Source organism: Phascolarctos cinereus, unplaced genomic scaffold (genome assembly GCF_003287225.1).
Source record: "Phascolarctos cinereus isolate Bilbo 61053 unplaced genomic scaffold, phaCin_HiC Scaffold_5;HRSCAF=322, whole genome shotgun sequence".
NCBI classification, from domain to species: domain Eukaryota; kingdom Metazoa; phylum Chordata; class Mammalia; order Diprotodontia; family Phascolarctidae; genus Phascolarctos; species Phascolarctos cinereus.
In genome coordinates, this window is record NW_027555958.1 from 121,943,877 (window position 1) to 122,088,055 (window position 144,179).

General features: G+C 37.4%; 2 protein-coding genes across 3 annotated transcripts; one reads left to right on the plus strand and one right to left on the minus strand.

Moving 5' to 3' along the window:
• The first annotated feature begins 15,570 nt into the window (after positions 1-15,570).
• SLC2A12 (solute carrier family 2 member 12) lies at positions 15,571-82,805 on the plus strand. Its single transcript, XM_020987102.1, is given in 6 exon segments — positions 15,571-15,839; positions 41,545-42,489; positions 42,492-42,890; positions 70,497-70,619; positions 74,174-74,306; positions 80,684-82,805. Coding segments are annotated over 6 exon segments (1,878 nt in total). The 5' UTR covers positions 15,571-15,715; the 3' UTR covers positions 80,838-82,805.
• A 1,879-nt stretch (positions 82,806-84,684) lies between these two features.
• On the minus strand, positions 84,685-117,959 carry TBPL1 (TATA-box binding protein like 1). Of its 2 annotated transcripts, none has more exons than XM_020987100.2 (7): positions 117,802-117,959; positions 91,435-91,624; positions 90,603-90,685; positions 90,131-90,194; positions 87,823-87,926; positions 87,629-87,723; positions 84,685-85,233 (listed from the first exon to the last, which is right to left on the minus strand). In XM_020987100.2, the coding sequence occupies exons 2-7, from the start codon at positions 91,567-91,569 to the stop codon at positions 85,154-85,156; spliced, it is 561 nt and encodes a 186-aa protein (XP_020842759.1). In that variant the 5' UTR covers positions 91,570-91,624; positions 117,802-117,959; the 3' UTR covers positions 84,685-85,153. The 2 variants fall into 2 exon arrangements, with proteins under 2 accessions (XP_020842759.1, XP_020842758.1); XM_020987099.2 differs by lacking the exon at positions 117,802-117,959 and adding an exon at positions 117,208-117,537.
• Between the last annotated feature and the right edge of the window lie 26,220 nt (positions 117,960-144,179).

The following is a 144,179-nucleotide window of genomic DNA, read 5'->3' on the forward strand; positions in this document are numbered from 1 at the left end:
TTAGGATATTTTTGTTGATATTAAACCTACATCTTTGCAGCTTCTAACTATTGCTCCTGGTTCTATATAACCCCTCTTCTTTCTAACTATAGATCTAAGAATAGTAATCTAATCTTTCTAAAAAAGACATTTTAATCATTAACTCTATGGCTCCATTCACCATTCTCTTTGACTTAGCTCTTCGAAACACTCTTCCTGAGCCACCATTCCCCTTTATGTATTTTGTCTTCTATTATTCATGGGTTTCATGAAGACAAAGACCATTGGACTGTGAGCTCCTCAAGGGCAGGGACTGTCTTTTGTCTTTTTTTTTAAAATCCCAGATGCTTAACACAATGCCTAATTTGTTGATCTATTCTTTCTCTCTTTATTGATGAAGGTATTTAGAGATATAAAATTTCTCCTAAGGACTGCTTTGGCTATAATCTCAAAAATATTGGTGTGTGATCTTATTGTTGTTATCTTTAATGAAATTGTCAATTGTTTCTATCATTTGTTCTTTAGGCTTAAACTATTTAGTCTTTAATCAATTTTAAATAGTTTTTGCCAGTGGCCATTTATTGAATATTATTAGTATTGTTATTATTTTGATGAGGCAATCAGGGTTACGTGACTTGCCCAGGGTCACACAGCTAATAAGTGTCAAGTGTCCGAGGCCAGATTTGAACTCAGGTCCTCCTGATTCCAAGGCTGGAGCTCTATCTACTTCACCACCTAGCTGCTCATGAATATTATTTTATTGCATTTTAGTCTGTAAAATGTTTAATGTTAATGCTTTTTTTTGCATTTTTTGTGAGGTTTTAATGACCTAATATGCCTCTTTTTGTGAAGTTTCCATTTATAGCTGAGGAACATGTAATAGTCTTTTCTATTCCAAATAATCTCTAAAGGTGTTTCATGTCTAGCTTTTCTAAAATTCTGTTGAGATCCTTAGTTTTTTTTTTCTTCTGTTTTTATGGTTACATTTTGCTAGGTCTGAAAGATATATGTTGAGATCACCACTATTACAGTTTTTCTCTTTATTTCTCCCTGTAACTCATTAAATTTTCCTTTATCTAGATGGATACAATTTGGTGCACATATATTTAGTGTTTATATTAATTCATCATCCGTAGTACCCTTCAGCAAAATGTAGTTTTTTTCTTTATCTCTTTACATTAAGTTTCTGTTTACTCTTGCCTTATCTAAGCTTGTGATTGCTACCCCTACCTTTTCCTTTCCAGCTAAAGGCTAATCGATTTTGCCCCTACCCCTTATTTTAACCCTGTGTTCATCTTTATGTTTCAAAGAGTTTCTTGTAAACAATGTATTATTGGAATATACTTTCTAATTTAAATATTTTCCTCTGTTTTATGAATGTTTATCCCATTTACAGTAATGATAGTTACCTGTGTATTTCCCTACATCCTATTCTTATAATATTTTTCTTTTTCCTTCACCCAGACCACACGATAAGTTCTCATTTTTTCTTTTTCCTTTTAAACCCCTCTTCATAACCCACCCTCCCTAATTTTATTTTGCTTATGAATAATCTCTCCCTTAACCTACAACCCTCGTATTTCCTCCTCTTTTTCCTCCCTTTCTCCCCTGTTCCACTGTTAAGTATTTCTGCATCCAACTGTGTGTGTGTGTACATATTTTTTCCCCTTTTTTTGGTCATATTAGCCAATCTGATAGGTGTGAGGTGGTATTTCAGAGTTGTTTTAATTTGTATTTCTCTAATCAAAAGTGATTTAGAGCACTTCTTCATATGCCTATAGATACCTTTGATTTCTTCATCTGAAAACTGCCTATTCATATCCTTTGACCATTTATCAATTGGGGAATGACTTGTGTTCTTCCACAGAGACCTTGCTGTAAAGATTGTTTCCCAGCGTTTTGCTTTCCTTCTAATTTTGGTTGCATTGGTTTTGTTTGTACAGAAGCTTTTCAATTTAATATGATCAAAATTATTTATTCTACATTCCATAATGCTCTCTATCTCTTCTTTGGCCATGATACTTCCCCTTCCCATAGATCTGGCAGGTAGATTGTTGATTCCTTCATTGTCTATGGTACCCTTTAGCAAGATGTAATGTGCTACTTATCTCTATTTTAATTAGGTCTATTTTTCCTTTTACTTTGTCTAAGATCAGGATTGCTACCTCTCTTTTTTTTTTTTACTTGAGCTGAGGCATAATAGATTCTGCTTCAGCCCCTTACCTTTTGTCTGTGCTTCAAGTGTGTTTCTTATAAGGAATATATTGTAGGATTCTGGGTTTTTTTTTTTATCCACTCTGCTATCAGTTTCCATTTCTATGAGAGAGTTCATCCCATTCACATTCTCAGTTATGATTACTACATGTGCATTTCTCTCCATCCTATCCTTCCTACTGTTTATCTTCTCTTTCCTTTCACCCTTTCCCACCTCTCTGGGGTTTTGCTTTTGTCTACTGCTTCCCCTGATTTGTCCTCCTTTATGTCAGTCCCCACCTTTCCCTCTGTACTTAATCTCCTCTCCTCCTACTTCCCTCCCGAGTAAGACAGATTTTTATATTCAATTGATCATGTATATTACTCCCTCTTTGAGCCAATACTGATGAGAATAAGGTTCAAGCAATGTGCATCACTCACTCTCCCATCTTCCCCTCCATTGTAATAGGTCTTTCTTGCCTCTTCATATGAGATAACTTACCCCGTTTTACTCTCCCTTCTTTCTGCACCCGTTGTATTCCTCTTTATCATTCCTTAATTTTTTTATGTCATTGCTTCAAAATCACTTTATACTCATACCTCTATCTATATTCCTTCTACCTGTACTGTTAGTGTTTTTAAGAGTTACAGGTATCATTTTCCCATGTAGGGAAGTAAACAATTTAGTTCTATTGAATCCCTTAATTTTTTTTTCCATTTTTACCTGTTCATACTTCTCTTGGGTCTTGATACCGGAGGTCAAATTTTTGGTTTAGTTCTGTTCATCTCTTTATGAAGACTTAGAGTCCTATTTCACTGAATGACCATTTTTTCCCCTTGATGTATTATGCTTAATTGATTCTTGGTTGTAGTCCTAGCTCCTTTGCCCTCCAGAATATCATGTTCCATGACTTCCAGTCCTTTAATGTTGCAGCTGCTAGGTCCTGTGTGAACCTTGATTGTGACTCCTTGATATTTGAATTGTTTCTTTCTAGCCACTTGTAGTATTTTTATCTTGACCTGATAGTTCTGAAATTTGGCTATAACATTCCTTGGAGTTTTTATTTTGGGATCTCTTTCCTTAGGTGATTGGTGGATTCTTTCAATGACTCTTTTGCCCTCTGGTTCCAGGACATCAAGGCAGTTTTCTTTGATAATTTCTTGAAAGATGCTGTCCAGGTCCTCCTTTTGAACATGGCTTTCAGGTAGCCCAATGATTCTGATATTGTCTCTCCTGGATCTATTTTCCAGGTCAATTGTTTTTCCCGTGAGGTATTTTACATTTTCTTCCATCTTTTTCATTCTTTTGGATTTGTTTGATTGATTCATGTCTCATAGAGTCATTAGCTTCCACTTGACCAATTCTAACTTTTAAGGTACTGTTTTCCTTAATTAGCTTTTGTACTTTCTTTTTCATTTGGCTAATTATATTCTTTAAGGATTTTTGTATCTCCTTTTCCATTTGGCCAATTCTACTTTTTAAGCAGTTTTCCAAGATATTGAGCCTTTTCCCATAATTCTCTTGCATTGCTATCATTTCTTTTCCCAATTTTTCTTCTATCTTTCTTATATGATTTTAAGGTCCTTTTTGAGCTCTTCCACAAAATCTTTCTGGGCTTGAGACCACTTCCCATTTTTCTTTGGAGTTTTGTCCGTAGGTGTTTTGACATTGTTGTCCTCTTCTGAGTTGGTCTTCCCTCTCATCATAACTTTCTACGGTCAGAATTGTTTTTGTTATTTTTCTGCTCATTCTTTCTTTTTTCTTTTTCCTTTCTTTTAAATTTGATCTCTGCTCACAGGGTGGAAGGGGCGCTATCTTCAGATTCTTATGCTTGTGGCCCTGGCTATTTACCTGATGGTGCACTGATGTTACCCTGAGGACCATGGCGGGGGTGAGGGTGCGGGGTCCTTGTGTCTGGTGCTGTGCTGAGGTGGTGAGTTGGGGCTGGCTGGTACTATTAGAGGCCATAGGGATCTGGCAGCTTACCTGGCACTGAGCTAGGATCCTAGTGGTGGTGTCTGGCATATGCTGAGGGCTGGTGAGGTGTTTCTGCATTTCCTTGTGGCTACACTGAAGCACATGGCAGTCAGGCCTCTAGAGGCTCCCTGTTTGCCCAGGACTATACAGTGATGGGTGGTGCTGGCTGGCAGCTGCTTGTTAGCTTAGGCACCCATAGGATAGACGTTTCTACCTGTTTGCCCAGGGTTACACTGAAACATGTGGTGATTCTCGGAGTTGGAGTCTGCCAGGTCCCCTGACTATGCTAAGGCCTGTGGGGGTCCTGGTATTAGTGTTTGCCTGCTCCACAACAGTGGGGCTCAGGATCTCCTACTGATTTACTGAGGTGGAGATTGATGCCATTTTGCTGGGATGCTCCCCATCCTGAACTACACTCCCCTTTCACTCAAGTGAGATAGAACTTCCTTGCTCATCCTCCAACTTTCTTGGGTTAAAAGATTGCTTCATTCCATCTTTTTTGTTGATCCTGCTGTTCCTGGATTTGTTTTGGGGCTCTATTTTATGGTTATTTGGAGGTGAGTATAGGAAAGTTGTAGCAGTTTACTGCTTAATCCAACATCTTGACTCCCTGAAGTCCACAAGCCTGGTTTTTTAAAGATTATTTTTCTAAACTTTTGTATTTGTTGATTTTTGGAATATTTAGAGGCTGTTAAGTTGCTATATTGATAATAATATGAGAAATATGGAATTTGCTTCATTAAAATGTGGGTGTCTAGTTGAAAAATATTCACATTTCTTTTTTCCATAGATGACTGCTTGCCTTATTTTGAGATTCTTATGTACTATAAGACCAGAGGTTAAAGTTTGCTTATGTATCTAGAAATCCCAGGTAATGAACACTTAATGCTTAATTAATTTTTTTTGAAACTTTGCCCTTTTAAGTGGCTTAATCAACCTTGTTTGCTACTTTCTAACTAACTAAGCCTATCTCTCTTGTTATTGGGTGAGTTTAGACTTCCATTTGAATTTCCCCACTACAAGAATTCATTAGAAGAAACTTAGGGTGCCCTTTAGAATGAAGACTCAAAAGAAATTTTCCTGAACATCTAAGGGAATTGTATATGGCACAGGGATGCCTAGAAATTTTGGCTCACTCTTTGTTGAAAGGGACACTTAGAAAATTTTGTCCAGACTCCACTTGGATGGAAACAGAGTCCAAACATCATTTCTGCCAAAATGAATTAGAGTTTTCCCAGCAGTTCTTATTAGGGAGTTCTTCCTTGAATAATTTATATCTTCACATTTATCAAACATTGAGTTATTGAGTTCGATTATTTCTGATTCTTCCTTATCTAGCTGGTTACATTAAACTGCTTTTTTTTATTTTTAAGTAGTAACAAATACTTTTGATTATTTGATTATTAGATCTCTAAGTGCCATTCCTCACTTCATCCTGTTTTTTTTTCATTATTTCCCTTGATGTTCTAGACCTTTTGTTCCTCCAAACAAGTTTTGCTATCATTTTGTCTAGCTCCACTGGTATAGCAGGAAATCTGTAGATTGATTGAAATAATAAGAGCATCAAGTAGCTCTCTAGTTATTTAAATTGTTCTTTATTTATTTAAAGGTAGTTTTGTAATTATATATATAAAAAATTTGAAAATAGAAGGGGTCCTAGGTCAGAATTTTGGGATATATCCATAGTTAAATGTGTGAGGTAGAGAACAGGCCAAATGTACTGTTCCCTTCTATCTTTTGGCTCGGAATCCTGCAGCACAGTGAATTTTTAGCTCAATCTGATTCCTTTGTTTCCTCTCCATTTCATCATGTGGTTTGGCAGAATTAGTGTCAATTTTTGCAAGGTTTGGAGTATTCATTCCCATAGTGGATCCTTGTGGCCAGGGCCCAGTCACAATGAAAGAAGGAAAGTAGAAAGGAAAAAAAGGACAGAAGGAAGGAAGGAAGGAAGGAAGGAAGGAAGGAAGGAAGGAAGGAAGGAAGGAAGGAAGGAAGAAGGAAGGAAGGAAAGAAGGAAGGAAGGAAAGAAAAAGAAAAGGAAAAGGATATTTATTACTCACGTACAATGTGTAATGCAATAAGAGAATGTCAGACAAAGAAATTCCTGCTCTCAAGGAATCTACATTCTAGTAGAAGGAAACAATACATATAGAAAGTTTCACCTGCAAAATAGGGTCAAATTCTTCTTCTCTCACTTAATACCTGTGTGAAACTGAGTAAGTACATTTAACTTCTTTGTGCCCAGGAAACTGCCTGGAACTTATTTTCTAAGTTAGGGAAGCAACCTAGTACATTAAAAATTGTGATGAACTTGGAATTCCAAGGACCCTCATTTCAAATTCCAGATCTATTTGCTTTATGTGTGATCGTGGGAAAGTCACTTAAGCTCTTTGGGTCTCAAGTTCCTCATCTGTAAAATAAGGGGTTGGGGGTTGGACTAGATCTATGATCCTAAATCATGGTTGTACATCTGTGATCCTAAATCATAGGATCATAATCTAATCTGGACATGACATGATAATGGATGGGAGCTATGCTGGTGGAGTTGCATACCATGACTTCTTTACACTGAGAAAAGAAATCCAAGAGCCTTTGTGTTCAAATTATAACCATTTTTTCACTCTTTTGTTTCATTGGAGTGTTTAATGCAATTGCATTTTAAACTTGTAATTGTTGGGGGGAGTTACTTCTTTTGTACTGATTTTTATTTAAAATTTCTCCTCTTTTAAATAGTACATAGTATTTACATAGCACTTTAAGTTTTGCAACATGCTTTACATCTATTATACCATCCTTCTCAACAACCCCATGAAGTTGGTATCTTTATTTCCTCTGTTACACTGATGAAGAAATTAAGGCTAGAAGATGTTGTGACTTTACCAAGGTCACGGCTACCAAGTATTTGAGGCAGAATTCAAATTCAGATCTTTATAACTTCAAATCTAACCTTTAACCACTCTACTATCTAGAAATCTCTGTTAACTGTTAGCATAGATTACAGATATCCCCTGCTTCTTCCATTTCTCCTATCCTACCCTAGTCCAAAATCCTTGAGTAAGATTGGATTGATATCTTTTTTCTTTCTTTTTTTTTCCCAGATCAGGTAAGAGTATTGTTGACTTTCTTCAGCTTCCTTCATATAATACTCTTTCCCTGATTTCTTCTTACCACGCAAACAAGATTTAACACCAAACCCTGCCCAAAACAAACAAAAAAATCCAAACCCCCAAAACATAGGACTACATGAGAACAACAAAAGATGCCATTCCACAATACACATTTTTGTAGGAATGCAGGTTTTAATCCCAAAGGCATTGATTCAATTCTTTTTTCCCTCCTAACTTTTTCAATCTTCTTGGCTATCTCATCATTATATTATTTTGCCCCTAGATGGTCTCTTTGTTCTCTGGTTGACCCTCAACAAACATGAGTTTGTTTTTTTTTAGAACAATAACATTGTCTAATCCTAGAAGCTTGAGTTCGTTGATTTCATTTCTTTATGGTTTTCTAATAACTATTTACCTTTCCCCCCTCTTCTTGGAAATGATTACACACTGAATATTCTGCTTACCTCCATTTTTCACTGAAGAAATAATACAAATTTCTTCTTTCTACTGAAGATCTCTCTATTTTCATTGATTGTTAGGTTCAGCTTTGCAGGATGTATTTTTGGGGGTGCAAACCAAGCTAATTTGCTTTTGGGGAATATAGATTCCAATTTCATCTTTGTTTTTAATAGATAGGGAGTAGTCTTGAGTATTTTGAAGCATTTTTCCTTGGTAGATGAAGGGCTTTCTTTTAACAATCCCCAGCAATTTTTTTTGACACTGAAATTCTGAATTTAGGATACAATATTTATTGATGAATTAATTAGGATTTATCTCCCCTGTCCTATGGATTCCTCTTTTTTTCAATATTTCTGGGAAGTTTTCTTATCTTATTTCCTAAAGCACCATACTTTTACCAGAGTTTTTAATTCATCATGGCTTTCCAGATTTCTATGACACTTATTATGTTATTGCATTCTATTTTCAAGGAGAGCCATTTTAGATTTTATTAGATCTGTGTGTTCTTCCAATGTTGTTATTTGGTTCTATTCTGTCAAATTATTTTTAGCATCTATAATTTTGAGTTCATTTTATTTTTCAGAATCCCTATTGTTTTGGAGAGTTTCTCTGTCCCGTCTCTGATGCTTATTACCTGTGTGACAATAGGTGGTACATTTCCTGGGCCTCAGTTTCCTTATGTAAAATGGGTAAGTTGGACTAAATGGCCTCTTTGGTGCCTTCAAGCTTTATATCTATGTTCCTATGTGCTAAATTGTCTATTCTTTGTTTTTTGGACTTTTTTCTTTGTGATCTCTGATTTCTACTCTAATTCTCATCTTTATTTCTTCATCTAATAATTTTATTTTTCTTCTGAAATATTTTGCAATTTCTTGCTAACGATTCACTATATTTTCTGGAGAGCCCATCAAATTTATTTCCTCACTTTCTTTTTTTCATCAGGGATCTTTGAGTCACTTAACTCTATTATATCATAAGATCATAGATTTATAGCTCAAACCCAACTCTCCCTGTTTCCCCTCCTCTGCTGCCTTTTTCTAGATTGGCTGCTCACTCAGTTTTAATCAATCTTAATGCTATTTTATCTAAATAAGGGATGGACCTACTCTTTTTTTCTTGATATTTCTACTAGCGATGCCTTTCTCTTCCAATTAATTTCCCTGCTCACTGCCTAATTCTTTCTCCTGACCAAACAGACAATTCATAATTTTAATGACCTCTTCATATTAAGGAATTTGAAGGTCTAGTTTAATCACTGATACATATCATCTCCAAGAAGAGGCAACCAATGCTTCCTTTTGTCTTCCTATGGAAGTCCTTATTCTTCTCTGCAAGTTCATATCCCTCATCTATAGTTGCCTGCCTTTTTATTGTTGGGGCTGAATGAGTTCACTTTTTTCCCCACTTAAAGAGTTTGAGGAATCAAAATTATTCCAAATCAATTGGGATCACTGATATGGGAGAGCTTTGATGGGTCAGTTTGGTCAGTCCACCAACTAATATTCATTCAATGCCCTCTATCTTCCAGGCACTGTGCTAAGTGCCATGGGATACAATGAAAGGTAAAACAGTTTCATTAGTCCAAAGGCTAATGAGGGAGACAATGTGCAAATAAGCATGCACAGATAAGATATGCACAGGATACATCTGTGGTTAATCTCAAAGGGAAGATACTAAGATTAAGGAGGAATGGAAAAGGATTTTTGTAGAAGGTGGGACTTGAAGCTGAAGCTTGAAGGAAGCCAAGAAAGGTGGAGGTAGAGATAATGAGGGAGAGAGACCATGAGAATACCTAATCAAGAGATAAGAGTATTATAGCAAGAAGGCCAGTGTCACTGGATAGAAGCTTTTAGGGAGGAGAGAAGTATAGAGAGAAGGCTGGAAAGAAGATATAAAGGGCTTTAAAAGCCAAACAGAGGATTTTATTTTTTGTCTTGGAGGCAATAGGAAGCCACTGGAGTTTATTGAATGGGGGTGGGGTGAGATAATCAGACCTGTGCTTTGGAGAGAGACAGGTTTGTCAGCTGCCTGGAGGATGAACTGGAATAGGGACAGAATTGAGGAAGACCAGCCAGCATGTTATTGCAATAAACCAAGAGTGAAAAAATGAGAGCCTACACAAGGGTGGTGTCAGTCTGAGAGGAGAGAAGGGGGCATATTTGAGAATGTTACAAGAGGTGGGAGTTTGGGATGAATAATGAAGTTGGTTTTGGACATGTGGAATTTAAGGTGTCTAAGGAAGATCCAGTTCAAGATGTCTAATAGAGAAAGGGGCTCAAGACTAGATAGATCAGGAATGAGGTTAAGGCTAGATAGGTAAATCTGAGAATCATTTGCACAGAGATAATTAAAACCATGGGAGCTGATGAAATCACCAGGTGAAATAGTAGAGAAGGAGAAAGAAAGTGGGCCTAGGACAGAACTTTAGGGGATCCCCAATGGTTAGTGAGCATGGTAAAAATAAAGGCCCAGAAAAGCAGACAGAGAAGGAGCAATCAGACTGGTAGGAGGTTAATCAGGAGAGAGAAGTGTCAAAAAACTTAGAGAGAAGAGAGTATCAAGGTGAAAAGGGTTATTGACACTGTCAAAGGCTGCAGAGAAGTCAAGAAGGATGAAGATTAAGAAAAGACCGTTAGATTTAAAAATTTAAGAGATCATTAGCAACTTTGGACAGACACCTTTGAAGCCACAGCTCAAAACATAGGTCTAACAGGACACACTGGGGAAGGTTTCAGGAATTAGGGTAGATGCTGCCAGTCAAGGCTCAGAAGTGAGTCTGGATTGGCATTAGGGAGAACTATCTAGTAATTAAGGTAGGAATTATGTAGTCATGACTCAAAATGTGGGGTTTTTTTTCCCAGTGGTAATTACCTATATTGGGATGGAGGAGGAGTATCCTTTTGCATCTTCATCTTGTTATTTTAATTCTTTTAACTGGTACATTTTTTTCATTGCTCTAAAATTGGGGGGGGGTGTTAGGAGTTAGTCTGAGATGCAACCTATAACTCTGCCATTTTGTTGAAAGATAAACCAACCCTCCCATTTTCTGGATGAATAATCTGAAGTCTAGCGAGGTTCACAGATTTTTCCAAAGTTACAAAACTAGGAAGTAACACAGACAGAATTAAAATCTAGGTTTCTTGACTCCATCAAACATTTTTTCCATGACACCTGAGTAACCTTCAGATTACATGCAACTTATTTATAAAGTCCTATAATGCAATACAATTCCCTGAAAGTCACAGAGTTAGCTATAATCCAACTGGCTGCTATCTTTTTATTTTAATACCCTGCAGCTGCATTTAGGCTGAATATTCTTTCACTGTACTTTGAAATTTAGACATGAATCCAGGATTCTAGGATTGTTCCTGGGGACCAAACGATATTTAGGATCCAATCTATTGGGTCTCCTCTGATCCACAGACACTCTTTACCTGGAAAGTATTTGTGTATCTGGGACAATTCAAGGAAATGCAAAGAATTTTATATTTGGACCAAATAGAAACCAAACCACTGCTCCATATCCAGCTCTCCTCAACTTGTCCTTTCCTGCTCACCCATTACTTGCAGTTTTCCCGTCCTGTGCCTGAAATGCATTCTTTTATTATCTCTGCCATTTAGAATCCCTTGTTTCTTTCATAACTCAGCTCAAGCTCCTTCCCACCCCTTTTTCTTTTGCTTTTCCTGATCCTCTAAGCTATTTATTTCCACTCCCCAAGTTACCTTGTATTCATCATGTATATAGTTTACATATATTTATATATGTACAGGTTGTCTCTTCTCCAATAGAATATGTATCCTCAATACCTTGTTCCAATGCCTGATACATGATAGGCATTTAATAAATGCTTATTAATTGACTCTCTGGCTGAGTTCAAAGAATTTATACAATGATTATGTTTCCAACCTGCTCCCATAGTTTAGGATCCAGGATGGTAGGCCCTACAGAGGTGATAAGCTATGGATACAGCAAATTTCTCCAAGATAAATAAAATTATATGTCCATGTTTAGTACTCTTGAGGGATAATTCTTGTATGCCTACATAGGGAACTGATTTTAAAAGTTTCTTGATCAATTTGACTAGCTTATTGAAAACTTTTTTGGGGAGCAGGAGGAGAGGGATGATTTGTGATTATAAGAGGTGATTTGTGAAATTACCCAGTTTGGTGATGGACCTTTGTTTGGATTGCACCTGCCTAAAGAACAGAAATACATGGATAGATTTGGGTGGCAGGATGCAGTCCATGAATTTGGATGGGAAAAAATTATATATTTTCCCTAATCCTTAACTGAAACTTAACATTTCCTTTAATTATGAATGTAGGCAACAACCAGTATTCTGAGAAGGGATCCCACAGGCTTTACTAGACTTTCAAAGGTGCTCATGACACACAGAAAAGTTAAGAATCTCTGCTATAGAGAGTATGGAAGTGCCCCTTGCTGCCTTCTGGAGAGTGTGGTTCACTGATTGGAACTACCACCAAGGTGAATTGGTTAGATTGGATTCTCAGAAGAATAAATTCTTGTCAGAGGAGCTGTCCCTTTGTGATAGCCTATAAAAGGTGTCTTCATTGAGACAAATGTTTTCCTTTTTGATTTTTTTTTTCTGGAGAGATCCTGAAGGTGTGATGCAGAATGACTGCCCATCCCCCTTCCATCCCTATAAAAAACTATTAAGGTGTTAAGGGAGAGACTTGTGGCAGAGGTAGCCATATTTTCATCCATATGGCCCAAAAGGGGATTTCATTCCTGAATACTTGCCTCCTAGCTAAAAAAGGGAATTTCCTAGGACTTATGATCTTAGAAACTAGATTCCTAGATATAGGTGGGGATTTCCTGGCAGTGCTAGCTTTGTGGGTTGCCTCACTGGTAACTGCAGGTTCAAGAGTCATGGAATTTGGATTTCTGTCTAAAGAAGGGAGAATTTTCTGAGGGGTGCCAGACTTAGAGATTGCTTTAAGGGTAACCTCAGATTGGGGAGTGAGGGCATCCAGCCTTCTCTCCAGATGAGGGGACTTTCCTGAACAGCATGCCTCAAGGAGAGAGAAGAGGATTACATATATGGCTCCTGATGCAAAATACTGCAGCTGCAAGGGACTAAAGCAAGGGAATAAATGAGCATGGAACCTGGGGCCTTATAACCTGCTATTACAGTGAGTAATTTGTATAGTGAAGGTCTGATGAAAAGGGGATTGGTTATCTATCATCCCCAAGCATGTTTCCCTTTCAGGGGCCTGTCCAAACCATAGTTTGGCATTACAAGTCAGGGTGGGAGGAATTTGCAAGGTTATGTGAGAAAAAGAGTGAGGAAAAGTGTATTGATTACTTACGAACAATTGTGTGTCCCTTTACGTATTTTCTGCACTTGTTGATAGACAAGACATTCTTTTGCATGCTTTTTCATACTATGTGAGGTAAATAAAAGCCGTCCTATACTCAATGTGCATTTCATAATAAAAAAAAAATCAACAAAAGCTATGCTATACCCAATACAAATTTTATAAGGTCATAGGTCTGGAGCTGCCAGGAACCTCAAAGGCTGTCTAGTTTAACGTCCTCATTTTGCATTTTTAGTTTTGCCTCCAAGTCGCCCAGAGAGTAAGCATCAGAAACAGGATTTGAGCCCAACAATTCTGACTTCAGAGCTAGGGCTTTTTTCATGGTACTACATGTCTGTTACCTTGAGTTATTGTATGGGAACTTATACCTGTGGAGACTTCTTAGTGTTATTGTTCAGTTGTGTTTGACACTTTGGGAACCCATTTGGGGTTTTCTTGGCAGAGGTACTAGAGTGGTTTGTCATGTCTTTCTCTAGCTCATTTTACAGATGAGGAAACTGAGGCAAACTGGGTTAAATGACTTGCCCAGGGTCACACAACTGGTCTGTGTCTGAAGCCGGAGACCTAATTGGGAAAGAACAATATTTTGAAATTTCCTAGGGTAAGCTTTGGCTGGGGATGGATTATAACCATGAAAGATATAAAGGGTGCTTGTTTCCTGTGAGTAGAAGAGGTATCCTTCTGACTATATATATATATATATATATATATATATATATATATATATATATATATATATATATATATATATACACATACATATACATACACACACACACACATACATACATATCAAAGCATGGCTGAAACAGAGTAGGCAATATTTCATTCTTGGTAATTTTACACCCAACTATGACTATTACCTCCTAGCCCTCTCTTGCCGATAAATTTTGACCTCCTGCTATTGGTTGTACTAGGTAGGGGCAATGTGATGTAATAGAAAGAACATTGAATTAGGACTTGCGAGATCTGACTCCAAGTCATGAATCTTCCTCTTACTGTGTGAACTTCTTTAAGCCTCAGAGTCATCTTCTAAAAAGTGGAGATAATAATGTTCGTACAACTTAACCTCATGAGATTGTTGTGAGAATCAAATGAGACCGCGAAGTGCTTTGTAAACAATTAATTGCTTTATACATGTCAACCATTTCTTGTTCTGTAAGAAGAAAAATAGATCATGGAATCATAGCTGTAGAACTGGAAGAGATCTTAGAGGTCACAGTCCAACCTCCTCATTTTATAAACAAGGAGAATGAGGCTCAGGGTGATCAAATGACTTGTCAATGATCACACAGACATTAAGTGCAGAGTCAAGGTTCAAACCTGGGTCCTCTCCTAAATACAGTATTTTTGTTCCACAGCACCATGCTGCCTCCAGAGAGTACTTTCATGGAACATATTTCATAACAATTTATCTCAGAAGAATTTGGAGCTACTCAGGAGATTCAAATATCTAGAAACAAATCTCACGAAAATGATTACAGATTTTTCTATACCCTTATTTTCTGCTTTTTTCATCATCATACCACACATGTCAAGGCTAATTGGGTTCACGGCACTGAACTGTGTGTTTTCATTTTGACTTAAAGTGAATTTACTTTTTCCTTCATTCTCCATTCCACCCCATCTTCCACCCACTACCCCAGGGGCATTACCAATAGTTCTCTAAAATGTCATTTTTGACCTTTCCATCTTGATTTCCCTCTAAATAAGCTGGATGTAACTGGATACAAATGGATTGTTATTACTTGGATTTAATCTGACATCAAGATATTATCAGGATTTTTTTTTAATCCTCTAGAATCCTTGTGCTTTCTGAGTTCCAATACTCTTACTACTGGGTTTTAACTTGCTTGATGAGAAGCTAGGGAAAAGAGAGAGAGAGATGTGGAAAGAAATTAATCAACCAACAAGCAATTATTAAACATCTACAATGTACCAGGCACTGTACTAAATGAAGAGCGTGCAAATACAGTAAAGGAGTTATTATTCTGGAACATGGCTTCTCTGTCACCACGAGGAAAAAAAAACTAGGCATGGATTCGGGACTGGGATGTAGGTTTTTGTGTTCTATTTAAGGTGCTCAGTGTCTCAGGACTAACAGTCCTGGTGAAAATCCGACACTCCTTTCCTCCCTGGTCTGTCTTAGCATAACTAGTTCCTTCTTCTGCAAGATCTGATACCATCTGCCTTGCTTTAGGCATGGCATTTAAATCCTCCCTGTGTCTGCTCTCTGTCTCTTCCAAAGGTGCAGGGATACAAGAGGCATTCAGAGCCAAGGTCCAAGGAATGTGTCCGAGCTCCTCCGTGCAGAAGTGTATTAACCCCTACCTCCAAGTCTTTGCTTAAGGGCCAGAGCAACACTTCCGAAGGATGGCCCACCCCTGGCCGGTGATAGGCTGCTGAGAATAGCAACAGCCTGTGTCACTGGAAAGGGCAAAGCTTTCTGAAATAGAAACAAAAGTTGTTCACGAATCACTCCGGCTTGGCCTGAAGTTCCCCAGCCCCCCTCCCCCTAAGTTGTCCCCCACCCCCATTCTTCTGCTGTCACAGCCTCCTATGCCACGCTGCCATGGGGAAAGTAATTGCTCCAGTTTCTGTCGGCAGGGCAGGTTCTGGTCTCGCACACCCCGAGGAAAGACTGTAACTTGGAGATGACATGATAATGGTACCTGTTCAAAACGCTGAGGAGCCTAGCCGGCTGTGCCAGAAAATGAGAGCAGCCGAGAGTGACGGCAACGACAGCCCGGGCGGCGCTCGGCGGCAGCTTCCCGCTCCAAGAGGTAAAAAGGCACCCCCACCCCCTTCCCAGTCCCCCAAGCCGGGCCATGGACCCCGGGGTCTAGCGTAGCAAGCTCGGGGAACGCTGCTGCCCTAGGATGGCGCACCAGGATGGGACAGGGAGAGGTGTTCGGGAGCTGGGCGATTGGCGCTAAGACTCCTCCGAGGTACTGACCTTGTTTAAAGACAAAAGGTGAGCGGCGAGCAAAATCCCGGGGCTGCCCTTGGCCCTTTAGAGACTTGTCCCAGAAGCAATCAATCCCTTGGGTTGCGGGTTCTCTCATTCCTTAGAGTCGTGCAGTGGCATGCATACATTCTTCTCATGGTGGAAAAGTTTACCAGAAAAGTCAGAAAGACCTGTTCGCATTCATCTATCCATCCATTCCCATCCACCCCAGCGATCCATCCATTCCCCGGGCGGGGGTGGGGAGGGGGAACATTTCTCAGGGATTTCCATTTACTCTGTGGCACAATCACACTCTCCTAGAAAAGCGGATTGTTGGACGACAGTGTACTAGAGAGCGATGAGGCTTGGTTAAGTTTAATGGAAAATATACAGCGAAGTCATGTAGGAACATTCTTCCTCCACACACCCCCTTTTTCAAATTTCACACTTGCGCCTATTAGCAATGACTTTAAGCCTCCTTTTAAAGTCTGGACTGTCTTCTTGGAAGGAAACTTTTCCATTACTTTTGCTCATAAAGTTTCAGCTAATTCATTTCAGTTGTCTCCGTGAAAGAAAATTAACTTTCTTTGGCTCTAAAGTTACTTTGTTTTTAGTTTACATGCAGAAATTTCCAATGCCACACAGCAGGTTTCTGGCTCCCTCTCTTCGATCACTGCGTGCTCAAGAAATGAAAACTAATTTTGATATTAACCAAAGTCTAACATAATTGGATAAATCTGCTACTGAAAATAAAAATCATATTTCACATTCCAAAGACAAATCTGTGGGGGTCTTTTGTAACTAAGGGTGTGTATGTGTCAGAATATAATACACTCATTTGAGGATGTCATAATTTAAGTGTTCTGTAGCTAAACCTACATAATAATGAGTTCTTATAATGGGATTCTAGCATATTCCTGGATTTTTTAAAAAAAACGTTATTTAGGGTTTTAAAACAATCTTCAATGACTGAATGTTTCTTTGCTGAATGCTGTCTTCTACTAATAGATCATTCAGATTTGATTGTAATCCAGTTTGATCATTAGGACATCAACATTTCATTTCTCTTTATAAAATTCCAGAATATTTACATAGCTTCACATAAGAAAAATAACAGGTGATAGAGTAAGACATTTTAAAATATTATGCAGTAATTCATTATTATACTGCCTACTGTGTGCAGTATACTATTAGGTACTGGGAGAGATAGATTTATGAGACATGGTGTCTGCCCCATGGAAGTTCTTGATATACCAAGAGAGATAAGATATGGATATAATTAATTATAATATGAAATAGCATATGATTGATCTTATGAAAAAGTGAATGATATAGTAACTCTTGATTATCATAAGAATAATAATCGCTTAAGAGAATGTAAGGTCCTTGAGAGTCCCTTGCATATAGTAGGCACTTAAGCTTGTTAAACTGAATAATAAGTAGCACTTTAAGATGCACAAATAATGTTCTAAATAAACTTTATGAATTAGGTAATGCAAATACACTAGAGAAATTGAGACTCAGAGGTTAAGAGAATTATATGGGTATAACATCACCGATTATGTGCGTGGACAAAGGGTTTAGTTTACACTGTTGTGGAAAAATCAAATTGGTGATTAATGGAAAAAAATACATTTGGCCTTGGAATTCTTTTTTGTACTTATATTTGGTTTTTGAGTGTCTTATCTGTGAATTCAAAACTCTACTAGAGTAATGAAGTTCTACTGTTAAGACTAGGCTCAATGAATGGGAAAGCTCCCCAGATTTCCTATTCTCTACCTCTCCTTGCTTATTCTCTGATACTCACTTTAAATGGGAGTAAACAGTGTCACCTCTCATCAAGTTCCACCCCAAAGTAGAGCTGCCATTTCACTTTAAGTATATGCCCTTACTGTCTGGCTCACATCTTTCCTAAGGGTACCAATTTGGGATAAGAGTAAGTAGAAATAGTAGTAAATCAATAAAAGGGAGAAGGTGATAGTGTCACAAGAAAAAAGATTTGCCAGGAATGTGAATAAATTAACTGAATAATTGAAAACTGGTTACATAATTTTGGTGGTTTTGATAAAATGGTATATTTTTGATAGGCTCTAAAGCTGTACAACTTCATAAGCCTCTCAAAGAAATGCAAAATATAATTTATAAATGATGACATTTATATGGCTGATAGTATATTTACATTATCTATGCACTTTACTTATATCAAAATGTACCCCAAAATGTATTGAAATTGAATCCTTTGAGTATTAAAAATGGTAAGTGACTAGAGTGCTATGGATATTCCATTTATATTTTAAATACATTAATAATTTTTTTCTTATTAGGATTTTTAAATTTTCAGTCATTTCTAAAAGAAAAAAAACACCCTTCCATTCCCTTATAGACTGACTCCTCCTAGTAAACAAAGGAAAGCAGCAAAAACACCTGATACAATGACTACATCTAACAATGTAAACAATATTCCGCCCTCTAGTCCTTTGCCCATCTTCCGGGAGGAGGGACCTATGCTTAAATGAAACTATTATTATGTAGAAAAAGAGTAAAACTATTCCTTTCAAAAATCTTAACAACTGAATATCGCCTTGTTTTGCCTGCAAATGGGTTGGACTATAGCTGAATAGATGAACTAAATTATTAATAGGAACTTTTCTACACTGCCCAAGGCATGTGTGCGTAGCAAAGGCAATGATATATATGTTGCATGGTATGGTTACAGACATGTATGCTCTATATTAAAGAAAGATATTCTGTAAGACGGACAATTCATTCAATCTTTTTGGTCTTTAAAATTAAGAATGATAGTTCTACTTAATGAGAGGAGTCAGGAGGCTTGGATTCTTGGCTCAGCTGTAACATTAACTAGTTGTGTGACTTTGGACAAGTTAACCCAACCTCTCTCAATTTCCTCAGCTATAAAAAGGAAGGAATTAGATGAGATCTCTAAGGTCCCATCGAGCCCTAATATTATTTCAGATAATGTTTGCCTACCACTTTGAGCTTCCACTTGAAGGATCGACTCCTTTCTACTTCTCTATAGCATCTGTGACTTCTTGCATCAAAGTAATTTAGAACATTAATGATTATGAAGTGCCTAATGGAGGAAGGTTTCTCTATGTCTCTAGAGACAAAAACTGAGGCATGAAAAACGGTGAATTACACCATGAGGGCAGAGAGGTCATAGAATCATAGACTTAAGTCTGGAAGGGACCTCGTGGATACTTAGTCCAACCCTTTTGGTTTACAGATAAGGAATCTGAGATCTTGAGAAGGTAAGTGACTTGCCCAAGGTTATTCATACCCATGGTAAGAGTCAGGAATAGAATCCCAATCCTATGCCCTTTCTACTGCATATACCACACCCCCTCTGCTTGAGTATATTCTCACCTTGTGGCTCTCCCAAGCTTCTGTTATCACATCATACGGACTATTGACTCAAAAGATGCTCCTTCATGACCTTGAGGATACAATGGAAAGAACACTGACTCCAGAGTAAGAGAACTTGATTCAGATCCTGTCTTTTGATGCTTACTACCTGTGTGACCTTGGGCAAGTGATTTGGTTTATTCATGTGTAAAATGAAGGAATTGAGCTAGGTTGCCATGAAGGATCCTCCAGTTCCATGATCATGTGATCCTCGATGCTTCTCTGTCTCTGTCTCTCTTTCTGTCTCTGTCTCTCTCTGTCTCTGTCTCTTTGTGTCTGTCTCTCCACCTCTCTCTGTCTTTTTCTGTCCTCCCTCCTTTTCTTCTTCCTTCCTTTCTTCCTTCCTTTCTCTCCCTCCCTCTTGTTCCACTCTTTTTTCTTTCTTTCTTTCTTTTTCCTTCCTTCTTCCCTCTCTTTTTTCCTCCCTCTCTTTTCCCCTCCCTCTCTTTTTCCCTCCCTCTCTTTCTTTCTTTCTTTCTTTCTTTCTTTCTTTCTTTCTTTCTTTCTTTCTTTCTTTCTTTCTTTCTTTCTTTCTTTCTTCCTTTCTTTCTTTCTTTCTTCCTTCCTTCCTTCCTTCCTTTCTTTCTTTCTTCCTTTCTTTCATCCCAAGAGCTAGAATTCATTCTGGTATAATGGTTAGGTCATTGGACTTAAAATCAAGAGGATCTGGGTTTGTGCCTCCCCCCCACCCTCCCATTACCTTGTGACTCTAGATAAGTCACTTTATTTCCTTGGGACTTAATTTCCTCATGTATACAATTAGGAATTGAACTAGAGGGCCTCTGAGGTCTCATTAAGCTCTAGAACTATGATATGATCTTTTTCTCCCGCTGGTTTTCCTTTCTGCTTCCTTCTTTTAGAGAAGTAAGAAATATCACATACAGTATTCTATTCATTACACATGTAACTCCATCTTGCTTCAAGCTTGGGGCAGTTTCCTACAGGACACTCTTGTGATGTTGAGTGCTGTATTCACAGAGGAAGATGGTCCTTCGGATGGGTGAGAAACTTCTAAAGTAGAAAGACTCCAAATGGGCGAGAGGCAGGGCAGGATACCAAGCTTCCGTTGGTGAATGGGATACAGCACTTAGTGTTACAGGACTGTTCTTCTGTGAATTGTCTCAGTCTGGGGGTGAGTGAGGTTTCATATGTATACAAGGTTATAGCTTCATAATTTCTGGCACCTCAGTCAAGCCAACAGACTGATAGAAATTAGCCAGCCAAGACTCACAGATTTCAGGTGGAGCTTTGTATATAGAGACTACAATACAGGAAGGCTTCGCCACAGTTCTGTGCTTCAGGAAGGGATATCATCAGCTGGACGTGTCGGATTGCAGTGTATGTAATAGTGCCATATATGTGTATGAAGGATAAATCAGGTCATTTAAAATTTTTTTTAATTATAGGAGGCTTATGTAGTTCATTACCTGAACATATTTAAGCACTTAAAATTAGTTGTTATGTATACAACTTGAATAACAGCTTCACCAGTAGCATTTTTCCAATAAAAGTTATTTTAACACATGGCTAATAAAGTTCTATGACCTCTGTTAGACCACATTCTGATGTATCCGATGTACAGTTGCCATAGGTGGCTGAGGGTTGGGCCTCAATCCTGAGGGAGATCATTCCCCAAACTGAGGAAGGGCTTATTCTATAAAATTTTATGAGTTGAATGAAGTCAGGGCTGTTTCCTAATAGAAGGCTTTTTTAAAGAGGAGGATTATTGAATAAAATGTAATCATGAGGGTCTTTTGAATTAAATCAGGATTTTAATAGTGCTGAAGTTAGAAACTGAAATAAATCTTCTTTCCCACAGAGACTCCCCACCCCACCCCTCCATACATGTTAAGGATACATTTCTTGCTCACTTCTTTTCTCTAAAAATGTATTAAATCTAAGTTAAAGACTCATGAGTTAAAATCTTGTGAGATGCTTCCTGATTTAGCACCAGTTGAGAAAGATAATATTCACAATACATGTTCAAAAGTGTGCTGTTGTTTTCCTGGAAGATCTGGGTTTATTCATGACATAAAAGTTTTTCTCTCTTGATGCATCATATAGTATATTGGTGCCCAATCTTCCCTTAAGGCTAATATTGGGCACCATCTCTTTGGGCAAAGCCTTTTCTCCATCCTAGCTCTTTGGACTATTTCTCGGGAAATTTCTTTGTCTTTACTTATGTGCATGCATGTTGTATTCCTCACCCCAAGTAGAATGCAAACTCCTTGAGGACAGAGATTTGATTTCTATCTCTATCTCTAGTGCTGAACACAGTGTTGTGTTGTATTGTGGTGAAGTGGGGGAAATGCTGCATTTGAGGTCAGATGACCTTTTAAATTCTGGCCTTGACCCTTACTACCTTGTGACACTGGGCAAGTCACTTGAACTGCTCTGGGCCACAGTTTCCTCATCTGAAGAATGCCAGAATTGGACCAAATGATTTTTAAGTTTATAAATCATATGATACCTAGTAAGTGCTTAATTAACATCAGTTAAATAAGATCAGAATCTCTGACTTAGAAGAGACCTTAGAGATCATTTTTGTAAGTGACTGAATTTCGGTACTATTCTAGTCCTACAGTAGTTGGGTCATTTTTCATAAGGCTGAATAATGGTTTACATAAAGTTGACTTTAGGGCCTTTTAAAAGTAGCAATTTTTAATTATAAATGATTTTAATTAAGAAAAATGGAAAATATAACCATTCCTTTGATTTCTATTAATATAAAATTTATTTTTGAGATAAAAATTTAAATTTTTTAAAATAATGAAATTGTCTTTCCCTAAAGTATTGAATGCTTCTTCAGGAATCCTCCTCACTCAGGCCAGTTCAGCAACATATCTGTGGACTACCAAACTGTATTTCAACATTTTTAGGCCTTGGTCTTTTCAGATTTATAACTCTAAAAAGAGGGTGAGAAGGATGGATAATGACACTTGAGAAGCCTCCCTTAAGTGAAACCCCTGATTCAGACATGGAAGGTTTTTTTGTTGTTTTTGAGAGAAGCATAAAGTTACAAATAACATCTACTTTGGGGTAAATTTCTAATCTGAGTGGGATGTTTCATTTTATTCAGAAAACTGTAGGAAACCCCAAGGCAGGTCACAGAAAGATTGTTTCATGGCACAAACAAGTTTATTTTATCTAGGGGCTGCTAAGTTTGAAAACAAAAGGCATTCAAGCATTAACTGGGGAAACACCAATGTGTTGGGTAATGCAGGGGTGGCATCTTTGCTTTTATTTCTCTGGCATCAGTAAGCTAGATCGTCCTTTATAGACTTTAACTCTGATGCCGTATCATTTCTTGGAGGTGAACCTGGGTGTTAGGAGATTATATTTCTACCAAGCTAGAAAGTCTGGGTATAGGCTTAGAAGGAGAAGTTTAGTTAAATATTAAGACTCATCATCAGAAGATTGGCCACTGAGAGGTTTTTATTATTTGTTCTTAGCCACAGCAGTTTCTGAAGACCATCCACTAGGGCCTAGAACTGTTGTGATACCACACTGATGAAATTATGAACCTGTGGAGTAAGATGGATTACCTCAGGTGCCACTCGCTTGCTTTGACCTTGTGATTTCATATTCTTAGGTCTCTATAAAATGAGGGGATTAGAATATATAATCCCTAAAGATCCTTCCAGCATTGATATGGTTCAGATTTTTACTTCTCCCACTGAGCTTTTGTCAATCCAGACAACACTGATTTTTTTCTCCTTTCTGACCACCTATAATACTGGTTATATGTACTGCGCATTAAGGCACATGACTGTATAGTCAATCCATGCAGTATTAGATGCCACTGCTTTGTAAGTCTTTCATGTGTTGTGTAAGTTTTGTTTGTTAATAAGATTTCTACTCAACAAGTGGAAGAAGTGTTGGATTTGGAATAAGAGGACTTGAATCCCAGCTCTACCATTTATGACCTAGGTGACCTTGGGTAAGACACTTAACATCTTGGTCCTTAGTTCCTCATCTATGAAATGATAGGAATGAACTAGATGGTTTCTAAGGTCCCTTCTATCTCTAAATCTATGATCTTGTGACCCTGAGTACCTACTATGTACAAGGTGCTTGCTAGATGCTAGAGCTATGAAGAAAAAAACATCAAATGGTTCCTGCCCTCAAGGAGTATACATTCCAATAGGTGATTAAACTATATACATAGACAGATGAATAGAAAATAATTCGAAGAGAATGAGAGCATTAAAAACTTCGGATAAAAAAAAAGCATCTTGTAGAATGTGAGTACCTAAATTGAACTTTGACAGAAGCTATGGATTCTAAGAAGTCAAGAAGGGAATATCTTCCAGACATAAGGAAGAATCTATGCAAAGATACAGAGTCAGGAAGTAGATGATGAGTTTAGGGACAGTAAGGAGATTATGAGCTACTTAGGGACTGGCCATATATATAATTGTAGCTACACACACACCCTGGCCCTCAATCCCTAGCACTGAGCATACTGCTGAGCTAAAAGCCCTTAGTAATCATGTGTGAAATTGAATTGAATTGAATAAAAGATATTTTTTAAACATTTTGATAAGGTTGTATGGGTCTGAGACATGAAATTGTCTAGGATTGCAAAGAAAACCAATGGGCAAAAGTTTTATAAACTAAGATGAAATATGATACTACAGTTAGATGGATTTGGAACTGGTTGAACAACTAGACCCAAAGAGTAGTTGTTGATTGATTTCAACTTGGAAAGAAATCTCTAATGAAGTGCCCCAGAAACATGTTACTGACTCTGTTACTGTGCTGTTCAATGTGGATGAAGGCATTTATGGTATGCTTATTAGATTTTCAGATGATTTGAAGTTGAGAGCATATTGGGTGACAAAGTGCAGATCCTAAATTATCTCACCAGGCTAAGATGATGGACCAACTCAACACAAATACATAAAATTCTGTGATATTTTTAGTGTATGAAATTCCTGTTGTAAGAACTCCCTTTAGCATGGTATATCACAGATTGCTATTTATCTGTGATTTAGTAGGTGAGTTCTAGAGATTGGCTTGAGGCTCATAAGGAATAAATAATTTGTACAAGGTTACACAGCTTGTAAATATCAGAGGTAGGATTTGGACTCAGACTTTCCTGACTCCAAATTCAGCACTTTATCCACTATGCAACATTATCTTTATGAAGTCTCGAAAGGTCAGATTCATCTCTTATGCAAATCAATGCCATTTCTTATCCGGCCCTTGACTCTCTCCAGAGCACCAGTCTTCTACCACTATCTTACCAGCTAAATGCTTTTCCTCCCTTCTCTTCTCCTCTCCTCTCTTTTTCTCTTCCTTCTTTCTTAAGCATTTTGTTTTTGTAATTATTTAAAATTTTGTATTTATAACTTTTATTTTATTACTTTAATTTCCCAATATATCCCTTCCTCCCTTTCTCAAAGACTCAACCCTTATAACAAAGAATTAAAAAAAGAAAAGAAAAAAATTTAGCACCAACACAAAGACTGAGTCTGATAAATGCAGTATTCTATACCCACAATCCCTCTTTTTGCAAAGAATGAAGGCAAGTACACTCTCATGTCTCTTCTTTGAGTACAACCTTAGTCATTATAATTACACAGCATCCAGTTTATCTTCAAGTGGATGCCACATAGGTATCTCAACTTCAGTATGTCTAACAAGAACTCATTTACAGCTTCCCCCTTCCCAAAAGCATTCTTCTTTTAAACTTCCCTTTTTTCTGTTACAGCTCCACTATCCTAGTTACCCAAGTTTGCAGCTCTCCATCATTTCCTGTATCCAATCAATTGCTTAGTCTTGCCAATTCTATCTCTACAACATCTTTCATATCTATGCCCCTTCCATTGGCATGACCACTAGTCTAATGTAACTTTGAATTGGTCTCTCTGCCTGTGGTCTTTCCTCTCTCTAATCCATCTGCCACACAGTTGCCAGGTTAATATTCTTTAAAAAAAATAAATTAAAATTTTTTATTCTGAACATAAACACTTCCCAAACCCAAGACTTTACATATATAAATAAGAGAGAAAACAAGAGAGATTTGTTTATGAAACTGACAATTTCCATTTCATACATCTTACTTTTTCTTTAAGAAATATGTAATACATTCAACCAATTACTTTAAAACTGTCCTGCTTGACTCTGCTTCCTCCTGAGCTTTCATAGAGGGAAAAAACTCTTATAACAAATAAGCATAGTCAAGCAAAGCAAATGCATACAGTGGTTATGTCCATATCTGTTTACCTTGAATCTATTACTTCTCTATTAGAAGGTAGGAAACACACTTCATTAGTAGGTGCTCTGGAGTTATGATTTGTCAAGAACTTTGATGAAAGTTCTTATGTCTTTCAGGGTTGCTTTTTTTTTTTTAAACAGTGTTGATGTTATTGTACAAATTGCTCTTCTGGTTCTGTTTATTTTGCTCTGCATTAATTCATACTTGCCAAAATTCTTGAAATAATCTCCTTCATCATTTCATATGGCATAATACTGTTCCATTACATGCATATACTATTGTTTCTTTAGCCATTCCCCAATCTATGGGCACCCTTTTAGAGGGCAGTTCTTTGTTTGCCCTTTTTTTTTTTAATTCCCCTTCAGGATCAGGAAGTTTGTTTTGTTTGCAACTATTCCTTCCCTGGTATTATCCTCTCTTTATACCCATTTCTCCTTCCTATTAATGCCTCTTTCCCTGTTGAGTCTGGTGCAATTCTACACCAAATTCTGTGTGTGTGTGTGTGTGTGTGTGTGTGTGTGTGTGTGTACATGCGCACGCACATGATGTGATATCCTTGTGTGTACATATGTTCAACCCTTCTTCTTAGATAACAGTGAGGCTTATCAGATGCCTGACCCTCGTAAACCTTCCCTTGAGAATGGAGGGTTTGTATTCCCCGCTTCTCACATACTCCAATTATGAGAAAAAGCAAGTTTTACCTCTTTCTTCCTCCTTTCTACACTAATGAATTCTTTTTACTCTCCTCTCAGAAATAAATACCAATGACACACAAATATATTCCCAAGGTTTTTGGTTCCTGCCAAGACAGCTCACATATTTGGAGTGTACTCCACCTCCATCTCTAACAATTTTTTACTTCCTTTATGGTTCAGCTTAGGTGCCACCCCCTACAAGAAGCCTCTCCTCATCCTCACAGTTTTTAACGCTTTCTCTGTGTTCAAATTACCTTGCATTGACTTATCTATGTGTAAAGAGAGAAGGACGCCTACTCCTTGTGATGAGGTATGTGTAATCATGGACCCATGTGTAATAATCATACAGCTGTGGCATCAATGGTCTCTCTTACCAGTACTCTGTCAGTCTCATATGGGGATCAAGGGACCTCATTTCCCACTCAGCTCCTTAGTTCTGATAAGGAATAACTTCTACCTCTTAAATGGAAGGGCAAAACCTATTCACTGTCTCCCACCTTAGCTCTTGTCAAAGGAAATAAATTATCTTTTCCTTCTTAGGGCCAAAAGAAACTCTCCCTTATCCCCAACTCTCCCCGCTGCCATTATTAACCCGACAAGTCAAGCTGCCACTTTTTCTACCAGAGAATAAATCAACAAACAACTAAAGGACAGTAAACATTTGAGGGATAGTTTATTTGGATCACTGGCTGCCTGGGAGCTGCAGCTCATAGGTAACACAATAGATTTCTCTGCCTTTACTATTTTCCTCTCTGGAAGAGGAAGACTGAAAATGAATGCATGGCACAATTAGCTGAGGACAATTCTTTCACAGAGAATAGAGAAAGAGGAAAGAAAGATGGCATTGGCTTGTTGTGTGTGTGTCAACAATCTACTCATGTAGCTCCCAGAGAGAATTTATTTGGCTCATCCTCTAAACTGTAATCAAAATCTTCCCTTCCCAGAGTTCACATTTCCAACTTAATGATATCACTGCTTCTGTGACCTTCAGGTAAAAGACTATTGGTTATTCTAGGTATTCCCAGTATAATCCTGCTAGCATGATTACTGTCGAGTCTTGCGTGTGTGTGTGTGTGTGTGTGTGTGTGTGTGTGTGTGTGTTGTATCCTCTCAGTAGAATGTAAGCTACTTTAGGACAGGAACTTTTCAATTTTTGTTTTTGTATTCCCAGTACCTAGTATAGTGCTTAAAAGGTTTCTTAAATTAATTTAAATAGTATATAGTTGAGGCCATGAAAATAGTGAACTTTCAAAAGCTACAAATAACATTAATTAATGATAGAAAAAAGTAAAATTGTACTTTGGCCACAGTTCAACTTTAAATTTTTGCCTGGGGACACCATGATTTATTTTAAAAAGTAGAATTAGCTATAAAGAGTCTAGATTTTAAGTTTTAGTTACTTGAAAATAGAACTGATATAAACTTGTGGGAAAAGATTTGCCACATTCAAAAAGTACCGGCCACTTGTAGTAAAATTGTATTATTTTATGTCCCCTGTTTCTAAATGTTTCCTTTCATGTTCTTCTACTAATGATGAAAAAAAATTATCTTTTAATATACTGAGCTATTTTGACATCTCTTTTAGCCAAAACATAGAGCAGAAGCTAGGGCATGGGCCATGTCAGCCAGTGGTCACTGAACAAAGGATGCAAATGGGATGTTCAAGAGGGAGGAGATGACACTATTTGGAAGTATCCTAGAAACCTTATCAAAGTGAAGGTTTCAAATCCAACAAACTATTCTGTCACTCCCTATACTCTGCCACCCTTTTCCAGGAAAAAAAAAACCTCTCTAAAAATCATAAATACAAAAAAAAAGTTTCTATTTAAGATGAAAGTCTTAATGGAAAAAAGCAACACAATCATACAAAGAATAATTCCTCTTCAAGTCCTTATAGATTAAATAAGACACAGAGATGGTGAATATAAGTACTCAGGAGAAATAATGGGAAATAAAGGTTGCCTCCCCATCGTACCTGGTGGGCATGAGTAGGTTACAATATATTACCAGTGAAGGTTTGAGAGAAGCTGAATAAACAATGCCTTTAGGAAAATGTATAATTAGAAGAAAAAGTGAGCTTGTGCCCTATTGAGGGTGAAGGATAACTGATAGATGGCCTGAGTGTTCACTTGTTATTCATGCTTTGTGGAGAGACCACCCAGAGGGCAGAGCTAGAAACAATGGGTAGGGGTTGGAAAGACACTAATTTGACTTGATATAATGGAGAAAATTTCCTACCTACTAGTACTGCCAAAAAAAGAGAATGGACAGTGTTAGGAGGCAGTGAATTCACCCTCTTTGGAGACCTTAAAGGAAAACCGGGACAATCATTTGTCAGATATGTTGTAGCAGAAATTTCTTGTTCAGCTATAGGTTGGATTAGATGGTTTTTAAGATCTTTTCTTACCCTGTGATTCCATGATCTAGAAGAAGGCTTCCAACATGTTAGGACCCCTGTGGAGGATTTGCAGAAGGGCATCATCAAGGGTCACAAAAAAAGGTCAGGAAAATTGTACTGTTTGCACCAATGAAGAAAGAACCCATATTAGTGATCACAGATACAAGGAAATATCACATTATAGATTGTTGCAAGATGAAATATTCTTGGAAGGAGGAGAGGATGAGTCGGGGGTAGGAGGAGGGAGAGGCACCATAACTAGGGATTAAATTTTAAGGTAAAAATTGCTGAAATGTGGGTAAACTATCCTTGGGATTCCTAGAAAAATACTCATCTACATTCTAAGTGACCTTGGACAAGGCACTTAACCATTTAACCATTTTGAGACTCAATTTCCTCATCTGTAAAATAGGGGATTAGTCTAGATCTGGGGTGGGGACCTGTGGCCTCAAGGCCACATGTGGCTCTCTAGATCTTCAAGTATGACCTTTTGACTGAGTGCAAACTTCACAGAACAAATCCCTTAGTAAAAGCATTTGTTCTCTAAAACTTGGACTCAGTCAAAAGACTGCACCCAAGGACCTAGAAGGTCACATGTAGCCTCAAGGCCATAGGTTCTCCACCCCTGGTCTAGATAATCTTAAAGGTCCTTTCTAGTTGTAAAAATATATGATCCTCAGATCCTGAGTTATCTGACCTTAGGAAGCCACTTGACTTGAGCTGGACTAAAAAGCTACCCCCAACCCCCAACTGCAGTATTGTTTATTGAAGCCAAGCTTCATACTAAAGTCATTGAAGTTACTCTTCCAAACCAGTGTAAATACTATAAGGGGCTGAAAGGTGAAGGAAGCATTAGTGTGAAGTGTAGTGAAAATTTAATGTGACTTTAAAAGAATTTAAGCCTCTTGGGACATAGAACCCAACTTGAAAGTCATCCAGCTTAAACTGTACCTGAGCAGAAATCTCCTCTACAACATAGCTGACAAGTAGTCATACAGTCCTTGTTTGAAGACCTCCAATGAGGTGGAATCTACCATCTCCCAACACTGTTCATTCTACTTTCAGACAGATCTACTTTTGGGGACCATTATCCTTATTTTGTTTGAAGATTCCAATGAGGTGAAAACTACCATCTTCCAAAATTGCTTATTCGTCTTTTGGACATATCTAGTTATTGGGATCCTTATCCTCATATCAAGCTTTGTCTATCTGCAACTGTTAGTTTCTGTTAGTTGGACTGAACAAAACACAACTATTCCTTTTTCATCAAGAGAGCTTTTCAGATATTGGAAGACATAATCATGTCTTCATTAAGGCTTCTTTTTTCTATATTTGTTGGTAAAACAAGGGATAGAGGAGGGAGAATGAAAGGAATGGGGGAAAAGAGGAGAAGAAAGAGCTGACCAACCACTCTCAGCCTTGGAGGAGGTTCCAAAAATAGCTATTGACTATGATGTCACATTTTCAGTCTGCCTGGATCAGTGATGGGAAGAGATATGGCCTCAATTCAATTCAATTCAATTTAACAAATATTTATTACATTTTGAGAGGCAGCATAGTTAGAGTGGAGGAGAGCTGACCTTGGAGTCAGTAAGATATGGGTTCAAGTCCAGCTTGTGCTATAGGGCCCAGTGGCTAAAAAACCTGGGGCAAGTCACTTAATCTTTCCAGACCCCAGGCCATTCTCCAAGACTGTAATATAGTCTCAGAATACTTCTAATCAGCACTGGCAGAGAGAGTTCACTTATAAAATCATTATGTTAGGGGCTGAGGATAAGAAGGCAAAATGCAACAGTCCTTACCCTCAAGAGTCTTACATTCCAGGGCAGGAGTCAGAGTCAGGGTTGGAAATAAATTTGAACATGAACATCCCCAACCCAGAATTCTCCTTTTGGAAATTGTTGGGTGGTGCTCACCATTTAGATCTGGCTATTCATCTACAAGGGGGGAGTATGTATGCAGATATGGAAAAGCCTATGACTACAGCCCTTGATACCAATGGAATTCTGTCAACTCCTGTGCTTATTTGTGTTGGCTTAGTAAGGCTATAGCTCCCTTTGTGTAGGTTTTAACATCTTCAGCTGTGGTCCATTGCCTGCATAAACTAAGTTTTTGTTTCTCTTCTGTCCCCTTGGATTCATCTGCCTCTACATGGGACATCATTTCCCTTCATAATGCCAGAATGGGTCTTTAGGGAGGGTAGGGAGGTGGAGGGCTCACACATTTTATGCCTTTTTTGCATGAATAAGCACACTAAGTTAGTTTGTCATTAACCTCTATAATTGAGCAACAGTGTGAAACCTTGTCTATGCTCCCTGAAATCCCCAAACTTTACTAGTACCTTGGAGCTGTATGAAAGCTGAGGGGTTGTTGACAGGCCTTCTGTGGCCAAGAGTCACAGGTGTTAATCTCTGGGCTGGAGCTTATTAAAGCATAGTCCCATTTATACAGAATTCCATTTGTACATTAGATGCCCAATAATCCCTAAAGTGTCAAATGGGTTAGCTGGCTACTAACAATGCTAGTTGTAATGTGATATAATACTTAATAAGTGTGACATATACATAGATGCATATGAATGTATATGTCTGTATATGAGTGTAATTATAAATATCTAAGTGTAAATACATGCATGTACAGGTATATGTATGGATATATCTTTGCACGTATGTATATGTATATACATATATGCATATATATGTACACACATACATACATACATATCCATGCTTAATTGTAGCCTTCTGGGGTGGGGAGAGGAAGGGGGAAAGACAGCTCTCAACACAATGTGTAGCATTTATTAGATAGGCTTTCTTGAAATGGAAATGCATTACTGTATATTTTGTCCTCTGCACATAGCAATGCTTTTTTTTCTTTTCTATTTTATATTAGTTTAGTTTTAATATACAAATTTGCTTCTTTTTTCTTCTTATTTTGTGTTTAAGTTTAAAATAAAAAATTACCCACAAAAAGTATGACAAAATCCTAAAATGTGCAAGCCTATATGTAAATGTTTTGTTATATATGTATACAGTTCCAACCTAGGGTGTGCTATTTAAATGAATCTACTGATTAAACTGAAGGGAAGAATGGACTAAGAATTATTTGAATGGACCCAGCCTTTCCCCCATGTTTAGTAATGTTGTCATCAGTTTAGTCTCTTGCTTTTTGTAGCAATGGATATGTGGGCTTATCTTTTAAATTTGTAAGTATTCAGATTTTTATAAGGTCTGGCCAAAAATTGTCTCTGTGTGTGTGTGTGTGTGTGTGCATTTGAGGATGATTGAAGGAGATAATTATAGAATTCTAGAACTGGAAAGGACACGAGTCCTTTGTGGACTAATTGAACTTTAGTCCAATTTGCTCATTTCTCAGGAAAGAGAATCAAGGCCTAGAGACTTATCTAGGGCCACAAGTTATTTAGTGGCCTGTACTGAATCAAGAACATTGGACTCTTGGCTTCAAGCCCACAACTCTTTCTTCTCTCCCTAACTTCTTATAGAATTTGCATATACTTTTTAGTAAGTTTTTGGAATCAGTCAACAAGTCTTTATCAAAATCCTAATAGGGTACATAGTCCCAGGCTGTGCTGGATCAAGAACATTGGACTCTTGGCTTTAAGCCCAATACTCTTTCTCCTCTCCCCTACTCCTTATAGAATTTGCATATACTTTTAGTACTTTTTTGGAATCAGTCATCAAGTTTTTATCAAAAGCCTAACAGGGTGCATAGTTCCATGGGCCCTTGGGCCAGGGGGAAAGGAAGCAAGTGTCCAGTAATTAAAATATTGTGAGAAACGGAATGTTTCATGTTCTATGCCAATAATATTAATTTCATCTGACTGGCTATGAGGAATGGACAACACGGCTATTATTGTGGTAACTAATGCAGTCGTTGCAAAGGACTGTTTACACTCTGTCTCCTATGCCCTTTTTCTGTGTGTCTGAGGACTCCCTCATATAATGCCTCTTCCTTGTTATAACCTTCTCACAAACCTCCCCAGACCTCTTTAGGGAAAGTTCTTTTGTTTGTTACTCCAGCTTCTGTGACTGCCTTCAAACTAAAATCCTACCTTCTGCTAGAAGCTTTTCTTAAACCCCCTAAATTATCTCTAATTTGTCATGTATATATCTTATTTATACATTGTTGTTTGCATGTTGCCTTCCGCCATTAGACTGTGAGCTCCTTGAGGGCAGGGACTAATTTTGCCTTACTTTGTAGCCCTAGTGTTTAGCACAGTCCCTGGCACCTTGTAGAGACTTAATAAATACTTGTCATTATTGTAATGAGCTCCCCTATTGATCAGTCAAGAGGACGAAAAGGGAGAAGTTAGGGATCGTTTTTAATTGGACAGTGAACTATTTTTTTTTTTTTGCCAAGGAGGTGGCAAAGTACATTGGCAAAATGCCTGAAAAAATTAGTGATAATTTGGGATAATTGAAGTGAAATACAACCCTGGACTCTATCTTCTGGCCTGGAATATTCTCCCTCCTCATCTATGCATCTCAGAATCCCTGGATTACTTTAAAACTCAGCTCATTGCTACCTTCTTCAGGAGGCCTTTCCTGCATCCTATGCTGCTAATGCCTCTTCCTCTGAGATTACCTTATATCTGCCTTGTGCACTGACCTGTATACAACTCTATGTGTAAATGTCTTTTCCATTAGAACATAAGATCCTTCAGGGCAGAGACTCTTTTTCCTTTTTTTTAGTATCCTCAGCCCTTAGCACAGTTACCTGGCACATAGTAAGGACTTAATAAATGCTTATTGATTTGACCAGCTGTATATGTATATAGAGGTATAGATATCTATATGTAGATATAGATATCTATGTAGATATAGAGACATATAGATAGTATCTTTATATCTCTGTGTAGATATAGAGATGTATAGATGCCTATCTGTAGCTTTCTATCTAAATATCAATATATAGATGTAAAGTATTATTATCCAATAGCAGGCAGGATTTAGATTGAAACTAAGGAATGTTCAACCAGTTAAAGAACTTTTCCTCATCTTCTGTTGTAAGCTTCTAAATTATTCATGGCTGGAAGGAGGCTTAACCCAAACTTCCATATAGCCAGTTGGAATGGTGACTGGGCATGCTTCACCCCAGGAGGATGGGAAAAGGCACTGTCATACTTGGGAAGCTGGGTGGTGCAGTGGAGAGACAGTGCCGGGCCTGGAGTCAGGAAGGCTCATCTTCCTGAATTTAAATCTGGCCTCAGATGCTAAGTGGCTGTATTACCCTGGACAAGTCATTTAACCCTCTTTGCCTCAGTTTCTTCATCTGCAAAAGGAGCTGGAGAAAGAAATGGCAAACCACTCCAGTATCTTTCCCAAGAAAACCCCAAATGGGGTCACAAGGAGTCAGATATGACTGAAATGACTAAACACTGTTATACTTATTAAACAGGTGGTGCCCAGGTATGGTGTAATGTGAAAAGTCCCAGATTAGAAGTCTGAAGATCTAGAGTAGACTGAATCCTACTGCTTACCAATCTGGAATCTAGAATAAGTTACATAACTTCTCTGGACTGTACTTCCTTCATTTGTAAAATTAGGGATAATACTTTTACTGATGGCCTTATGATGTGATTGTAGGGACCAAATGAGGTAATGTGTCTAAAAGAGCTTTGCATATGGCCACCCTACCCCTCCTGGTCCAAGGGCCGCAATGTTAATGTGCATTTCTTCTAGCTATAGAATGATCAAATTTGCTCTTTACAGTAATCAGAATAATTGGAAGAGACCTCCAAGGTGATCTGTTGGGTTTTTTTCCATCTTTTTTTTGGAAACACTAAAACACTAAATCTAAATTTTTCTAGACAGATGAGTATCAATCTCAATGAATGCCAAAAAGGAAATTCTCAAGTAGTTATTTCAATTGTCGTGGTTACTAGTGAATGTCAAGTGTACAGTACCCGATCCCTTGAAAAGATCCATGACATTTCATTTATGTTGGGCCACCCTTCCACTGATACTGACTGAATCCATCCCTGCTTCAGCAGAGGTCTTCAAGTGTTCACGGGATCACAGATTGAGAAATGAAAGGGATCTTTGAAATTGTGGAATCTAGCCTATTCATTGTATAAATGAAGAGACTGAGGGATATAGAGAGATTAAGTGACTTTTCCAGGGTCACACAGCTAGTACAGGATTTGAATTCAGATCTTGTTTACTCTAAGTTCAACTGTTTATCCATTATACCATGCTATTTTTTTTGGCTGTGGCTAAAAGTGCTTATCACCATCATAGGGCTACAGTAGAGGGAGAAAGAATATTGGAGTCAAAAGAGCTGAGTTACAGTCCTGCCTATAGTCCTGGCTCTGCTACTATTCAGTTGGGTGACTTTGTGTCTCTGAGGCTAGGTTTTTCTCAGCAACAGAATGGGGCAACTGTTGCCTGTCCTGGCTATCTCAAATGGTAACTGTGAGAACTGAATGACATCATCCACGTAACACATACTTCGCACCTTCAGGGCAGTAAATAAATGCAAGCTTGTTATTACTCAGTAGCAGCAGGATTTAGATGAAACTAAAAAAAAAAACATTGTTCTAGACTTCTTTAGAATCTCTTTCCTTGGAAGTTGTTATATCTGGAGAAATTAAGTGGAACTACTGGAAAAAAGGGGGAAAACCCCAAATGACCTTGGAGATCTCTACCAATTGTTTTGATCTCAAGCCAATTTTAAAAATCATTCTGCAGAAATAAAAAGTCAACCTGAACATTTAATCACTGGCAGTGTTAAGCAGAGGATAACATTTCTGCCCGCAGCAGGCCTGAATTATTACGTCTGTAGGTTTTGTCTCGCCTCTTACAAGGTAAACAAAGCATAGAGATATAAAATTCCTGGCTCACTGTGTCCTGGGTTTGGGTCACTTCACCTACATTTGAATTCTGACTCTCTTATTTACTTCCTGTGTGACTTTGGGCAAATCACTTGACCCCTTTACCTGTGAAATGAAGGGAATAGAGGGAGGTGGATCAAAGGTCCTTAACCCACCATCCATGACCTTTTAAAAATGTTTGATCACTGCTTCAATATAATTGATTTCCTTTGTAACCCTATACATTTTATTTTATGCATTTAAAAGCAGTATCCTAGAAGAGATCCATAGGCTTCACCAGACCGTCAAAAGAATCCATTTCACAAAAGAAGGACCCCTGGACTAGCTGATTTCCAAGTTTCCTTCCAGTTTTAGGTCTTATAATCCAGTTCTTTTCTCTTTCTATAATTTTATTTGATGTGTTTTGTTGTCGTTATTTGTTTGTTTCAGTTGTGTTTCTTTGTGACCCCATTTGGTGTTTTCTTGGCAAAGATACTGGACTGGTTTGCCATTTCCTTTGCTAACTCATTTTTGCAGATGAGGAAACTGAGGCAAAAAGGGTTAAATGACTTGTGCGGGGTCACACAACTAGTAAATATCTGAGACCAGATTTGAACTGAGGAAGATGAATCTTCTTGACTCTAGACTCAGCACTCTTTCCACTGCACTGCCTTGTCATTGATATATGCAAACCTAGTTCCCTATGACAGAAGCTCAGGGTATGAGAATCACAGTGTTCAAAGTGGAAGTAGTAGAGGCGATCTTAAGGGAGATTTTTTTCTTTAGCTGGCTGTACACATTCACATTATACCTAAAAATCAATAGCATGGTATGATAGAAAGAGCACTACCTTTGGAAGGAAGGAAAAAAGCATTTGCTAAGCACCTACTATGTGTCATGCACTGTTCTAAGTGCTTTATGGATGTCTCATTTGATCCTCATAACAACCCTGGGAAGTAGGTGCTATCACTATCTCCATTTTACAGATAAGGAAACTGAGGCATAGAGAGGCCAAATGATTTGCCCAGGATCACACAGCTAGTGGGCTCATGATGAAAAACGCTATCTACTTCCAGAGAGAGAATTTATGGACCCTGAGTACAGACCAAAACATATTTTTTCTCTATTTATTTTTCTTGCTTCTTTTTTATCCCTACAACATGACTAATGTGGAAATATGTTTTGCATGGCTTCATGTGAACCATAAGTATCATATTTCTTGCCTTCTCAGTGGGTGGAGGAGGGGTAGAGGGAGGGAGAGAATGTGGGACTAAAAATAAAAATGAAAAAATGAACTCAGGTCTTCTTGACTGCAGGCCCGGTGCTCTATCCATTGGGCCACCTTGTTGCCTCTGGAGTCAGGAGACCTCAGTTCAAAGTTTTGTCTCTGATGCTTGTGGTCTGTGTGACCATGGACAAGTCATTTAACTTCTCTAGTTCTTTGTTTTCTCATCTGTAAAATAAGGGAGTTTGATTTAATCTCTGAGGTTCTTTATAGCTCTATATCTACATTATATGGTCACCTGTTGAATCCTGCCAGAGATGACCAAAATGAATTGAGGGTTTCCAGGCACCTTGAAAAAACCCATGGAGAAGTCTAAACAAATATACAAATCAATAAATACATAAATGAATGAATAACAAACAAGTAAATTAATAAGCAAACAAATAAATAAATAAGTGGGCAAGACTTCCTGACATCATTCAAATCATGGCACGCATTGTAGGCAGCTGCATACTCTACCGACATATGAGGCAATAAAAATGCAGCCAAAGAAATTGCTGGATTCTGTAGTCCAGTTGTTTTACACCATGTCAGCTTCTGGATAGGTGGGATGGAGGATCAGGGTGGAATGAGGTCACAGAATGGCTGGCTACAGGGGTTTTCAAGATTTCTGAAGTTATATAACCTTTATACTAAAACAAAAATGTGGAACCTTGATCGGTCAATGCGACTTGAAAGAGATTGATGGGGCTAAAGGTAGTAAGATGCGACTTGAAAAGACTGATGGGGCTAAAGGTAGTAAGATAAAGTTTATATCTATAGCCAGTGACTCATTAAAAGAGAATGGGGCAAGAACAAGTCTGACATGTCATTCAATTTTTGTTTGTTTATTTTTTATTATGAATTTAATAGTCTTTTATCCCTGGAAGACATCAGAAAGAGTGCTGAAATGTCATTATCCATAAGGTGTGTCATTGTTTTCAGTTCTGATATCACATTTTAAGAGAGACATTGATAAGCTGGAAAAGAGTTCAGAGAGGGTATCTATAAGAAATGGTTAAAGGAATTAAAAAAAATTATCTTGGAAAAGGAAAGGATTTGTGAGCAGGGAAATAAGAGCAGATGGTATTTCTACAGAAGTTCTAGGTCTACAGAACACTTTATAATCCACAATGTGGGTCATTATGACTCACAAAACTCCCACAATTATTTTAGGCTATTAATGCCTAAAATCATATTAAAACTTTTAAGATACCCTATATACATTATCTCATTTGATCCTCACAACACTGTGCAATGTGAAAAAACTGAGACTCAGAAAAATCAAATTATTTTCCCATGGTTATATCTTCACAGTAAGTATAAGATGCAGTATTTGACAATCTCATACTTTCCCTCTATACCTATACCACTACCACCCAAATTGATGAATGAAAAGCTAAATGGTGCAGTAGACAGAGTAGCTGGACCTGCAGAGAGGAAGACCTGAATTCAAATTCTGTTTCAAGTACTTGCCACCTGTGTGACCCAAGGTAATTCACTTAATCTCTGTTTGCCTCAATTTCTCCACCTCTAAAATGGGAATTATAATAGTACCTACCTCCCAGGGTAGTTGTGAGGATAAAATAAGGTAATATTTATTAAAGTAGACATTAAAGTACTTTACAAATGGTAGTTATCATTGTTATCTAGAAGAGGAATTAGACTTCATATCTATAACTCCAAAACGAAGAATTAGAACTAATAAATAGAGTTTAGGAGACAGCTTTCTGTCAATTTTTTTTCTCTTTTTTTTGTTGTTGATTAGTCACATCTGATTCTTTGTGACACCATTTGGGGTTTTCTTTGGCAGAGATACTGCCAAAGTGGTTTTCCATTTCTATCTCTAGCTCATTTTACAGATGAGGAAGCCGAGGCAAACAGGGTTCAGTGACTTGCCCAGGGTCATACTTATTTCTATACTTGTCATGTTCACCTTTTGGATGACAAGTTCCTTGGAAGCATGACACGTCATTTTTTATTCTTAAATCCCTAAGGCTTGGCCCAGTGCCTAGCACATGATAATACTCAAATGGATATTTGATCTTAGTAATTCCAGAGCTACCTCCAGCAATGCAAATTGTAGCCCATCATGCCTGTTCATCCCATGTGACTCTTATACTCTCCTACAAGCTTGCTATTAAAGGGGTCCACTCAATCCAAAGGAAGACTTCTTTATTTTTTTCCTAACACCGATGGTACCAGTGAAACACTCTGGCAGTCCACTTATCCCTCATTCTTGCCAAATAAACAGTCCATCTTCTCTTCCTACAATTAAGTTTCTTGTTGACTTCTGTTACTCCTATTTTTGTGGAGTACAAAAATTGTTATATGCACCTGCTTCCCCTATCATGTGCCTTTCCAATGCCATCTGTGTGATTCTTATTTTCCGTACTTCAGAGGCATTGTCTCATTGACTTATAACACATAATAAAAGAATTGTGAGGAATCTTCAGAAAAAACAACAATAATGTGTTCCTCAGCCACCCAATCAAACAGAACAAAATTGATGTGATTAGAAAGGGGTTGAAGAGGGTCTTCTTGTGGGGAGAGGATAGCTAGGAGAGGCATGATCTGGAATCTGACCTTTTCCCAGCTCTGGAACTAGTGGTGGCAGCAAAACCTTCTTCTACCACTACTAGCACCGTCAAGGTATAACTGAAGAGGTCTTGGACTTTGGGGGTGCTGCTGGGGGACACCCTAAGGTCACGGTACTGGGCCCTGCTGAATGAATTTAACTCAAATATTCTTCAGCCTGAGGAAAAGTTTACTAGTGATAAATCGCATAGGCCAGGTGACACCTGTAAAGATGAGTGGGTATGAGAAAGTCTCAGCCTTTTGAGCCTGAGATTCTCAGCGTCTGAATGGGAGCCAGGGTGGAATTTTTATACACTGAAGTAACTTTGGGTGGCCAGAGAAGGGGGGGCTGGGAAAAGGGTCTAGGTGAGAATTCCAATTGGAAGGTCTGAGAGATTGAATAGACAATGGGAATAGCTAATGGAGGGAACAGGAAGGCAGAAGTTTGAAAGGCATCAGCACAAGATCAACGGGTGGGGCTAGGACTTTCAAAGGGAGATAAGGGGAGTTGATAAGGAACCATTTGAGACCAGAGCAAGGCCTTTCTGGGAATCAGACAAAATGGAGCCAGATTCTTCTAGGGCAAAGGTGCATCTGAATAAGATTAAAAGGTAAGCTAAGGCTTTCAAAGGGAGATGAGTGTCTGGGGCCTGTAGACAAATGGGAGTCAGATTCCCTTTGGGTTCAAGGGGCAAAGATCTTGGCTTGGGCCCCATCCCCATCATAACTTTCTTCTTTTCAAAAGAAAACAACAATCCTGTCCATTTTATTTTGTTATGGCTGCAGGTGTTTATTGGTGCCTAATTAAAGATTCTATTCTCAATGCAGCAGTGTGGTGCAGTGAAAAGGCATTGTCTCTAGACAGTGACTGTTGTTGTTTTTAATTTGTTTCAGTCATTTCTGACTCTTTGTGACCCCATTAGCAAAGATACTGGAGTGGTGTGCCACTTCCTTCTCAATTCACAGATGAGGAATTAAGGCAAACAGAGTTAAGTGACTTGCTCAGGGTCACACAGCTAATTAGTGTCTGAGGCCAGATTTGAACTCAGATTTTCCTGACTCCAGGCCTGGCACTCTATGCACTGTGCCACCTAGAGTCAGAGGACCTGCAGTAAAGTCCTGCTTCTGATACATACTCTCTAAGTGATTGTACACAAATCACCTAACCTAACTGAGCTTCAGTTTCCTCATCTGTAAAATGAGGGGGTTAGGACAAATAGCCTTTGGGATCTCCATGCCTTTTGCTTTCTTCTATGCCTGTAATGACACCCCTGCTACTCTTTAAAACCTACCTCAAATGCTACTTCTTCTAGCAAGTCCTTGCCTGATCTTCTTAGTCAATAACAACCCCTTCTTAGGTACTTCACATAAAAACCTGTGGGATGCACTTACCATGTAATTATAACTATTTGGGTTGGTGTCCATACCATCCTATTAAATGTAAGCTTCTTGAAGACAAGGACCAAGTCTTAGCTAACCTTGGTATTATCCCTGTTTCCTGCCACGATAGTCCGCACAGAGTAAGTGATTAATTTGTCGTTCATACCATTGTTACATCAAAAAGGTTGAAAACTATGTTAAGAACTAGGTAGCGACTTCCTAGGTGATCTTAACTCAGGATTTCTTCTTTTCCAGGCTACTAGGAAAGGAGAAGCCAAGGCCCTTCTTTGGGACCCAATGCATAGGAAGCTGTCTTCAATCCTATTCCTGTCCAAAAGTTCTCCTCTTGGGAGCTGGATTAGGATAGGATGAGCTAGGTTAACAGAATAGTTGACTGCTTCCTAATCCCTAACCAAATTCTGCCCCTATATAGAGTCTTCACAGTTGTTTGCTCATAGAGAACATTAATCTGCATAGTCATCTACTTATGATTTAACAAATTTAGGGGAAAAGTTTTCCCTACACTCTCCCTCCCCACTCCCCCCCAAAAAAAGTGGGGGAAGGAAGTCTTTGTTTCTATAGCCAATGACCTCTGCTTTTCCTACAATGATGCTGAGTTTGGTATTTGGTCTTTTCATCCTAGCTCAGTGGTATAAAATCATTTGCCCAAGGTTATGTCCCAGTTCATACATAGAATGTTAAAATAATAATTTGGGACTGACATCTCTGTTTTTTCTCTTTGTTTGTAGGATGTGGAATGTTTACTTTCCTCACATCTGTCACTGCCGCTGTCAGTGGACTCCTGGTGGGTTATGAACTTGGGCTCATCTCTGGGGCCCTTCTGCAATTAAGCGGCTTATTAGCCTTGTCTTGCCGACAGCAGGAAATGGTTGTGAGTTCTCTACTCATTGGGGCCTTCCTGGCATCTCTCACAGGAGGATTCCTGATAGACAGATATGGGAGAAGAATTGCTATCATTTTGTCATCCTGCTTACTTGGGTTGGGCAGCTTGGTTCTGATCCTGAGTTTCTCCTATCCAGTTCTTATTGTAGGACGAATTACCATAGGAGTTTCCATATCCCTGTCTTCCATTGCCACCTGTGTCTATATCGCAGAGATTGCTCCACAGCACAGAAGAGGACTTCTTGTATCATTGAATGAACTTATGATTGTAATTGGCATTCTCCTTGCCTATATTTCAAATTACGCATTTGCCAATGTTTTCCATGGTTGGAGGTACATGTTTGGTCTTGTTATTCCACTGGGAGTTTTGCAGGCCATTGCAATGTACTTTCTTCCACCCAGCCCTCGATTCTTAGTGATGAAAGGGTATGATGAAGCTGCTAGCAAAGTTCTAGGAAGATTAAGAGTCATCTCAGATACTACTGAAGAACTTACTGCAATAAAATCTTCCTTGAAAGATGAACACCAATACAGTTTCTGGGATCTTTTTCGGTCAAAGGACAACATGAGGACCAGAATACTAATAGGCCTCACATTGGTTTTTTTTGTGCAAATCACAGGACAACCAAACATTTTATTTTATGCATCAACTGTCTTAAAATCTGTTGGGTTTCAGAGCAATGAAGCAGCCAGCCTTGCCTCCACTGGAGTTGGAGTTGTCAAAGTAATCAGCACTATTCCAGCTACCCTTTTTGTGGACCAGGTTGGGAGCAAGACTTTTCTGTGCCTTGGCACTCAGTGATGGCAGCCTCCTTGGTCACTATGGGTCTTTTGAATCTTAAGATCCATATCAATTCTACCAGTATCTGCAGAAGTCATAATCCTATCAACCACTCCCTAGAAGACTTGACTTTTTATGAACAAGGAAAGTTGCCAGTTAGCAACAATAGTCTCAAAGAACTGCTCATGGGGATTACTCCAAACAGCAAGAGCTCACTAATGTCCATCAGAAGTGACAGTGAAAGGCAAGGGGAGCTGACCTGGGCATCTGTGCCAAGTGTTGGAACCTCTAGACCAAGCCCAACACAGCATCAGGAAATGGGCCCAGACGAAGTCCCAGAGTATTTGAAATGGCTCTCCTTGGTCAGCTTACTTTTTTATGTTGCTGCTTTTTCCATAGGTCTTGGACCAAGTAAGTATTTCATCCTCCTGTGCTCCCTAACCCAACTCTTTTTATGTTTAAATGGTAACCTATTGTTTATAGATAGTCAAATTGTTCTCTTATAGTTCACTATAAACATGACTTCTGGGAACAAAAAATTAGTTAACATATCTGTGCAATCTTGCTGATATAGCCATACAGATATAGTAGACATCCACAATTGATCACTGTTGTCCAATACACAGATGGTGGAGTAGAGAGAGCATTACATTTGGTGTCAAGACATCATATTTTTGCCTACAAGTTCTGTCGTTTATGGATTGACCTTGAGCAAGTCACCAAAACTTTTTGGTCCTGTTTCCTTCATCTGTAATACTTTGTCCTCCCTACCACTTCTATCTTTTGAAGATAGAGTGAGATAAAATGAATGAAAGTATTGTGTAATGGCAAAGGGTAATAGAAACATAAGCTATTATTATTCCAAGTTTTGTGAAGAAATACTACACTGGTCTATAGCTGTCAAAGTCATATTCATTCTTGACTCACTCATGTGAGCTAGTTGGACCAATGATTTTAAAATCTTGCTATCTTATAGCCCATCAGTCATAATGATCAACTTAGCAAATCACTTCAACAAATATTTGCCACATTGCTCTGTACGCAAGGCACTGTTCTAAGTGCTGGGGATATAAAAACAAAATGAAGTGGTCCCTATTCACTACTGATGGGATAAAAAATATACACAAATAAGTAAATACAAAGTCATAAAATATAAGTCTAAAGCAGTAAGGAGAGAATGTTAATAAGTTGGAAGAAGTGGCACAGGACAAGGCTTTGAGTAAGGTGGCACCTGAGTTGTGCTTTGAAGGAAAGTAGAGATTCTAACAAGTTGGAGGTAAGGAGAGAATGCATTCCAGACCTGGGGAATTACTAGTACAAAGACATGGAGGTGGGAAATAGAATGTTATTTATGGGTAACATCGAGCAGAACAATTTGCTTAGCATATACAGTGTGTACATAGCATGAAATAAAAGTGGAAGGTAATTGGGAAAAAAATTATGCAAGGTTTTATGTGCCAAACAGAAGAGTTAATATTTTTTTTCCTACAGGTGATAGTGAGCTTTTGAAAATTTTCAAATGAGTGAGTGAAGCCATGATATGATTTGTGTTTTAGGAATAATATTAATTTGACAGCTGTAGAGAGAATGGATTGGAGAAGAGAAGATTGGAGGCATAGAGACTGATAAGGAGACAAGAAGTAATGAAAGCCTAAACTAGAAGAGATATTTAAGATAGACCTTTGATCTCTTCTCCTTGCAACTTCTCCAGAAGATTGCAACCTCACTCATCTTCCCTATCTCTTCAATCTTCAACCTCTTCCCACTTCCTTCAAACATGCCCAGTCTCCCCCGAACTTTAAAAATCCTTCACTAGATCTTACCATCCACTCAACCCATCAACTTATGTTTCTCCTCTTTCTCAGCAAACACCTAGAAAATGCTGTTCACACTTACTTTCTTCCCTCAACTCAGTGCAATTTGGCTTCTCACTTGACTGAAGTTGCTTTTTTCAAAGTTTTCAAAGTTTCTTCAAAGATCTCCTAATTGCTAAATATGACGGTCTTTTTAAATTCCTTATACTTCTAGACCTTTTTGCTCCATTTGTCCATACTGACCACTATCTCCTAGATATTCTCTCATTTCTGGACTTCTCTAACATGATTTTCTCTCATATCTCCTTTTACCTATCTCTTCCTAGAACTATTCCTTCTCAGTTTCCTTTGCCAGTTCATCATCCAAATCATGTTCTTCAAGACCCTGTCCTAGGCCTTCTCACTCTCCATTCTGCCTCTTGGTGACTTTATTGGCTTCTGTGGGTTTGATTACCTTCTTTATACTGATGACTGCCAGATTCCCCAGTATTTCCCTTGATCTTCATCCTGCACCACCAGTTGCCTATTGGGAATTTAGAACTGGATGTACCAGAGACATCTCAAATTCAACATGTCTAAAACAGAGCCCATCTTTCCCTCATAACTAAATCTCTTCCAACTTCTACCTAAAATGCCACCATTCTTCTAGTCTCCCAGATTCATAACTTAGGTATTATCCTCTATTCCTCATTCTTCCTCAACTGGTATATTCATTCAGTTGTCAAATGTTGTTGTTTCTACCATCACATCTTTCCCATCTAACCCTTTGTCTCTACTCACAAGACCTCAGTTAGTTCAAGTTCTCAACACCCCTTGATTAAATATTGTAACAGCCTCCTAATTGGTTGCCCTACCTCAAATGTCTCTCCATTTTATTCTGTTTCCCATGCTGCTTCCTTAAGCATAGATCTGACCATGTCATCCCCCTACAACTGGAATGGCTTCCAATTATTTCTAATACAGTCTTCCTGCCAAGGCCCCTTCCCCTTTTCCCCTTTCGAATGGACTCTGAATCTCTATCTTTACTCTGTGCTAAAGAAAACCCAGAATCTTCACTCCACTGTTACCCCAAAATCTACTATCCCCTTCCCAATAGTGGTGGGATGCTTCTGTGAGTCTGACACCTTGATATATGCTGTGAACTTCTGGGTTATATCCTTGGCACCTCTGGGCCCTTCTATCTGAACTCTCCTACATGTGTTTTCCCTCCCAATTACTCCGTGACCTCCTTGAGTGCAGGGGCTCTCTACTTTATCTAGTTATATTCCTAGTGCTTAGCATAGTACATGACACAGAGGAAGCATGTAATAAAAGTTTTTCATTCATTCATAGACTCCTCTGTTTAGCTTTCAGAACTCTTCACAACCTTGTGGTATACCTATCTTTCCACTATCATCATGCAGTATCCTTACTCCTCACTCTGCAATAAAGCTAAATTGGTCATCTCTCTGTTATTTACACACAACATTATCTCTTGTCTTTTTCTTTCCACTGATTATCTTCTAAGCTCAGGATGTACTGCTTCACCTCAGCCTCGTAGAATCCCTCTCTTCCTTCAAGATGTAGCTTAAGCGCACTGTCTCTGAGGTCAGGAGGACCTGTGTTCAAATCTGACCTCAGACACTTACTAGCTGTGTGACTTTGGGCAAGTCACTTAACCCTGATTGTCTTTAAAAAAAAAAGATATAGATTAAGCACTACTTTCTATATGAAGCCTTTTCTGATCCCCTCAACTGCTAATGCCTTTTCTCTCAATTTACCTTGCATTTAATTACTTTGTATTTATTCTGGATATTCTTATATTTGTATTTGTTGATGCCACGATTAGGATCTATGCCCCTTGTGAATGGGTATTGTTTTATTTATTGTATTGGCATCCCTCACCTCTATCACAGTAGGCAGCACATAGAAGGTGCTTAATAAATGCTTACAGTTTGGTTGAGTGCAAAGAAGAGGATGGATATGTGAAATAATGTGAAGCTAGGATAAACAAGACTTGACAACTTAGTGTATGTGAGAGTAGATGGAGAAAGAAGAGTCAAGGATGATTCCAGAGTTGGATAACGGCTAAAATATTGGTGTCATAGACAGAAATTTAGAAAATGAAATTGGGCAAAAATGTAACAAGTTCTGTTTTGAACATGTTGAATTTGAAATGCCAATGATGTATCTAGGTAGAAATATATGGCAGGCATTTGGTAATATTCCAATGGAGTTTAAGGGAGGAAAAAAGATTAAGGTTGGATATATAGTTTTAATAGTCATCTGCATAGAAATGATAAGTGAACTCATGGGAACTAATGAAATCATCAAGGAGGAGATTATAGGGAAAGAAAAGAAGAAGGCCCAGGAAAGAGCCTTGGGGGATATTGATTAGCTAGGCAAAGAAACTGAGGAGGAGTCAGATAGGTAGAAGGAAAGGGAGAGAGAAAGAGAGAGAGAGAGAGAGAGAGAGAGAGAGAGAGAGAGGAGAGAGAGAGAGAGAGAGAGAGAGAGAGAGAGAGAGAGAAATATCACAGAAGCTAAGGTAGGAGAATGTACAGGAATAAGGAATACATACAGATCAAGAAAGATGAGGACTGAGAAAAGGCCATTGGAATGAACAGCTAAGAGATTGTTGGCAACCTTGGAGAGAGCAGTTTTAGGCAAGTTCTAGGTTCAGAAACCAGGGATTGGAAGTGAGTGGGGTGAGGAAATGGAGGTCTTTAGAGAGAGACCCTTTCTAGAACCTTGGCTATGAAAAGGAGAGGAGATATAGGGTGATAACTTGAGGGAATAGTAGGGTTAAGTGAGATTTTTTTTAGGAGAAGGGAGACTGAGGAAGAATTTTAGGAAATGGGAAAGGAACCCATATAAAATGAAAGACAGAAGGTGAGAGAAGAGTTACAGTTGAGGGATCAAGCTTCTTAAGGAGATGAGAGGGGTTGAAATTAAGATGGCAAGTTTATGAGGTGGCTTTGGCAAGGGAGAAGGGCTACCTCTTTATCAGAGACTAGAGTAAAGGAAGAGACAGGGGAGAAGGGGAATGATGATTAAGAGGTTTTTGAAGTGTAGAGTAGAAGAAAAGAGTTTGAGATCAATAGCCTGTTTTTTAAAGTAAAGTGTGAGGTGAGGTTCCTTTACTGAGAGGGAGGATAGAAGAAGGAGAGTATTATAGGACGTCTGAGAACAGAGGAGAAGGTTTGGTATAATATCTATTAAAAGTGTGATAGGAGCAATAAGGGAAAAATAAAAAGATTATTGTACACCAGTGATGGTCCAGTTGAGGTAAGAGAACATAAATTGAGGTGAAGTCATTTGGCATGGATGAATAGCTTTATCCCTAGAGTAGGGATAAAGAGGGCATGAATATAACCCAGGGTTGGAGTTTGGCAAGGTATGATGGAGGACAGGACAAGGTCAAAGGACTCAAAGATAGTTATGATTGCATAAGTCAACTGTAGGATCCAGGCTGAAATGAGAGAAGGGAAGCCAGAGCAGAGATGAAGAACAGAGAACAGCATGCAGAACAAGGGTGGACAGAGAAGAGATTTAGGTGATATTGAAGTTGGGATCAGATTTTTGGAGCTTTAGTGGATCTTAGATTTAGAGCTAGAATGAATGTTAGAGGTTATTTAAGAGTCTAAAGAGATCTCAAAGGCCATCTAGTCCAACTCATATATGAAAGGAATGCCCAGTATAATATACATGGCTCAATCTTCTCTTCAAGTCAAGTCAACAAGCATCTATTAAGCACCTACCATATGCCAAGTGACATGTTAAGCCTTCACTTATATAGTAAAGAAACTGAGACCCTAAGAGTTTAAGTTACTTACCCAACGTCATCCAGTGAATGAGTAGCAGGGCTAGGATCAGGTTGTTTGACTCCATAGCCAGCACCCTTTCATTGTGTTATACTCTCTATTTCTGGAACACCTAAATGAAGCAATTATAAGTCAAGGGCGTGACCTTCCCTAAGTGTGGTTGAGGTATAATAAATTCAGAGGTTATGAGAGCTGAGGAGTTTGATGATCCTGAGAAGCCAGGGTCATTCAAGGGGGTAAGGACACGTAGGTTGAAGTCCCCAATCATGAGGGGAAAGGGTTGAGGCTGAGAAGAAGACCAAGTCAGGCATATTATAGTAGGGATTCCTTTCATATATGAGTTGGATAAGATGGCCTCTGAGGTCTCTGTGAGTAAGAATGACTTGAACTGAGTGATAGAGATGGAGTGAACCTTGAAGAAAGAGGACTTCTTGAGTGATGCTTGGCTGCCGTCATTCATTCTCGAAGAGGACCAAAAATGACTGTGGCTGATCAGATCAATATGAGCTCAGAAGGCTCTACCACAGGATGCTGGCAAATGGACAGTCTAGCAGAGCCATCAAAGAGTGACTGATATGCCACCTAGGAGTGCCGTGATATGCTGCTTCAGTGGGCAACAAAGAGCATTCCCTACTAGAAAAAGGTGTTAGGGATGTTTTATCGTCTTGGGGAGGTGAGGAGAGAGAGCCAAGTATATAGGCATGTAAGAGATGAGAAGAGGTGAAGAGTTGTGGGATAAAAGGGACATCTTAGTAACTCCATTCACTTGGAAAGAAGAAAAGCACATTTTTGTTTATTTGTTTAAGTTGTTGATCTCTCCTGATAAGCAGGGAAGTGGGGTGGAGCACAATTTAATGTGACAGGACACAAAGAGGTCTTAAAAGTCTGTCTGACCTGCCCAGCTTCCCAGTGATATACACTTTACTTATGTAAACAACCTGGGGACAAGAGGAAGGACAAGTAAGAAGTAGAGAGGGGAAGGCAATGAAATATTTCTTTAAAGTTCGTTTTGCCTACAGGTGTAACCTCAGGAGGCACACAGTTCATTTCCATTAGGTTCCCTGGGGGTTAGGCATCATGTTACTCAGTTCAGCACAATGCAAACAACTTAAAAGCCACTGGCAGCAGCTGCAGTGTCAGCTTATTTCACAGGAGCCAGGCTAAAGGTTTAAGCATTTCTTTCAAATGTACATAAACCCTTGGTATTTGGCTCACTAGAATAGGGGGTTCATTTCATTTCTCTGAGTGTTAACCTCACCCAGAAATCCTGACTACTCTCTGTCCTAATAATTGACATTCGTACAGGTTTGGGGAATTTATAAAGTGCTTTTCATATATTATATATTATTTACTATTTTATTGTATTTTAGATAATATCAGGTAAACTTTGCCTCTCCCCTAAAGCTGGTACAGTCCTCTGTGTAGTATGCTGAAAAGAGCATTGGAGCTAGAGTCTGATGGCAAGCCACTTAATTTCTCTAGGCCTCAGATGCCTTATGAGGAGTTTGACCTAGATGACTTCAAACATACTTTCTACCTTCAAAGATATAGCTCATAAAAAAAAAAAGCTGTGATTTTGTTAGCATAGGAGCTACCTAACCCACTGCAATTTATAGTCAAGGCCTAAAGCACTAGGCCTGAAGTCATGAAAACCCAAGTTCAAATATGGTCTCAAACACTAAACTGTATGACCCTGGGCAAGTCACTTAACCCCTGCGCTCCTCAGCGTACCTGAAGCTCTGTGATTCTATGAATCTGTAAACCGCCACATTCATTAGGAAAAAAAAAATTAAGGAAAAGCAGAGTGGGTCCAAATAGATTCTTCTCTAGATAATGGCAACCATTGATTTGAATGAGTCTGGTACTTATTAATCAGGCTTTCTCCTCAATCCTATCCCTCTCCCTTCAAGATCATAGAATTAAAGATGGAAGAGGCTATCTAATCTTCACTGCCCCCCTCATTTTACAGATGAAGAAAATGAGGCCCAGGGAGATGACATGTCTTGCCATTGATAGAATATAAGCTCCTTGAGGGAAGGCATGGGTTTTGTTTGTTTGATTTGTTATTGTATCTCTAGTACCTTGCACATAGCAGATCCTAAATAGATGCTTATTAGGTTGGGTTATTGGATTGTGAGACAAGTGGCTGAGACAGAATTTGAACGCAGGTTTCAGTTCTAAATCCAGTCAGTGTTCTAAGCAAGCCAGAGTGTTTAACAGTTACCAAAAAGCAGTTTTCTGAAAACATGTCTGGCCGTGATTTAGGGAAACTGGTTAGCTTCTTCACTAAGTGAGATGACTTGAGTAGCTTGTTCTGCCTTGGGTTAATGAAATGGGAATGGCACTCTAATTTGTACTTTCTTTTCCCAACTGTTAACACATCACAGGGGCAATGAATGAGTGCTGTCTCACACCTGGGCCACACGTGATGATGAATAAGGACAGCAAATCCCCCTGTTGGAAAAGCTTCACGTGGCATGCCATGGGATCTACATGCCATATATTTGGTTATATTGGCAACTTATGAGTTTGGGGGGGTTGGGACTAAGTGCTTTTTATTTATCACTCCCTCTTAAACTGATTTGTGGAAATAACAAATGTCACTGAGTTCCAGGTGTACATGAAGAAAAGAGTAGATCATTGTTCATTGAATTGCAAAGTAGAAGAGACCCTCTCAGCTTTAATTCAGCATCCTTCATAGACAACACCAGGATATCTATCAGAGACCATACAATACAATATGAGGGGCAATTTCCCTGAATTTGTAGCCCCATGAAGGGGAAGGGTTAGCACAATTAATATTCTTCTAATGCATAGAGTTACTTATGTATTGTTGGTAACCTAATTACCACTGAGGACTATGGCAGCTCCTTTTATGTATTCATTTGTCAGTCTCTATCCTAAGCCTAGTAAACATCAACAAAAACAAACCAAAGCAAAAAACCCAAGTGTACTGTTATAAACAGCCATTTATTTTAAATATATATTTAAAATATTGTAAAATACAGTAATTTTGGCCAAAATAGCCTCTTTGCTTCTACATCATTCAACATTTTTTACTTCCTTGTGATTTATTTTTTTTTTTTTTAAATTGCAGCCATTATTGAGAGGCACTAGGGTGTAGTAGTTGAGAGTACTAGATTTGGCATCAGGAAAACCTACGTTCAGATCCCTCTTCTGACGATTAAGAGCTGAGTGACCCTAGGCCAATCACTTGACCTCCCATAATATAAGATTATAACTCAAAAGATGAGATCTTGGTTTGCATTGGTGATAAATCACAAGTTCTTGACTGTGGTTCTATTTTCCTGTTTATTCCTCTTTTCACCATCTTATACAAGTTTTCCCATATTCTCCATTATTTCTTAAACTAGAATATTCTAATTTCTTCTTATAATATTGTTTATTCAACCGTCCCCCAATCAAGAGGCACCCGTTTTGTTTCCAGGTTTTTGCTACTATTAAAAAAAAGCACACACACACACAAAGCACCAACCTTTTAAAAATTATTTCTAATAACTAGTACTGAGTTTTTAAAAATGTTTTGGATATATATTGAAACTTTTTTTTTCACTGACTTCCTGGGGTGAAGGGAGGGCAAAGGTACGTTACCAGTGGTGAGATTGTTAGGTCAAAGCATATAAACAATTTAGTAACTTTTCTTGCATAATTCCAAATTGTTTTCCAGAGTAGCTGTACCAATTCATAGCTCCACCAACTTTGTTTTAGTTTGCTTGACCACCTTCAACTCCAGCATTGACTATTTCATTATTTTCTGATCAGTGCCAATTTGATGGAAGGGAGGTGAAACCTTAGAGTAGTTTTAATGTGCATTTCTCATATTTCATGATTAATGATTTGAAGCATTTTCTCTTATGGTTACTGATAGTTTATATTTCTTTCTTTGAAAATTGTCCATGTCCTTTCTTTGATGTATTCATATTTGCCATTTCTTATTATGTGATATTACATTATGTTCTCATAGCACAATTTGTTCTGTCATTCGTCAATTGTGGGATACATGGGCTGTTTCTAGTTGCTTGTCTCATTTTTTATTTATTTTTTTTTGCTATGACCAACAGAGCTGTATACCAGCACCTTTAATCTATTAAAGAACTCTTATCAATTATAACTTGAGCACTGGAATGCTTTCCCTTTATGGGAATTAGATAGATAAATAGATCATATATTAAGCTTTTTACTCTATGCCAGGCACTCTGCTAAGCAAAGTTAAAAAAATCAGAATTTACAAAACAAATTAGAACATTATTATTAACATTACAAAGGAAGAATTTGCTCCACAAAATACTTTAGAATTCCTTTAAATAGTGAGTTTTCCTAACATTTGAAATAAGAATTGATTTATAAAAATATAGTTTAGTACTGTAGGATTTTAGAGCAGGAAAGAATTGTAGAATTGTCTTGTCCAGCCTTGCATATAATAGAGCACAGTCTCTCAGAGATGAAAGGAACCTTTGAGATTATGTAATACACTCTCAGGATTAAAATTCAGGTCTCCTGAGTCCCAAGGCAATGCTTGTATGCATAAGGATTTAAGAAAAGCAATAACGAAAAGTAATCCTGTATAATAATGTTATTCCCAACTGGATGAGCTCTTACCTAATTAATTTTTCTTTTAGTAATCAAATTAATTTCTTCACCTGTAAAGTATGCACATACATATGTGTGTATATCTATATCTATATCTATATCTATATATCTATATAGATAAATATAGATATAGATATATATAGATATATCTATATCTATATATATATATATATAGAGAGAGAGAGAGAGAGATGCTTCAATCTGTGCTTTGTGTGTGTGTTTGGACATGGGAATTTATTTTGCTTAACTATACATATTTGTAATGGGTTTTGTTCGTCTTGATTTCTTAATAGATGGGGGAGGGAAAGGTGGGAGGATGAGAATTCAGAAGTGAAAATAAAATAAATTTGAATTAAAAAAATAAATTATTAGTGAATAAGGATCACCTCTAGCTTACTTTATGCTCAAAGTAGATTTATTCTGGATCCAATATTAATATAAACTGAACATCCTTAGTGATAAATGGATGGTATTCATTATATATATAGTATTCATATATACATATACATTGGATAAATGGATAGTACTAATGTATATACATATGTGTTTATGTATATACATATATATTCTTCAGTCTGCCTTTTGTGTGTATGTGTATACAAATATGCACACACACTTTGGACACGGCTACTGAAAAAATTTGCTTTGCTTAACTATATATGTATTTGTAAAGCATTTTATTTGTCTCGATTTCTCAATAGGTAGGGGAGGAAAAGGTGGGAGGAAGAGAATTCAGAACTGACAATAAAATAAAATTAATTTTAAAAAATTCCTAATGAACAGGGATAACTTCTAGCTCACTTTATAGAATCTCAGAACCTTTATTCTAGATCAAAGATTAATATAAATTGAACATGATTAGTGACAAATGGATAGTATTCATTATTATAGTATACATATATATATTGGATAGTCATGGGCCCACTTTGAGAATGAAGGACAAACAACAAGACATATATGTATACACATACATAAACACACACATAGACATAGACATACATATATGTGTGTGTATATGTATATGTGTGTACGTGTACATATGTACTTAAATCTGTACTTTGAGTCCACCTTTCTACCTAGAAGTAGATAGTGTGTTTCATCATGTGTTCTCTGGAATTATGGTCATTGAATTGATCAAATTTTCTAAGTCTTTCAAAATTGTTTAACTTTATAATATTGTTGCTACTGTATAAATTGTTCTTTACTTTGTATCAATTCATAAAGTTTTCCCAGGATTCTCTGAAACCATCCCATTCATCATTTCTTATAGTACAATAATATTCCTTCATATTCATATGCCATAACTTGTTCATCCATTCCGCATTTTACAATTCTTCACCACCATGAAAAGAGTGGCTATAAAAATGTTTATACATATGTGTTCTTTTCCTCTTTCTTTGACCTTTTCAGGGTATAGACCTAGTAGTGGTATTGCTGGGTCACAGGATATACATAATTTAATAGCTTTTGGAGCATGGTTACAAATGGCTTTCCAGAGTGGCTGTACTTGTTCACAGCTCTACCAACATTACATTAAAGAACCTGTTTTCCCACAGCCCTTCCAGCATTTGTGATTTTTTCTTTTTTGTCTACTTTGCCAATCTGATGAGTATGAGGTCATACCTCAGAATTGTTTTAGTTTGCCTGTCTCTATTTCACTAGGATTTTATAATGCTTCTCTGACTGTGTCTCCTCCCCTATCTTTCTCTGCCCCTGCCCTTCCCCCCCACACACACACCCAGCCTTTGGGAAAGCTCATCCCTTTTCAGGGTTTCAACTTTTACCTGTACTTTATTATGACTTCCATATCTCTGTTTGCAGGCCTTAGATTCATTGGTAATTTTTGGTCCAAGGAATGACAAATCAATGTCTATCTTAAAAATGTTCTTATTTTTACAGAAAAATGGATTGGTTATAATTACGATATATATAATAGCAATAGTAGCACAAAAAATAATAATAATGATAACAACTAATCTATTCTTCGTAAGGGTTTACTGAAGGTAAAAATGAATGCAAGCAGCATTTTAAAAGCCTGTCACTTTAGTGCGTACTGTGTTGTATGGGACACTAGTCAATTTAACTTCAACAGATATGGTTTCCTCATCTCTAGGTATTTACTCACTCATCTAACAGAAATACTGGGCAAGGAAGCCAGTAGCTATTTCCAAGACTTGATATGTCATTAAAAAAGGGGCGGGGGATTAGCAGGAATAGAAAGATAGCTTTCAGCTTTCATACCCAAGTGAATGAGTGAGCCAGATTTAATTTTTTTTCTTTTTGCTTTAAATAGTACTTTATTTTTTCCCAAAATTACGTATCAAGAAATTTTTTAGCATTCATTTTTATAAGATTTTGAGTCCCAAATTTTTCTCCCTCCCTCCCCTCCCCTCTTCTGAAAGTGGTAGGCAGTTTGATATAGTTTATTCATATGCTATCATGTAAAACATATTTCCATGTTCATCACAGTTGTAAAAGAAGAAACAGATCAAAAGAAAAAAAACATGATAAAGAATTAAGTAAGAGAAAAAATATGCTTCAATCTGCATTCAGAGACCTTCAGTTTCTTATCTGGACATGGATAGCATTTTCCTTTGTAAGTTCTCTGTTACTTGTCTTGGATCATTGTGTTGCTGAGAAAAGCTGAGTCATTCATTGCTGATCATCACATGATGTTGCTGTTACTGTGTAGTGTTTTCCTGGTTGTGCTCATTTCACTTTGCATCAGTTCGTGCAAGTCTTTCCAGGTTTTTCTGAAATCTGCCTGTTCATCATTTCTTATTGTACAACAGCATTCCATTATGTTCATATACCATATCTTGTTCAGCCATTTCCTAATTGATGGGATTCCCCTCAATTTCCAATATTTTGCCACCACAAATAGGGCTGCTAGAAATATTTTTGCACATGTAGGTCTTTCTCCTATTTTTATGATCTCTTTGGGATGTAGACCTAGTAGTGGTATTGCCGGATCAAAGGGTATGCACAGTGTGGTTGCCCTTTGGGCATAGTTTCAAATTGCTCCCCAGAATGGTTGGGTCAGTTCTCAACTCCACCAGTAGTGCATTAGTGTTCCAATTTTCCCACATCCTCTCTAATATTTATCATTTCCATTTTTTGTCATATTAGTCAATTTGATAGGTGTGAGGTGGTATTTCAGAGTTGTTTTAATTTGCAATTCTCCAGTCAAAAGTAATTTACAGCACTTCTTCATATGCCTAAAGATATCTTTGATTTCTTCTTCTGAAAACTGCCTGTTTCATATCCTTTGGCCATTTATCAATTGGGGAATGGCTTGTAATCTCACAAATTTGACTCAGTTCTCTGTATGTTTGAGAAGTGAGGCCTTTATCAGAGATGCTTGCTATAAAAATTGTTTCCCAGATTAAAAAAAAATTAATGTCTACAAACAACTTTTCAAATCAGTGCACTCCAGAGAATTGTATTAATCATCTAAGTGAAATGCATTATCACTTTTTCTGTTGGAATATTGGGATGCTAATGAGGAGGAGTTGATACCAAGAAGGGGAAAGATAAAACCTGAAGGATTCATATACCTCGTAGTTGAGCTATAGGGGGTTTATTGGAAAAAGAAGGGTTTAAGAATCTCAGAGGCTGTTGATCTTGTCTCTGGTAGTTATAATAGATAGCTGAGAAATTCACTTAATGTATCTAGGTCTTTGTTTATTCTATAAAATGAAAATAAGGCTACTTTGCAAAATATGTTAAAAATGTTTTTAAACTGTCATAGGCACTTGATAAAAAAAAGGCTTTTTTTTTTGTTTCTATGCTTTTCTTTCCTTACACTCCCTAACTCAGAGTCCACTATTTCACAGCGTCACTGAACACCTTTAAGCTGGTGATGCTCACACCTGTGTTTCCAAACCCGTGCTCCTACATCAGCTTCAGTTTAAAATCCCCACCTGTCTCTTGGGCATTTCTGATTTGGAGACTTGTTATCACCTCAAATTCAGTACATCCAAATTTGAACATACTATCTCCATCTTCCTCCCCCAAGTTCCTTGTTTTTCTTTTTGCCATCTCTGTTCTCTCATTCACTAGGACAAGAAAACCTGGAATTGTGTTTGATTCATCCCTCTCCTTCTTCCCTATGTTCATTTGATCACAAAGTCCTGTCTACTTTTACTTCAAATTATCTCTTACATCTTTCCTTCATTCTTACAGCCAACACAGGGTAGTAAGGCCAGCCCCTCCCATTTCAATGCCCATGCTTACATTACTGCAATTGCATCCTTCTTAGCTGCCTTCTTGGCTCTAGGCTCTCATTTCTTCGGTCTGACCTATTGCTGCAAGATTAGTCTTTATTCAATACCATTTTTGTCCTGACCCACAATAGCTTAGAAACATTTAATAAATAGTTCATTTATTTTCTATCACATCATGGAATTTCTGAGTGGATGGGACTTTAGGAATCATTCAGGTCAACTCTTTCACTTTTCAAATGAGGAAACTGAGGCCAACAAATGATAAATTACTTGACCAATGTCATATAGCGGTTAGCGGCAAAATGAGGACTCTGCAGCCTAGATTTACATTGTGTGAAAATACATATTAGCTTTAGAAATGGATGTTTTAAAAAATAACTTGATTCTGAAAGCTAACATTTCTCACAGTTCAAGTTCTTAATCTTTATATGAGTCATAGACACTTTTGGCAGTCTGATAAAGTCTATGGACTCTTTCTTAGAATATTTTTTTCATATATAAGATGAAAATGTATAGGATTGGAAAGGAAAACAAAAGTTACTGAAAATAAAGATGTAATTTTTTCCCCCCAGCCAGGCTTATTGACTCCCTGAAATCTATCCATAAGCTCCTTGGTGGGTCTGTACAACCCAGGTTAAGAACCCTTGCTCTAACAATTCTTCATTCTCATGTTCTAGAAACTTTATACATACATATATTTATACACATACACACATTAGATACCTACACATATAATATATGCATTTTATGTATACTGTTCACACAATATATGCACATATTATTTGTAATGCACACACATATACATATTATATATAATGTATATACATATATGATGCGTGATGCATATATAATAGACACATTGTATATAATCCAATGCATATGTAACACACATATAATGTATATACATATAGTACACACATGTCATACAATACACACATATGTGATGAACAACATAATACAACAGACACATTATATATAATACAGACTCACATATAACACACATGATGTATACCATACACTCATGATCTATGTGCACAGCTAATGGTCACACATGTGACACTATCATGTATGCACACAATATAACATACATGTTATATATAACCTGCACATATACGACTCACATTATACACTATGTGCATGTATTCACATAACGCATCATATATAATGTACATGCATATACACAAACGATGTGAGCATGAAGCAGTAAAAACTACATGTGTAAATAAGAGTTGAAATCAATTCTATATTTAAAAAATATTGAGTGACTACAACAACAAAAGCAAAACAATTCATGTTCTCAAGGGCTGACATACCACTGAGGGAAACACCACGTATAAAAATAAGTCCACATGGGATAAATAAATACAAAGTAATTCTACTGGGGGTTGGGAGGAAGAGCCCTAATAATACAGGAGATCAGGAAAGGACTCCTAGAGGAAAAGTCAAAAGACATTTAATATTTTAGGACTGTTTTCATATCAGATTTTTAACATGTAACAAACTCTTATCAACTCGATGTGGTTATTAATTAAATATTGCTTGTGAAACAAGAAAAGCCCTTGACATGAATAAAGTAGGCAGCACTCTCTGTACTGACAGCTAAACTCCAAAATAGATTTAACCCTCCCAATTAAACCTCCTTACATTTGTATTGGCAAATACCAATAGATTTCATTTATGAGGTACAGCGGCAATATTTTTCTTAAACTTTGCGCCATCAGTTGCTTTAAAACCTTGGTAATAGAAGCTAGAACCAGGCTAAACTTTTTTTTAAAGGCTTTTGTAATCTCTGAAGTTAATATACTAAAAATCTTAACTTTGATCTTCCGAGAAGCATTATGGTATAGAGCAGAATTTTTAACTCCACTAATCCAAGTGTTTTCCCATGAAGACTCAGGTTTGAGAGTAAGACAAGATCCCTGGTTTCTAAGCCCATTCTCAAATGGCAAGGCTTTGTTGGTTCATAAAGATGGTTTCTCGTTCCTTAGGCCTTATAATTATAAGTTTTGAGGGGTTTTTTTTAAGGTCCTGAGTTGTTTTATGATTATAGATAAAGTTGGCAAAATAATGCCATGGAAAGAACACAGGTCTTGAAGTCAGAAGACTTCAGGTGAGGTTTGCCTTAGACACTAACTAGATGTTTTAATCCTAGAGTCCTACTTTTGATGCTCTGAGATTCTACACAAATCACTTAAGTTCTCTGAGCCTTAGTTTCCTCATCTGGAAAAATGGATATAATCTTCCTCATTGGCTTTTGTCAGTAAAGAGCTATATAAATGAGAGCTCTTATCATTATCATCATCATCATCATCATCATCATCATCATCATTATTTTCAGGGTGCCATATTTTTGTTATTTTCTCCATAATTACTCATGGGATTCTTTATGTTTTGTTTTTGTTTTTCTTTGAACGATATAATGGATTAGAAGGCCAATCTCATAGTCAGGAAGACATGGATTCTAGCTTTAGATCTGATGCATGTTGACTGTTTGACAGTGATAAAATTACTTAACATGTCAATAAATCGAGGCAACTCTCTAAACCAATAAATTATAGATCCCTGCATTGGTGGAGAGAGATTTCTCAGTGGGAGTTGCCTCTGTTTTTCAATGTTGTTCGCCTTCATGACCCTGTTTGGGGTTTTCTTGGGAAAGATAATAGAGTGGTTTGCCATTTTCTTCTACAGCTTATTTTACAAATAAGAAGATTGAGGTAAACAGGGTTGAGTGACTTGCCCAGGGTCACATATCTACAAAGTGTTTGAGGCTGGATTTGAATTTAGGAAGATGAGTTTTCCTGACTCCAGGCTCAACGCTCTATCCACTGTGCCACCTCGCTGGCCTGGGAGTTCTCTACACTGATGAAAAAATAAGTTCAACTTCCCTCCAAAAAACAGGTCACAGTGAAATATCTTTGATCCTAAGAACTCAAAGTATTTACCATATATTAATTTATTAAACAACTCTCCTATCTCACAACTGTTACCTTAAGAAAAGAATAACATTAAGGAACTTAAATTAAGAGAGATTAAGTCATTTATTGGAGGTCACTCAGCAGTTAGTGAGAGAAAACTATGGCTGTGATATATAGTCTTTTTAAACAGAGCTTAACTAGTGAGGTTGAAATGTTAGGTTGCATACATAATGATCGATTCCTAACCCTTGCTTCCACTACTATCAATTTCTTAAGAGCATTTGTGGGAGAATTAATGGAGGAATAGGCAGCAGCCCTAATAAACGAGCCTGCTAGAGTCAAGAGCCCTGGGTTGTAGTCCCACTTCAAACACTTGATAGCTGGGTCAACTTGAGGGAGTCATGTGGTTTCCTTCAACTACCTCAATTGTAAAATTGAGACGGTAATACTATAGCACTTATCTCACAGAGGTGTTGTGAGTATCAAATGAAATAATCCATAAGAAGCATGTTGCAAACTTTGAAAGGCTAGGGTGATTAGGTGGCGCAGTGGATAGAAGGCCTGGAGTCAAGAAGATTCATCTTCCTGAGTTCGAATCTGGCCTCAGGCACTTACTTGCTATGTGACCCTGGGCAAGTCACTTAACCTTGTTTGCCTCAGTTTCCTCATCTGTAAAATGATCTGGAAAAGAAAATGGCAAACCACTCTAGTATCTCTGCCAAGAAAACCCCAGATGAAGTTACGAGGAGTTGGACATGACTAAAATGACTAAACAACAACAAAAAATACCAGCTGTTATGGAAAGAAGAAAGGAGCAAAAGCAGAAGGCTAACACAGAAGTCCTCTCCCACCTCTCCTTCACCATTATTATGTCTCGGTTGTGGCAGAAAGGATAATCACACTACCTGATAACTATAGGCAAGTTAACTAACTTTCTTGGATCTCATTTTCCTCATGTACGAAATGAGGGGATTAGACTCAATGGCCCCTACTATCCCTTTAAGCTCTAAATCTATGACAGTTTGATTTGTCGTGATAGTCTCATAGCAAGGTCCATGCCTTCAGAGCCAACCAGACTAGCAGACTTCGCTTCATCTCATCTCACTGCTATAGACCTCCAGTGTAGACCAAGCTTAGAGTGGGCACATGTGTGGCCCCAGAGAGTGTTCTGCCATTCAAACGGATTTTACAAGAAGCGATGGGTATGGGGTTCAGTCTGCTTTAGGGCATGGCTGAGGTATGCCTCAGTGTAAGGACCCCCTCCAAATCCTATACGCCGCCCACCATCTAAACTTTCATCTCGATGTGAACTGAAATCTTGTTGTTTGTCCTTCAGTCTCAAAGAGGACCATGGCATCACAAAGGTGAAGCCATGACTTGCAAGTGAATTGGAGTTAAGTGAGGGAAGGCTATGCAACATCACCAGCCTCACTTTCTCCTCTGGAGCTATTTGGGTCCAGTGGCAAGATATAGATCAGGACGAGTGGAAACACCCCTGACAATGCAATGAGGGACCTTGGCCTTTCTTTTTTTTTTGGTGAGGCACTTGGGGTTAAGTGACTTGGCCAGAGTCACAAAACTAGTAAATGCTATGTGTCTGAGGCAGGATTTGAACTCAGGTTCTTCTGACTCCAGGGCCAGTGCTGTATCCACTGCACCACCTAGCTGCCCCGACCTTGGCCTTTTTAAGCTAAGTTCTTTCCCAGGTCTCAGTTTGTCTGAGGCAACTCACATCCAGTGATTAAGGATAGGTAAGAAATGAGGCAGAGAATGGCCTCTTTTACCTACTTAAAAAAAAATCAGTCTGTGTGTGTACATATATGCATGTGTATATATACAAGATATGTGTGGATATATATCCATACATATATATGTATACATACATGTATGTATACATGTATTCATACACATCTTATATATACACATATGTGTGCACACATACATACACATATATGTATGTATACATGTATTCATACACATCTCATATATACATTTGTATATATGTATACATACATACACAATCTCATATATGCACGTATATACTTATTTGTATAGACACACAAATATGCATATGTGTCTGTATATATATGTAGATATGTATATACACATACGCATATACATACACAGTCTATATATACACATATATGTACACACATACATACACATACAGACACACATATATAAGATAAAAGGTAGGATGTGATAAAAAAAATGGAGAGATACAGAGTATTCTGGACAAATTTGAGGAAGGAGTAATTTTATATTTAATTTGCTAAAATTAAAGGATTCTGTCCTTCATGATGTTAGGCAGTATATTCAGTACCCTATGTCCCTCAGCTATATTTATGTACAAAAAAAAAACAGATAAGTTAGCTCACACCAAGTGTTCATTTCTCCCCCACATTTCCAGAGTTAAATATGTGACAATCTGGAACGATTTTTTTGCATAACTAATTAGTGATTCTTAGAACTTCTGGAAATATTTTTAAGGATTTTTTTTAGTCTTAAAACTTATATGAAATAACTTATTTAGCTATGTATAGTCAGTCCAATGTTAATAAAAGATATTTAGAGGAAGGGAGGCTGAGAGTAAATACAGTATAGGAAGAAGTAATAAGGTCTTGCAAAATCCTCTTTTGAAACAAAAATAGGCATTTTTATTTTAGAAGGGAGTTTATCTGCTTTAAAATCCTCAGTTCAGGATTTTACGTCAAACAAATTCTTGCTTTTTCAAAGGACAATTGAGAACATGAAGTTGCCAAGTTTGAGACTATGGCAAACAAGTACAGAGTCATAGAACAGCAGGTTCTCATTTGGAAATTTACTTAGTTGCTTTACTCCAGGAAGTGAGAAGAGAGCAATAACATCCAGAGCTACATTAGAAGCACCTCAGAGTTTGCTCTGGCATGAATTACATTTTCTTCTAACCCCTGGCACCTAATATTGAGATTTATCACATTAAACCTAATTTGGTTAATAGCACCAATAACTCAATTTATGTAAAGATTTGGAGTTGGCAAATGCTTGGCCGTCATCATCACATTTGATCCTTACAACAGCCCTGTGAAGTAGAGTCCTATTGTTACCTCTACTTTACTGATAGAGAAAGTGATGCCCAGAAAGGTTAAGTGATTGGTCTAGGGTCACATAGTTTGTGTCTTTGGAAGAGAATTTGAACCCTTGGCAGTTCTTCCTAATGCCCATTCCAGCCCTTGATCCATTATGTGATACTCCCTCTTTTAATTTGACAGCAGTTTTTATTAAGAGTCTAATATATACTATTTTAGATACTAGGGAGAGCTAAGAAGTTTAGTTACAGGTTTATATATTCATACCTAGAAAAGATCTCAGAAGTCATCTAGTCCAGTGGTAACAAACTGAAATAGAAATGGATCCCTGAGGGCATCATATTGACTTAGAAAGCCACAAATTAACATTATCTATGTTGTATTTTTACTTATTTTGTTCATGATTTCCCGATTACATTTTGATCTGATTTGAGGAGGAGTTTTGTGGACCATGGGCTGAGGGCTGCAAATTTGACTCTTCTGAATCTAGTCCAACAATGTCATTTTACAAATGAAGAAATGAGTGAGTAGGGATCTGGGATTTGAACCCAGATCCTCTGATTTCAGACCAAAAGGCAGATTAGTCTACACTACCCATGTGGAACTTACAGTGTAATTGATAATCATTCAAATGTATCTATCGTCAGTGCTGGTATTCCTTTTTTACCCTCAAGCCCAAGAGATTTTTCTCTTTTTTCCCCTTGCTTAAATTCCCATTTGGGGGAATGCCATTATGCACAGTTTATGATTTGGCAAAGCTGAAATGAAAAGGGGATGTTGAAAGGAGGCGTTTCTGGGAAGAACTTCTGAAGGAACAGTTTGTTAGTTTACATCTGGTCTAAAGAATCATTGACTCGTGATGTCGTACCAATGCAATTCTGAGCTGATATTTGCCACCACTGACTTCCCCTACAAAGAAACTATAACTTCTGGGCATGTAGGAATGCCTTGGACTAGCTTAACCAAGTAGGTCTATTTGTGAGAAAAGGACTTGACCTGACAAATGGATCATACACTTAAGAGTGGGAAGAGATAATCAGAAGTCATAATTTTTGGAGAAACTGAGGCATGAAGATAAGGCCCAGGGAAGCTAACTAAGCTAAGTCACTTAGATTGTTGGCATCTGGGCAAGATCTGACCCTAGGTTCTCCGCCTCCAGATGAAGTGGATCTCAGCATCACAGTTTTAAGACAAAGGAAGAGAGGAAGTGGTGTGACATAATTAAAGGAGAGAATCAGATGACCAGAATTTTATTCCCCCCAGTCCTATAACTATCCAAGAAATGTGACCTGGAAAAGTTATTTAAGGTTTAGATCTTGAACAATCCTCAGAAGTCATCTAGTCCAGGGATGGGGAACCTGTGGCCTCGAGGCCACATTCTGGGTCCTCAAGTGTGGCCCTTTGACTTTGTTCTGTGAAGTTTGGATTCAGTCAAAGGGCCATACCTGCTGACCTAGAGGGCCACATGTGATCTTGAGGCTGATCTAGTCAAACCCTTTTATTTTTTTATTTTTATTATTTCAGTGGCAGAGAGGGGGAAAACTTTGCTATTGACAGAGAAATAAGCTAAATGTCACCAGCCTCTTCCAGCCATTCTATTGGGGTGAGATTTGCATGGATTAGTTTGGCAAAATCACAAAAGAGTTGAGAGGAATTTTCTAACCCTAAGTCATACAGTAGACTGGGGCAATAGAGTCCCAGCAAGACAGGAGCAAAGATGTTAAAAAAAAAAAAAGTTAGGAATTCCAGGAGCCTAATAGCTCTCCTGCCTGGCTCTGGCCTGGTTCTGAATTATAAAGAGCAGTGCTAATCTTTAGGGCTATGAGCTAAAAGAGCTGATACATGCCTCCCCATGTGAGGAGTAGTCTGAACAGCTGCTGAAGACCAGCAAATGGCAGCAAAGAAGAATGGTAGTTGGGGGCAGCTAGGTGGCACAGAGGATAGAGCACCAGCCCTGGAGTCAGGGGGACCTGAGTTCCAATCTGCCCACAGACACTTGACACTTACTAGCTGTGTGACCTTGGGCAAGTCGCTTAACCCCACTGCCTAGTTAAAAAAAAGAAAGAAAAAAAAAAGAATGGTAGCCTGCAGCTCAATGATATTACCCAGCTAGCAGCTGACATCTAGTCTTTGGGGATGAGCAAGTGCAGCATTGGAATAGAGAGGGATTGTAGCTGGGACACAACCTTTGGAGCATAGCCTCAGCTATGCATTTTCCCTGTGAATATATCTTTTCCCAGCCACACATACTCCTACTCTCACCAGTGGTATAGGAATATGTGGGATGAGGAACCTTTATGCATATTGAGGGGTGGAAAGGGGCAGTTTCCGTTCTATTTATTTAAATGTCTTTTGCTTTGATCTAGTTTTTATCTTGTTAGTAAAATAAAAATATTAATGGAAGCTTGTAAGCTGTGGTTTTAGTGGATGGTGACTCAAAGATTGTTTTGAACTTGAGGTAGATTTTAGAGGAGCCATATGTGGAGTGGCCCTAGACAATATATGTTTAAAATAGTTTATTGCTTTTAATTTTTTATATTAAGTCAGTTTCCAATAATCACTTTCCCAGTCACCAAAACTTTCTTTTATTAACAACAAAAACCAGTTCATCAATGCATACCAATATATCAGCTATGTCTTTCAGCATATACAGCATTCATGCACCTGTATCAACTACTTTTTTGCTAAGGGAAGGGAAGTATGTTTAATCTTTAGTCTGGATACAAAATAGAACATTCCATTTATTTAGATTTTTTATTTTTTTTTTAGCAGAATTTCCATTTCCATTATTATAATTGTTCTAGACCATACCTGACTCAGGCTAATCTGGTGGTTCAGGATTACAACATAGTAAGACACTTGTAAGTGATCTAATATTTAACAAAAGGAGCTTACTTATCAATAGCATGAAAAGGATATACAGCCAGGATACAACACTGATAAGGTTGATTGGGCACGACTCCCTTGTCTCTGCCTCTCTGATGGTGGAGTTCCCATTCAGCAAGAGATTCTTAATAAATGTCATTAACAGATGGGCTTTTATACTTAGGTGACCAGGAAGCAATATTCATAGGCCAAGCTGGAATCCCCTGGACCAATGAAGTCTTGAATGAGTTTGGTTTCATTGACTTTTGAGGAAAAACTAGTCCACCCCACATAGCTAAAAAGTTAGTAAATATTGCTCCTAGCCTAGTAGTCACTATTTTTATTTTTCTCCTGGTTCTGCTTTCTTTGGCCAGTATTAATTCATACAAGTCTTCCCATATTTCCCAGAATTCCTCATATTTGTCATTTTTTACAGCACAGCTATATTTCATTACATTAAAATGCCATAATTCATTCAGGAATTTCTCAATTGATGGGTGCCCACTTTGTTTCCAGTTTTTGTTTGTCTGCTTTTGCTATTATAGAAGGTGCTGCTATTAATATTTTGCAACATGTAGGTCTTTTATTTCTGTGATTAATCACTTTGCGATATATACCCGGTAGTGGTATTCTTTGATCAAGAGGTATGAACACTACCTTTGCTTTTCTTTCATAAATCCAAAGTGTTTTCCAGAATAGTTGTATCACTACCTGTTTTTACAGATAGGAAACCAAGGGCCAGAAAAGTGAAGAAGCACCTTGCCCAAGAGCATACATACATAGCAGAATCGGGATTTGAACCCAAACTCTTTGATTGTACGGCCAACCTTCTCTACTGTGCTGCACCAATAAGATTTCCTAGCTCATCTTAGCTAGATTCCTTATCTAGAACATGAAGGGACAGCTCCGATTATCCTCATTGTTGGTACTCCTCCTCCTCAAATGAACATAAGTGTATTTATCTGTTTACATTTTATGTTCTCTAGGAAAATGTAGGCTTCTTGAGGGCAGGGCTTGTTTTTCATTTTGTCCTTGTATCCTCAATGTGTGGTACAATGCTTTGTACACATTAAGTGCTGAACTGGATTGGATTAGACTGTCTCCAAGGCACTTTGAAGGAGCAGACGCAGTAAAAGGAATTTATAAAGAAGAAAAAGATTATAGGACACCTGCTTCCTATTATTTAAAAAATGCTTTTGCTATTTCAGGAAAATATATACCCTAACACTAGATGTTTCTGGGAAATATTTTTATTTTTTTTCTTTCCAAAAACAAATGAGTTAAAATGCAAATGTGGGAAATTGTTTCTCCACTAACTAAATTAAGTTGTTCTCCCCTAGCCTTCATGTTAGTATCTTCCATGATTAAAATGATGATTCAAATACGGGAAAAGCTCCCGTGGTTTTAGTTCAAGAATTTTAAAATAACAATTTAACATGTAGTTTACCTTTAATTCATCAACAATTTTAATCAAATTTGATTTTTCATTCTTTGAAGGCAATATTTTGGTCTCCATTTTGTAAGGGTGGATATTTTACTTATTTATTCATGTGTCTTTTGATATGCATAGAAATATTTCAAAAATACTATAAAATAATTTTCCCTCATTCCTTCCCTTTTTTATCTTTTCCACCATGAAATAGGAAATTTCCTGCTGGAAAAGATTTCTGTAAACTGAATATGCTGTCTTTGTCAAGGGAGACAAAGGATTCAATTAAAGGAACAGTATGACTCAACACATGGTGAAATAGAGAAAGGAAGAGTTAATTAGCACTTAGCTCCTCTACATTACCTAGTTTTTGCCCACTCCCTCCCTCTATCACTTGCCTCTTTCCCTGGAGCTAGAAATAAAGAATGGTCATGTCCTCATTCCATGTACAATACAAATAAAGAATGGTCACATCCTCATTCCATGTACAATCATGGGGAAAGTTACTAGTAGTGAGCTAGGGCTTTAGCAACTGCCTATTCCTGTTTTCCCTATATTCAAAGGTTCTTAAACTCCAAATATGAAACATTGAATGAAAATTAATCTTAAAGGTAACACCATCCTCTAATTATTTTTAAGCTCAATTATATTCAGCAAATGTTCATGTACATAGCACTTGGGTGCTGTGGAGATGTAAAGAGGTCTAACATTTTGTTCCTGCCTCTAATAAGCTTCACAATCTGGGTGGGAAAACAACACACACACATACACACATGCACAAAGTTAAATAACAATATAAAATCCTTATAATACAAGTGGTTATGTCTTAGTGTAAAAGTAAAGCCCCATAGTTGCGTTCCCCAAATTTCCAGTTATTTTAAAACACCTCAGTCAGAACAGATTTGTATTTTAACATCTGTTCTTCCTGTAGGCCAATTTAGTAAGGGTAAGATTATGAAGGCTGGTTACTCAATCAGTGTTACATTGACTTCATGATAGAACACCATAATGGTAATACTTGGTCATAAAATAAACATATTTGAAATTGCTTCAGAGCAGAAGCCTGAGATAATTCAGTATATGATTTTGGGTTTGTTTTTTCATCTGCAAAATGGGTGCAGAGTTTGCACTACCTACTTCACAAGGTTCTTGTTAAGAAAGCACTTTGTAAACAGTAATGTTCTCTAGAAATGCGATCTGATTTTACATAAGAGATGCTATATAAGGAATAGTACAGGTGATTAAATTGCACTTAATGTGTCTGTGAGGTACAGGATGGATTGGGCAATGGTGAGAGAAGAGACTGGAGAGGCAAAATGTTGTAATAGTCCCGTTGTAAATATAAGGTGATAAAGGTATAAACTGAGCTTGAAGCAGTAATGAGAGTAACAAGAAGAGGAAGAATATGCAAGACTTTGAGAAGGCAAAATTGGCAGGACTTTTTGACTATGGACAGAAGGAGAAGTCAAAGATGATTTGAAAGTTTCAAGTTGAGGTGACAAAAAATGAAGGTATGGGTTCTCTTACTCTGTGTGCTTAGCACAGTGCCTGGCACGTAGTAGGCACTTAATAAATTTTTATTAATTGATAGTTCTCCCAGAAATCATGCATAGCCTTGCAGCCTGCAAAACTACATGTCTTTTGCACCATGTATACCTTTTTCAGGAAAATGTGGAGAGGAATTAGTTGCTAAAGCAAAAATGAGAACTCTAGAAGAGCTAGATACCAGATTTTGTTGTTGTTCTTCAGTGGATAATGATGAGAATCTGAAAGGTTCTTTGTGCACTGACCTCATTTATGTCTAATCACTTCATGACCAAGAGCCTTATTTTTCCATGATTTACTCCATCTTCCTCCTCAGCCACCCCACCCCCTTCTCGTAGTGAAAATATCAAAGGAAAAGGAGAATTACAAAAGTAAACTGAAGATTAAATTATTTAAATTTATACACACTCCCCAACTTGGCATTTAAAACCCTCCACAAGCTGGCTCTTGCCTACCTTTCCAGGCTTATTTTATATTTCTTCCCCTCATACACTGTTGATTCCAGTCAAATTGGCCTTCTAGTTCTTCTTAGTGTAATCAGTCAATCAACATTTATTAAGCAACTATGCATGCCAATCACTGGGCTAAGTGCACAATATATGTCTTACCTCTGGACCTGCATGTAAATGGAATTTCATATAAAAATATACTGTCTTCTTACCGCTAAGTACAATCCCTAGCTTCCTTCAAAGCCAATTCTTCTACAGAATTCCTGACGCTCCTAGTTATTAGTACTTTCTCTGGAAATTACTTTTTTATTGCTGTGTGTGTATTTGTGTGTGTATGTTTTTATTTACTATTTATGGTATATGTGTATACTTCCAATAGAAGGATAAACTTCTGGAGGGCGGGACCATTTTCTTCTTCATCTTTGTATTCCAACATTTAGCATAGAATCTGGCATACATTAGGCTCTTAATAAATGTTTGCTTGGCTATAAAATCTTGCATACCCTTTGACCCAGCAATACCATTACTGGGTCTGTATCCCAAAGAGATCATAGAAAATGGAAAAGGACCTGTTTGTACAAAAATATTGGTAGCAGTGTTGCCAAATAATTGGAAATTGAGGGGATGCCCATTGATTGGGGAATAGCTGAACAATTTGTGATATATGATTGTGATGGAATATTATTGTGCTATAAAAAATAATGAGTAGGAAGGCTTCAGAAAAACCTGGGAAGATTTATATGAATTGATGCAAAATTAATGAGCAGAACCAGAGGAACATTATACACAGTAATAGCAATATTATAAGGATGATCAACTGTGAAAGACTTAACTACTCTGAACAATACTCTGAACCCAAGAAAGGACCCATGATGAAAAATGCTATCTACCTCTAGAGAGAGAACTGATGAACTCAAGTGCAGATTAAAACAACTTTTTTTTAAACTTTCTCTCTCTTGTCTTTTTGGGTGTGTATTTTCTTTTGAAGTATGGAATATGTTTTATATGACTTCACATGTATAATGGGTATCATATTGTTGCTTTCTCAAGGGGTGGGTGAGGAAAGGGTAAGAAGGAGGAAGAATTTGGAACTCAAAATTTTAAAAAGTCAATGTTAATTTTTTCGTATGTAATTGGGAAATACTTAATGAGATAAATAAAATATATTAAAAATAAATGTTTGCTGAATTCAATTTACACGAAAGTAGAATCAAAATTATGTTTATCCAACTGGTTCACTAGACCGTGGTTGCTTATGCTCTTTTCTCCTCGTTTTTTCCTCTGTGCTTCAGTGCCCTGGCTGGTGCTCAGTGAAATTTTTCCTGGTGGAATTAGAGGAAGAGCAATGGCTTTAACTTCTAGCATGAACTGGGGCATCAATCTCCTTGTCTCACTGACATTTTTGACTGTAACTGGTAAGGAACCTTTGTCTTCTTCTCGTGAGCCATATTTTGAATTTTTCATAAGCAAATGGTCCTTCCCCTTCTCCCAGTCCCAAGTCAGTCAAGCAGTTCTTCTGAATATTAACTATCTACATTTTTAAAGAACTAAACCCTGTGTCTCAATGTCTAATCTTTAGTCCCTGCTAATGAATTTTAGAAGCATATTCCTTTATGGTCTTACAGAACCATATGGTTCTGTAAGCAGAGTAAGCAGCACCAGAGACAATGGGTGTGGAAAGCATCCTCAACTGGGGAGTCTTTGACATGTTACCTGGTAGGGGAAAATAGAGCTCCCAGATTACCACAAGACTTCTTCGGAGAGATTACTCTCCTTTCTCCAAGAAATGGTAGCTTCCTGTTTTAACTAATTACTCTTGGGAACTATATGCTAAAGTCAGTTGCTTCTTCCCACTTGGCATCTAAGAAACCTGATTACTGGGGAGAAAAATGGAATGGTAACACTCAAAGCAAATAGATCCATGCTGTTGGTAAGGGGGCTAAAAGAGGGCTTGATGCCAATCCTCCTAAATCTCCCAAAGTATAATGCTAGAGCGGGTAAGGATTTAGGGATCATCTAGTCAACTCCTTCATTTTATAGTGGAAGAGACCTTTAGAACAGGGAAGTGACTTGGCCAAGGTCAGAGAGGATGGTTCATTAAGCTTTTACTGAAATTGGAACTGATCTGGCCTGGGGTCAAATCTCATAGATTCATGGATGGTTAAATCTAGAAAGGACCTTGTCCAGCTGTCTAATTTTGCAAAGGAGAAGAAGGAGGTCCTGAGTTAATAGTAGAGCAAGCCTTGGTCTCCTGACTCCAACTTCTGATTTCAAGGCTAGCACTCTTTCAGCCACAATGTTGAGATTTTGGTTCCCTCTGGGTCAACCATAGTTCTCTTAATTCAAAAACAAACAGATGATCAAGGAGGGAAAGCCCCCAGTCTTTCTAAGACATGGATTCTAAATCTGGTATCTATTCTCAAAGGGTCTGTGGCAAAGGGAAAAAATTGCTTTTTTATTTCAAGATAATTGGTTTCCTTTGAAGCCCTAAGTATTATATTTTGTGCACCTAAAAATATTCTGTGGAGTCTACAGCGTTCAACAGATGGTCAAAGGGGTTAACAATTCATATTCAAGGTGAGTCCTACCCTACATGTGGTCAACAGGACATTATGGTTGCCCTGACCTGGTTAAGGCTCTGTATTCAGAGGCCATTTATGAAGTCAGAACGTGGAATAACAAGGGAACTGGTCATTCACTCTGACCAGCTCTTCTCACATATACTACCCTGACTGTCCATTCGCACACCCATCAGCTGTTTGTGGAATAGAAAAGAGAAAAAGAGAGGAGAGAATGGAAAAAGGGAAAAGAAAACAGAACAATTGAAAGAGCATGGAGGGAGACTAACAGAATCAAATTTCAGAAAAGATCTTGTTTATCAAATGACTTGACAGATTGGAAAGTAGAAAGTTAGCTGAAGCTAACAAGATACTATTCACCAAGGATAAATGTGAAGTCTTGCACTTGGGTTCTAAATATCAAAGGTAGGATCAGGGAGGCCAGGCTTAACGATGGTCCATGTGACAAAAATCAAAGTCTTATAAATTGACTATAAACTCAATGAAAGCCACTAATCTGACAGAGCAGCCAAAGAACTAGGGTGATATTGAGCCATATTAGTAGGAAGTACAAAATAAGGGTGATAGTAGTCCCACTGTACTGTGCACTGGTTGGAACATATCTTCATTGTAATGCTTAATTTGGGATACCTCATTTTAAGAAGGTTTAAAAGGGATATTGACAAACCAGAGTCCACCCAGAAGATCATAGTAAAGTTTCTAGTTTTGTAGTTGTTCAGTCATTTTCAGTCATGTCTAACTCTGTGATCCCATCTGGGACTTTTGTGGAAAAGATACTAGAGTGGTTTGCCATTTCCTTCTTCAGCTCATTTTACATATGAGGAAACTGAGGCAAACAAGGTCAAGTGACTTGCCTAGGTCACACAGCTAGTAAATGTCTGAGATCAGATTTGAACTCAAGAAGATGAGTCTTCCTGACTCCAGGATCAACACTTTATCCACTATACCATCCAGCTGCATCCTAAAGAGTTCAGTAACCATGTCCTATTATAATCAGTTGAAGGGATTGAGAATACTTATCCTGGATTGAGAATATTTATCCTGGAGGGTGGGGGTGGGGGGTAGGGGTAGGGGAGAAACATCTGCAGGGTTTGAGGTGACAGGTGGGGAAGAACATAATAACTCTTAAAATATCTAATGGCTTGTTATGTGAAAAGGGATTAGATTTATTGTGTATTTGTATTCAGAGGATATCAATGAGCAGAAATTGCATGGAGGTGGGTTTTGATTAAAAATAAGCGAGACCTTCGTAAAAGTTATGCCTATAAATGAAATGGATTGTCTTAATGAGTAACCCATCACAAGAAATATTTAAGCAGAGATTAGATATCGTAGAAAAGATTTCTGAATGATAGGAAGCTAGACTAGATGACCTTTACGGTCCTTTTCAACTATAACATTCTAGGGTTTTATTATTTTAGGGGGGGAAATGTACAAGAGAAGAAGACAGGTGGGTGGGAATAGAAGGTTAGAGAACCACACTGAGGAGGTTTAAAAAGAGAGTAAAAAATAAAATTAATAACATAATTGGAATGTAGTATTACGAGGCTCAAAGAATAAGAGCAAGTTATACACTCACATTTTTAATTTGTGGGCCATACCCTGACCAGTTTCCGCAGTTTCATTCCCATCAGTGGGTTGCTTTGGGCCTCCCCTTGTTGAAGGTCTTCAAGCAAAAGCTGGGTAAGCATTTGTCCACTGTGTTGTAGTTGTGGAGTTCTTCTTTGGGCATGGGTTGGCTTATGTGGCTGCTGAAATTGTTTTCCAATTTAGAAAAATTCTGTGGTCAATGGATTTGGTTGGAAATGATTAGAGGAAAAATCAGGCTGTGTCTTAAATCAATAGACTATCAAAGAAATGAACAACAACCATGACAGTCCCAGGCCTTGCTCATATATTTTTGTAACTCTGTATCTTTTCATTATGAGCCATGTTCTCTTCCTGAACCTAGAAAAACAACTGTTATGAATACATGTGATAGCAGTTTTAAATGACACATTAACTACTATGAATTGATTTTTTTGGATATAGAAGTATGAGCCTTTTCAAAAAAAAAAAGAAAGAAAACACTGTAAAAATGCATCATTAAAATGCAATAAAAAATATTGTCATTGAGTCTAATCGATGATTCCTGTTTCCCTAGTTATCATTAGTATGGTTAAAATCAGAATTGCATATTATTTATGAAGTGGCTAGTATAACACAAGAACTAATCAAGTTTTTTGTGTGTTCCTTGTAGAGCTTCAACCTTTGGATAGTGGCTAATCTTAGAAGGCATGATTCCTGTTTCTCTGGTTATCATTAGTATGATTAAAATTGGAATTGCATATAGTTATAAAGTGAATAGCACAACACAAGAACTAATCAACTTTTTTATGTGTTTCTTGTAGAACTTATTGGCCTGCCATGGGTGTGCTTTATTTATACAATAATGAGTCTAGCTGCACTAGTGTTTGTTGTTTTGTTTATCCCGGAAACAAAGGGATGCTCTTTGGAACAAATATCAATGGAACTGGCAAAATCGTAAGTATTAATGATTGATGCTTTCTCTCTCCCAACATGTGACTGGCATACAGTTAGTTTTGTGAGACAGTTGAATAATAGATCAGCAATTAATTTACAATAATCTCTTTGGATTGAGATCATCTAGAGCATGATTGAGTTTACTGCCATCTATTTTGTCTTTCAAAGATTTGTAAAATCAGAAAGACTCACTTAAGGAATGAGACTATTATATAGCCTTCTACAGAGTGACCTTTCTAAGTTTTCAGGAGAACTTAGAGACATTCGAGCTCTTTTCTCTCAATTTCTTCATCTCCTATGAGGTTTTCTCCCTTTTTCTGGTGGGAATAACACTACCCTATATTATATTTCCTTCCCAATGTTAGAACTACTGCAAGTATTTGGTACCTCCATTGCTAATCTATATCCCAACCAAAATTTAGAAATCTTGGAGAAAACAAAGCAAAACAATTTTTAACAGAAATGCCTGGATTTTTTTTACATATGCAAAAATATCCCAGCTAAGATCGGTTTAAGTTTAGGGGATCAGAATAAATAGAAGCTTTAGTAGATTGGTTTAAATAAATTTCAAACGTGGAAGTAGTATAACCTGACTTAGAAGTGGCCTGAGAAAAAGGCCTTTCTCCTTTCCATTAGAAGAATCCATAGGGCTATCTGGTAAATGGGAGGCTAAGTGACAAATGTAGGCAAAGCACAGTGCTTTGCACATGGTGGTTTCATCAATGTTTATAGAATGCCTAAATAACAACCATCACTGAAGGTCTTCAAGTCCAAGTGGAATGGCCACTTGTTGGGAATATTGTCATGGATTTTCATGCTTCAGGTAGATTTATACTAGATGACCTTTACAATCCTTTCCAGTGCTAAGTTTGTAAAATTAAATGGCTGAGTGAAAGGGTATTTAAAAATCTTACTATTTCTGCAGAGACTTTGTTAGTTCTTTAAATATGAAAAAAAGTAAGAATATATTTTCTTGAGCAAGTAAAAGGGAGAAAATGAATAGGTTTATGTTTTTTAAAGTTCATTTTGTTTTAAAAGACAAAATGGTATCAATGCAATAGTATAGGTAGCCATTGTTATAGACTGCAATTATAGTGACACTTCTGAAAGGAGTTCTGAAAGTTCAGTTCTGAAAGGACCAAATAGCTAATCCCATAGATGTAGCAGACTGTGGATACTGAAGAGACTTTTCTTTTCAACATTTCTTCTACCAGTTCCCACCCCCACAAGTCCTACAAAATGTAATCTTCATTAAATGTTCCTTAAAACTTTAAACAACTTGAAAAAAGTTCCAGGAATGAGTTGAGTAAACATCTTTCCTTTAACTTGGTCTCTGGACCATCTTCTGAAATGTCAATATAGTCTTTTTTCAAAATTGAGAACAAGGCTACCAATGATTCCCTCTTAGCCAAACTCAATAGTGTCTTTCTCTACTTTTCATGCTTTCAACCTCTCTGCTGTAGTTGCTGTGTTGGTGATTCTCATTTTCTTGAAATTCTCTACTTCCTTGGCTTCCACTGACACTGTACCCTCCTAGAATTACAGAATTTTCAGAGTCAGGTGAGACCTCAATGGCTCTTTTTCAACTGACAGTGGAAAGGAATCTTTACCATAATGTACCTAGGTGGGTATTGAGCCTCTCTGCTTGTTTACCTGTAATGAAGGGGTCTCAGTTTCCCCAAAGGCCACCATGGTCAAGTCAATCATGCCCTGCTCAGCTCAAGCCTCTTCTCTTCCATGAAGCCTTCCCTAAGTAACTATAGCCCATAAGCTTTCCTTTCTCAAAGAGGCATAGCGGATAGAGTGCTAGCCTTGATGTTAGTAAGGCCTAGGTTTAAGTCCCAGCTTTGAAACTTAGTGGCTCTGTGACCCTGGGCAAGTCACTTAACTCCTCATTGCTCTAGGTAACTCTCTAAGATGATAAATTGCAGGGAAGATGCTGACTCACATTGGTGGAGAGTTTCTTCAGCTACAGGTGCCTTATACCAACAAAATCATAAATCCAATCCCTGTGCCTATATTTCTACAAAAACTTATATCCTATACTTCTCAAACTAATAGTCATATACTGGCATGTATTGTGCTAATTAGTTTCATTGCCTATTGTAACTAGATTAGAAACCCTGTAGGTCAAGGGATGTCTTCTACTTGTTTGTCCAAGAATGCTCAGGTTAGTTCTGGGAACACAATGAAGAATAATCAAACACACACTAGTTTGAATAGTCTAGTCTGAAAGTCTGCAAAAGGGTTCACTGATGAATCAAGTATATGAAAACAGATTTATTATGGTATACAGTAACAGATTTCTTTTATTATGCTAATGTCAAGGGATATGCTAGCATCCATTTGCAGATTAGGGCAACAGATGGGGCAGTAGATAGAGCACCAGGCCTGAAATCAGGAGGACCTGAGTTTAAATCCAGTCTCAGACACTTATTGTGTGACTCTGGGCAAGTCACTTAACACTGTTTGCTTCAGTTCCTCGTCTATAAAACGAGCTGGAGAAGGAAATGTGGCACAGTAGAGAGAGTGCCAGGCCTGGGGTCAGGAAGACATCCTTCTAAGTTCAAATCTGGCCTCAGACACTTAGTAGCTGAGTGACCCTGGGCAAGTCACTTAACCCTGTTTGCCTCAGTTTCCTCACCTGCAAAAGGAGCTAGAGAAGGAAATGGTAAACCACTCTAGTATCTTTGCCAAGAAAACCCCAAATGAGGTCATGAAGAGTCAGACAAGACTATTTTACTAAAACAACAATGTGAAAATTAACAGTGTTAACCTAAGTGCAGGTATGATTTAGGTTTGCCCATGGTATAAGCAAATAAATATGTATGATAACAAGACATACTGGGTCCGGCTAAGAGTACTAACTCAGTTAAGGTTTAAAAAGTGAATGAGGCCTCAAAATACTTGATATACTAGTCACTCACACCCATGAGGGTTTTAGTGCCTTTGAGCTACCTTTGGGCTACAATAACACATACATAAGTTCTATAGTCAGAAAAGCTTCTCCAAATGTGGTTTGATAATAAGCAAAAGAGAAGAGATAATGAACACAAAGCTCTGGGAACCAATTGATAAAAAGCCTCCATTCCCTTTACTTCCATATTTCAAAAAACTAAAAAAAAAACCTCAAAAAGGAAATCTGGTTGAGAAATGGACTATGAAATATGCGGGTATATCTGTGATATGGCACAGTCAAGATCTGATTTCTACAGCAGGGGAAAAAGAAAACCTAAGTACAACCCTCCCACCTAGTGGACAAACAGAATAAAACAGTCCTTGGGAACAAACTGGTGCTAAAAAGTCAATTCACAACTCATGCTAACTTGGGGGGTGGGTAAGCCTATCTAAATTACAGAAACTCTGAATTATAGACTATTTTAAAGGGACAGAAGTTTGTTTGCTTTTAAGCTTTCTCTTCCCAATCCTTCATCCAAGAAAATAAAAAATTCAAATTAAAGGAAATGTTAACAAGGACCAAGGTCAAAAGCAACATGATACTTTAAATGGAACTCTCTTTATATTAGTATTTATACTTTAAAAATTGTGAGGGAGAATGAAGATAGAGAAAAGAATTAGTAAAGAAAAATAAAAGACAAGGAGGTGAGAAAAATCCTTATTTGAAACTTATAAAGGGTTACATATTTATGACATATATAAAGCAAACTGATAGCTTCATCTGACAAGTTGTTTCCTCATACTAATTTAAGATGGCAAGTGGATAGCAAGGCAGTTGTGTCTTGCTACAAAAGAGGACAGAGAGAAGAAACGTGGCTCCTCAATAGGTATGTAGAGAATGACATTTCAGTTAATATCAGTATACAGATGCCATTTCCAATTACTCAGAAATTTCATTGTCATTCATGCCATTCATACACCCATGTAGGTGGATTCTTCTTATTTCTTGTGAAAACTGGTTTATGGGAGTAACATCTCCCATTTGAACTATTGGCTTGTTTTCAAGGACTCCCTGGAATGCCAGTTTCTTAGTAGATTCTGCAGCCTAAACTAATAATATGTTGTCTCAATTTACTCCAATGGGATTTTTAGTAAAAAAAAAGTATTTTGCCCAGTTAGTGTACACAAACCAGTAGGCTAATAGGACTTAATCACTTGCCCAATGCTACCATTCTGTTACTACCAATAGGAGTAACGCTAGCAGACTTGGGTCAATTAGTAATTGTAATTTTAGTTGAAAGCAATTCATCTGACAGCTAAATTTAAGAGCTTCCTCCTCCATATATTTCTGATCTTATAGCCAACTACTAAAAAACTTCCACACCTCTCTCTGCACTGGTAAGAAAACACAAATTTCTGCCAGCTCACATCAGCCCAGAAAACAAAAGTTCTAGCTAAATTGCTTAAAGGATAACATCAGATTTCTAATATATTTGATTTCCTTTTTGACCACGGAATAAGATAATTCATATGGCTAATCTATATGCCATTTAGTTGGAATAAGTATTTACATAAATAATGGACTAGAAGACCACACAAGCATGACTGCCATAGTACCACACATCCTTTTTCATTAGACTTACCCACATCTCTCTTCTGCCTGCTTTTCCCATCATCTTGTTTTAATTTTCTGTATGACATTTTGCAATACTGACATTTTGTTGGTTAGTCAACAGGTAAAATTCATTTAAATGAAGAAACACATGATATTTTTTTTAAAGCTGTGGGAGCACATGAAAAATATTTTACTGCAGTAGAATGGCAAAGTTGGACTAGATCCCAATGGGTCCCCTGTAGTTCTGAAAAGCTCTACCATATCCAAGGGTGATATGAGTTCTCTTCTGCCTTCCCACCTCCCCAATTTTCTAACAATATTTTCGGCTACATTTTTAAATGCCTTCGAAAATCCTGTTCTAAATGACTATTAGAATGTAGAACAGTTCCATAGAACATCACTTGGCCCCGTATAAAGTACTATCCCTCCAACCCCCAAACATAATTCTCTATAAAACTGCACTCTGTTTAACATTGTTCTTTGTAGTGTCCTCTCCTTAACCATGTAACATATCCTCTTAAGCACTTCAGGTATATTGGCAGTTTTACAGTTAAGACATTTAGAAATGAGGTAAATGATTACATTTTTTGCTGCAGAGTAAGAATCCAATAGCCTGGAATCCTAACTTTACATTTACTACTGAAATAGTCTTGGTATAGGAATTACAATAAGATATTCTAAGGACAAAGTCAAAGTGAATGCAGTGTCTAAGATACGTTCATATACTTTATTACTTAACAGTTTTCTCTCACATTTGGGATTAAGGCCTTACATCACTATTCTTGCAAAATTAGATAAATTTATGTAACATTCATAGTGCCTGGTATTCAATAAACTGAGGGAAGAACATTCTACAATATTAATAATTTTATTTGTAACATCAAAAAAAGAAAACAAACTTCTGTCTTTTGGGCAGTGAATTCAAAATAAGATGGTTCGCTATCTTAGTTATTTCAGGTATGGAACCTACTCTTTCCTTTAAACCAAGAATTTTATTTTATATCCCTGAGACCCGTGATTTCATTAATGTATGGTACTCCCAGTGAGGGAGCTCCCTCAAAGTAACGCCAATCAGAAATGTTTTTGCAAATTATAATCTTAGAAAGTTGCTTGGGCACTGGGCCAGGATCACATAGTGTAAAGAGAAAGAAGGAAAAAAGGAAAAAAAAAGGAATGAAGAAAAGGAAGGAAAGAAGGAAGGAGAAAGGAGGGAGCGAGGAAAGAAAGGAAGGGAAAGAAGGGAGGGAAGGAGAAAAAGAAAGAATAAAAGAAATGAAAGAAAAGAGGAGAAAGGAGGGGAAAAGGAAAGAAATGAAGGAAAGTAAAAGAAGTAAAAAAGGAAAAGAGAGGGAGGGAGGAAGAAAAACAGAGGAAAAAACCGTTTCACAGAAATTGATTGTTGGTAATGTTTTACCTACATACATTGATACAAATGGTAAACATCTCAATGACTGGGAATGGGGGAAGCAGTTGTTGTAATGACTCATTTCTTCCCCACCATGAGCAATTAACCTTTTGTGTATTACAATGAAAACGAGAAACAGTAGGATTTGTGGATGATTAATTTTTTCAGGACTCCACGTCAAGCTTATTGTACTTGGAATTCAAATTTGCAGGTAAAACTGTTCTATAATGACATCCTTGCAATTCTTTTGATAACTAAATATGTGTTGGACAGCACCCAACAAAAACCTGTGTTCTAATATATTATACAGAAAGGCTTCAATATCATAACATGACCTCACAGTGTACCTCTAGAATGTTACAAACTGCAGGGTGGCTTTTAAAATATGTCTAATATTTTTAAAAACAGCACTGTATAAAGCAAGAATGATGTTTTCATTGATAACTTCTTTTCTTTCAGGAACTATGTGAAACACAACATTTATCTTATGAGTCATCAGAGAGAGAAGTTAGTGCCAACGGAGCTTCAAAAGACAAAACACCAAGAGCAGTTCTTAGAGTGCAAAAGGTTGTACAGTAAAGAGCAATCAAAGCAGCTTTTTCAGGCAAACTGATGCCATGCAAACAACGACACTGATTTGGCGTAAGGACACTCAGTAGCGTCTTTGTAATAACAAACATTTGGCTTTTTTTTTTTAGCTTCAGTGTCTAAAGCTAAAGTTTTAAGGTGTTTTCTAATATGGTCACAAATGGCTTAAAAATCAGTTCTTAATCTTAAAGTCTAACTAAGGAAAGAGCAAGCAGACATCACAAACTACCTGTCATACCCCAAGAACCAGCTGAGAACTGGCCTGAGGAAGTGTGGTTGGGTTATTGCTTTTCACTGTCCCTACTGAGCAATTTAAGAAAGAACAGGCCTTGTGCAATCAATCATGTGACCACTCCACACTCCAAACATATATATATATATATATACACACATATATACACACATATATACACACATATATACACACACAAACACATATATGTGTATATAAGAGGACAACTTTATTTTCAGAGATGAGGGACAGATTTCTAAAAATGACTTTGCCACTATAGGAACCTGGCTTGCAGAGTAGATCTTTATTTTTTCTTTTTTGTAAGAGAAGGCAATAAGTTCTAAGGGTGCAGTTTATCTTTCTTCGTTAGTCTAGAAAGGGTTAGAATGCTCTCTGATTGCTACATTTTTGATTGGTTGTATTTGCTGACCTGTATCTAATTAAGAATAGCAAAGGTTTCTATAGCTGTAATTAAAATTCATGTAGTAATTTTAAAACTTTGTTAATTATCCTTCAAGTGGGCTTTCTGAACCTACCTGTATATTCCAGATCCCAATGCCCATGTAAATAAGGAATCAGTTTCATAGTAGATGACAATTTTTAAACATTTTTCCTTGTTACCAAAGTGAGATGCCAAGAGAATTTGGAAATATGGGACCATATTTAGTTGTACCCTTAGTGAAAACTTATGAAAAGATTCATGAAATTCAGAAGTTAACCAGATAATTAATCAGTTATTTTTATTTTGTTGCCTTGAATAAAGTAAGCTTTCAAAACTTTCTTCTATCAAGGTTTTCAAAGCTGAAGTGCCTAGTGTCTGCAACTTCTTCACAATTCTCAGGAATTTCCTACCTCAGGCTACAACCAATAGGCCATTGTAATAGCTAAACTTCAGGCTGCTGCAGATTGTGTAAAGTTATGGATGTCCAAAGATTGGGTCATCTATCACATCTATTTCAGTTGTATTAACCCCATTAAAAGTGAACGAGGTATATATGTTTCTATCTAAGTGAATAATTCATCTAATCCAGGATTTGCTTTCTGTGCTGTATTTCCATGTAGTTTCTCCAATTTAAAGACTTGGGCAAGGGCATTTACATGGAAAATATAGTAGAGTTTGAAAGAAGCAAAAAGTCACAACCACCAAAAGTTCATTATACCAACACATAAACAGTAATTAAAAGATAGTCTATGTATATCTGAACTTTCAATCATTAATCAATCCAACTTGACAAAAAATTCAAGCTACAAGTTTTTTTTTTAAAGAGGGTCCAAAAACCAGTGACCCTATTAAAAAAAAAAAGACTTTAATTTGGGAATTTGATTTGATAATAAACCTCTGAATCTCTCATATGCCTTTATATTCAAATTGGGGGAGATACAAATCTAGGATAGCAGCAATAGCTTAAAAACCAGAGACATGCTTTAAATAAATTTAAAAAAAAACACAATGTAAGAAATAATTCTACCTAGAGAAAGGCTAGTAGGTTCACTACTGAGATTTCCCTTGAAGATAAGGGAAATATGGATAGCAAGAGATATTATAAATGGGAAGTTAATGTCAAGTTCAGTTTTTTTTAAATAAGCTTCTGAAGCTTCTCTCAAATGCCTTAGTTGAAGTTCAAATAGTCTACTCCATTATACCTCAGTATGAGCACTCATGATCAATAGATGCTTGTAAACCTTGTTGGTTACTGCTAGTGATACTAGTATCAAAAAACTAATAATTCTATTTTCCAAATAAATGTTTACTCAATCTCACATCAACTCTTTGATTTTCTAAAAATAGGGAGTTGTGGATGAGGATATATTTTTATTACTCTTCTCCCAGTATAATGTGTGTGCGTGTGTGTGTGTGACAGATTTTTTTTTTTAGGCAATTGGGGTTAAGTGACTTGCCCAGGGTCACACAGCTAATAAGTGTCAAGTGTTTGGTCTAAAGCTGGATTTGAACTCAGGTCTTCCTGACTGCAGGGCTGTGCTCTATCCACTGCGCCTCCTAGCTGCCCTGTGACAGAAATTTTATAGCCATTTATCTCTTATTACCATACATCTATCTGTTGCTCTTACCCTATTGGGTTGTACTCTAACACTACTTGCTGATACTGATTCAGCTACATAGAAACACCACCTGTCTTCTCAGCACTGCCTCCCCTCCCCATTTTAAAACCAAATAGCCTATTTGAGAAAGTACTAATCAAGCTAGTTTAACCATCACTGAAAATCTGAGTCTATTCCTTTGGTTTAGTCATTTTTCCCCCCTTTCCTAGTTTTCAATTAATTTTTAAAAAATATCATTGCTCCATATGCAGTTCTTTCCTTATTTCTCCCTTGTTTATTAACAGCTTAAGTTTGGGAGCTCATTAAAACCAAGTATATATGCTCAAACTAATTAACCATATAGAATCTGTTTGTTCATCCGTTTTGATTCTTTACATTAGATGACCTACTGAACTTTAAAATGAATTAAATATAAAAGAAAAACTATTAATGAGAACATTAAAATAACCTACAAATTCAGAATCATTTTCAAAGTCAGGCTTATTACCCAAGAAAAACCTCCACAAGAAAGAATTTTATTTTGAAGTCAGTCTTTTCACTTCTTATAGGGCAATCAGGATGGAAAATGATAAAGAGGAAAAAAGAGGGCACAAAGAACATATAACATTTGTACAAAATTGTACAATTTATCCTAATTTAGCATTCTCTAATATACAGGAAAAGTTACTTAATGGAGCTCACATCTTTAATAATTTATTCTAATGTTTCATAACATTTTAATACACTTAGATTTTGGTGTAGTATTATGTTCCCTATTGTTTCCAATGATTTGTGGAAACTCAGAGTTTTATTTTTCAGGATAAAAACACTGTTAGCTATGTTAAATTCAAGTCACAGGGCATTCCTGCAGCATAATTACCATTCCAATGCTCAGGAATTAGCCAAAGACGACAATGGATCACAAAGTGATTTAGTAGCATTTTCACTTACTGAACTAAATAATCCCTTATGCTCCATTAAATAAGACAAAAATCAGAGAGAAAGGACACGTCTCACAAAATGGCCAAGGTGAGTATATAATGGTATAGGCATGAAACAGCTTGGGGGCACTTCTTGTCATGACCACACAACTTTATCAAACTGCCAAGACTGGCAGGGGCCTGTAGTGAAGGCCTAAATTGAGAATCTCCATCACTTTCCCTCAGCTGTAACTGAAGGCTTTCCAGAGTAACAATGAGATGCAACCCAACAGAGCTGCTTTTTCATATCCAATCTGTGGGCAAGAAGAGTTTCTTTAGTAACTAATATTCTTTTAACTCTCAAAAGATATTTAACACTCTTATATTAAGTTAGCAATGTAAGACAGTTTAATCTATAAAGTTCTACTCTTATTCCCTATAGTTTATATACATTTTTTTATTTCTAATTTGCAAGAAAAACTGACATTTGGTAACACAGCATTAAGAACATACTGTACACAAGTGGCATATATACAAAATACACTTCAAATGGAAGCCAAAAAACACTTCAGCAAAAGACTAAGTTTGCATAGTTTAAAAAAATGAATTCTGAGTAATACAATTTTAGTTAAAATAGAAAATGAGGAAGAAAAAAATAACAGAATAGGTATGAAGAGAGATCTTTTCCAAACTTTTATTTGTGCACACATTCATCAATTGAAAAAAGATAACCTTTACAGCTTCTTTGGTGCCCATGTTCAGCATACAAAAATGTAAAAGACTATTCACAAATAAAACACATTAGCTCAAACTGAAAAATAACCAAAAACAAAAAACAAAAAACCAACCAAAATATGTCTTAAAAGTAGTGCACACTGTGACAGCTCTGCTTATGACACGAGAATTACTGCAAAAATAAATAGAACGTCCTTTTGTAAAAGCAGCAATTTCACGTCTTGTAAACTTTTTACATTACAGCACTGTTCAAAATAAAATCCGAAGGGACTGGAGCTTACACTGTGGCCATGAACAAATAAAAGAGTCTATTTCCTCAGTTACTGTTGGTCCAGTTTTCCTTTTGCCTTGAGTCCAATGTGCAGCAGTTTTAAAAGGTGCTCAGTTAGGGAACCTAACCAATTGAATGGTGAATTATAAAATTTCTTTTCTGCTTTCAAACACATATGGGTAAATCTGTTCCACAGCAGTAGCAACAGCCTTTACATTTGGCCCTAAAACAAAAGAAGAAAATGCCATGAAAAGTCAACCTACTAAATGTAAATTACAGTATTTCAAAATATAAATTAAGGTGAATATTTTTCCTGGTCAGCACCTACAAAATGACATACTTGGGTAGATGACAGATAAGAGAATTAAGCTAAAACATATCAAGACTTTTACTGATCCTTAGTTTCAGATCCCTAATTATCTTATTATTAATGAGAAAGGTTCATGTAGGCTAATAAATCTTGGGAACTACCAAAAGAATTCTACTACTCTTTCAGTCAGTATAACCTGACATATAAAAAAGCAATCATTACTTTCACAAGTGTGACAGGACCAGGATCGATAGGTTTGTTTGCCTAAAAGATGACAAAACTGTTCCCAGGACTTGATTGGCCCGGGACCTAGGGCTCAAGCCATGCATCACTTGAGAGCTTCCTGGTAGCATCCGACTGTATTGATGTAGCCTTCTAGTCACCTAAGAGAATTAAAGAGGTTTAACCACATGGAGTTAGGGCCCTTCAGACTTGACAGATTTCCCAAGACTGGTCACCACTTGCTATTCTACTGACCAGAGATATTTCCATTTGTAACTCTAAGCTACGTGCTGGACTATTCTTGTTCGGCATCCTTTCTGTGTGACTGCTAAGCAAATTCTTCTTTGTTCAATGACCTGTAAGTATTTCAGAAGTTCCTTTCACAAATGATAACCACATGTGTGACAGCAGATACATGCATATACACATAGACCTGACAATTTATAGCTCCTCTGGCACAAATGTTATTTTAACAGCCATCTGATAAACTGGCCTGTTTACAAGCTGGTAGGTGAACTCTGCCCAAACACAGAGAAAAAGAGATTTGGGGTATAAATAATGCATTCACTAAGAGTGAAAGTATACATATATGCCACACCTGTAGTATCATCACTTCTGCAATAAAGGGAGGGAAGCCCATTTTCTCATGTCTTCTCTGGGGTCAACGTTGGTTATTATAATGACAAAGCACTGTATAGTTCTTCCTCTTTGCATAGTTGTAGTCAATTACGCATATTGTTTTCTTGGTTCTATTTCACACTCTGCATTAGTTCATTGTCTTTCTATGACTACAAGAATTCTACCATAAAGTTAGTTTTAAAAATACTTTGAACTGAGTAAAAACTAGTTTAAAAAATCCACTTGTTTGTTTTTGGACTGGAATTTTTTTGAAATTAATTTTTTTCACCAATTGTCAATTAACTCAATAAAGGTGGATTTTTAGAAGTACCTTTTTAAATCCCTGACTGGTTTTTCTCTGTACTTATGCAAACTGCCTCTGGCAGTTTTCAATTGGTTGTTTCAGCACACATACATTTTATACATATGTAACCTATAGCTATGTATTATGTGAAATATATTCAAAAGACTAATAATAGTTCACATATAGTACCTTTGCATTTATAATTCATTTTCTTCATAATAACCCAATATTGTAGGGCAATTCAAATATTATATATCCCCTTTTCATGTATCAGGAAATTGAGGTGCAGAGAGATTACGTGACTTGCCTGGGGTATTAAGGGCAAAAAGTGGTGTAGCTACAAGTCAAACTTACATCTTTTCTGACAAAAGAGGAAAAACTAAACTTGATCTAAAAATAAAGCAGAACATTTAAGTCTACTGTCTACCTCAAGATGAAAGTGTAAAGCAAAAGAAGACACTGATTGGAAGTCTATTTAGAAGCCATATGCTTGGTGACACTGTGGGGGAAATAGTGTCAAGTTCAAGCCCCAGAAGGAAGGATGGCCAGGAAGAGGGGAGAAGCCAAATTCATTCCCCTGAGGAGGGATCCAGGCTATAGATTCAGCAAGTTCTTGGAGGAGATCATACCCTAAATCCTAATCAGCCATTACCAGTCACCTTTCTTAACAATAATAAGTAGGAATATGATATAGGAGATGCACCTATAGGTCAGTCACACAAAAGAGGAAAAACTAATGGAGGAAGAAATACTGAAGGCAAGCTTGTCCATTAACATTCTGCTTATTATTAAGCCTGGCTTCCATGTATGGGCCTCCCTCCATAACCTTGACAACTATGATTCCTAAAATCATAGGTTGTTTGCCTATAATTGCTTAGCTAAAGTTTATAAGAACTGATATAACAAGTTATTAAAGGAAGTTTACCAATTACATCTGAACTGTTTCCTCAAGTAACTTCTACCATTGACTCCACAAAATCTGAAGCTTCCTTTGTATGCTGTGAGTACCAAACTCATTCTGACAATTCAAAGAATTAAACATAAAATCACCACCCTGGGTACTAACTAAAAGTCTGACATATTTTTGTTACTTTATTTAAATATACAAATCTCTTATCACATTTAGTCACTTGTCACATAATTTAGACAGAGACTATAAAGTACCTGTTACTGTGATACTTCCTGTTGAAAAAATCTGTAATGTAGCTCGTAGAGCTTTTATGCGATAACATACTGCAGGATGAAGTTCGGGTTCATAACTGTCAAAAAGAGATACTCTAATTAACATAACACATAAATTTAAAGCTTTCCAAGTGATTTCAAATGTAAAAAGCTGGTTTCATTCTTCTAAGACCTACCTGGCATGAGGCCTATTGTTCTTTGTGAATTCTGGCAACCGGATTTCGAAGGGCATGTTACACACTGCCAAAACATTAACGACTTTAAAATCTGTAAATATTACCTTTAGGAAGAGAAAAATGGAATCAAGTAAATTATTCTGAAAAAGAAGAACATCTGGTTATTCTAGGGCATTTTTTAAAGAATCTCTGGAATACCAGTGGTTTTTTACTTGGCTTGTCAAGCACATGAACAAAGAAATTAACAGTGAGTACTTAGTATAGCAGTGTGCTCTGTGGAAAAGTGTTGGGCCTGAAGATAGAGGATCTGGCCTCAAGTCCTGCTCTCCTGATGAACAACTAGCCAACTCAGGAAAATATGGGGACTAGGATAAAAACTATGAGTAGGTTACATAAATGAAATCACAGATGGGACATTCTTGCAAGCTATCCTGACAACTTGGGCCAAACAAGGAAGTGATCCTCTAAGCTAAATAGCAGGAATCTTATACATTATTAACAAAGCCCAACGGCAACAAATAGAAAGAGAAATTTCATTTAAAGTTACTGTAGACATTATAAAATATTTGGAAGACTACCTGTCAAAACAAACTCAAGAACTATATGAACACAATTACAAAACACTTTTTAACACAAGTAAAGTCAAGTCTAAATATCAGTCGCTATGACAATTCTACTTAAATTAAATTACTTATTCAGTGGCATACCAAATAATTATTTTATAGAGCTAGAAAAAATAATAACAAAATCCATCTGGAAGAACAAAAGGTACAGAATATCAAGGGAATTAATGAAAAATTAATGCTCAAGGGAAGGCAGCCTAGTGGTACCAGATTTTAAATTATATTATAAAGCAGCAATCATCAAAACTACTTGGTACTGGTTAAGAAACAGAGTGGTTGATCAGTGGAATAGGTGGCATGCAAGATACAATAATTAATGACTATAGTAATTTACTATTTGATAAATCCAAAGACTCCAGCTTCTGAGATAAGAACTCAGTATTTAACAAAAACTTCTGGGAAAACTGGAAAACAATATGGCAGAAACTAGGCCCAAACCAACATCTTACACTCTATACCAAGATAAAGTTGAAATGGGTACATAATTTAGATGTAAAGGCTGATACTATAAGCAAACTAGGAGAGTAAGGAACAGTTTACCTGTGAGATCTGTGGAGAAGGGAAGAATTTATGACCAAACAAGAGATAGAGAACATTATGAAATACAAAATGGATGATTCTGATTACATTAAATTGAAAAGGTTTTGCTTTTTGCTGAGATACTTACTGTATTCTAATTCTAGCTGTCATGGCACCTGTGAGTTAATTTATTGGTGTTAAGTGAATGCTACTAAGAGTAGGGCTTACTTTTCCCACTGGAAAAAAAAATCAATACTTATTTTATTTAAGAATAAAAAGAAACCCATAAAATCTCAGTATTTTAATCCAGGAAGATATTTCTTATAACACAAGGAGTCAAGGAAAGAAAGCAAGGGCTGGTTCACCATTCTTCTGAAAGGCCAACTTCCTGGTTCCATTGCTATTTGGTAATAGAAGCTAAAGAAAAAGAGGCAAGTGATAGAATAAATCTCTACTCAGAGAAAGCATTAGCTGATGGTTCTCACTCATCAAGGTAAAAATAGGACTAGAAAAGGCACAACAAAGGACACCTACTATTCAATCATAGTGAATCCATCTTCTCCTCTAGGCTAGATTTATGAAATACTAAGTGAATCTTTTGAAGTACTAGAGAAGAGCATAGTGAGAATCAAAAAAGCATAGCCAATTATTGATTATTTATCCACCACACTGAGGGACAATTCAATATACTACCATATTCTGAAGTGAAAGCACAGAAAACCACATTCACATTAGGAATTTTTCTTAGGATTATTTACTTCAATTACATTCTATGGTCTAGCCAAGCTGGCCTTCTTGCTATTCAATCAACCAACAAGTATTTATTAAATGCCTATTATGTGCTGAGGTACAGAGGACACATGAATGAAGAATGAGGCCATCTCTATCCCCAGTGAAACCTTCCTTAGCCCTCCACAATGCCCCACCCGTTACCCTAGCCTAGCTGCTAGTGCTGCTCCACTTTCCCCGAAAATGATTTTGCATTTATTTTGCATCTATTTTGTATTTACTTCTATATACTACTTAAGGGAAGCTGCTGTTTCATTTTTTTTTTTGTGTTCCCAGCACTCAGGATAGTACCTGCAACAATGCTTGTTGACTAACTGATCTTGAGTTCAAAATGCACAGCAAAATATTTTTAGTTTGTATGTTTTTATGCACTTTACCTGAAAACCAAGTTTCTGTAGACTTCGGGCTAATCGCCTGGCACCAAATTTAGCTTCTTCTTCACTATGGTATAAGAAGAGAGAAATTGAAAAAATGAGATACATAGGACTAAACTGTAAACCAAAGAAGCTTCTATTGACTTATATGACAATGTTTTATAATATATTTTGTATCCCAATATATAGAAAGAGAGGCAGCATAGTTTAGTGGGCAGAATGCCAGTCTTGGGGTCTGAAAGAATGGCATTAAAATACTGCCCAGACACATACTGGCTATATGACTTGGGTAAATCAAGTAACTATTCAACGTCCCAGGCAATTAAGACTAAGTTGCAAAGCACATGCCAATATGCACTGTAATTCCTTACCATGGAGTTCCCTACACTAATGGAATCACAAGTGTGGACCAAAAAAAATCTAGGAAAAAGTTATCCTTTTCATTGGGGAAAAAAAAAATCTAGGTATCATTTACCTTGTGGCTCCTGTGCAAATAATTTTTCCTGAGGACCAAATTGTAGCTGTAATTCTAGGTTTTCTAAGCTTCATTAATACTTTCTACAAAAGGAAATTTAAAGACAGTAAATGTTAATATTCAAAGGTAATTTCTCAAGTTAGAAGAAAACAGAAAAAAAATTATTTTTATACTTCTAGAGTAACTAACTGTAGTTTTAAACACTAAATGTCTATTTACTTCTATCTAAGTCTGTCTTAACTGCCTCAATGTCAAGATGAAACCAAGCAATAAACACAAACTACCATATCAAGTCAAAAGGAAGATGACCTTAAGTTACAATTTTATAATAATTATCTATATTTAGTTTATTTTAGTGTTATAATTCTTGTACCATGGATTCATCCCAATTAATTTGTACAGTCATAATTTGACCACAAAAGAATTTCACTAAAAGTGTCACAGATATATTCCAAAACTTAAATGCAAATTACCAATGTCCTTTTTTCCTCTTTTACTTTAATTTTTTGACACTCACATTTTAAAAGGTAGAGACTTAAATATGAATTATGCTATCTAAGCAAACTTTCTATAGCTTAATAGAAGTTAAATCTTTCAAATAATTTATAGGTTTAAAAACATAACACACTGTAAATTAGAATTGCTTATCCAAATATACTTTTTAAAGAATTATGAAGTACTCTCTTAGAAATAAATGAAATCTGACAGGACAGAATGTTAGTGTAGTTAATGAATTCCTTGACAAGACTGTTAATAGTAATATGTGTCTCAGATCAACACTGAAACCTTTCTTAATTTAAATTAGGTATTCCATATTTTAAATTTCACTTACTCCAACATCACGCTTGTAAATTACATTTGCTCCCTCTAAAGCAATCTTCCTTAAGTTCAAATGGCATCTGGTTCTAAAAACACAGACTACGTTTGTAATTAAAATGTCCAATGCAACATCACTATCTGCATCCATTGGGGTAGTTTACAAACTCAGCTTCCCCACCAGTGCACCATGAAGCTCTCACATCCTGAAAAAAGAGAACAAAACAATTACACACAGTGCCATGTGGCTCAATTATTTGAAGGCAATATTTCTTTTCTTCACTGCAAACAATTTTGGAAAATAAAATGCAAGAAACACAATTTTTTTTCAATTATGTTAAATTTATTTTAAACTACAATAAGAATAAATAATATATATAGTTCTTTTGAAGAGTGCTTTGTGGTTTGATAACTATGTTTCATTTTTTATAAGAATATATACAAAGGGGGTCAGAACTAACAGATCAGTTTGGTATGTTCTAATATTAAACTTACTTCCTCCAAAGAAATAAACGTTTACATTTTTATTGAAAAATGAAATAAATATCAGCAACATTGAAATAATTTTTTACAAAAGACTGGGTTGTGAAAGATTAAAAATTAAACATGCTAATCATCTCCTGACAGAGATACTGAACCAGAAATAGTTTTTTGGACATGGACAATATAGAAACTTGCTTTGCTTGAGGATAATTTGTTATGGGTTTGGTTTTTTGGGGGGGTATGGTGGGGGTGGGGGTCATTGAGTTGGGAAAAGAGGGAAGAGATAATAAATGCTAATTAATTGAACAAAATTAATTTAATTTTTTAAAATAATGTAATTGGGTTACTCTTTACTTTTCTATATCTTTCATGAAGTTGGCCCAATTCTGGAATAACACTCCTTAGATGAATTGCTTCTAAACTTTACTATAGTGATGACCCTTAAAAAAATAGTTGCTATGTCCACCCATGTATTGCACAAAATAATCCATGAAACTTTCTTAGTTCACATTGTATTCAACTAAAATTAAGGATTTACTAAAAATTTTATAACAAATCTGGAAAGTAAAGTAAAAATAACATAGTTAATACTTTTTACCTATAACACCAATAATGCCAGCACAGAAAAACAAATGGAAATTCTTCCTTTTATTTTTAGACTTTCACATAAAATCTTAACAGAAATTTAGTCAAGCCTTCATGCTTGAGCACCCACTATGCTATTCTGCTTATTTTCTCTGGATCTTGTCAAATGTCCCTTGAGAAGTAGGCTAGAGCTCAACAAATCACACATATCACGTTGCTATGGAATCTAGTAATTTCATCATGGCACCCAAGATTTCTGTACAAACCAAAAAAAACCAGAGAAATGCATTTCCTTCTTTTTACAATATTATGACTTGAAAAAAGTCCTTTCATAATAGGACAATACCACTTTCAGTGAGAAAAAGTAAGTATGTATTTAATAGAAGTTCCCTAGGTTTGAGTTACATTCATGCACTCAAGGGGAAAAAAGGGAAAAATTATGGATTGAGTAGGTTCTATTCCACATATGCCTAGAATATATCGCTTAGCCTCCTCTATGACTTTTTTGGGAGAATTTCTGAGATCCTAAATAATCTTAAGTTCAAAGTAGAGCTTGGGAACCAATGCTTTCCACATCAATAAACTATCTTTTTTCCTGCCCATTTGAATTTCAAAATCAAATTCAGCAAACATTTATTAAACATTTTGTATTTCAGGGCTATAACCCATTTACATCAACAGGTGCTGTGGACTACAGAAGATATGCTTAATTGTCTCACTCATTTTGGTGAAATCTCAGAAAATGGATGAGTCAGTTGAGGCTTCTTTCTCTAATTCTAGGTCTTTCCTATGTGTTAAAAAGATTCCTCTTTCAGGGGGAATGTTTGGGGTTGGTGGAGTGGAAGTGGTAGAAAAAAAGATGGAAGAGTTGAAACAGGGGCAAACAGGGGAAGCAGTGTAGGAATACACTGCTTGGGTGTCTCCTTCAGTTTCTAAGTTATCTTAGCTTTAAGCATTGATATGGGAAAGGTGAAAGGAAGAAGGGGTGGTGGGCTCACAGAATTGCTGTAAGATGTAGAGGAGGCCCACAAAGGGAGAGGACAGGGGGCTTTCAGTGTTATTAAGTAGCATGGCATAGTATGTAAAAGGCCATCCTTAAATTCTGTCCAACTTCTCACACATGCTGGCTGTGTTCTGATGTTAAACTATTTAACAGTAACAAGGACTTTCTTTTCTGGTCTTTAATAAATATGGCTATAACACCTGAAGGAACACTTGCATCACCACAGGGGTTACTTCTCAGGATGATGGCTGTGTGTTGAAAGCATTGCTATTCCAAAGGCTTATGTTCAGGATCCTGGGCTATGTTCACTGTGGTCCAGGGGGTGATGGTGGTCAATGGGGTGGTAGCAGTTTGACTTATATGGCACATGCTGCTTCACTCTTCATTAGAGTCCCTTGCTGTTTCAGTAGGATGGCTTGTGTGCCTGGGGTGGGGAGCAGGCAGTTGGCTGAAAGTTTGCAGAATGACTGGCCCCTTTTTCCACAGGAGTTGCTTTCCCAGAAAACTGCTTCAAAGGCTGGGCTAGAAACAGGAACAGAAGTCTCAGGATGCTGCCACTCCCAACGCAGCCCTTGTGCTTATCTATCTATTGGTAGCAGCTGGTCAGATATTACCACCAATGATGATTAGGAAGGTAGAACTCTTCTCCACAATGGTCCCTCCCTTCAACTAGGGCTGCAGGAAATGAGCTGGAAGCAAATCTGGTAGTCTGAGGGTTACTGTCACTCCCAAGGCTCTTGGGTTCAGAGGCTTGAGCTGTTTTTCATCAAGGTCTTGGAGGAGATAAGTCAAAGTGATGGCAGTGGATTGAATTGCCTGACATTTGCTGCCTCCTGTCTCTGCTTTCCCACCCTTTGAGTGGCAGTTGGTGGGGATGGCTGGCTCCTCCTTCGCAAGAGCTATTTCCCTGAATGATGGCTATGAGCTCTGGATTGGAAGCACTGAGGGTCTCAAGGGTGCTGCCACTCCCAACAGGGTTCTTATTTGGGCCAAAGCATATGAATAGGCAATTTTCAAAGGAAGAAATCCAAACTATTAATACTCATCTAGAAAAATGCTTCAAGCCACTAATAATTAGAGAAATGCAAATCAAAGCAACTCTGAGGTTCTACTATACATCCAACAGATTGGCAAAGTTGATCAAAAGGGGAAAAAAATGACAAATGCTGAAGGGGCTATAAGGAAAATAAGTATATTAATGCACTGTTGGTAGAGCAGTAAACTGGTCCCATCATTCTGAAATCAATTTGGAACACTGAAACACTGCTAAACTATGCACATCCATTGACCCAGTGACACCACTATCATAGTGATCTATACCTCCAAAGAGATGAAAGAAGAAGGAACTGGACCAATATGTGTGTGTGTGGGGGGGGGGGAGAACCAACAACCAAAACCAAACAGCATTACATAGCACTTTAAGGTTTGCAAAAGTGCTTTACAAATATTATCTCATTTAATCCTCACAAAATCTTTTAGAAGTAGGTGCTACTATTAATCCCATTTTATAGTTGAGGAAACTGAGGCAAACAGGATGTTAAGTGACTTGCCCACAGTCACATGGCTACTAAGTGTCTAAGGTTATTTATGAACTCGAGTCTTCCTGACTCCAGCCCCAGCACTTTATTCGATGTACCACCTATCTACTTCCAGCTCTTTTCATAATAGAAAAGACCTGGAAACTAAAGGAGTGCCTATCATTTGGGGCCAGGCTGAACAAACTATGGTATATGAATATAATGGCTATTACACTATATGAAATGGTGAAAGAACTAGTTGCAGAAAACCTGATAAGACTTGTATGAATAGTACAGAACGAAGGCAGTAGAATCAGGAGAACAGTTTATACAACTAACATTGTAAAGCCAGTCAACTCTGAAAGACTTGAGAACTCTGATCAAACCATGACTAATCAAAATTCCAGAGAAATGATGATGAAACATTCTACTGAACTCTGACAGAGAGAAGATAGACTCAAGATGCAAATAAAGACACATTTTTTGGACATGGCCAGATGGGGAAATCTGTTTCATGTTCTTTTATCTTTCCTATCAAGAGGGAGAAAATGTAGATTTACATCAATTAAAAATTAAAATAAAACAGAGAGAGAGAGAGAGAGAGAGAGAGAGAGAGAGAGAGAGAGAGAGAGAGAGAGAGAGACAGAGAGAGAGACAGAGAGAGAGAGAGACAGAGAGAGAGAAACCCTACATGCAAAGCACTGTGCTAGGTAGTGAAGATAACCAAGATGGAAAACAAAAGCTTTTGTCCTCAGGAAATTTAAACTCATTGAGGAGGGACAGAGAAGGCATTTATAAATATAACTGTGAAAGAATTACTTGATTCATTCAGTGATAAAATAAGGGCAAAGGAGAGATTAAGACAAAACACTGTAATAAAAGTGTGAAGAGATTACTTTCAGCTGGGCTAAGGAAGAATTAGAGAAGGTTCATGGAGAGGGGAGCACTGACACCAGACTCTGATGAAAGCAAAGGATTTCAGTAGTCACAAGAGGGAGAAAGAACACATGTTTTTGGCATAAGGGACAGCTATCATGAATACATGGAGGCAACAAAATGAAGGAATAGACAAGGAAGGGCTTTGGGTTTGAGCTGACTGGAAGAAGGCATGCACAAGGGAGAACAGTAAAATTAGACAGTAAAGATAAGTAAAGTGGAGCCAGATTTTCATGGGCCTTAAGTGCTTAGGTAAGGACTTTGTATTTTATAGCAAGGAGACAATTAAGGTTTGTTTTTCTTCTCTTAAAAAATTAAAAATCCATCTGATTCCTAAATTTAGGGTCTAGTTACTAGATCTAAAACAAATTTGTCAAGTTTTACCAGTAGCAACTTCTTAAGCAGAAGAATACAAAATTGACTAATACAACCATTTTAGTCTTTGTGTAACATACTCTTGAAATATTAATTACTGAGATGTCTAAGGGAGAGAGAGGAGACAAACAATTAATGATGTGGAAAGTAAAGAAGAAACAATGGAGACAAGCAGTAGCAGTGCGGAAAACCAGAAAAGAATATAATTATCACCAAAAATCTTTTGTGGAGCACATAGGATCAAGTCATGGATCAGATGATTCATCTTACCATAGATTTAGGCCTTGAACTAACCTTAGAGCTTATTCAGTCTAACTCACTCATTTTACAAATGAAGAAACTGAGGCTCAGGGAGGTTAAGTGGCTCAAGGACATGAAAGAAGTAATTGATAAAGTCAGAAGGTGAACCTTGGTCTTTGACTCCAAATTTCAGGCTTTTCTCCACTACACCATGTTGCCTTCCCACCACTCACCCAGGGGAATCTAATTACAAAGGAATCAAGACAAAACTGAGGTTATCTCATACCTCAGAAACTGAAATTCTGAAGGTGAACAGAGAACATTAGCTTATTATACATATCCTGGCTGGCAGCTATCCGAGTAACTTATCAATAAACAACAGTAAACAATACAACTTTAATAATTATTCAACAGCTGGCACAACTATCCTAAGAAAAACTGGCAAGACAAGTTCTCTTTTTTCAGAAGCAATATGAAAATCAATCTATTGTCATTAAAAATAATTTTCACAAGGTGTGAATCATCAAATAATCTCAAAATACTTCAAATTAGCTCCCAAGGACAAATAACAACTCTTATTTCATAGACTCAAAAGCTAGATATGTATGCCATGCTAAATTTGGTGATTATCACTATTAAGTCTTTAGTTAAAATAAAATAGAAAAATATCTTTGTGTCTCTTGAATTTCAAACTTAATGATCCATTTTAATTATTAAAATTGCTTACTCACACCTCAACTGTACCCTCAGTTAGTTCTACCGCTCTAAGAGGGCAGAATGAAAAACTCTCTCCCATACTCTCCCTTTTATAGAGAGCTCAAAATTCCAGCCTTTTCAGATTCCTTTCATGTATGGTCTTTCCTGATTAGAATATAGTCTCCTTAAGGGCTGGGACAATTTTCCTTTTTTTTTTTTTAATTTGTATCTTCAGCACTTGTTACAGTGTGCCTGGCACACAGTAGGCACTCAAATCAATTAATCAATATTTGTTAGCGCCTACTAAAGTGTTTAACATACCATATTGAAAATTCACCAATTAGAAAAATTCTACTAATCTACTAAAGCAAAATTCACTCTCTATTCAATATGTAAGAGTAGAGAAGAGAAGCAGCAAGAAAACTAGGTTCTAGCTCTGGCTCTGCTACTAACTGAAAAAAACTTGAATAAGTCATTTCAATTCTCTTGGTGTCCATTTCCTCATTTGTGAAAAAGGAAAAAATAACTTGCCCTACTTCCTAAAGTTACTATGAAAATAAAATGATCTACGTGAAAGCACTATATAAATGCCAGATAGCATTAATGATTACGTGTTCATTTGCAAATAAATTTGCACTAGTGTCACTTGTATCTGTTATTCATGTCAAAACTTAATTGTCTGTTTCTTAAAAGATTTCAATATAGTTTAACTTTTGTTTTTTACTCTAAAGGGAGAGAGGCTGAGTGCTAAAATGATTCTGAATTTTTAAGAATAACACATCAATAACTCAATCTTAAATATCACTATAATACTTGAGAAGGACAGTGAGAACTAGTTCAAATTTGAACAGACTACAAGCAAAAGTAGTGTTCTTTGTCCTCCTCTGCTAAGGAGATCTTTTTAGATTCACCCCAAGCCACTAAATCATCCCTTAAACTCACTGTCAACAATTCTTTCCTACTAACCATATGTGGGGGAAGGGGAAAGGAAGTAAGTATTTATTAAGTACCTAATATGTGCCAGGCACGGTGCTAAGAGTTTTACAAACACGTCTCATTTGATCTTCACAATATCTCTTGAAAGGAGGTGCAATTATTAATTCCATTTTACAGTTAAGGAAACTGAGGCACATAGCAGTTAAGTGACTTGTCCAGGGTTACACAACTAGTAAGTACCTGAGGCTGGATTTGAATTCAGGTTCTCCTGATTCAGGCCCAGAGCTCTATCCACCATACCACATTATCTACCTATCTAGATAAATACATACATATATAGATATATACTAGAAATCATATACAATTATACTATGATAACATTATATAAAGAATATATAGATATGTAATATGCATGTGTAGTATTTAAAGTCGGAAGGAGTCTCAGAGATCCTCTTAGTCAAATCCCCTCATTGTAGGGATCCAGAAACTGAGGCCTAGAGAATGAAGTCACTTCCCCAAGGTCTTAAGGGCACTAAGTAACAGAAACAGGATTCAAACTCTGGTCTTCTTACTCCAGATTAAGTACAGTATCAGTTCCCTAGTCCAAGACCCATCTCCTCCCCTCCCCCCATCTAATGCCACCAGTTCATCCTCTGACTACCCTGGATTCTCCCTCCCACACTCCCCTCCCCCTTTCTGAGGCTTCTTGCCACTTCCTTCATCTTGTTCTCCAAACCTAACTCCCTGTACATGCCACATTCTTTCTCTGCCTATGCCTTCCTCACTATCTAGAACAGGAGTAGGGAACCTAAGACCTCGAGGCCACATGTGGCTATCTAGGTCCTCAAGTTCAGCCCTTTGACTGAATCCAAACTTCACAGAACAAGAGGACCACCCCTGATTCTAGGCTGCTAAACTAGATATGTATGCCATGCTAAATTTTCCTTTCCAATACTTGACCTTTGAAGAGAAATCTCAACTGAATGAGGTAATATAAAAATATATAGTTTGAAATTCATATGCCATTAAAACAACAACCAAAATACGTAAATATGACAAATATTAAGCAAATATTTTATATTATGCATAGTTGTATGTGAATTTGAATCTTGCTCCTACTTTTTTTTAATATCTATTCTGATAGTTATTTAGTTTAGTTTCAGCTTCCATTTACAGTTTAGAGTATAAATGTTTTAAAACTTAATGGACTTGTTTCAATTGCTGATACAGTATTTTTACATACACATATTCAATAACTACTATTTCATACTGGTAAGGAAAAGGATGAATAAAAAAAAATCTGTGGAACTACTGTTGCCATTTTACTCGATGGAGAGTTTTGACAACTCATCACAGATAATCCTTCAAATTAGCCCAATTTCTTGTGACAAGTCTCTTTGTAATTAAAGAGAAGTATAGATTACAGCTATATAACTTGTAGGGTACCATAATATGGTTAGTCTTGCGCAAAAAATTTTAATCAAAGACTGAAAGCAGCTGCTTCCTCGGCTGTATTCTTGTTTACAACAAAATCATCAACTATTTTTATCAGTATCAACTTTTCAGCAGCATCCAAAACATTATTCAGTAGTGACTTCTACCTCATCAGCCTAAAACCTTTTCTCTCAGAGGCTAACAGAGAAACTGTGCAGTTTAGGATACTGACATAAAGAATATTAAATTTTCTGCTTTGGAGCAGACGAATGCACATCAAGAAGAAATATTTTCAAACTAGAAAGGGTAAAATAAAAATAATTTAATCCTCTAAGGATGGAAGGGTAGGAGAACCAAAAAGTGTAATTACGGCCAGGCTAGAGTTTGTATTTTGTCTTACAGGAACTGGGACCTACTAAAGGTTTTTGAAAAAGGGGCAGAGAGAGCATGACATATTTTTGGAAGTTCTAGGGAAGACGAATGGAAGTGGGGGGGGTGGGAAGAGTCAAGAGCACGTAGATGAATGAAGAGCCTGTTACTGCCACATGACAGACTAGTTGGAGTCAAAAGTGATGAGGATTTAAACTATTAGCTTGTATTTTCTTACATCAACAATAAAACTGTTACTTTGAGATTCGTCAATGATTTGAATATGTACTATGTCCATCAGTGAGTCACAACATTATCTGTTCTACCACTCTAATAATACTAACAATAAAGAACATAACGAGATGTTCACTAGCCAATGATACAATAATCACTGGACTCCTTTGGACTTCATCATCTCCTTGTCAACAGAAACCTCATTAATCCTTCAAGATCATATCAACCTTGGTATTCACATATCATCAGTACCCTATGATTGGAGAGCTTTATGATGAAGTTCCTCCCAAAGCTTCCATGTCAGGAGGTGGCCCAGGCTAGCCATCTGTTCATTTCTCACCAAGCTGTAGGCTACTCTCTTCTGGTCATCATACTCCTAAAGCCAGGTACCCCTTTTCAGCTTCTTTTTTCGTGTTGTCTTCTTCCATTAGATTGTAAGCTCAATGAGGGCAAGGACTTTTTCTTTTTCAGCTCAACAGAGCTCTGTGCCTGCCACAGAGTAAGTTCTTAATAAATGTTTATTGACTGAGTGATCAATCAATAAGCATTCTGAAGTACCTACTATGTATCAGGCATTGTGTTAGGTGCTGAGTATGCAAATATGAAAGTGAGATAGCCCCCAACTTCAAGGAGAATATGTTCTACGAGGACTTGAAGGCAGGTTTGCTGTCCTATATAGCTTACAGACTCTCTTCTCGCCTTTTTTTAAACATGTGAACATATTTGCCATTCTCTAAGGCTCTAATAAATACCTCTCCCAATTTCTACATGCTTTCAAAGATAACAACCACAGCTGCCCATTCTTTCAGCACTATGTGGTTCATCTAAGCTGGGGTAGGAGTCTATCTCCCTATTCATTCTGAGTTTCAATTCCTCATTAGTTGTTTTTAGTCTATCCTTTCTAGCCCCAAAATTATCTGTCAGAAAAACACAGCAAACTAACAGCTGAATAGCTGTCTTCTCTGTCTGTTTTTATCCCCTACACCTCAAGCAGCAATTCTTGTTCTCTTTGATTTGTTCTTTGATTACCTGCTTTAAAAGTTTAGAGTCTTTTGCAGTTCTCAGCATTCCTTATTAACCTGAACTCACTTTGATCTTTAGGATTCCTGACACAATTTTTACATGGACTGTTACATGTTTGTATTTATCTTCTATGTCTTTCCTCGCTTCCATCTCCTTTACACTTTTAAAAATCCAAGTTGGTCATGAAGTTTGCTGTGCATCTACACGGGTTTCTTTTATCAACTCCATCTTTTCATCGTCAGAATTGCTTATTTTTACATTCTCGTAATTTTTTTTTGAGAATCTCCCCATTCCTTTCGGGATGACCTTCCCCAAAAAATTTTAGGCCACAGAGCCTATTAAAAAAAGTTTTCAAAGCTTAAAAGAAAGACAGGTAGCACAAACACAAACTGCTACCTTAAACCAGTGTCAAATGTATACTGCTGGAGAACATATGCAGCCATCTTCTATATCATCTTCAAATATTCTATTCAGTTCAAAAGACAATTATTAAGTGACTAAGTTCAAGGAACTATGCTAGGCACTGGAGATACAAAGTTAAAAATTAGACAATCTCTGTCCTCAAGAAGCTTACTTTCTAGTGGGAAGAATATCACATGTACAAAATTAAGTATATACAAAGTAAAGAGAAAGAAATAGTGGGGAAGGTTTGGGAGAAAGAACATTAATTAATAAATGGAAGCATTAGGAATGGCCTTATAAAATGTGACATCTGAGAGCTAAGTCTTGAAAGGCGCTAGGAATTACAGTTAATTAAAGAACGATCAAGCACTTATTTCCAAGAAATGACAGGGACAGGAGACAGCCTATGCAAAACCAAAAAGGAAGATGTATATAGGGTATAATAAGGAAGCCCAAACAGTGCCCTGATGACTAACCGGAAAATATTTAAAAAAGGAGGTGGAGGGCAAATAGCAAAAAAGGACATTTGTATTTATTCTTAAGACATTCGGAAGCCAGAGAAGCTACCTGAACAAGAGTGTGACACATTTAGATTTGTGTTTTGTTGGGAATATCAATTTGGTGGGATGAGAGGGTAGAAGTAGATAGACCATTTACGGTGGCTACACAATAGTCAAGGAGATGGGTAAAAAAGGTCTGAATTAGGGTGAATAGAGAAAATTAGATAGACATGAGGGATGCCACAGAGGTAGACTCAATAAGACTTACTACCTGATTCTGGTGAAATGAGAGAACATGAATAATTTTCAGGTTGGAAACCTGAGAAGTTGGAAGGACAGTGGTGCCTTTGACAGAAATAGGCAAGTTAGGAAGAGGAATGTGTTTAAAGCAAAAGATAATGAGGTCCATTTTGGACATACTGAATTTGAGATGCCCACAGGACTTACAAGTAGAGATGTTCAGTGGACAGTTGTTGAAGCAAGGACTTGAGATCAGGAGAAAGATTAGTGCTGGATAGAGAGAGATACATATATAAAATACACTCACATAAATTGTTTACATAGAGATGTGAACCCATGGAAAATGTTGATTCAGAGAACGAGACTATAAAGGTGAGATCAGACAAAAGGAGAATCAGGAGGAAGAAATATCATGAAAATCCATAGCAGAGGGCATCCAGGTGAAGGGAGTTGTCAAAATTGACAAAGTGTCAAATGCTGCAGAAATCATTGGAAACCTTGGAAAAAACATTTTGAGTTGGGTGGTGAAGTTTGGAAGCCAGATAATAAATGACTGACAAGTGAACAGGAAGTAAGGAAGTGGGGACAGTGAGTGCAGATGCTTTTTCAAGGAGTTTAGCTTTGAAGAGAAAAAAGATACAGGAAAAGAGTTGAGGGGCTAGCAGCACTAAGTACTACTTTTTAAGCAGGGGTGACTGAACGTCACAATGAGGATAAAGAATAGCTTCAAGAAAAATGAGGACGAAGAGAAGAGATAAGAGGCCATGGTCTAAAAACATTTCAGTTTTAGGTGGAAGTGTACACACACACACACACACACACACACACACACACACACACACACACCCTAGGATAAAGGTTCTGGACTGGGAACTGAGAGATCTAACAGAAGAGTTAGTTCTGCCATTAACTATCTATGTGATTTTGGATGGATAAGTCAGAACCTTTTCAGACCTTAGTTTCCTCATCTTAGAGAGCTAACGCTAGATGATTTCATGTATTCTGGCTATGAAATTGCACTAATCTTACTATCTTTTTTAAATTTATTTTATTTTTTTGCTTTTTAGTGAGGCAATCAGGGTTAAGTGACTTGCCTAGGGTTACACAGCTACTAAATGTCAAGTGTCTGAGGACGGATTTGAAAGCAAGTCCTCCTGACTCCAAGGCAGGAGCTCTTTTCACTGTACCACATAGCTGCCCTAATCTTACTATTCTAATATTACTACTAGAAGCATTAAGGCATTTTGTATAGTGAACAGTCAGGAAGGCTTGGTTAAAGTTGCCTCTGACATATAATGACTATGTGACATTGGGCAAGGCACTTAACCTCATTACCAGTCTCCTGTCCCCTGTTCCCTTACCCCCAACTCTCACAAAAGCATTATACAGTAGAGAGAGTTCCTTACACCAATGAAAGCACGGGTCCAGTTTCCCCTAACAGACTACTACTAAATACTTCTTAGTATTTGTAGAATGCTTTTTATTATAAAAGCTTAATCTGTTGGGGTTTTTTTGCATTGTATGCTTTATTTATTTTCTCTTTTTTCTGGTGGTGTGGCATCTCGACACTTTTCTGATTCAGAACCTGTGCTGACTATCAGAGTCAGCATCTTGATATTCACTTCTCTAACTACACTAAATTGAAGCCATAGCAGTAAATTTAGTTATTGAAATAGATCATCTTCAACTCACTAAGACTTTATTCACTTTCATAATGAAAAATGAAGATGATCTCTGAGTTTATTTGCTTATTTCCATAATAATAGCTAACATTTACATACTGAATACATGGCCATCACATATATTGTTTTCTCATTTTTTTCGTATCAGTCTAGTGAAGCAGGGATTAAAGTGTTATCAACCCCATTTATACATGAGGAAACTAAGGCTCACATTTGAGACTGGGCTCCAGAGATCGAAGATACACAGCCATTAAGTGTCTAAGACCAGATTTAAATGTTATCACTTGATAAAATCCAGTACTTTGAGCTACCTCAAGATGCCTAAGGTTAGAGGTTCTCAGAATAAAAGTAGAAAAAAAAAAAGACCAAGGCATGGAAGAACTGAAGAAGCAATGGTAAAACTTCATCTCTAACCAGATAAACAATAGATTAAATGTGTGTATGTATGTGTATATACATATGTGTGTGTATATCTACCTATACAGTCTAAGTTTCAGACCAAAGGCTTGCTTGCTAATAATAACCAATACAAAAGAGCAACTAGAAAATTCATTAAATAGGTATATATTTCCAGCTTACACTATTTTTTGGCTATGCATACAATCAAGGCATATGACTTTATAAAAAAAATATAAATAGAACTTTACTTTTCAAATTTACTGGTTATTCTTTTTGTAGGCATCGTCCAGCATTTTAAATGATCGAGCATAAGAAAATGAGCTTATAATTTCATTTAGTCATTCTTAGTCCACCATTTTACCTGGATTATCTGGGATGATAAATCAACTGTTACTTAGAATATCAAAGTTTATAAGTAAATGGTTTAGTAATAACATTGACCAATAATACTTTTCTCTTTAAGCAGAAAATGGTCAGGTTTACTATAGCAAAAGAGTAAGAACTTTAAAAAAGGCTTATTTTGCTAAACAAAGACACTTTTTCTTCACAAATGTATGACAACCAACTGTACTAGCAAATATTATTTCAATTGCCACACTGGGTTTTGTTGGCCTCTTTTCTAAGAAATGAACATCTCTCCCTCTGTCTCTACTCAAACCATCTGCCATGAGTGATAACCAGATGCCTGTGTAAGACAATAGGGAACACAAGTACTACTCAACACCTTAAAGTAGAGTGATGCTTCAGATGTACTTCAGAATGAATATCAAAAACCAAAACATTTCTGTGACCCACCTATTCACCACCTCAAAAACAATTATTGGAAATACACATTCATCTAGTCCTTGTCCAGAGGTAATTCAAGATAATTTTGAGGAATCAAAACTTGGGCAGATATGTTTCAAGTAGAAAACTAAACAGAGACATATCAACCAAAAATGGAGAATTCATAGGTCTCATCATGAAATCCTATACAAGAAAAAAAGCAACTTCTAGCTCTAAGTGATCATCTTACTAAGGAGAGGAGAATTTTACTCATTTTTATGTATAACTAGTGATCACTAATTGAAAAAAATGAAGAAACTAAGCTCTTAATCAGCAAATCTCATAGCTGGCTTTTTCAAGGGAAAAACAATCCAATCTTAGAACCACAACATTTCCCACAGATGTCACATCAAAATTGTCCCTGATACACCATCTGTTTTATAATGTTCTCTCTAGATCACTTCTTTCACCACGTAATGTGCTTCAAATTGCCAGACCAATCTGCAGTATGCCTATCACAAGAAACATGCACATATTTTCACTAGGGACATCACAGATTTGTATATGCCTAAAAGGTCACCTTGTCACAAATTATGTTCTATAGTGGAACACCTCTAGTCATATAATGACTGAAAGCTATAAAAAACATAAGATCCCAATGCTTGCTTGCTGACTATAAAAAAAAAACATTTGACTGGGCAGAACGAAATGCCCCATTAGAATCTCTTGCCCAAGAAGGTATCTCCTAGGCATATCACAAAATCATAACAAATTCCTTGAAACTATAACAAGAAATAATTTTGTTCACTGATCACCTGTTCAATAAAATCAAATGAGGCATAAAATAAGGAGACACATATTTGACAAAGGTGTTTGCCCCAGAGTCCAAATCAAAAGATTCTTTATAAATGTAAGGTCTTCCAATTGCTCCTTTTGTGAGATGGCTCTGTAATTAATGCAATAAGCCTTGAAATATTACAAAAGCCTCCTAAGCGAGACTCATATTTACTCAAGACTTGGTGTAACTACACACATACAGAAAAGTGGTTTTAAAATGCATGTTTTTCAAATTATGATACTGTTAGTTAATCTGTAGAGCTAGTCCATCAGCACATATATTCTGGCAAGAAACTATATGTTTATTGACTGTTGTCTAAGGAATTACGGCTAAATACTAAAGTGGACCCAGAATTGAACAGGAAGAAAGAGATGCTTCTCCCTATAACAAAGCACCACCTTTTTAAAAAGAATATTTTTTCAATTATCCTGTATGGTTGTGAATCATGGAATCAATTTCCAAGGAATTAAAGTTTAAAGTCAAAGGACAAAGACTAGGAACATGATGAGCCTGAATCTCATCTTGCCATTCTGTCAATGTACAAGAATCCTTTCATTCTCTTTCTTGGAGATATGGAGGCTGACAACAAAATTTAAAAATTTTTATAATTATATAGCTGAGAAAAAGTACCATTATTTTCAGAACTCCAATGCAGTAGGCAGAGAATAAAGCTGGGATACTTGGCCTTGATTTCATTCTTCTGAACAAAATGTTAAGGAAAAAAAAACCTGTTAATCTTGACTGAGCACTATGCCCTTCTATAGAATAGGACCATGCCCTTCATACTTTATTATATATGCAATAAAAATCACAAGTTAGAAAAAGGTCCCTTTTCATGGCCTTCCGTTTAATGAAATACTCATGTTTATATCTAAATTCCTCCTTCTTAATACTTTTGACCACTGAGGTCCCTTCCAGCTCTAAACCTATGATCCTATAACACTGCATCTAGGTCTAAACAGTCTACCCACAAACTCAGATCATACTTTAAACAAATATCAGTTTAAATAACACAGAAAAATATCCATTCAACATAGGTGTAGTGAATGTCATAATGCAAGATATTATGCAAAGTGCTGGAAAGAATCACAAAGATGACATATATGGTCCCTACTCTCAAAGACCTACTCTAAGAGAAGTTAAGACCTCTATAAAGGCAGTAATGAAATTTTAAGTGTAAAGTTGTATGTTTTCTATTCATGTTTTGTTAGCTATATTTATCTGTTCCTCTCTCTCATGTGTGCTATAAGCCTCTAAAAAGAAACATCTTTTAATAAAAGCACCTGGCAGAATATTATGCATATGACAAGTTTGATAGATATAAATGATAACAATCTTTGGATATTTTAATCTTTTCAAAGCAAATGTCACAATAAAACATTTTTAAAAGCACAGCAGGTACTGATTCTAAGACATTGTTCTGAAGACATTCTACTGTAAATCCTTTTATTTCTCTTACAATTAAAGATTGTTACATATTCAATCATTTCATCACATGGATCTTCTTATCATGGAAGAAAATCATTGGCAAAAATCACTCCCTAGGAAATTATTGTCCTACAGCCTTTACAAAAAATGCTGTTTCCCTCAGCCAGAAGCTATACAACACAGTATGTGTTAAAGACATAATGCACCACACACCACTCTCAAAAGTAGCCCTAATTCTAAACACATTCAGATGTCATATAGATTTCATGTTATCTGTCACAACTTAAATCAATTCTGCCTATATTATAGATTCATACACCCATTCAAGTAATTTTTTTGTATCAAACCTCTACAGATTCCCAACTTATATCCAAATATTAAGATATTCATAGCAGTCTCAAGGTGAATTTGTGAAACCATTTTTAACAGTTTCCAAGATTTGGCAAAACAAAATTTGTGTCAAATAATAAAAGGCAAAGTGGTCTGAAAAAATGTACTTGTGTCAGATTCTGTACCATTGAGGAGTCTCTGTAGCTCAGGGAAATTAATTCTTGAAAATGAATTTCACAGAATGAAGTTAACTGTTAGAATGGCTATTTCATTTTAGAAGAACAATCTAAAACACAGTTTTCCTGTTTCCCCCCAACACTGTTTCTACTATTTAAAAAAATTAGGAGTTTGTTAAAATGTCTAATATTAATATTTCTAGGATTTCTATACCACAATTTTCTGAAGAACTTAAAAGTATTTTCAACATACTGCCTTCAACCAAATGGTGAAATGGGAAGCACCAAGTATTATCTATAATTTGTAACTGAAAAAACGGATGTAATAGTAACAGCTAGCATTTATATAATGCTTTAAGGTTTTCAAAGCACTTTACAAATATTATCTCATTTTATCCTCACAACAACCCTAGGAGGTAGGTGCCAAAAACCTTATCTACAACCACACAAAACCAAAAGTGGTATTTAGCTCTCCTATTTCCCAGTATAACACTCTTATCTACTAAGCTAAACAGTCAAAAGTTATTCAGATTACGGATGGCATTAAGATCGTAAAAAAAACCTAAAAGAACAACCCCACCTCTGCAAGTCTACTAAGTACGGGAGAAAGTACAGGAAGGCTATTAAAGAAGATGTGTTCCAGTAAAGGACCTTTTTGACTGGAATTTCATAATCAGAACTAGATATAACATGGAGTTGTATAAAGATGCTTTCCAGAACCTAAGACAAAGGGGGGCTGTGATAAGAAAAATCATTAAATTCCAACTAAAACATACACACAGATATCTCTATGTCTCAACATATACAACTGTATACAAACATATCTCAGAGTTTTGGGACAAAAGTAGGGGATGCTGGACATTAAGTTACCATTGGGATATGTAGGAGCAGACACTGACTTGTGAGGAAATGTCTGGACTGAGTAAGATCTACAAGGTTACCTGAACAGGTACCTAAGCAGGACTAGAGGTCCTAGAAGAAGCCAGAGAAGAAAGCATCACTCCCTGGTTTCCAACAGTGTCTAGTACTATGAATACCTCTGGCTCCTCTACCTAGCCACCTCAAAAAGATGGAATCAGGTTTACTACCTTACCAACCTGCTAGCAAAGGCCGAAATTTCTCTAAGGTCTCCTCTACCCCCATTCCTTTACTCCCCCTTCCCACTTTTCACAATTAGTTAGAGATAAAAGGTTTAACACTTTAGTGTGAATGACTTCTACCACCATTCAATCCACATGCATAAATGGCATGTTTTGCTAAGCAAATGAGAAAGGAGAAAGACAAATGGATAATGAGGTGTTGCTACCAAAGTGGACAAAAAAACCCACAAACTAGGACAAACTTTGAAGACTTCAAAATTCTGCCTAGGATTAGCCCGGTCTACCTTCAAGTAGGCCCTGATAAATATATACAAATGGTGGAGTGAGTTCATGCAGCTGCAAACACAGGCAGCTCTGCCTCTCTGATTTCTGAAAATTTTGTTTGTTTTTAACTGTATAAAGAAGCTTTGTTCCCAAAGAATTTGCTAACAGTATCACTATACCCTTTTTCTTTTATATATGAGGTCTTTTCATTACACCCCAGGAAAGTCTCTTTTTAGTCACTTAGAGTAGTTTTGAGTACGTATAAAACCACTAGGCAGACTGTGACATGATGCCAAGAATTAATAAGACATCTGTATTAACTGTGGACCAACTTAGATGCCCAGAAAATGTCTTACACATAGGTGGATAAGCTGACACTTTCTCAAATCTTTAGTTTATACTTGTCACTTAACCCAGGATGGCTCCACAATAAGTGGCCTAGATTCAATATCTCTAATTCTTTGCCACTCATTCTTTCTGAAATCTAGATTTCCTCTATTCTGAAGGTCACCAATGTCCCCCTTAAATCACCAAATCTAATCACTTTTGCCTAGTCTTCTTCCTTCTCTTCTTTTTAGCATCTTACATTGCTAACTGCTTTTGAAGCTCCCTCTATCCCATACTTCTTCGATGTCAAATTATCACTATTACCCATTCCTTTTCCTATTCCCCAAGGTTCTGTCTCCATACCTCATCTGTCTTCTGCCCATTCCCTATATGGTCTTAGTCACCTGAATCACTTTTTTGGAATGTGTTTAATTCTTTACTATCCATTAATTATATTACATCAAACTGAAATTGAGGTGACAATACACATATGAATTTAGACATTTTTCTAAAAAAAATTGAAAAATCTTATTATCTTCAGATAGCAATTGTACAATCCATCTCTCCTAACAATAACTGATGTTTTTATAATACTTTCAAGCATTGAAAAAGACTTTACAAATAATTTATTCTATCCACACAATAGTGCTTCTCTCCTCTCCTCCTTTCCTCCTCTTCTCCTTCCTCTCCTTGTGCCCACATAGGGTATCATACACTTACTTCTAGGTGTTCTGCCCAAAGGAATATAAATTTGATCTCTAAAACATCACAAGATACCTGGGGGTTTAAGAGCTAGATTTCTTTCTTAAGGACTATGCTTTAAACCAAATTCAGTCTGGCTCTCTTTGATTGGCCAACAACTGGTCCCAGCCCAAGCCCCACTTCGTGGTCACTGTTTGGATCCTGATTGGCTCAGAGTAAATGTAAATAGCAAATGTTTCTGTTTTGGCCAGAAACCCTGAGGGTCTTCTCCTCCCAGACTGATTTATTTTTTTGACTTGGTAAAAGAGGCTATTCTTTGTCTCATTTCTTTTTTTCTTTTTTAAACTTTATTAATTTATTTTGATTTATCAACAATCACTTCCATAAGCTATTGGATCATTTCACAATTCCACCAACATTGCATTAGTGTTCCAATTTCCCCACATCTTCTCCAGCATTTATCATGATAAATGTTTTGTCATGTTAGCTAATCTGATAGATGTGATGTAGTACCACAGAGTTGTTTTGATTTGCATTTCTCAAATCAACAGTGATTTAGAGCATTCTTTCATCACTATAGATGGCTTTAATTTCTTCATCGGAGAACTGCCTGTTCATATCTTCTGACCATTTATCAATTGGGGAATGACTTGTATTCTTATAAATCTGACTCAATTCTCCATATATTTTAGAAATGAGGCCCTCTTCAGAGACAGTGGTTGTAAAAATTCTTTTCTAATTTTCTACTTTCCTTCCAATCTTGGTTGCACTGGCTTTGTTTGTGCAAAAACTTTTCAATTTAATGTAATCAAAGTTCTCCATTTTGCACTTTGTAATGTTCTCTATCTCCTGTTTGGGCATGGATTTTTTTTTTAAGGCAACTGGGGTTAAGGGACTCGCCCAGGGTCACACAGCTAACAAGTATCAAGTATATGGTCTGAGGCCATATTTGAATTCACCTCCTGACTTCAGGGCCTGTGCTCCATCCACTGCTCCACCTAGCTGCCCCATGGTCATGAATTCTTTGTCTCATTTCTTACCTAGCCTTAATCACCAAATAAGCATAGCCTCAGTCAAATGGAGACCTGTTAAAGACTTTAGCTCAAAAAGGTCAAGGTCTCCCACTGCATCCAGGACCATCCCCAGTTGTTTGATCTATACCTCACCATTTCACTCAAATGGCTCCAGAGGAGAAAGTGAGGCTGGTGAATATGCACAGCTCTCCCTTACTCAAATCTAATTCACCCCCAAGTCAAGGCATCACACTCCTGATGCCATGGTCCTCCCCGAGAATGAAGGAGAAACAACAACAACCTAAAGTGGCATAACAGAATCTGCAAGAGCTTTCATTCCATTAGGATGGCTTTTTAGAGTCCAAGGTCCACCGTGTGCCACTGAAATTCACACAGGATTATGTGGGAGAATTAGGAACATACATGTCAAATATCTGGGATGTCCCCAAAATCCCAGTGCAGTTCTGAGCTTCAATAGTTTAAAACTCGAATATAATGTTCCAAAAGTTTTCATGCAATTTTAAATTACTGAACCTCAAAACTGAACCAAGACTTTTGTGACACCCTGCAGTTGAGTGTAGTTGTTAACTTTGAATTATTTAACAAATGCTTCCCTAAAATTCATTGATTCAAATCACTTTCATGGTTCAGGTTACTCAATATTTTCAAGTGATTTTCATACTCTTGTCTATCTTTCTCTGATATTTTTTTCCTGAGCCTTGACATGTGTTTCTTCTCCTGTAATATACTGATGTTTCCTTTCCCTGCCTATGTCTATTTATTATATTTGTCCCCTAAATTCACTATACCTTAATCTCTTGGGTAGTCTTAGAGTACGGATTTTAAGTACCATATTCAAGAACATAATTCCTCATTATTTTATCCTCATATCAATATACCAATAACACATAACAAATGATTATTATTCTTGTGTTGGGAATTTGGATGTTTCTTTTCATGTTAGATTGACTGGATATAACTATTATATCTCTAGATCAATATACAGCTGGCTCAGGACTCATCTGAGGATACAAAATGAAATTATGGATATAAAGTTTAGATCAAGTTGGGACCAGGGAAAAAGTTAGCGAAGATCATTTTGATCATTATCAGTGGAGGCAGAATTAAAACAGCTATTGTCATTTTAATATACTACAGACCATTTGAACAGAAGAAAGAAAGAGATGATAAAATAAGGAAACAGAAAGACTAAAATTTAGGATGATTTGTGGCTGGTGATAATTGCTAAAGATAATTTTTTGAGGGGGAAGTTATGGTATAACAAAAAAAAAGATCAAGGAAGGGGATATCAGCACAGTTTGGAGTCTATAAAACAATGATAATGGCTATTCCAACCCAATTGTATTTCCATATTCTCATAGAGAAAAAAAAATATTTAAACAGGAAATATTAGAACAACAACAAAAGGCTGATAGGTATCTATATACAAGATCTAGAGGGAGCTAGGTGGCGAAGTGGGCAGAGCACGGCCCCTGGAGTCAGGAGGACCCAAGTTCAAATCTGGTCTCAGACCAGACACTTGACACTTGTTAGCTGTGTGACCCTCGGCAAGCAACTCAACCTCAACTGCCCTACCAAACAAACAAACAAAAAAAGCATATACCTAGGTATTCTTGATAAGTTCAAGTTAATAAGGCAAATAAAGTATATCCCAGAGTGCTGAATGCACTGGCATATATGAATGTTGTGCCACTGTTAGGCTTTGAAAGACTGTAAGGAGAGGACATACAAATTTAACACCTGAATCACTCTTGAAAAAATATGACTTTAGTTCAAATAAGGGGTGGGCATAGAGAGAGTTTGGAATCATGGCAGTTGAATATTTTATTTCCAACTGAAAGGCAGCTAGGTGGTGAAGTGGATAGAGTCAGGAGGACCTGAGTTCAAATGCAACCTCAGACACTTGACACTTAACTAGCTGTGTGACCCTGGGCAAGTCACTTACCTCAATTACCTTGCTGGGGGGGAAAAAAAAGGACTCAATCCAACTGAATCTCTCAATGGCAACTAAATCCAACATTTCTAAAACCTGTCCCTACAACTAGTCCTCAACATTAAAGAACCTTTGGAATGAGCCTCAGAAGCCACCTAGTCTATCCCTTTGCATGGACTTCTACATTTCTATTCTCTCAGGCTCTCCAGTTAAAACCCTGGAGTCATTTTGATTCTCCCTTTATCCCCAAAGTCCAATCAGTTGTGACTGATCATCAAGCCTCATCTGTACAGTTTTAACTGTCTGATGGCCTCAGCCTAATCCTTGCTTAGACTTCTGTTCTAGCTCTTGGCACCTGGCTTTGCATTTTGGACTCTGATTTACTTAACTTTCAATTTCCTGAATTTTCATCTCATTCTTAATATCTATAGACTGAGTCTTTTTGATCTGATTGAAGATAGTTAACACTGCATGTTCTGGTTTTAACCCTACCTTTGTTATTATTACTTACTCTGGCCTCCAATTTGTGGGTCTTGTTTTCTCTGACAATGACCTGTCTTTACCTAAGATTTCATTGTCCATTCTGCATAGTAGGTCTGAACTCAATTTTGACAGCTATGGTTAAAAAGAGATCAGTGAAGTAAGGATACTTATGGGCTTTGAGGGAGATCTGGTTATTGAAAGAATTTTTAAAAGATGACATTCAAGATAACTTGTTTAGTGAGATCTCTCAAATCCTCTTCATATATAAAATAGGAAGACTAATAGGGATACTATTCTTTCATTAAACAAACCTGTACAAAACAGAATTCAATTCAATAATTAATTAAAAGTTCACTACCAGCAAAGCACTATACAAAGCAATGTGAAGAAAAGGATAATTACAAAGCGATCACTGCCTGCTACAAGCTTACAATAAAGTACTGACGATGAAAGATACACACATTTGCAATATAATTCAAACATTCATTAGGATCTTATATGTAAGACAGCAAATATAAAATTACTGCACAGAACAGCAATATAATAGAAGCTTAAGAGTTAATATTAAAATACAAAGTATTATTAAGAGTTTGAGGAAGGAAAGATAATTTCCGATTGGGTTAGCTGAAGATTCCATTGAGGAGATTGATATCTGAGCTGGGTCTTGATTTCAAGGGTCATTAGAATCTTAAAAAACAAAAACAACCCCCCCCCCAAAAAAAAAAACCAAAACAACAAAACAGATGGCACATGGAAAATTATCTCTGGTATAGTCAGTTAATAGAGTCAGCAAAGGTACAAATAGAAAACACAAGTGTGCTGGGGTGAAGAGTAGTCAGGTTCAGCTAGAGCATAAGAGTATATTGAGGGGAAGTAAATGAGACACAACTGGTAAAACAGGGAAGCACCAAAATACAAAGGATCTCGAATTCAGGATAAGGAGTTTGGATTTTATTCAGTAGGCAATAAAAAACAACTGAAGTACTCTGAGTAGGTATATGCAATCTAAAGACCTGTGTGTTAAGGACAATTAATCTAGCAGTGTTAGAAGGATGAATTGGAGGGGAAGAGTTTAGAGAGATGGTATTGTAGTATTCCAAGTAGATGATAATATGGACCTGTATTAGACAGCAGAAACAGAAATAAAGGATCAGAACTAAAAAAAAAATTGAACAAGAGTGACTAAGTAAATGGTGTGAAATAAGGAAATTCAAAGAAGTTAGTTTTGGGAAGATACTATAAAACAGGTACTAAATACCTCTGGGGCTCATCTTAAGCAAATCATTCAATTTCTCTGGGCCTTAGTTTCCTCATCTGTAAAATGAAAAGTTTGAACTAAATAGTTTCCATGATCACTTTCAGCTCTGCGAAGTCCTGTAGATTCTATCTTTTGGAAAGTCTCCACATCTATCCCAATCCTTTCCATTTCAACTGCCAGCCATCCTAATTTAGAGTGTCATTTCCTCTCAGCAGGGATATTTCGAAAGCCTCTGAATTGGTCTCCTCTATTTCACTTTTCTTCCCCTCCATTTCACTCTATTCATCACTACAAGCACTCTTCATAGAGTGTAGCTCCAATTATATTAATTTTGAACTTTTAAAATCCCCAATGCTTATCACAATGCCTGACAAATAGTAAGTTCTTAATGAATATTTGTCAAATGCATGTTGAATGACTATTCTGTGCCAAATTAAGTCCAAATTCCTTAGCTTTGAATTCACATTCCCTTCACAATCTGGCTCTAATCTACCTTCTTCTACCACTCCTTCTATCCAAACAGAACTATTCAATATTTCTCTAAAACGTTTCGCATTTTCCCTCTTCCCTGCTTTTTATTCCCTTTACTTCTCTCAAGGAATGCCTCCCCTCAAAATAATAACTCAAATTTGCACAGTACTTTAAAATTCTCAAAGAAATTCCAAGTATATTTTCATTTGATCCCCAGGGCAAATGATAAGGGGCCTCAGTTGATCTACTGCTACTTGAAGCAGCATCTTCAATGCCCCCTCTTTCATTAAGTCTCTCCTCATTCTACAAGTCCTCCATTAGGATTTGATCCTTTCCTCCTCTGAATTCCTATAGTATTCATTTACATCTCCAGTGATACATGTGCTTATATTCCTTCTAGTCATTATAACATCCTAAAGGGTTTAAGATTTACTCATTTTTGTAACCTCTAGCACCTAACACATGGTGTAAACGCTCAAATATTTGTCATTAAAAAAATAAATTCCATTAGAAACCTCCCACTGACAATCTTCCCCTTCATCTTGAGCCACAAACTTCACGTCACTCCCACTTCACCCTCCACCAACGTGCCCACAGAGCTTGGGCAGTCTCAGTACTTCTTGGACAATGTTGCAGTTTATGTAGCAGCCCATAAATGTGGGTCAAACGCAACTGCTATAGATATAATAATGCGGAGGCAGGAAGAAAGCCCGCAGATGCAAATCGGCTTAGGAATGGAAACGAATTAGTCCATTCTTCCAGTTCTTCCCACAGTGCCTGGAACACAGTAGGCACTTAATAAATGCTATCTGACATTTCCATAGCTCCTGGGCTTCAATACTGACAGACCCTGTTCCAATTCACGTCCCTCCTCTCTCAGATTCCTCCTCTTCAAGATGATTGGGGAACATTTTTCAAAGCTGATCAAGTGCCAAATGAATTCCCCCACGGTGTAAGCAGCCTCAGAAACAAGCAATAGTCGTATTTTGTCGGCTCCCCATATCCTCCTGAAGATCATTGTCCCTCTCCCCCTGCTCAACCTCATACAAGTTTCCTGGGAGGGACAACGGGGACCTGAATCCCCTGCTCATCTTTCAGCTTGGTATCTTGGATGAGCCCCCCACAACCGGAGACTGGGGGGTCTCTGCTCTCCCCATCTTCCCCAGCAGTGACTGACACGTTAAACAGCCCCGCACCCGACACCTCAACCCTAACAAGCCTCCCAGGCCGCCCCCCACCCCCACTCTCTTCCTCCCGTCCAATTCGGATCCTTACGGGCGCTTCCTGGATAAAGCCCCTCTCAGGGAATGAACTGTCATTTCCCCCCCATCCGCCCCCGGATAAGCCGCAGCCTGGATGGGGACCCCCCTCTACCCAGGATAAGCCGCAGACTGGATGGGGACCTTCCCACATACCCCGGATAAACTGCAGTCTGGATGGGGACCCCCCCACTTAACCCCGAATAGGCCGCAGGCTGGATGGGGACCCCCACCCCAATCCGCTGTCTCTGCCTGCCCCGGCCGATCAACCCCTGCGCCCCGCCCCGGGCCTCGGACCTTCCTTGCCCTCCTCCGGGAGCGCCCCCCCCCGGTCCTCCCTCAGGCCCGGTCCCGGGGCTGCCGTTACCGAGAGGGAAGGAGGAGGCGGCGGCAGTGCGGCTGATGGTGGTGGCGACGGCGGAGCAGTAGCAGCAGCAGCAGCAGGAGGGCGGCGGTGCTGCCCAGTCTCCATGGAACTCCCGCCCCGGCCCGTTGCTAGGAGCCCCCGCGGCCCCGGCTCCGTCGCTCGCGCTTTGTTGTTCCGGGTCCGAAGCCGCAGCCGCTTCCCTGCGACAATAAACAGCACAAAACGCGGCGAATGGGGAGGTGGGGGCGGGGGTAGGGCATAGAGAAGGCGCGGGGCCAGAGCGCCCCCAGAGAGGTCGGCTGCAGAGCCGCGCTAGCCAATTATTTCCGGTTTCTACTCCTCCTCCCGCCGCCGCCGATTCCTCGGTCTTAGCGTCAGCCCCCGCAGGGAGAGGGAGGTGTAGACTGAGGAAGCACCCCAGCGAGGCCGGAGGGGGCGGAGCTCGTAGGGAGCTCACCTTCTGTCGCACCACCCCCTACCCAGACACCCTAGAGGTGCAGTAGCGGGAGACACCGCCTGGCTAGGAGGAAAAGAGCGCGGCCGCTGCGCTGGGCCCAGCGTAACTGGCACGACGCTCAGAGCACGAGCACTCACCGTGTGCGCGCCCCTAGTGAAAGGCTTTTTCCGCCGGGGGGATGGTCTGGGGCCTGGGGCCAGCCGAAAGGGCGGAGCGGATGGCTCTCCGGGGCTCGGTTAGGCTCCCGCCTCGCGCTTGCAGTCTGTGCAAAAGCCCTAGAGGTGGGTGAGGCTTTGACGTAGCGCTAGGCTCGGAGTCACCTTTTAAATGCTAGTAACGACCTTAAGGAACGCCTAGAAAGACCTTTGCTCCTTAAGGTGCGGGTCGAGTGATTGGTTCCCAATTAATGATGAGTAATTGACGAGTCTGGTGTCATTTTTAAGAAAGCGGCCGGTTGCCGCAGCTTGCAGGCAGCAGAGCTGAACCTTTCTTTTGGAGAGCCCGGGACATACGCATCCTGCTTCCATTGAGGAGCCCCTTCCCCCAACCCCAACCCCTGCCAAAAGATCGTCTAGATTTTGACCTCTCCTTGCAGATCGGTAAGATACAAAGTCACCCAAGCAGTTTTAAAGTCCTGCTAAGAACAAGATTCCCGATTTTGATTGGATTCCTGTCCTCTGTCTGGCTACACGTCTACATTTAAAATGCTAAGCCATTTCCACTATATTCACGATGAACGTCGCGTTTACATCTTTTGATCCTGTAACTGTCTGGACAAATAATAGGGGCTCTGTTCTTTTTTAGCTCTAAAAAATTTTTTCCCCTAGATTTTGGCTTGGATTCGAAAATCTTATTTATTTCCTCATTTTCATGACATAACATATGACCTCTTTTCAGTGGAGATTTCATTAAGGCCAATAGTCGTTTCAGCTTCAACTTTTTATATTTCAAGATTTGAAAAGTAATTTCACATGAGATTTGCCGGAGTTTTTTGAGTATTATTTCAGGCTACTTCAAACAGTAGGTTGGTTTGAGATGATTATTCATTTTATTTCACCACTTAAATTTTCTTTATGAGCCACTGTTTTCATAATTTATCTATTTATAATTATTTTTATTAGCTCCATCTGACTCTTTTTGTCTCAATCAGTGTCTAGGGACCAAATTAACCCTCAGCATCTTTCAAATCCTCTTTGAAAAGTCTTACAGATAATTAAAGATCAAAAAGGGCCAAGGGTTATGGGTAGCTCCCTTTGTGTTTATTCCAGATCTATAGTTTGACATCTAAAAATCAAAGGAAAATTAAGTTTTATTTCTCATTTATCAATAGATTTGAAGGTTTGGATTAATCCCAGGAATAATAATTGTGCTAGTTAGCTAGTCCTCTAGGCCTGTTACTAGTAGGGCTGTGAACAATCCATGACATATACAACTGAGGTCTTAACAAGAAATTGTGGTACTTTAGGAACATTTATTTAGGGACCTTAGAAGGCATCAAGTCCAACACCCTCATTTTAAATATGAGAAAACTGAGGAAGGTTGTATTTTACCCACAGTCACAGAGCTAGTAATTATCTGAAGCAGTATTCTTCCTGACTCCAAGTGCAATACTCTGTCCATTACACTAATAATTAAGAAATAAATAAAAGTTATTTAAATTAAATAAAATCAAATTTTATAGGGTTTGGGACTAGGTTAAAACTAAGAGCCAATATCATTCATATATAGGAAGTACTGGGTTGAGGTTTAGCTACTGCAATCTGATATTGTGACTGACACAAAGTATGAGTATGTCCTCTGTATCAGTTATATTGCACATCAATTAATGTGCAATTTTCTGAAAGGAAGCAAAGAAAATCAATGTAATATGATTCTAGAAATAGGGAGTAGAGGAAAACTTGGGTTCAAATTGCCCCTTTAACTAACTATTCTATCTTTGAGATTCTGGGGAAGTCACTTAACCTTTCTGTACCCTCCTGAAACTCCCTAGGATTTATCTGCTAATTACCACTAATCTCACTAATTACTGGAGAAAGTTGCCCACAAGGAAGAAATCACTGATCCTTTTGGTATTCCAAATGATTGTGAGAGAAGTCCAGATATAGGAGAAAACAGCTGAAGTTTTGAGCTAATGCTGAATTTATGGATTGAATGGCAATCAGACAAAAATTGTCCTACTCTTATAATCACAGAAACTTAGAGTTGAAGGGACATCCAAAGTCATTGAATCTGACCCTTCCCAAAACATGAATTCCATCTACAACATTACTAGTGGAAAGAGTGAAATTGTTAATATAATGCTAAGGTTAGAGTCTGATAACTTATTATATCAATCACTTTAATACTTGAAGAGTCTGTGATTTCATTAGCATATGGGTATGACTTCTACATATACCAACCATATCAATGTCTTGATATTTATGAGTTGCTGTGGGTAACAATTTGTCATCTGATGGTCTATTTTCTAGAGATAAGCCTCACCACATTCAATTATTCTGGTCCTCACACAACAGACATACAGTGAGTCACTAGACTCATAAAGCCTTTCTAGCTTAGTAAGATCTGTCATACCTTTTGTTCCAGTGAGTTAGCCTTTGAAAATCCAGTTTTCTGCAGACCACAATGAGATCCAAGAGTATGACTTTGTTGGAGTGATTTCGTAATAAGAAAAAAGTCAGGAAATATGAGGGTCTTGATGAAATAATCCAAAAAAGAACCATAGACAGACACTTATCTTTTTTAGGATTCCATGTGGGAACTAGTAGAAAGTGGTATAAGCAGAATAATATCACCTTCCACATACTGATTACCAAAAGCACAAAGAAAGCAGATTACCAAAATTACCAAAAATATGTCCATTGACAGCCTTAAGGAGCATTCCCCACTTCCCTCCCCACCCCCCACCCTGTTAAGTCCTTGTCACATGTTTCATGGAATGGAGGTGGACCTGGATTCTTTAAGGCCATACCAGCAAGACTGCAAGCTGTAGAAGAAGGTTCTGCTAAGCTGAAAAGACTTCAAATACAGTCTCAGCCGATGTCTCCATTGCCTATTCAAGGACTAGGCTAGCTATATACAGAGAACAAAGAGTTTAATCAGTAGAATATATATTCATTTTTGACCATGACATTGTATGTCAATTGATAGCAATGACTTAAATAAATGTAAAGATAAAACTATTACAATGGAAAATACATGTAGTCAGGTAATATAAAAAAAGTAAGAAAAATTTACAGGAAAAGATACTTATGTTTATATTTTATTGAGTTGCTATTATATTAGTCTAGTATTTCACTAATATTTAATGCCAATAAATATAGATTAATTTTAACTTTGATTGGGGGTTATATTTCATTATAATTAAATAAATTGTGTATATGCTAGAGTTGACTTCAGTTAACCCAGCACCAAGGATCTACTCTCATATACTGACTAAATTGGGAGGCCTACTTAAACTATGTTACTTAATTCATGATTAGATAGAGACAGTATGGTACAGCAGAAAGCATATTGTACTAGGATTTGAGACGTGAATGCTAGTCTTAGAGCTGCTCATGGCCTTGGGCAACCTCTTTTTTTTTTTCAAATGTAAGAAAATGAGAAAAGATGTTCTCTAAGAACCCTTTCAGACTGAATATGCTATGACATATTATTTCAAATGAAATCTAAAGCATGTGGCAGTATAAGACCAGTGCAAAGTTTCTCAAAGTCTTTAGTAATACCTGTCCAAGTAGATAGTATTTGAGGTTTCTGTGATATAATATAACCACTGAAAAATAGATCTATGTGGAATAAGAAAAGGTTAAACTGAAATATAAGCTAGGAAGGAACAAGCATATTTATTAAGCAAGCACTATGTACCAGGTACATTACAAATTTTATCCCATTTGATCCTCAAAACAGCATTAGGAGGTAAGTGCTATTATTATCCTTGTTTTACACTTGAGGAGACTGAGACAGGCAAAGGTTAAGTGACTTACCAAGGGCCACACAGCTTGTGTCTGCAGCCAGATTTGAATTCAGTTTTTCCCGATTTCAGGCCCATTGCTCCATCCCCTATGCCACCTACCTGCCTTTAGACTAGGGGTTCTTGATTTTTTGTGTGTGTGTGTTGTGGACATGGACCTCTTCTCAGAATGTTTTTAAATGCATAAAATAGAATATATAGGATCACACAGGAGACCAATTATATTGAAATAATGATTTCTTCCCCCCATCCAAGTTCATGGACCCCCAGAACCATATTCCCAGACACTTTTGGTGTCTATACATCTCATGATAGGAACTTTTGCTTTAGCAAAATATTTCTACTTTGAACTTTGTCAAGAAATTCCCAAGATAATAATGTCACAAAATATTAGAGATGGAAAGGAATTTAGAAGTCACATAATCCAAATCCTTAATTTTAGGGTATATTTATAAGATTTATTTTTTGTTTATATTTATAATTTCTGACACTAAAAGAAGTTAAACGGGACACTGGATTTGGAATTCAGTATTCTTGGATCTTTCATGTACATCTCTCTGGACCTAGGTTTCTTCTTATGAAATAAATGGTCAGGATTAAATGATCTCTTAAATTCCCTTTTAGTATTAAATCCTATGATGCCAAGTAACTTGTTCAAGGTCCAGTGAGTTAGTTGTAGAGCTGGTAATATAGAATCATAGCATTTGAGAGTTTAAGGTAACTACAGAGATTATCTGGTTTAATGCATACCTAAATAGGTAACTCAAAAGACAAAACACCCTCAGTGATCTGCCATCCCGTTTCTACTTAAATAATCTAGCTATGGGAAATTTATCTCCTGAGGGTATCTACTCCACTTTTCAACAGTTTCATTTGCTAGGAAGTTTTTTCCTTATACTTAGTGAAAATCTCCCTTTCTGCAACTTCCACCCACTCCTACTTCTGCCTAATGGGGCCATGCAGATGTTGTCTAAACCTTCTTTCCCATGACAAGCTGTCAAATACTTGGAAAAGTCATCCTGTTCTTCCTAATTTTTTTTTCCTTCAAGTTAAACATCTCTGGAATCATCAGCTGAACTTTACTTTTTAGCTTTCCCCACCCTCTAGTATCTTGGTTGCCCTCCCCTTCCCTTGAAGCATAAGACATTATGCTTTAGTTAATGGAGCCTAAGACATAATCAGCTTCTTTGGATAGCATATCACAGTACTAACATTTTGAACTTGCTGCCTACCAAAACACCTGGGTCTTTTATTATGATTATGACTATTATTTATTATTATTATTACTGTTATTTTTAAATTATTTTGTATTTTAAAAAATGTCATTTTATGACTTTTGCTTTCATATTACCCTCATTTCCAAATATATCCATTTCCTATCACCTACCTGGAGAGTTATATCTTGTAACAATGATTTTAAAAGATAGAAAAAAAAGGAACTTCAGCAAAAGTTAACTTATCAGTGGTTTCTGATGGTGCATGCAATGATGTTCCATATCCACAGTCCCCTGTGACTACCCTATGGCTCCATTCACAATCCCTGTGATGCCGTGATGCCGGAGACCAAAGTTCCTTTCCCTGACTCCACTTCCTTATATATTTTTTCTCCTCTTAATCACTCACTGAAAGCAGGGACTTTCTCACTTTTGTATTCGTGCCCAGTGTCTAGAACAACATCTGACATATAATAGGCTCTTGAAAATTCTTTTATCTTTTATTCGTTCTAAGGTAACCCCCTGTTTTATGTACCACATTTTTGTATATATTAACTAAACGGTCAATTGCTCCTTCCCTGATCTCTAAAGATGGCAAATGTTGAAGGAAATCATTTCCCACAAAGAAACACATGAAAACCCAGTCATCAATGCTCCTCTCAACATCAAAAGTAAATGGCAGGCTGGCCATAGTTGATTCTCTTTCTAAATACTCACGAAGCACATTTAGCTGAATGTAGATAAACTCTCCTTCTGGAGCAGGAAGACTTTCTTCAAACTGATCGTGCTCTCCCTGTTTTTCCCTTGGCAAAACCTCAGTCCTTGACTTCATGACCAAGCTCATTACAAAGACCACATGGTTTTGGTTTGTTGGGTTTGAATTCTTCCCTAATAATTGTTACAAAGAATGGTTCTAGTAGAGGGGAGATTTGGGAAAGGTCATTTGTAAATAACAAAAAATGTTTAAAGGGCATCACTAAAATTTAATTCATTAATTCATCCTTTTATTCATTCATTGAGTTGTCTGTCCATCTATATCAATCTTTTTAGGTTCTTAACCTCGGAAGGAGTCCAAAGTCTTTACCAGATAACCACAGGGATCCATGACATGAAAAAGGTTGTTGTTTTTCAATTGTGGCTGATTCTTCATGACTCTATTTGAGGTTTTCTTGGCAAAGATACTGCAGTCATTTGCCATTTTCTTCTCCAGCTCATTTTACCCATGAGGAAACTGAAGCAAACAGGATTAAGTGACTTGCCCAGGGTCATACAGCAGAGGCCAGATTTGAACTTTCCAGGTCCAGTGCACTATCCACTGGGCCACCTAGCTGAACCCCTGTTTTAGACTATTCCTTCTTTTATTCCTTATTGACATAACTTTATGTAATGTCAGAATTTTGTTCATGAAATAAGATTATAGGCTAAAGGATTCTTTACTTCACTTGAAAAAAAGTCTTTCCAAATATAGGGCAAATACTACACTATGTGTTGCTTTTACTATCTTATTTATAGACAAGTTAAGTGAATAGGCACTGTTACTGTCATTGAGCCTATTTTGTGGATAAGTAAAATGATTTCTTACTTAACAAATACAAGATGGAGATGATGTGGCTAAATAGAAGTTAATTTTTAAAAAAAGAAAGAAGAAAAAGAAAAAAAAATCTGGAGATTTTAGTAGAATACATGCCCCGTATAAACCAACAATATGATTATGGCCACTATTCAGTCAGCAAACAGGTATTGCCATAGGCCACTGGTACAATGTGCCAGACATTGGAGTGCTAGAGATATAAAGAAAGGCAAAAACAGTCTCTGCTTTCAAGGAGCTCGCAATCTAATGAGAGAGACAACATGCAAACAATTTTGCACAAATAATATATAGGATAAATTAGAGATCACCTGAGAAGAAAAATACTAGCATTAAAGAGAATTGAGAAAAGCTTCCTGTAAAAGGTGGGACTTTAGTTGAGACTTGAGGAGGCCAGGTGGCAGAGGTAAGGAGGAAGAGAATTCCAGGCATGGGGAATGGCCAGTGAAAATGCCCAGAATCTGGAGATGTAGCATCTTATATGAGGAACAGTAAAGAGATCAATATCACTGGATCAAAGAGTATGTGTACGGAGAGTAAGTTGTAAGAAGCCTGAGAAGGTAGGAAGATGCAGGTTATGAAGGGACCAAGGTATTTGCTTTTAAAAGCCAAATAGATGATTTTATATTTGAACCTGGTGGTAATAGGGAGCCATTGGAGTTTATTGAATAATGGTCAGATCTATGCTTTAGGAAAATCAGTTTGACTCCTGAGTGGAGAATACATTGGAGTGGGGAGAGATTTGAGGCAAGGAGATCAACCAGCAGTCAGCAATTTGAGGTGATGAGAGCCTACAGTAGGGTGGTGACAGTGTTAGAAGAGAAAAGATGGCATACACATACACACACACACACAATTGACAGATTTGTCAAAAGATTAGGTATTGGGGGGGTTATGAGATTGAAGATTCAGGAATGATAGGCTAAGAGCCTGAATTCCTGGGAAGATAGTAGTAGACAGTACTAGGGAAATTTGGAAGAGAGGAGGTTTTGGGGGAAAGATAATAAGTTCAGCTTTGGACATGTTGCATTTAAGATGTCTGTGGGCCATTCAGATTGAGATATCCATTAGGCAGTGGGAGACAGGGTCTAGGGATCAAGAGAGAGGTTAGGGTTGTGCAATGAGATATGAAAACCAACTGCATAGAAATGATCATTGACTCTATGGGAGCTGATGAACTCAACATGCAAAATAGCAGAGGAAGAGAAGAGAAGAGGGCTTAGGGCAGAGCCTTGAAGGACAAAAAGCCTTTCCCAGCCCCTCTTATTTCTAGAGTCTTCCCTCTTTTAATAATTTCATTTTCAGCCTGTATATAGATTGTTTGTACATATTTGTTTGCTTATTATCTCTGCCATTAGACTGTGAGCTCTTAGAAGTCAGGGATTGGGGCAGCTAGGTGGTACAGTGGATAGAGAACCGAATCTGAGTTCAAATTTGACCTCAGACCAGACACTTGACACTTACTAGCTGTGTGACCCTGGGCAAGCCACTTAACCCCAGTTGCCTCACCCCCAAACAAAAAAGTCAGAGATTGTTTTTTCCTTTTTATATTCCCAGGGCTTAGTTTAGCATAGTGCTGGCACCAGTAGATACTTAATAAATGTTTGTTGACGACTGACAAATGATTAGTGGGTGTGACCTGGATGAAGATGCAGCAAAGGAGAAGTAATCTTACTGGTGAGAGAAGAGGGTGACCAACAGTGTTAAAGGCTACAGAGAGGTCAAGAAGGCTAAGAATTGAGAAAAGGCTGTTAGATTTAGCAATTAAGAGATCAACTGGTAACTTGGGAAAAAGCTATTTTAATTGAATGATGAAGTTGGAAGTCAGACTGAGAGGTTTGGAAAAGAATGAGAGGAGGGGAAATAGAGTCATCTATTATAGATGGTCTTCTCAAGAAATTTAGCCACAAATGGGAGAAAAAATATAGAATAATAACTAGTGGGGATGGACAGATGAACTGAAAGTTTTCTAAGGATGGAGGAGACATAGGAGTGTTCACAAGCATGAGGGAAACAGCCAGTAGACAGGGAGAGGCTGAAGATTAGTGAGAGAGTGGGGAGGTTGGAGGGGGTAATCTGTAGAAGCCAGAATGTAATGAAATCAGCTGTGCATGTCTCATATGAGACAGGGATGAAGAATGATATATTAGCCAAAGGAATCTAAATGATACGAGATAAGGAGAGAAGAGGAAGCTCTCAGCAAATAACCTCAATTGCTTTAGTGAAGTATGAGGTAAGGTTCTCAGCTGAGAGGGTAGGAAGGGAGGGAGAGCTATGAGAGTTTTGGGGAGGGATAGTGGATCAATGAGGGAGATGTAAAAGGATTTGCCTTGCTGCAGTGAAGGCCCATTGAGTTTATATAATATAAATTTGTAGTAGACTCCCAAAAGCTAATGTAATCTTAGGCTAATTTAAGAGAATCTCCAGAAGGGAGTTGAAAGGCTTACTGTTTGTACATGTAGTTATTAACTTTATATTTATGCTGCATATATTTTATATGTACTTCTTGTCTCTGCGTTAGAGCATAAACTCAGTGTGAAATGGGATTGTTTCATTCCATGTTCTTGAGTCCTCAAAGCGTAACACAGTTCCTGGCACATTAATAAATACCTATTGATGGATAACAGGCCACCTATTTCCCGTCCTCATGTCCCTCTCTTAGAATCCCTAGTCTCCTTCAAGATTCAGCCCAAGTGCTATCTTTTACATGAGGCTGTTCCCGACCCCCAGATACTATCCCTTCCCAAATTACCTTGTATCTTTTATACTGATACCTATCTATGCTCCTGGGATCATGGATCTTGGGCTGGAAGAGACCTTAGAGGTCATCTAGTTTAACCCTCTCTTTTAATAGAGGAGGAAACTGATGCCAAGGGAAGAAGTGACTTGCTCAGAGGCAAGATTTGAACCAAGTTCCTCTAAACAGAGTGAGCATACATTCCCTGGTACCTTGCTATTTTCCCCTTAGAATGTGATTTTCTTTGTCTTGAGGGCAGCAAATGCTTCATTTCTGTCATTGTATTTCCAGCACCTGACAGTACATGGCACAAATAGGTTCTTAATAAAGGATCATTGATTGATTAATTATATATTAACCCTGGGGTGACATTTATTTTGCTTGCCCCAGATTTCCAACTCAAGGGGAAGGTAGTTGGCTCCTTCTGCCAGAGGTATTCAAGCAAAAGTTGGACAGCCATATGCTGCAAGGGTTCTGAAGAGAATCTTGTTTAGGAACAGATTAAGGAAGGTGCCTTGGAGTTTCCAGTTCTGAAATGATGACTATGTCAGATTCAGAGAGATTAAATTATTTGTTACAGACTTAATAAGTCTTCTAATGTCCAGTGTGTTTACCTCATACCACACTGCCTAAAAAGCTTGCCCCAAACTTTAATTTTTACCTACTAATTTGAAATCTCTCTCTCACAAGAAGTTTATCAGAAACACAAAGTTGACCAGCCTGACTTTATTAAGCTTCTTTTATGTAAAATATGCTGTGCTAGACACTGTGGGAGAATAAAAGAAGATTAAATTGTAATATTAACCTTTAAGGAGTTTATAAACAAGTCAGGTTTTTATTTAACCCTTTCTTTGTTTCTTCTCTAAAGGAGCTATTAAAATCATCAATAAAAAGCATTTAATGGGAAGGAAAATTATGAAACCTGGAAACACTGGATACAGAATTTGGTCATTGGTTCCTGAATCATGAAATATACTTAATCGTTTAAGAAGTAGCAGACCTCATCACGTTCTGAAATTAAGGAGACAATTCTTGTCTCTTCTTTTTCCTGAGACATTTGTCAAGGTTTTATTCCCATTTAATTTCTTTACCCACCACAGAAACAGACTTTAGAGGATTAATCATTACCCAGAATGAACTTTAGCATTATCAACAATGGGAGGGGAAGGCAGTGGGGTGGTGAGAGAAATAGAAGTGGTGTAGGTTAAAAAGGTATAAATACAGGATCTGGGACTAGTACAGACAGAATCAGAGAACATACTGTTTTCCAAATGACAATTCTAAGAAATCAGGGGTCAAGCTTTTTAAAAGAGATTATTTAATTTGATCCCACTCCTTCTTCTATACCAGATTAAACGCTATGTACAATCTTTACAATAAAAAGTGCTTTACATGAATTCTCTAGGCCTAATAACTACTGAAACACTCAAGAGGACATTTTGTTACACTTAATGGTTCAATTCAATTTAATTCAATTGAGAGGCAATGTGGTGTAACAACAACAATAATATCTCACATTTATATAGTACTTTACTTCCTCACCTGAACCCAGCAAAGTATGTAGAACAAATACTATTACCTTTATTTTACAAATGAGAAAACTGACACGTAGACATGAAGTAATTTGCCCATGGCCATATTACTAGAAATTGAGACAGCCTTGGATTTATGGTCTAGGTTCAATTAAAATGGCCTTTTAAAAAAACTGTTTATTAAACAGCACCCTACTCTTTAAACTCACATTGTTGCAATGGAGAAAAGTCTTTAAAGTATGAAAATTCCTGCTATCTGATCACAGTCTCCTATGATTTTATCTCTTCCCATAGCTTACTCTTTCTTAACTTATTATTTGACCTCAATATGCCCTCTAGTCCCATGACCTCTCAAGATTTTGCCAGGCCATTATGTCTTTTCCCAGTTTCTACTCCTTAGTGAACCAGCTCAACTCTGCAATATCCTTTCATCGCCTCCCATTTGCCAAGGTCTACTGTTCTATATAGCATCTTGATCTCATCCTCTCTCATCATCTTTTTCAAGAGATTTCCCCTCCACTATCATCCACTTCTAATCTTCAGTCTTTCCCTGTCTACTGTGTCCTGATCTGCTGCCTACAAACATTCCCAAGTCTCCCTCATTCTTAAAACAAAACTTTTCTAGATTCAACTATCCCTAGTAACTATAGAATTATATTTCTCTTCCCTTTCTCAACCTCCTCTCCTCTCTCTCTCTCCCTTAAATCCTATGCTTGTCTGGTTTTCAGTACCATCACCCAGCTGAAACTGCTTTCTGCAGTTACCAATGATCTCTTAATTGTCACATCTAATAATCTTTACTTATCCCTCTTAAACTATCTAACCATTACCCTCTCCTGTAGGACACTTTCTCTTTTCTAGGTCTTCTTGATACCTCTCTCTGCTGGTTCTCTTCCTACCTGCCTGACTGTTCTTTCTCTGTCTCCAGTGGTTCATCATCCACATCACACTAACTGGAGGAACGTGGAGACTCTGTCATGATCTCTCTTCTCTTTTCCCTCCACATTCTCTCACTTGGTGAACTCATATACTTCCATGGTATTGATTATCATCTCTATTCAGATGACTCCCAATTCTATATATGTAGCCCTAGACCTCCTGAACTCCAGTCCCATATTAAGAGTTACTTATTAGAAATTTTGAACTGGTTGCTCTATAGGCATCTCAAACTCATTAGGTGTAAAATGGAAATAATTATGTTTTCCCTCAAACCCATTCTTCTTCCAAATTTCCCTGTGGTGGTCCACTTCTGGGAGCCAAGATGGCAGAGTGAGAAGTAAGGTGCTCCTACCCTCCCTTGTTAACCTCTGAAAGCCGAGAAAATATCACCCCAGGAAAAACCCTGGAACAGCTGAACCAGCAGAAAGACAAGGTACAGCAGTCCTGTAGAGAAAGGAGAAAGAAAAGTATAAAAAGGGGGTAAGTAGGATGGAGAGAAAGACACAGATAGTAATCATAACTGTGAATGTGAATGGGATGAACTGTCCCATAAAATGGAAGTGGATAGCAGAATGGATTAAAAAACATAATCCTACTATATGTTGTTTACAAGAAACACATTTGAAAGAGAGGGGCACACACACACACACACACACACACACACACACACACAGGGTAAAGATAAAAGGCTGGAGTAGAATATATTATGCTTCAGCTGAAATTAAAAAAAAAAGCAGGGCAATCCTGATCTCAGACAAAGCAAAAGCAAAAATAGATCTTATGAAAAGAGATAAGGAAGGAAACTATATCCTGTTAATAGGCACCATAGACAAAGAAGTAATATCATTACTTAACATATATGTACCAAGTGGTATAGTATCCAAATTCTTAGAGGAGAAGTTCAGGAAGTTACAGGAAGAAATAGACAGCAAAACTATACTAGATAAAACTAACCACAAAATAAGAAAGAAATTAAGGAGGCGAATAGAATTTTAGAAAAGTTAGATATGGTAGACCTCTGGAGAAAATTGAATGGGGATTGAAAGGAATATACTTTTTTCTTGGTGGTACATGGCATATACACAAAAAATTGACCATTTTATTAGGGCATAAAAACCTCACAATCCAATGCAGAAAGGCAGAAATATTAAATGCATCATTTTCAGATCATAATGCAATAAAATTGCATGTAATAAAGGGCTTATGGAAAGATAGACTAAAAATAATTAGAAACTAATCTAATCCTAAAGAACGAATGAGTCAAATAACAAATCATAGAAACAATCAGTAACTTCATTCAAAAGAGTGACAATAATGAGACAACATACCAAAACTTATGGGATGCAGCAAAAGCAATTCTTAGGAAAGTTTTATATCTCTAAATGCTTACATGAATAAAATAGATAAAGAGGAGATCAATGAATTGGGCATTCAACTAAAAAAAAGAAAAACTAGAAAAAGAACAAATTAAAAATCCTCAATTAAATACCAAATTAGAAATACTGAAAACCAAAGGAGAGATTAATAAAATTGAAATTAAAAAACTATTGAACTAATAAATAAAACTAAGATCTGGTTTTATGAAAAAATCAATAATATAGATAAACCTTTGGTTAATTTAATTAAAAAAAAGAAGAAAACCAAATTTCCCAGTGACTATCCAGCATATCACCATCCTTCCAATTACCTAAGTTGGCTACTTTATAGTCATCCTTGACTGCCTACTCTCACCTACTCCATATATCTAATCAATTGACAAATCAAGTTTTTGTTTCCACAATATCTCTTCCATATAACCCTTTCTACTCACACAGCTAATACTCTAGTTCAGGCCTTCAGCACCTTCTCCCTGAACTATTGCAATGGTCTGCTGATTGGTCTCCTTGTCTCAAATCTCTTCCCCATTCCAATCCATTGTCCACATAGCTGCTAAAAAGATTTTTTTCTAAAGCACAGATTTGACCATGTCACTCTAGGTACTCAGTAAATTCCAGCGTATACTTATCACCTCTAGGATCAAATATAAACTCCTCTATATTGCTTATAAAAATTTTCATAACCTGACATCTTACTCTTCTTCCATATGATGCCAAGGTCATCCACTTTATCCTGGGCCATAGCCAATCATCCTGACTTTTGTCTTGCCACTGGACTTCGATGACTCTGGAAAGGAGAATGACGCTCATGACTTGTGCAACTTTGCCTCACTTAAATCTAATTCATGTGTAAGTCCAAGCATTGCCCCATGATGTCACTGGTTCTCTTCAAAAACAAAGGACAAACAACAATAATAACAATAACAGTCCCCTCCACACACTCTGTGGTCCTGCCTTATGAGCCTACCTGCTGTTCCACATTCACAATGTTCCATTTTACATCTTTGTGCCTTCCCACTGGCTGTATCCCATTCTTGGAATGAACTTCCTTCTCAATTCTGCCTCTTAGAATACCTGCTTTCTTTTAAGACAGCTTAAATGCTACCTTCTGCATGAAGTCTTTCTTGCACACTTCTGTCTGCTAGTACCCTGTCTCTCAAAACTATTTTATATTCATCCTGTATATACTTATTGGGATGTTAACTCACCTATTTGAATGTAAGCTCCTTGATAGCAGGTATTGTTTTCCATTTGTCTTTATATCCCCGGGGCATAGCACAATACTGAGCTTAATAAACGCTTGTTGGTCGATTAATTCATATTAACATGTAAAATTATTATTCAAATAATAATTATTTATTTGAGTGCTTAGTCTGTGACAGATGCTCTGCTGAGCTCTGATTGAGATATAAATGATGATTCAGAAGGATCATTATCACCTTTTATAATTATGTTGGTTTTATTGATTTGGGGAAATTAATTCAACTTTGGAATTCTTCCCTGGGGGTAGGCTACTGTAAGTGAATAATCATAGATTCAACTACCTCACTCTTTCTCATAGGCCTACGGACATGCTTCATATCATATCCTTATATCAGCTATATGATTCCAGAGTTAGTCCCTTACCTTTTCAATGCCTGATTCAATTTTCTGAGGGTATATCTACTGGCTAGTCTGTATTGTTATAAGGAGTTTGCACATCAAGAATTTGCCTAAATGGATGAAATCACAGGTCAAAAAAACAAATAAAAGCCTCTCAGAATGACTTAGGGTCTTTTTTATCTGTAACACAAAATGCTAACCAAAAACATTCTGAAGCAAATAGTTCAATACTAATTTAGATCATTGTTTTTAAAAGGTGTTTCTTTTCATCACCTAAATATTCCCTTAGATCCCTCCTCCTCCCCCCTCCAAAAGAGTCATCCCATATGACAAAAAAAGAAAAAGAAAACTTTTTTTTTAAGGCAGTGGGGTTAGGTGACTTACCCAGGGTCACCCAGATAGTGAGTGTTATGTGTCTGAGACCGCATTTGAACTCAGGTCCTCCTGAATCCGGGGCTGGTGCTCTATCCACTGGAAAAAAAAAAACTTTTTATTTTATTTATTTATTTAGGCAATTGGGGTTAAGTGACTTGCCCCGGGTCACACAGCTAGTAAGTGTCAAGTGTTTGGTCTGAAGCCAGATTTTAACTCAGGTCCTCTTGACTTCAGGGCCGGTGCTGTATCCACTGGGCCACCTAGCTGCCCCCAAAAGAAACTTTTTAAAAGAAGAAGGGAAAAACAGGGAGAAGAGGGGAAAAAAATCAGCAAAGCTGATCCATACATTAAAACAAAAAGTCTGAAAATATGTACAAAGTTCCATAACCCTAGTCTTCCTACCTCTACAAAGAAGTCGGGTGAGGTTGTCTTCTCATATTTCTTTTTATGGTCATGCTTGTTCTTTGTAATTTTACAACATTCACTTTCGATTATTTTGTGGTGGTTATTTCCGTTTGCTTTATTTTAAACATTATATATATTTTTTCTTGACTCTGCTTTCTTCACTCTGTTCATGTAATTCCTTTCATGCTTCTCTATATTCATTATATTTTAGAATACAGTAATGTTCCATTACATTCCTGTATCACAATTTGTTTAACCATGTCCAAATCAGTGGACATTTAAATAACTATTATCATTTGTATTTAAAAACACTTAGACAAAAATCATCACCTTCAATTTACCAAATCAGAACAATTAATGCAATTTTTATTGTAGTTATAGAAGATTGGAGTTCAATAATTTAAGTTATCTTTGTTATCTTGTCTGTCCCTCCCCCACATACACACATATTCAAGAGCCTGTGTTAGGTTCTCAATAAATTTTTAAAGTTAATTTAATTACTACTTATAATCTCAATCAGCTATAGACAAGAGACATAAAATATTAATATATGGCCTCTCAAGAAATTTCCCAAAATTATGTCAAATGAACATGGCCATACATAGTAGTAGAAGGAGATATGGGACTAGGAGCAGGCAAGGTAGGAAATGAATGACCTATGGTAAAGGCTACAGGAAGCACAGTAAAGGATGCTTTTTAATATTGCGTTTTCATTTTTGATCGCTGGAAGTTCTCTGATTATTTATTTTATCCTTATATGTTATCTTATGTTAGAGAGAAGGCATAAAGCCTTCACAATTATGTTTCATGGTGTCACGCCCTTCCCAAGAATGGAACAACAGAGTCTCAGAACAATGTCATGTCGGATATGCAGACTACAGGTGTTTCAGAAAGGCTATATTATTACATTCTGTGAAATGACAGAAAATTTCCAGCCAATGTGGCAGTGCCAAATGCGAAAGTATTATGCATCATGGGTGAACTTGATGGACAGTTCGTATAATACTTTTGGTGCTGCAGTAGAAGTTACAGCCAACATTGACTTATGTGATGCCTCCCTTAATCCCTTGGGAAAAATATGTTACTTTACAATTAACCAATGGATCATGTAATATGTAATTTGGCCACCAGGTGAAGCTCTTCTCAAACCACCAGCCGAGCGGTTTCATCATAGTCATAGGGTCATAGATTTAGAGCTCAAGGACCTCGCAGACCATCTAGTCCAAACCTTTGATTTTACAAATGAGGAAACAGGTTAAGTGACTTGCTCATGGCCACATAGTTAGTTAATGTCAGAGTTGGGATCTGAATCCATGCTTTCCTGACTTTGGCTCTAGCACTCTTTCCAGTAGCCATGCTGCTTCTGTAGTCTAGTTACTGCAGGTATATTGGTCTCTTTTCTGGTGGCCACGTATGAACCTTTCCCAAGGCTACACATTATTCCCTCTACTCACCAGAGGGTGCTCAGCCTTGAAAACTCTCGCACTCTCTAAACTCTCAAGCCCGTTCTCAGCCCCATGCAGTTTTTCGTGCCTCGATGGATACTGACTCTGTATTTAATAAGAATGTGAAGTTAACCAATAAACAAGCATTTTATTCTCCACATATCCAGTCAATTGCCAAATCTTGTCATTTCTACCTCTCTTCTTTCTAAACTCTTTTCTGAATTCACAGAAATCACTGTCCTAGTTCAGGCCCATTCTCCCTCTTGCCTAGACTATTGCAACAGCCTTCTGGTCAGTCTCCCTGTCTCAATTCTCTCCCTACTCCAATTTATCCTTCATACAGCTTTGCAGTAGTTAAGTCAAGTCAACAAGCACCTACTGTGTGCCCAGCACTGTGCTAAGCACTGGAGACCCAAAGAAAGGTAAAAAGCCTCAAGGACCTCAGGGACCATATTGCCAAATTGGGGGAAGATGACATGCAAACAATTACAAACAAGATACATACAAGATAAATTGGAGAAAATCGATAGAGAAAAGCACTAGGATTAGGTGGATCTTTTTAACAGAAGGTGAGATTTTAGCTGAGATATGAAGGAGGCCAGGGAATTTAGGAAGTAGAGATGAGGAAGGAAAGAATTCCAGGTAAGGGGAACAGCAAATGAATATGTCCTGAACCAGGAGATGGAGTAGTTCAAGGAATAGCAAGAAAACTAGTGTCAATGAATTGCAAACTACATAGTAGCTGGGGTTGGGATGGGGCAAAAGGAATAAGATAACTAGAAAGGACCCAGGGTATGGAAAGATTTAAAAGCCAAAGATATGATTTTTTATCTGATTCTAGAGCCAACAGGGAATCGGTGGAGATGACTTAATGGATGGGGGGGGGAGGGAAGAACATGGTCAGACCTGTATTTTAAAAAGGTCAATTTGACAGCTGAGTGGAAGACAGACTAGAGTAGGGAGAGGTTGATTTGAGGCAGGTAGATCAACCAATAGTCCAAGTATGAGAAGATGAGGACTTGCATCAGAGTATTTATAGTGTCAGAGAAGAAAAAGGGGAATACATGAGAGACATGAAAATGGGAACAACAGGGCTTAACAACTGATTGGATTTGGAGAGTGAGAGAGTGAAGATTCAAGGATGACACCTAGATTGTGAACCTGGTTGACTGGGAGGATTCACAGTGATAGGAAACTTAAGAAGAAAAGAAAGTTTGTGGGGAAAAGTAATGAGTTCAACTTTGAGATTTCTATGGGTTATCCAGTTTGAAATGTGCAATAAACAATTCCAGATGAGTTTGAAATGTCCAATAATCAGTTCCAGATGAGAAACTGGAGGTCTGGAAAGAGGTTAGGGCTGCAAAAATAAATCAGAGAATCATCTCTATAGAGATAATAGATGAAACCATGAGAGGTGATGAGATCACCAAGTGAAATAGTATAGAAGTAGAAGAGAAGGGGGCCTAGGTCAGACTTGGAGGTACCCAGGGCAACTAGGCATGATCTGTATGAAAATCCAGCAAAAGAGATTGAGAAGGAATGGTCAGACAGGTAGGACGAGAAACCGTAGAAAACATTGTCATGAAGACCTAGAGAAAAGAGTCTTCAGAAGATGGTAATTGACAATGTCAAAGGCAAAGAGGTCAAAAAGGATGAGCATTGAAAAAAGACCATTAGATTTGGTGATTAAGAGGTCATTGGTAACTTTGGGGAGGGAAGTTTAAGTTGAGTGTTGAGGTCAGAAGTCAGACTTGCAAAGTTAAGAAGGAAAGGAATGTGAAGTATCGATTGAATACAACCTTTGCTAGGAGTTTAGCTAGAAAATGGAGGAGAAATATAGGACAATATGTAGCAGGGATAGATGGATCATAAGTTTTGTGTTTTTTTTGAGGTTGGGGAGATTTGGTGTTTTTATAAGCAGTATGAGGAGCAGCAAGTAGAAAAGGAGAGATTAAAGCTAAATGAGAGAGTCAGAATAACAGAGGGGCAATTTCTTGGAAAAGATGGGATAGAATGGGATCATTTGTGCATATAGAGAGATTAGTATTGTCAAGAAGGGCCGCCTCAATGTGAAACAGGGCTGAAGGAGGACAAGGTTGCAGAAGACATCTTAATGATGTGAGATGAACAAAAGAGGAGAAGAGGGAGCTCATAATGAATGACCTCAATTTTCCCAGCAAAGTATGATACAAGGCTCTCAACTGAGAGTGGGGCCGGGGCAGAAAAGCCAGGGAAAGTTTGAAGACAGGTGAAAAGAGTGGTGAGTGGGATAGTGAGTCAATTAGGGAGATATAAAAGGATTTCCTCTCCATAGTTGTGATTATGTATTGGACCCACTCAGGACAATTTCATGATTTTCTTCAGCTTCATTCCATGCATATAAGAACAATATCCTAAATACCCTACCCCAACTCCCTGTGTAAGTTAGGTTAATTTTTCATTAAAAGATATTGAGACTTACTTCCTAGACTTGTTTGACTCAGGGGTCGAAGGGCTCAGACTTCCTCATCACCTAAGTACAAAATGGTCATTAATGAAGGGCCTTTCAGATGCTTGGCTTGTGGGAACTTCTCTCCATTGAGTCAACTCAAAGGCTTTTCAGTGCCTGTCCTTGCTAAATTATCCTCCTGCTATAGCTAAGTAAATCTCCTTTTGTTAACTGTTGAATTATCTATGAGTTTCTCATTTTGTTCTAATATTGAACCAAAATTACTGCCTAACAAGGTCTGTATATAATCTACCTTCTCACATGTTACTCCCCTCAACTCAGTTCACAAACAAGTCATGCTGGTCTACCTGCCCACCCCGCCCCCCACTCGCTGAGTACATCATTTCCTATTTCTATAACTTTCTGGAGTGATCTCCCTCCTCACCTTTACCTCTTGACATCCCTGACTTCTTTCAAGATTCAGCTCAAATGCCATCTTCTACAGGAGACCTACCTGGTCCTCTCCACTTCATGAACTTTTCCATCTAAGGTTTACTTCCTTCAATTTGGTATGTATGTTCTATGTGCCTATTTATTTATAGGTTGTCTTCCCCATTATGGCATAGTGGCTAGAGAGCTCTCCTTGGAGCAAGAAAGTCCTGCCTTTAATGTGTGTGGACTGTGTGGCAGTCCTGGGCAGGATTTTTTAGTCCTGCTTCCTTCTATCCCTTTTTCTATTTGAGTTTGTCACTACTAGCCTAGAGAACGTTGAGGTTAAAAAATCCTGCATACTGAGTTAGAAGACTACAAGTTAGCATTATCTATGTCTAATTATATTTTTATTTTGCTAAATACTTCCCAATTACATTTTCATCTGGTTCAGGGAAGGTTGTAGTCCCATAGCCTGGGAGCAGCATGTTTTATACCTCTGCTTGAGATAACTCTCTAAGACTCTTCATTGCAGAGAAGGCATAAACATGCCTTATTAAAAAGCTTCTTTACATAGAGTTCCCTCTACCAAAGAAATAGTTGGTCTAGAGCCTATTCCTAATTTTCCCTCATTAATATTTAAGTTCCTTGACGTCAGGGACTATTTTGTGCTTTTGCCTTTCTTTGTGCCCCTTTGTGTTTATCTCAGTGCCTGGTGTATGATAATGCCTTGTTGAATGATTGTTTCAGTACTTGATTGATTGACCACTGATTGAGCACTGCGGATGCAAAGGCCAAATTGATGTAGTCTCTGACTTTGAGAACCTTACCTTATATCAGGAAACAGAATGGGTAATGAAATATTACTACTCATTTTAGAATACTATAGAAATATCTCTATGGCTTGCCCCCAACCTACGTCTGGGAAATTTTCTAGCTTCAGATCAGCTGACCACATTTATAAGACTCAGGTAATCAGTGTTTGGTGGCCATTCATTTTAATGTACATAGAAAAAAATGGAAAAGAAAAAAAATCCAGATGCTCTTTCCCCCAATATTCCTGTCTCCTTCAGGTCATGAGAAGTCTATAAGGAATATGTACTTCCAATGTGTACTCACCATTCCTCTGCTCTCTGCTATGGCAGGCAATCCCTGGGACTCTAATATTCTCCTTAGCAGCCATGTTTGCTGCAGCCTCAATTTGGCAGCTTCCATCTCAGGGCCAGATCTGGGTCTCAGCTGTCTCACATACTACTGCTGATTGCCATAGTTAGAGGCTTGGGCCATAATGCCAAAAATTGAAATCTGATTCCCAAAGCCAGCTGCTACTCAGCTTTTTGGTGGGCCAAACACTTCTCTTTCTGTCTCTATCTCCCTTTCTCTGACTCTGTCTCTGTTTGTCTGTCTGTCTCTCTGACCAACCATCCTTCTCCTAAGGGCAGAGGAAGAAGAAATAAGGACCCTTGTGCTTGTTATGTGTAAATGAAATTCCCTCTTCTCCCAGATGTCTCATTAATCTATTACTCAGCGCAGGAGTCCCAGGGTTCCCTCTCTGCACTTTACAAAGATAAAAACCTAATTGGAGAAACACCTGCTACACAAGTATAGTCACAATGCATATGATTTCCAAGGAGAGAGTGAACACTGACAGCACATAGGAAACTGGGGCACATGATGGAAGCTGACATTTAGGGTGAGATAACTCAGTCATGCTCCCATTTGGGAAATAGCTGGAGAATAACCTTAATGTGACTAAATTCTTACCAAAATCCCTGAGGCTCTTCTGGCATTTGAATGAATTTCTCAAGGCAAAGCAAACAAAAACTCAAGGCTGCAAATTACAGACTTTGGCAAAGAATCTCACTTCTCACTATATCCCTCTGTAGCCCATTACAGCAGTAGAAATGAAGCTCATCTATATGCAATTCCAAATTACTCAGTAGGGAAGCTGAAAATATACTGGCTGCTTCTTTCCCGAATCCTAACAAAAAAAATCCAAACCTGGCTTAGGGTACCTAAATGCCTTTTCTAGGTTTGGAAGGAGGAATTGAATAAATGCTTAATGAACGGTCTATTAAAGACTTTCATTGTTTTCTGATTAGAGGTTTATATTAAGTGGTGAGAGGAATATTAATTACATTACATTTTATAAAATTCAACTGCTGTAGACATACTAATAGAGTAATTAAATAATATTGATCTTGACTTTATTCTCACTATAAATGAAGCCAAAATAAACAAAAGGAAGTTGTAGCTCAGTGGAAAGATGCTTCCCAGCTTCTCTTTGGAGAGATTTGGTGGAGGTGGCTTTATTGAGTATCCAAAGGCAACAAAACTGTTCATTTCATGGGTCTCTTGGTTATCTTGCACTGTAATGTATGCACTTGCAAAGGATGAAGAGGTAGAGAAATTGTTTGAAGTACAGTTATCCCTTCCATATCTAGGGAATTAGGGGCCCAACACCCCTTGATCTGGAAAATCCATGTAAAACTTTTTGGCCCTCCTTTCCTACCAAAGAAGAAGTCTGAATTTTTTCTTTTTCTTTTATGGGATGTTTACAGTACCTAATTGTAAAATTTGGGGTAAGTATTATGGTCATAGACTCCATGTCGTCTGTGGCTTCTGCAAAACTTTCAAAAAATTCCCATTTAATTTCTTATGCCTATCTATATTTCGAAACCATGATGGGGAAAGTCACGATGTGGAAGGAATAACTGTATTAGGTACAACCCTTTGAAATAAACCATCCCAAATGTTAACGTTTAGTGATTTCAATGCAAACATGAGCATAAGTAAAGACAATGGAAACATGGTTTAGGTGTAAGAAATAGGAGAGGTCAAAAGTTTATATATGTAAAGAAGCCATCTCTTCTGCCCCATATAATACAAGTTGTCTTAGAAATCTTAGTGCAGTCTCACATGTAGCTTAAACAGGGACATCCTGTATACAAACTTGCATGTATACACACATATACATATATCTATGCCATGAATACTTTTTTTTTGAGAAAAGTCAGGAGGCTGAATATTAGAAGCACTAAAAACATAATTGAAAACTGGATATATCTTAACAGTAAACAAATAACTAATTGCCACTTGAGAGTTATTTCTGAATCAGCTCTCTGTCCTAGCCCATAGATTTGTTAGAACAAAGGGAAAAATCAATAATGAAGAGAAGTTATTGTATGCAGATTAGTCACTTCTAATGTGACCTATTTAAATAAGCTGTTTATGCTGAAAATAGAAACTGAATTATCAATCAATCAGCAAATGTTTATTAAGTATATATTATGTTATGAGTATTTACTAGCTATTGAAGATAGGAAAACAAAAATAAAATAGCCCCTGCCCTCAAAGAGCTTCTATTCTAATGGGGGAGACAGTATGCAATATATTTATACATACACACATGTATATATATTTGTGTATTTATAAAACATACACAAAATAGACAAAAGTGGAATAGTAGAAAGGCACAAGCACAATGGAAGGAGGTTGATGGGGGCATCAGGGAGGCCTTCTGTAGAATGTGGCACTTGGGCTGGGTCTTGAAGGAAACCAGGGATTCTAGGAGACACAGATGAGAAGAAATTATAATCCAGACATGGAGGACAGCTTGTGCAAAGATTATGAAATGGAAGATTGAGTGTTATATATGTACAACTGCAAGAAGGCCAGTTTGGCTGAATTGTAGAGTGCATGGAGGAGAGTGATATGTAATAAGGCAGGAAGCTAGTATTGGGGGGAGGAGAAGCAGGTTGTGAAGAGTGTTAAAATGTCAAACAGAGGGTTTATATTTCATCCTAGAGGTAATGGGGAGACACCAGAATTTATTGAATGTGTGTGTGTGTGTGTGTGTGTGTGTGCACGCACACATGTGTGATATGGTCTGCTCTACACTTTCAGAAATTATTTTGATGACCACATGAAGATAGGTTGGACTGGATAGAAATTTGAAACAGGGAGCCAATTAGGAGGCTGTTACAATAGTGCAGGGATAAACTGATGAGGACCTAAATTAATGTGATTGCTATGTGAATGGAGAGAAAAGGATATTTGCAAGAGTTATTGAGATAGAAATAATGGAGACTTGAGAAAAGATTATTAAATTTGACAATTGAGAGATTATTGGTAAATTTGGAGACATTGCTTTCAGGTGAGTCATGAGTGATGGCTAAATGAACAGATATTGACACAGCCTATGATCATTTAGTAATGAAGTTTAACCAATGTAAATCAATCCCCACCATAACGAGACCAAATAGTTTAGAAATCACCTCACCCAACAAATACTTGGTGTCCTTGACAAGGGTGAAATATCATAGTCAAGGGTAACACCAGTTGAGACAATAAACTCATCTGTAAAAATTATGGATAAGGATGTTGGAATATTATGAGTAGTATTACTTCCAAAAAATGAACAGCAAAACTCATCAGAGGCAAAAACATTTACAGTAAGCTTGGTGAGAGTCCCAGTGAAGATAGATATTCCTAAGAAGCATTTAAGGACAAAGTTTGAAGAATAATGAATAGGTGAAAAATGGAAAACATTTGTCACAAATCTATAACAAACTAATTTCTCCATCAGCACCAGTGGAGCCATTACTCATACACTCTAAAACCACAGTCCTCATTATGACTAATGAGGAAATAGGAGTGTCACTTAAAACAAAATAAAGATAGAAGAGCAGTCAGACTAGACCTTTTATCAAGTTAGATGAAGACTGGGAAGCAACAGTTTTTTAGGCATCAAGGATTAATTCTCAAGATATGTAAAAGAGGGAAGGATACAAAATACTTGGAAAAATCATGAACTTTATTATCCCCCCCCAATCCATGGTCAAGAAAATATAAGTAACTGCCAACTCTTAATTTTATTTTAATATTTATATAAAATCTTTATGAGAATAAACAGATTTAGAACCAATATCTTCTGGCTTCAAATCCTGAGCTATTGATGAAGCTATAAAAAAAGAACAAGTAAGTTTTTGTGAATGATACACTTCAATAGATCACATATTTACCATTGTACAATTGACTGAAAGTTGCCAAGAATAGAGAAAGCCTATTATGCTTATTGTTTATTGCCTATAACAAAGTATTTGATTTGTTAGTATAAAATATCATGTTAGAGGTGCTCTATTAAAATTATACAAGATTCCTTGAAAAGGATATCAACAGATATAACTATTTGATAATCCTCTGATTATTAATATCAAGCAAGGTATAAATCTGGGAGATGAATGCTCACTAAAGGTGTTTGTCATCATCATGAATGTCTAGCTTAGAATCTACAGGGAAGAGAGATTCTGTATAGATAGTAAAGTCCTCTAGAGACTCCTGATTTCATCAAGCTCTGTAACATTTCATAGTCTCCTGAGACCCAAGTTACTCCAGTTACCAATAACTCCAAAGTCTCTCTAGGGTTTTGTGACACTGTTCTCCTGATTCACCTCCTACATGTTTGACCTGCCTCAGTCTTCTTTGCTTGATTTTTAGGTCATACTCGCTAATTATGGATATTCCCCCGAGGGTCTGCCCTAGGTTCTCTCTTCTCTTCTTTTCTCCCTATATGCTATTTGGCTTCATTTTCGCATCAGTTGCCATGGATTCAATTATCTTCTCTATGTAGAAGATTCTTAGATTTACGTGTTCAATCCTAAACTCTCTTGTGACCTCCAGCCTCACATCTTCAATTGCTGACTATGCATCTTGAACTGGATATCCCAGAGACATGGTTTTTGTCTTTTTTTTTTAAGGAGGGGGTTAAGTGACTTGCCCAGGGTCACACAGCTAATAAGTGTCAAGTGTCTGTTGCTGGATTTGAACTCAGGTCCTCCTGACTCCAGGGCTAGTGCTCTATCCATTGTGCCACTTCATTGTATCCCCGTAGCCATGTTAAACTTAACATGTCTAATACCAAACTCTTTATCTTTCCCTCCAAACTCCCTTCTCATCTGAATTTACCTATTAACTGCTGAGGGCATCACAGTTGTCCATAAATTCTCATTCCCTCTCACCACCACCCCATATTCAATTTGTTTCACTTTTAAATTACTTCATTAACTTGCTCTTTCCTACCTTTCCAATCTTCTAAAACCTTATTCCCCTCCACATCCTCTATATTCCAGTGATGCTGGCCTCCTTGCTTTTCCATACCTAATACATTCCTTCTCTTAACTCCTTACATTTTCAATAGCTGTTCCTAAAGCCCAGAGTTCTCACTCTCCTCCTTTTCGCTTCCTTGATTTCCTAGTTTTCTTAAAATATTAACTAAAATTACACATTCTGCAAAAATCCTTTACTGATCTACCTTAATGCTAATGCCTTCCCTCTGAGACTATTGTCAATTTATCTTCTACAACATGTGTTGTTTGCACATAGTTGTTTATATGTTGTCTTGAGAGCAGGGATTGTTTTTGCCTTTCTTTGCATCTCCAGCAATTGGTACAGTGGCTGTCACATAGTAGATCCTTAA

Excerpts from the sequence above, each read along its gene's own strand:
- TBPL1 (XM_020987100.2), bottom strand. The coding sequence starts at position 91,569 with ATGGATGCAGATAGTGATGTTGCATTGGACATTTTAATTACAAACGTA. Across the intron at positions 90,686-91,434 it reads TTTACAAGCGTGATGTTGGA|AAAGTATTAATGAAGCTTAG; the intron begins GTAAGTGAAATT and ends TTCCTTTTGTAG. Across the intron at positions 90,195-90,602 it reads ATTTGCACAGGAGCCACAAG|TGAAGAAGAAGCTAAATTTG; the intron begins GTAAATGATACC and ends CTTATACCATAG.